At 45.6% G+C, this 117,575-nt stretch overlaps 1 protein-coding gene across 3 annotated transcripts; it reads right to left on the bottom strand.

The window, feature by feature from the left end:
- Nucleotides 1–20,293: 20,293 nt before the first annotated feature.
- Nucleotides 20,294–64,247, bottom strand: MELK (maternal embryonic leucine zipper kinase). Of its 3 annotated transcripts, none has more exons than XM_019490807.2 (18): nucleotides 64,118–64,247; nucleotides 63,616–63,712; nucleotides 63,237–63,322; nucleotides 62,730–62,846; nucleotides 61,509–61,652; nucleotides 60,235–60,303; nucleotides 59,002–59,094; nucleotides 56,280–56,378; nucleotides 44,318–44,386; nucleotides 43,599–43,697; nucleotides 41,986–42,072; nucleotides 39,704–39,835; nucleotides 32,333–32,473; nucleotides 30,725–30,950; nucleotides 26,614–26,707; nucleotides 25,969–26,137; nucleotides 22,640–22,743; nucleotides 20,294–20,750 (listed from the first exon to the last, which is right to left on the bottom strand). In XM_019490807.2, the coding sequence occupies exons 2-18, from the start codon at nucleotides 63,677–63,679 to the stop codon at nucleotides 20,573–20,575; spliced, it is 1,971 nt and encodes a 656-aa protein (XP_019346352.2). In that variant the 5' UTR covers nucleotides 63,680–63,712; nucleotides 64,118–64,247; the 3' UTR covers nucleotides 20,294–20,572. The 3 variants fall into 3 exon arrangements, with proteins under 3 accessions (XP_019346352.2, XP_006272910.2, XP_019346353.2); XM_006272848.4 differs by having other exon boundaries at nucleotides 64,123–64,228; XM_019490808.2 differs by lacking the exon at nucleotides 64,118–64,247 and adding an exon at nucleotides 63,919–64,105.
- Nucleotides 64,248–117,575: the final 53,328 nt, after the last annotated feature.

Here is a 117,575-nt window from a genome sequence, read left to right on the forward strand (position 1 = left end):
ACTGGTGAAACTGCAGCTGGAGTACTTCATCCAGGTCTGGGCACCACACTTCAACAAGGATGTGGAAAAGTTTGAGAGAGTCCAGAGAAGAGCCACCCATATGATCAGAGACTTGCAAGGTGAGCCATATGAGGAAAGGCTGACTTGGGTCTCCTCAGCCTAATAAAGAGAAGTCTGAGTGAGGACTTGGTAGCAGCTTACTGCTATATCAGGGGAATACATCAAGGGCTCAGGAAACAGTTGTTCACCAGGGCACCCTTGGGGAAAACCAGGAGTAATGGCCACAAACTCCTGGAAGATGATTTCAGGCTTAATGTTAGGAAAAACTTCTTCACAGTTAGGGTGTTCAGACTGTGGAATAAACTCCCTCCAGAGGTGGTGCAATCACCTACCTTGGAAATCTTCAAGAGGAGACTGGACAGTCACCTCGCTGGGGTCACCTGACCCTAGTTATCTTTCCTGCCTAGTGCAGGGGCCTGGACCCAATGATCTTGCGAGATCCCTTCCTGCCCCTTACAATCTATGAATCTATAAGAAGCCTTAGCAATGTTCTCAGAGAGAGGATACGACAGTCTATTAGATATCTGAAATGTTTACATACTAATGTGAGAAGTATGGGGAACAAACAAGAAGAATTGGAGGTCCTAATACAAGCACAGAATTATGATATAATTGGGATTATGGGGACATAGTGGTTCACATAACTGGAGTACTGCCAGGGATATGTATAGCTTGTTCAGGAAGGATAGGCAAGGGGGAAAAGGAGGAGGTGTTGCCCTACATATAAAGGTGATGCACATGTATTTAGAGATGCAGTGTGAAGTGGAAGGTAGATCTGTTGAAAGCCTCTGGGTAAAAGTCAGAAGGGAGAGCAGCAGGAGGGATGTCATGATGGGCATCTACTGCAGGCCACCAAATGAAGAAAAGGATGTGAACAGGCTTTGTAAATAGCAGAGGAAAGCAGTGGGTGTGACTTCAGCTAGACTTTTGACATTGTCTCTCACAACATTTTCTTTGACAAGCTAAGGAAATACAGGCTAGATGAAAGTACAGGACATAACTGGTTGAATCATCATGCTCAACAAATAATCAATGTTTCAATGTCTAGTTGGGAGGATGTATTGTGTGGTTCCCCAGGGGTCTATCCTGGGTCCACTATTATTTAATATCTTCCTTAATAATTTGGATAATGTGATAGAGTGTATACTTAGTATATTTGTGGATGACATCAAGTTGGGTTGAGTTGCATATATTTCAGAGTAGGGTTAGAATCCAGAATAACATAAATAGACCAGAGAAATGGTCTTCAATCAATGAGATGAAGTTCAACAAGTACAAAATCCTGCATGTGAGATGGAATAATTGCATGTATAAATACAGACTGGGGAATGACTGGCTAGGCTGTAGTACTGCAAAGAAGGACCTGGGGGTTACAGCGGACCATAAACTGAATACAAACTAAGCATGTTCTTTTGTTGCAAAAAGATCCCAGTGGCATACTAGGTTGTATTAACAGGAATGTCACTTGTACATCAAGGAAAGTGATTCTTTCATTCTATTGTGCACTGGTGGGGTCTCACCTGAAGTGTTGTGTCCAGTTTTGGACCCCACACTTCAAGAAAGATGTGTTTGGAAAGAGTCCAGCACAGTACATCACAAGGTATTAGGAATCTGGGAGGCAAGATTTATGAAAAAAGGCTGAAAGGTTATTTAGTCTGGAGCAAGGAAGACTGAGGGGGCATCTGATAATAGTTTTCAAATATCTTATAAGTTTTCAAGAGCAAGTTAGACAGACACTTGGCTAAGATGGTTTAGTCAGGGATGATTCTGCCTTAAGCAGGGGGCTGGACTAGATGACCTCAAGAAGTCCCTACCAACCCTCATTTCCCATGACCAGATATGCTCCTTCTAGTCATGGCTTCAACTGGGGGATCCTCATTCCTATACTTCAGGAGAAAACCCAATGCAGGTAGAGTTGGACCCTATACCAACTCACTTGGTTATACCTGTCTCACTAGTTTGCAACACAGGAAAAAGCTATGCAACTCAACATTCTTCCTGCACTATCTTGAAATTCCATTGGCACATAAACAGTCCATAATGGTGGCATGCCCCAGGAAAGATGATCATGAGCATGCTCCACCCACACCAAGAAATGCACCAGTGAGGCTACATCCGGTGTCCTTATATGGCCATTCTCAAGACCTCAGTCTCTGATGTGGTTGCAAGCTTCTGCTAGGGAAAACCCTACAGCAGCCTTGTCAGCTATTTTTGGGTTTGCATGTATGAGATTGGCCTGACTGGGACAGGCTATGCCTCAGTATAAACAGATTCTTAATCTCCAAGGGTGTCTATACATGTGCTCCTGGGGGAGGGGGGAGAAGAGTGTTTTAATTAGAGTGGCTTTTGGGAGCTGCTCTAATTAAAACACCTCAGCATCTCATATATTCGCATCCAGCACTTCAAAATGGTGCTTGGAGCAGTTTAACTAAAGCTTGTTTTAATCATAATGTGTTGTAGCACATGTATAGGCACCCCAAGGGACTTGTGAAGTTTGAATGATCACAAGCCAACTAAGCAAGAGATCCTGGTAACACCCCACCAGCTTTTCATTTAGCTGCAGATTCGTCTTTCATACATATAACTTCAGAAAGGATCAAATCCAAATCAAGCTGTAGCTATTAAGAGTGACTTTAGGAAACAACGTTTTTTTCCCCAAACATTTAGCTAAAGATGACAGCTCACTGTTCATATTACCATTAACATTTCTTACATTTCTTAACAGGGTCTCAATTTTTAATTTACCAACTGAGGTTATAACAATACTGTCAAGTAAATGGACAGATTTACTGACAGAAAATTACTTACAATACAGTCCAGTAAAAAAAAAAGTAGTGAAACTAGATGTGTCTACACATACACTTACTAGGGCCTAAGTTTACTCTGGTGTAAACTACTCTGGTGTAAGTGTTTTCAGGCAGGAGTCTACATGTGGGGGTTAGGGAGCAGATTTGCACCATTTCCTGCAGCCCTGCAATGGGCCCCTGCCACCACAGCAGGGAGATCCAGGCTTCGGCTACTGCTGCCAGCACCCAGCAGCCATCTTTAGAAGCCAGGCCCGCTCTCTGGACAGCCCCTTCCCTGGCCAGGAGAAGCGCACCAAGTGCATGACAGCTCTCTCCTTGCCCACTCTCCCTTCCTGTGCCATGGTTGCTCCAGGCCCCACCCCTGCAAGTGACAACCATTGCCCAATGCTCCTGTTGGCCCAGCAGGCCCCCCATGTATTCCAGCTACAGCCTTACCAAGGCCAAATACAGTAAGAGGTTGACATCCTGGGTCTTGCTCGAGATGCATCGGTAGATGCAAGCCAGAGTTTTGTTTGCTTTGCTAGGTGCGGTATTGCATTGGTGGCTCATGTTCATCTTGTGGTCAATCATGACCCCCAAGTCTCTTTTGGTAATAGTGCTAGCAAGTGTAGCATTGCCAAGCCTATAATTGTGATGCGGGTTTTTATTCCTGAGGTGGAGCACCTTGCATTTCTCCGTATTGAATGCCATTAGGTTTTCATCTACTCACCTTGCAAGCCTATTGAGGTTGGCCTAAATCACCAGCCTATTAAGCGTGGACACTCTTCCCCAAATTTTGGTGTCATCAACGAACTTAACCAGTCTGCTTTTGACGCTGGTGTCCAGATTGTTTATGAAGACTTATAAGAGGATAGGTCCAAGAACAGAGCCTTGGGGGATGCCACTTGTCACCGAGTGCCATATTGATTTGGTTCTGTCAACTACCGCTCTCTTGGTCCAACCTTGGAGCCAGTTCCCCAGCCATCGGACTGTGGAGTAGTCGAGGCTGCAGTTGCCCAATTTTTCCATGAGGACATCATGGGACACCAGGTCAAAGGCTTTTTAAAAATCCAAATACATGACAGCAACCTCTTCCCTTTTGTCCAGGTGATACATCACCTAGTCATAAAAGGAAATGAGATTGGTCAGGCAAGACCTACATGCAACAAACCCATGTTGGCTATCCCTCAGGATGTTGCCTTCTTTTAGCCTGTCAAGAATGGTTTATTTGATAATTTTTTCCAAAATCTTCCCAGGGATTGAGGTTAAACTGATTGACCTGTAGCTTCCCAGGTCTTTCCTCCCTTTTTTGAAGATGGGCACCACATTGGTCCTCTTCCAGTCTTCAGGTTCTTCAACCAAGCACCATGAGTTCTTAAATATCCTTGCCAGTGGCTGCATTATGATGTCTGCCAGTTCCTTTAGCACTCTTGGGTGCAGTCTATCCAGACCAGCTTATTTGTGAGCGTCTCAAGATGCTCCCTCACAAGATTCATGCCAATGGTGGGCATATATTCATCCTTACCCTGATCTTCCTGCATCATGTTAGGCAGGGTGGTCCCTTTGGGCTGGTGAAAAATCAATGCAAAGTAATCATTAAGCAGAGTGGCTTTTTCCTGGCTGTTGGTAGTCAGCTGCCCGAGCTGGTTTAGCAGCAGTCCAATGTTGCACTTGTTTTTTTTTACTCCCCACATATCTGAAGGAGGACTTTTTATTGTCCTTGATTCGTGTAGCCGGTTGAAGTTCAGTTGCAACCTTGGCTTTCATAGGTTGCTCCCTGCAGGTGCAGACAAGTGCAGAATACTCCTTCTTAGTGGTGTTTCCTGTCTTCCATCCTTTAGAAGCCTCTCTTTTTAGATGTAGGAGGTCCGTGAGTTCCCTGTTTAGCCAAGGGGGATGTTCAGCCCTTTTACCACTTTTCCTACACGTTGGGATGGACTCCCCTTGTGCTTTTAGGATCGCTTCCTTAAGGAGCAACCACTCATCGTGAACTCCCCTCCCTGTGAAATCATGGCCTCTCAGGGCCTCAAGAGCAAGCCTCCTGAGCTTATGAAAGTTGACTTCCCTAATGTTGAGGACTACTGCATTGCTGGCTGACTTGCCAGCTTAGCAATGAATAGTGAAAATGTTCAACTTGTGCTCTGAAGAACAAGTCTTTATTTTCCTCACTTCAAACAGACTCTCCCTTGTCCCTCCCTCCCCAACACACAGAGCACCCCTCCCCCCTCAACAAACTGAGCCCCTCCGCCATCCACCAACAATAAAAAACCCTCTTCCCTGTGCAAATTATGTACAAATGATTTTTGTGTTGTCCTGGGCTAGGGAGTCATGGGGTGAGGGCACCTAGGTGGCAGAGCCTGGGGGCAGGTGGCACTACACTTCTGACTCACCCTCACAGTGCCACAAGGTCACCAGTCTCCTCCCCAGTTCAGTTGGGGCCCCGGGTTGAGGACATGGGCATGGGCACAGACATGGACACAGGCCTGGGCGAGGAGGATGCCAGGCTGGGTCCTGCACCAGCTTTCTGGGCCCCCACGCAGCTGTCCTCATGTTGCAGGGCCTGGGCAGCTACCAGTAGTGCCCAGCACAGGGGCACAGCAAGGGACTGGCAGCCATGTGGCAGAGGCATGGTGGAGGGCAGGCTGCTGGCAGGCTCTGGCAGGTGGTGCTGGCCCTGCTGGCCACAAGCTGTCTTCAGTTGTCCCTGGGGGCTGACAGGCCTGGCCAGAGGCTGCAGCAGCCTGCAGCACCCTGCTGGCCTGGACAGCAATATGTTGGCAGCTGCGCGACAGTGCAGTGCCAGGCAACAGTGCTGGGGTGCTTGCAGTCAGGCATAGCTATTCTGTGGCCTGCCCAGTGGAACACAGGTGCCTGCAGTGCCCTCAGGCTACCTGTCTGTGTGCCCCAGGGCTCAAATTGTTGCCTTCTGTTAGCCTGTCAAGAATGATTTATTTGATAATTTTTCCAAAATCTTCCCAGGGATCAAAATGACTGAAGACTTTTATAACCTGCAGACAGGGGCTGCCATAGAGGCAGCTGACCCCAGGCCAGGATTTTACTTACTGTGCAGTAAACTATGCTAATATGCAGTAATATGTCTCATGTAGACGCACTCACTTACTACAAAATAATGGTTTCAAGTGAGTTCCAGGACTTAAAATTTACAACAGGCAATTTACCTTCCTATCATTGTATTTCTGCTAGCATATTCAGATTATTTCAGAAAAAGTTGACTGATTTTTAACATTCACTCTTCCAAATGAAACTCTTTATCTCAAAAGAATCACGTTATCAGTGCCTTTGCAAACGTCTGACTGCAATTGTGAGTTTTGATTACCTGAAAGTTTAAAATGAGGCAGCATTTTTTTCTCAAAAGTTAACTGCTTCCACACACCTTTCCTGCAATCTATTGTCAAGTCTGAAGTATAAGGTTATCTCAGATCACTGTGGAAATGGTGGTTTACAAGTTAAACAACAATTATATTTGCAGAACTTCTTGAGATGGAGGTTATCTTGGCCAAACTAATTCTGAAATCACATACACATTATAAAGAAAGTTTTATTTCTATGGTAACAATGTGATTTAAAAGCCTAACATAAATGGAGCCAGTGGTCTTACCTCCATGTAGCTGGTCACCTGGTTTAAGTGTTGCTTTTGTTTTGTTTGGGTTTTTTTGCAACTGTGATAGAAGTTGTATACGTAAAGAATATTCAAAAATGTGCATCAGTTTTATAAATATCATCTGTATCTGTGTGGTCCAGCTAGTGATTGTTTTCCTAGCTGAATCATTGAGCTAAAAAGCATTCCCTAAAGAAATGAATTTCAATAATGCAAATCTATTGTGTAGGAATAATATAGGTAACAAGCATCCACAGAAGGATGGAATCTGGATGGAAGAAAGGATATAAACTGGATGGACTAGATTCAAGAAGCCTGATAGACCAACAACTTGAGGACCGAAGACAGTCATTGTCCTGACCTGGGAAACAAAGGTATTACCTATTCAATCCAAAAGGCTGTATTGGACCATAACCTAGAGAAATAGTCTGGTATGAACTATGATTTGTACTTTATTCATATAATGGCCTTAGTGAAGACAATGGAGGAATGCCTGGTAAATTAGATATTCATAATAGCTGTTCTTTGCCTCACACTTGTTTATCGGTCATGGCCTTGTTCTGAATGAATAGTGTTTTGCTGTATGAGAGTGGCGGATAATGGGTTAACATCAGTATTGCTCTTGAAGAAGCAGGACTGCAGGTGCAAAAATCAAAGGTGGCACTCAGAGCCTGGAAGGTGGTCAGGTGTAGGGAGGTGGGTGGCTCAATGCAGGAGCACCCCCTACTGGCCTGCCACAGACCCTAGGGTGAAAAGAAATGAGCAAAAAATCCTCCCAGCGGTCAGTGATGAGAGCAGGCTTTTACACATATGTGATGCAGGAATGCCCCTGGCTTGAGCAGGGGGTTGGACTGGAAGACCACCGAGAAGTTCCTGTCCAGTGCTATTTTTCTATAATTGTATGATTTCAGGTTGAATCTGGATTCTGAGATGATCGTGCATCAGCAGACAGCTTCCCCTAACTACTTAGAAATAAGTAGATAGGTAATATAAGAAAATAATTAGGTACTGGGCATTTTAAAAAAAAAATCTCATGATTTTTCTGTCGTTTGTGATAGCAACACTGAGAAATGCTGCTACTCCTTGTTGAAGAGCAAATAATACTCCTGTGGTACATAACTGATGCTTTCTCTGGTTAGGATTGCTTCTCTTTCTTTTTTTATAGAATACAAATTCTTTAAATTAAACTCTTATTAAAATAAAAGCACACTTTATTTTCCAAACACTGAAAGAAGCTATTGTTTTTACCATTTATATTTAACATTAAAGTCTAATCGTGAAGTTGTTAACCATAGAACATTATTAAATAAGCAAGTATATAACATTTTTAAAAATTAGTAAGTATTTCAGAATGAGCACTTGGAAAGAAAATTTATGCATAGAAACAATGGAGAATTACAATTAAGAGCTCTAGGGAGCTCAGAATGATTTGTCCAGCTATTACATAGTCATTTCAATTTAAATTAAAATTGTAACTATTTTCTAGTCTACTAAAAATATGTGGTGTCACATTAAGAGTTTTAATGGAGCTTTCTCTAGGGAATGCCAAAAAGCAAGTCGGTAGCACATAAATAACTATATATCGGAGGCTGAATAAATTCTCTGCCAAAAAACTAATACAATGAAAACAAAAATGACAGTGGATTATTCTATATCCTCTAATGAAGCGCAGCCCTCACATTAAACCAAAGGAACAGTTCATGGGGTGTCTAATTCTACATCGCTTTGTCAGAGCTGACTGATAAAAAATAAATATGGCTGTCTGATTTTTTAACCTGATGAACTCCACTGTAAAATTGTGCTGCATATTTTGTTCTCAAAGTAAAATAATACTTTTTAATATTACAGAACCCCCACAAAACCCAGAATAAGTTGATCTGTTTTATCCAATATCCCTGATTTATGGAAAATTGGATTAGTCAAGGCTTTAACCACTGCAGAACATGCTTAGAGAAATAAACAGGATTTCTAGTGAGCCAATTTATTCAAATCTACTTAAACACGCAGATCTGACCAAACAAAATATATTAGCATACAATAGTGAAGCCAGCCTTGCCCTGCCTTGCCCTGGGATTAGATGGTCTCTAGGACTGAGAGTAAGTCGTGGACTTTAGAGCCAGCTGCTGTTGTCATGGAGGTCACAAGGATTTTTAAACAACACTAAGCCCAAACTGAGCTTCTCTTACTTACTGGAGCTAGGCCACTTGATTTTGTGCAAGCAAGACAGACAGATTTGACCTTGCATCAGATGGTTCTATCCAGCCCAGGAGGCAGCAATGAGAAGCCATTATAATCTGATGGCTCTTTGAGAGACTAGGCGAATAAAAGCTGGGAATTGCTGGCCATTTTCAAGAGGCATCCTCTTCAAGAAAGCCAGCACCACCACCGCAACTGATAGTGCTGGGCAGTTTCAGCAGAGGCCAGTACGTGAATGGGCCTGGAAGCTGCTTATTCACACTGCTGCTCCAAGGGATGGTCCCTCCACAAGAGTAGCACAGATTTGGGCTCCAGCACTACAGCTTTTCACAAGCATAACATGCACTAAAAATCCAGAGACTCCTCACAGGTTTGTGTTTGCCATACCGGGGGCCTTGCATTGAGACTGTATCCCACCAGTTAGTGTCTGTTGCGTATCTATATCTGTGCCCAATGCATCAAGGATGTAAGCCATTAGCAGATATTGGCTCTTCCAGTTTAGCTGACACACTTGCTTTTAGGACTGGAGGCCTCTGGTTTAGTTCTCAGTGGGTATGTCTACATGTGCACTTTAGTGTGCAGTAGCCTATTTCACTGTGCATTAAAGTGTCGTAAAAAACTGTGATTACGCTAATGCGCAGTAAAATAGGCTACTGCTCATTAAGTGTCACTTAAAAACCATGTTCATTTATTACTGAGCATTGAGGCAGCCTAATGCACATTTCCTTAGTACCTAACATTGGAGGTACTAAATTCAAATTGGAAAAAGTGCCTTAATGCACGTGTCAACGTGCTCACTGCCAACAAAAATGACAGTCATCATATTTATTCAGATTATGTTTTCTGTGGTGCTATTCTGGCAGCTTGTAGAGGCACTAACAGGTTACTTTTTATATGTTTTTGTGCATTGAACTATTATGCAATCATCCTTATATACACTAAGCAAACACAAATCACTACAAAATATTTTAAAAATAAAATTAAAATATGTTTTAATAGATGTTTGACTTCTAGCATATGATTTGTTGGGTTTGTTCTGGCTCCAAGATAGCAACCTTTCCCTCCATCCCAATGGAGTACTTCCAGGGAGAAAAGGGAGGGACATCTAGTGGTAAAGGTCAGGGGTTAGGAATGGGACTTCTGGCCCCAAGATGGTGACCAGGTGACAGAGCACATGCCAAGGGGTGGGGTTACCCTTGCAGCCCTGAACAGCTCACCAAAACTCATTAAGTGAAGTGGCCCTCCACCTGAAATAATTACCCACCCCTGAGCTAGACTGTTCTCAGTGGTGGCAGATGACAGAAAAAGGAACTATGGTCTCAAGCTGCAGCAAGGGAAGTTTAGGTTAAATATTAGGAAAAACTTGCTTACTGGGAGGGTAGTAAAGCACTGGAAAAGTTACCCAGAGAGGTTGTGGAATCTCCATCCTTGGAGGTTTTTAAGACCTGGCAAGACAAAGCCTTGACTGGAATGATCTAGGTGGGGATGGTGCTGCTTTGAGCAGGGGGTTGGACTAGATGACCTCCTGAGGTCTCTTTCAACCTTAATTTTCTATGATCCTATGATAGGCTCCAAAGAGATATGATCATCCAAAAGTATCAAGCATCCAATAACTTCCTTAGCATTATATTTTCAGATATAAGTGGTTAGAAAAAAAAATTAATGCAGTTCTTTGACTTTAAACTTCAGACTGCTAGAACATATATTAGCACCGTTTTGATTACAAGCTTGGATTTTCTTAAGTGATAGTGGGATTTGGTGTCCAACTAGAGGCAATTTAAAGAGCTCCCTCCCCAGCCCCACTCCTTAGTTTTTTTTTCAGAAAGTGCATAGCATCTGATCTTCTGTGGTAAGATGTACTAAATCCTGAGCTGCCCGAAGGGGTATATGAGCTAACTGAAGAAAAAAATGTGAAATATCAGAAAAGCTATCTGAAGGGCAGTAGGCACAATGACCCTTGACATGAAGGGCATTCCCCCTTATCTTCAAACATGCATGTAGTCCATGTTAAGGATGAAAAGGAATTCATATCAGTATCTGACATGAAAATTTTCCTACATACATTATAAAGAGTTACAGAGCTTAGTCGCACAGAAATGGTATAAAAACATCTATATTGCAAAAGAATTAGTTGAAGAACTGGTCAGAAAACAGGCATCACAGTCTTCCTTCCACATCTATGTAAACTTACATTTGCTTCTGCAGCCAAGCACCTGGGTGTCTATCACCAGAGGTTGATGTCTCAATGCAGGAATGACTGAGCAAAGTCCTTTTGGGCCATGCAGGAGAATAGACTACATAGATAATCAATGTGTCATGTTTGCTTTTTTGCCTTAAAATGTTATGAACTTAGTAAATTTAAACAAAACTAAAAAGGACAAACTATAGACTTAATACATCACTTTACAGTAAACAAATCCCAGGTGAGTTTCTACCATATCCCACATTTTCTCACATACAAAACATACCTTTCCCCCTGAAAAATTAGCCCCCTTAAATTTAGAAGCATGTATGTGAAGCAGGGAAGCATGCCTGCAGATACTGTGCCTGCCATGCAACTGCAAGGGTGGCTGCCGCTTATATGGCCAAGTAAGCTGAAGGGGCAGAGTCCTGTGTTAAACCTCTCACAAGACATAGTTATCAGCTAAGCACTATAGCTCATGCATGAAGTAGCACAGGGCCCAGGGTATAACTTTGTGTGACACAAGGTGTCCTGGGAACATGGAAGGTCTAGGAAGTGCGGCATTCTAGGAGACAGTCTTGGGGAGGCAGCAGGAACTTCCTTTGTCATCCTGTTGGTCAGCCATGACTTTGGAAAAGCCTCTCTCTACATTCTGCCTTCCAAAAAGAAGGCACATGTTTTATTTGAGGATGTGTTGTCTGAGAGAAAATCAGGGTGCATCCAGGGGGGTGCACTGGTGCACTTGCACCCCTCTTTGATTCCTGCTTCACCCAGAAGTTAAAACCAATCGCCTGGCAGTGGCAGCAGCATTTCTGGGCAGGCAGTGCTGGACAAGTCAGTTGACTTCACAGCTCATTATAATCTACCCAATCCCTTCCAAACTCTTCACCCAACAGGTGTAAATGACCCTCTTTTTAAAAACCAGTCTTATTGTTCCACCATTGAAGCTATCCTTTGTTCTGCAATTCTGCTGTCTGTTAGCTGCCCCTGGTATAAAGCTCCTATTTCATAAGCTGGCAGGTGGTTTTTAATTCATTCCAATGAAGTTATATTTGCTTCTGCTTCGATCTTAAACTGAATATAGCCATAAGCCCCTAGCGTATTAGGAAAGCTTCTAGTTTATATTTAATAAACTAGAGAAAAATATGTTGTTTTATATGTGGTGCTGCACCTCACTCTCTACCCCTTTTCAAAATTCTAGATCCAGCCACGGAGAAAATACAGTAAATCAGTCTTCAGAAAGCAGACCAGGTCTGAAACATGCCTGCTAAAATAGCCTCCCTGAAAGTGGATTCCCACTTTATTGTGTCTGAAAGTCCCGTATCAGTCTATGATCTGAATCAAGTAGTTCTCTCTGTTTCTTGTATCATTATCAATACTGAAAATCTTTCAGGCCAAGGGATTCCCTATACAAACATCATGCAGGCCCACAGCAGGACTGAACCTGGATGGAAATTAGCAATATGCAGCACCTAACAGATGGCGGAACAAAGCTGTGAGTGTACTTAAGTATTCTGAGGTGGCAAAATTCATATTCCAGGAGTTAAATAGGCTCTGATCACAAAACCTTATACTGTAAGCTTTTTGGTGAAGCTGACTTCAATGCTATTATATTTTTCAAGGACCAGAAGATTAAAGCTGTAGGCACTGGCAACAACTGCCAAAAATATTAAAAAGCAGCAAACTACAACCTTGTTATCTTTCTGTCCCAACAATAATGGTTTGTGGCTTTTAGACATTTGATGAGTGCTCCATATGGCATTCTCATGTTTGTTTTTTAAAATGCTACACTATTTTCATAAATTATAGATGTCAGCCCAATAATTCCCTTAGGTTAATATATTGACTTTAATTAAGTAAAACAATGGGTAGATAATTAGTCTAACAGCCTCATTCCCCGATTGATTCTGAAAAACAAATTTGTTATGTTTTTCTGAGAGTTGTGCTTTAAGTTATTGTCATGTTCCAAACTTTGTCATCATTAACCATTATTCAGTTTCATCAACTTAGATTATTAATGCCCATGTCCCCCTTTTCTCAAAATTCAGTTCCACGTCAGCATTGTTTCTACCTCTGAAAGTCAGCTGTAATTTCTGCTATGATTAGCATAGAGCAAATTTTGACACAATTTGTGGTTTATGGGTTCCCATCACATTATATCAGAGGTGGGCAATTATTTTGGTTGGAGGGCCACTTAAGGAGTTTTGGTGAGGCATTGAGGGCTGCAAGGGTATCCCTGCCCCATGGCAGGTGACCTGCCTCTCATCACCATCTTGTGATTGGAAGTCCCACCCCTAACCCCTGACCTTTGCCACCAGAAGTCTCTCCCCTTGCCTAGGAAGTACTCCTTGGGATTTTGGGAGCGTGGGGGGTTGCTTGTATATTGTGTATGGAGGGATAGGTGGAGTGTATGAGTGTGTGTGGGTATGGTGGGGTGGGGTGTGTGGGAGGGGTATGTGTGTATATGTGGGTATGGGACTGTTGGGTGTGTGCGAGTATGGTGGCGGGGTGTGGGTATATGTGTGGATATGGGATGTGTGGTTGTGGTGTGTATGTGTGGATGTGTGTGGAGGGTGTAAGTGGTGTATGGATATGGTAGGGTGTGTGGGACAGTGTTGGTGTGTGTGGGTATAGTGTGTGGGGGGGTGTAAGAGGGGTGTGGATGTATGTGTGGAGTGTGTGGGGGGTTTCCTCCCCCCACCCAGCTTCCCGTTAGCTGTTTGTGACATGGTTGAGCCCACCCCTCCACAGGCATGGGCAAGGAGAGGGGGTCGGGGATCAGTGCTGCCTGCCTGGCTCACAGCATTCAAAGAGTGGGAAAGCATCTGCCACCACTGGGCAGCAAGAGAAGCCCCTGGGGGAGGGGAGGACAGAGAACCAAGCCTGGCACTGCCAACTTTCTTGGTCTCTGTTTCACACCTACCCAGTGGGGCTGCTGCTGAGCCTGTGCTGGCTCCTGCTGCCGCTGCTTCCATCCCACATGCCTGCCTGGTGGGGCTGCACCAAGCCTATGCTGGCTCCTGCTGCTGCTCTCAAACCACCTGTCAGTCCTGTGCTTACCCGATGGGGCTTTGTGAGCAGACAAGCTCCTTTAGGCCCCCGTCACCTCCATCCACACGCTCCCCCACCAAGCCATGCACAAGCAGGAGCAAAGTGAGCTGCAGGCAGAGTCCGCCCCACTCTCTTCAATGCTGCAGCTCCCCCTCCCTGACTGCTGTCTGGAGCGCTGCAGCAGGGACAGAAGTTGTGGCTGGAGGCCAGGGGAGCCCAGCAGTTCCCTGGGCATCTGCAGCAGCCCTGCCTGCAAACTGGTCTTGGTGCCTTCTAGTGGGGGAGGCTGGGAATGCAGCACATGATGCCCCAGGTGGGAGTGGGCAGGACTTGGTCACACGCAGAGTGCAGCAGGGGCACTGACTGCCGGATATAATTCATTGGCGAGTGCCTGCCTACCGGACGGATCCAATCAGCCGGAGGGCCATATTTTGCCCACCTCTGCATTATATGATGCAGCAGCATCAATGGATCTCACCCATAGGTCAATTCAGTAGCCTGGCAAATAGCGTGGGACACCAGCTACATTCACGTGGTTATTCAATGTGCTTTAACTAAATAAGTATACAGTAAAAGATATAACAAAAAACCTGTGCCTAAGGGTACAGATACAAGATGTGAAATCTGTCAATGGAGAAGCCACTTCTGTAAAGTGTCCAATCTTCAAACAATTTTAGATTAAATGGAGGAAAAAAATAAAACAAGAAAAGAACACGCAGGTAAGATAAACTTTCTAGGTGAAAACTGTCATCCACATTTGGTCATTAGAGCAGGGGTCGGCAACATTTTTGGCTGGAGTGCCAAAATCACCCCAACCTCCATTCACACTTTGACTTGGCATGCCAGAGATTGGGGGGGGAGCCACAAGGCGTCCAGTCCTCATTGCTGCCAGTGTCTGCATGCATGCCTCTGGGTGGATGGTGGAGGATGGGCTGGGGTTGTGTTGTCCCAGCCCCTTCCCTGCCACGTGCTGCAAGCCACAGAGCCAGTGCCAGGGCTCCAGAGCCCAGTGCAGCTGTTTGCAGCCTCCTGGCTGCCACAGGCAGCCCAGGCTCTAGGCAGCTGTAGCAGGTGACTAGGAGGCTGCAAACAGCTGTACCAGGCTCTGAAACCCTGGCACCAGTTCCATGGCAGCTGTGCATGCTCCTCAGAGTGGATGGCAGGGGAGAAGCTAGGGCCGTGCTTCCCCCATCCTTTTCCCTCCATGTGCTATGAGCTGCACGTGCACCTGCTGCCGCAAGAGCTGGTGCCGGGGCTCCAGAGCCCAGCACAGCTGTTTGCAGCCTCCCAAAGCTAGCCCAGACTCTGGACAGCTGTAACAGGCAGCTGGAAGGTTGCAAACAGCTGTGCTGGGCTCCACAGCCCAAACATCCACTCCATGGCAGCAGTAGCAGCTGCACATGTGCCTCTGAGTGGACAATGGGGGAGGAGCCAGGGTTACACTGCCCCAGGCCCCTTCCTGACCATGTGCTCAGAAGTACGTGCACAGCTGCTGCAGCCATGAAACTGGTGCCAGGCTGCACAGCTCCATGCAGCTGTCTGCAGCCTCCTGGCTGCAGCCAACTCAAGCTCTGGGCAGCTGCTGGCAGAAGATGCCCAGAGCCTGGGTCAGCTGCAGCACGCCAAGGAAAATGGCCTTACATGCCATGCTGTGGCATGCATGTTGGTGGTTGCCAATCCTTACCGATGTCCAGAGTGAAAAGGGCCATACAGGCAACCCCTGCTTAGCGCTCTTAATTGGTTCCTGAAAAAAACGAATGTTAAGCGAAATGAGTGTTAAGCAAAACCGAAAGTATGTAATGACCCAAGATGGCGACTGCAATTGCTTTTAATGACCCAAGATGACGACTGTGAGCATTATAGTGAAACTCGCTGAGCACTAAGTGAAATCAGGTATCAATTTAAAATGAGCAGTACAGCGAAATAGCACTAAGCGAAACAGCATTAAGAGGGGGTTGCCTGTAATTACAAGAGCTGACATGCTTGTTCCACTTATCAGCAGGGATCCTGGTTTTCTCTCATAAAAAAAAAATAATCACAAATTATCTGATGAAAAATTGCAAATTTTCTGACAACCCCCCCAATCCATTATTAAAATTTAAAGCCCCCTGTAGCCCCCCCAACCCTGCTACTGCCCCTCACTGCCCCCACAGTCCCCCCCCAATACTGCTGGTGCCCCTCACTGCCCCAACAGCCCCCCCACCGACAGTCCCTGCCCCCCACCCTGCTGGAGGGGGCCCCCAGCTGCTAGGGCTATGGGGCCAGGGACCCAAGTCTGCAGCCCCCTTCCCTCAACAGCAGGGGCAGCTGCAGCAGAAGTAGCATGGAGCCGGCTCCCCCACTGCTCTGCCTGCTCGGGTGGGGGTGGGGCCAGCTCCTGGCTCCCTGCAGCCCTGCTGGTGCCCCCATCTATAACTTGCAATCCTCGAGCCCTGCCAGAGGGGCCCCCAGCCCCCTGCATACCACACTTACCTCAGGCTCCAGGAGAAGAGTGAAGCTGAGTGGAGCCGTGGCTGACAGTCTCAGGCACTGGCCTTTCCCTCCCGCTCCGGGCAGGGCTGGGGGTTTCCCGCCCTGTTTGCAAACAGCTTTTACAGGCTGGAGCTCAACCAGCCTTCAGAGCTGTTTGCAAAAGCAGGGAATCCGCAGGTTTCTCTGCTAAAAGAAATCCGTTTTCTCTGATAAGAAGGGGAAATCCATGGTTTTCTCTGTTTTTCCGTGGGAAATGGAAAACCTGGATTCTTGCTTATCAGTAAACCTGAGGTGACTCTAATGCAACAGTACAAGTTAGAGGATACTGTAAGTTGATACAAATCCCTGTACAGCACAGCAGAGAAAGATCTCAAACGCTATTAGTATTTAGCAAGTATGCAAATGACACTGTAAATTTAGAAAACAGGCTATGTTTAAGGCAGAGAGCTAAAAGTGGAGGTGTACAAGTCTTAGGATTTATAGACTGTAAGTCCGGAAGGGACCTTGGAAGATCATTGAGTCCAGACCCCTGCACCAAGCAGGAAAGGTAACTGGGGTCAGGTGACCCCAGCAAGGTGACTGTCTAGTCTCCTCTTCAAGATTTCCAGGGTAGATGATTGCACCACCTCTGGAGGAAGCTTATTCCAGTTTGGACACCCTGACTGTGAAGAAGTTTTTCCTACTGTTGAGCCTGAATTGATCTTCCAGGAGTTTGTGACCATTACTCCTAGTTTTCCCCTCGGGTGCCCTGGTGAACATTTGCTCACCGAGTCCTTGATGTACTTCCCTAGTGTAGCGGTAAACTGCTACCAGGTCCCCTCTCGGCCTTCTTTTCTTCAGGCTGAAGAGTCCCAGATCCCTTAGCCCTTCCTCATACAGCTTGCCATGTAAGACTCTGATCATATGGGTGCCTCTTCTTTGGCCTCTCAAGCTTATCCATGTCCTTGTTAAAGTGCGGTGCCCAGAACTGGACAGTAGGCCAGCTGCAGCCACACCAGCAGAAGAATCACCTCATTGGTTTTGCTGGAGATGCGTTGATTGATGCATACCAGAGTAGAGATGCTAAGGTAGTCACCACGCACTACTTAGCCATTCAAGAACCAGACCTTGCATCCCCAGATGTGCAAAGTTGCTACATTGCTCACTACCCAACATGCAAACTGGGTGAGATTGCACCAGTTACAGTAGAATGCGAGTTGAAGAACCTCATGGGGTGCAGCCACATGAGCAGCGATGTGTGGTATGCAGTGCCACAGACTCGCGTATAGCACCACACACAGGCATTCCCTGTGCTCCTAATTTAAGGAGTGGGTTTTGTTTTGTTTTTCAACATCAGAAGATCCTGGTGTCAAAAAAGCTTGTGCCTTAAAAAAAGGAGGGTGACACATGGGGGCAACCAAAGCCTGGCTGGCCAGAGCTACACTCCAGCTGCCTGCTAGGTTCCATGCTGCCAGATTGCTGCAGCTGCAGCCCCCGGTGGCCCTCAGGACCCCAGGTAAGGCTGCTGGGAGCAGCTCAGGTGCTGGCCCCAGTCTCCCCTACCCCACCTTGGGCAACACTCCATATGCCAGAGCACACACGCCCAGGCACTTCCTAGGGACAAGCACGTTCCTGCTCATGGCAACACGGCCACAGAGTTTAACAGGACTGCGCCTCTGCAGACAGCATTTGCCCCTCTGTCTAGTGAAGGTGTTAACCTCTAACCTAGTGTTTCTCAACCTGTGGTACACGAGACAGACAGGGGGTACATGGGTGCTATGTTTTGCCTACCCTCCCACACTGTGGGTTGGAGGAGTCTTCACCTGTTCACATAGGAAGGTCCAACTGCTGCCCCGCCCACTGTGTCCAGTGCACTGGGGCTTTCACTCCCTGGCATCAGTGTGCCAGGGGCCAGGGAAGGGGGGCCCCAGCACAGGCTGCTTTGCCCCAAGCTGTGGTCAGCAAGGGAGAAGTGGGACTTGGCTCACAGTGGCAAAATGGGAAGTCCCACTGTGGCACTTCCGGTTTTGCTTTTACTGCATCGGTCAGAAAGTGGTACTTAAGGTACCAAAGGTTGAAAAACACTGCACTCAGTCAACTTAAGGGCTTCAGTGGGAATTTACTTTGAAGTTTATCTGAGGATGCTTTTAATAGCCACAAACTATTTATTCTAAATCTATTCACATTATACCACTTAATAGCTTAAAGGATACAAGCTATGAAATCTCCCAGTGTTTGGATCATGACAGGCAAAGCCACTAGCTACTTTTGGTGGCAGTATGGTCTATATTAAGCGTAATGTTATATACAACTGACCATGCCTGGTGTAGCTGAGATGAGGTTGCTTATAGTTAAGTGACACTACTGTCAGGACTTTCCTAGGCTATGGGTGGCAGTATCAGGGCTGGCTAGGGCATGAGGGTGCTATAGAGTGGGGCTAGCTGGCAGGCATCCCCCACACTTTAACAGGCTGGCTGGGGCATGAGGGTGCTGGTCTACATGGGCATTTGATTACATACAATTACTCCATTGTAAGATAGTACTGTCCCTAACCACTAATGATCCAATTTTCTGTCCCAAGTATTTTTTTGTAGCATGTTCAATAAGATATTCCAGAAAAAGTTTTGGAAACCAAGGCAGCCTTGCCATCTCCCAGATTTTTGTCTTTGGATATCACTCACAGCAAGGGATATTAAGCAAAGGAATCAGTACTACAGCCTGTAAAGAAGAACCTTATTTCACACATCAGAGCATGCAAGACAACTTGAATCAATTATCTCCCAGTTGTTTTAGCTTAAAAAGAAGCTGGGGGGGGGGGGGGAAGAAGACATCTTAATTACTGTTTGGGCTTTCATAACATCACTCATCATTCTTAAGGGGATGAAGACATTTATGCAGAATGTGCTTCTAAATATGGCTATTACATTCATTAAAGAATACTTATGTAGCTTTATTTATGAAAGTAAAAGTGTATGTTAACTGTGAGCAGAAGGTTGCAATGATGAAGCCACTGCTGCTTCACTTACTTCCCTTCAGTTTATATGGATACCATTTCTTACTCCCCAGTAAAGTATTGATTGCATCACCTCCATTTACTTTAGGTGTTTGCCCAGTAATTTAATGCTGTTTAGAACAAGGGTTTATGTCCTTAGGGTTCACTGAAAGTCAGTTGCAACTCAAATGTTTGGCACAGTACTTCCAATGCAGAGTCTAGCAACTGGTATTTGTGCAGCACAAAGTGGTAAATGCATTTACCAGGCACAGCTGAACCACAGGATTCACTACCATTTTGCAAATGAGTGGTCTCATTTAACCATTAAACAATAGCACCTACACCAAACCAACCAACCCACCCAACACAGATTTACTTCCCTGTGTTGCACAAATTTGCAGTAATCAAGCCAGAATAATATTCATAGACCATTTTATAAAACCAAAAGACCTTAACAGTGACTTCAGTACCTCCATTTTAATTGCCTAGAGCTGCCACCTTTATGTGGTTTAGATTTTGGAATGCCTCTAAAATGGCTTAGAAGCTAGTGGAATCTCTAATAACTGATTTTCAAAATGCTATTGCAAGATCAAAAACACACAATTGTTAGCCATCATAGAGGCTTAGTAATAAATTACCATATTGTAATATTTATACGAGTTCATAGTTTAAATCCTAGCATTGTTGACTTAACATATTTATTGAAGTCAATCCTATTTTGTTCAACATATTGAGCATATAGTTTAACTCTGGTAACCACAGCTGTGACTTCGTTAACGATCGCAATAAATCCTACTTAAAGCAGAGACAGGAAAAGAATTATGCAAATGAATTCTTATCTGTTTTCTACCCAACATGTACTTGATAACTGAAGATCTACCAAAAATAATCTTTTGAATAAGAACTATTATGTCTTATTTGGACCTTATATTTTACATGGAAGTCAGAAGAGCAGCTTAGCATATCTGCAAAGTTTTATTTTAGAAACTACATTTACAGAATAGAGTATATAACCATATATGACAAAAGAAAAAATTAAAGCCAGAGCAAATATACAAAGCTACATGATTAAAAAGGGAAGGACAGATACAGATTGGTACGTCACTTTTATTCACAGAATAGCATCTATTTAAAAATAAAAACTTTGTTCTTTGAACCGTTTTTTCCAGAAGGTGTGTAATGATTAAAACCAGTTCACAGTGGCTTTGATCATTAGGATGTGAGCCATCCGCAAGTTACACCTTGCAGCTAGACAGGATGTCTTCCACTAATCTCTTGTAGACCCAAGCATCACCTTTAAGCCGTTGCCTCCTAATACCCACTGCTTCAGGTTTACTAAGCTGGCATACTTCCAGCTCAAACTGCATTGTCACTTTGCCAAAATCTGACTGTGTTTTGCACTTCAGGGTGTACCTGTACAAAACAAAAAGTAAAGAGAAATAGGAGTTAGAGTTGTCAAAGTTTTAGTCGTGCAAAACATCCAACAGGTTAAAAAAATTAGAGAGAGATGACATCCACCAAAAATTTAACGCTTTCTACATAAAGCTGCTATTCAACAGGGAGCAAAGAGGTCGACCTCTCAACCTGGCCTCAGTGAAATTAAAGCTATTTTTTCCTCTTGACACCTTATCCTGAACTACTAAATGGAGAGTGTAGGCCTTCCCAGCCACAACAGCTGCAGTCTGTCTTTTCTAACAATTAACATCAATGGTTAACGAGTGAAAGAGCATGGGGATGATTTAATATTTCTCCAAGGAGTATGGTCTACAGATAAGACAGCAACATTCCTCTACCAAGGGTACCCTTGAACTCCTGCATAAGGCTCATATTGCAGCATTTGTCCAGATGAAGAGGAATTGAGCCAAACTGCAGATGCAGCATTGCTAGGGGCCAACTGCAACTCATCCCTTGCCAATCTGAAGCAAAAGCCCAGGGTATGAACTTTGAATCATGTCATTGAAATTATAGATCCATTTCGGTGCAGTTAAGCGTATCTTTTTTGTATCAAAGTTTAACACCACAGGATTAAGATACTATAACTAAAGACTTTCATTTAAGAATTAAAAAAAGTCACTTTAAACAAGACTAGTAGTGACCCTATGAGGGGAGGGATACTCTATTTACCCGATAAGACAGCCCCCCCCCCCCCCCCCATAAATTAGCTTCTATACATGGAAAATAAGTGCATTGATATTTTCCATGCATAGACCCTAATTAGTGGAAGGTCATTTTTAATCCTGCTCTGACACCCCCCCCCCCCCCCCCCTACTGTGGCAGTGAAGAAAGCAGAAGATAGTGAGAGTCCTTGCTCCCTGCCCTTGTCCTCCAACCTCCCCCAACCCCTTTGCTCCCCTCTGCAGCCTGCTCCCCATTGCCTGTGCCTGCCCCTACACCCCCTCTTACCTTCTGGAGCAGCACTGCTCCTCTGGGATAAGCAGCAGCACAGCTTCAGTCCAGCCCCTGCCTCCCCTACCACAAACTTGTTCCCTCCACCCCCTGCCTGTTCCTACCTTCTTCCCCCATCATACCTTCTGCCAACTCCAGGGCACTCAACAGAAGCACAGCCCTGGCTTGGCCAGGGAGAAACAGCAGCAGCTCCTGGCACAGCAGGGTTAGGGCTGGAGGGACCAGAAGGTAAGGGGGAGGAAAAAGAGAAGGGGAGTAAAGGGGTGGAGGGTATGGAGCTGGGGTGTAGGCTGCAGCCCCCACCAAACAAGTTAATTACAGCCTGGGGCAGATGGCAGCTCAGCTCCAGCATTAGCCCAGAACCAAAGGGCCAAAGCTGGAACTGAGCAACCACTTGCCCCAAGCCAGTAATTGAATTTAAGACTAGCTCCTCTCCCCTACCCCATGCTGATGGGGGTGGGGGGGGTGGGGAGGGAAACTTGTCTCCTCTTGAATGTCTCCAATTTACAAGTAAATACAGTAATTCACAGTTCAAATGTTGGGAAACTAGAAGTGGAGACATCTTACATTTCTTAACCAGTACCATTTACCAGAAATGGGAACAAATCTTGGCATGATAGTCCATCACATTTATTCAAGTGTTTGAGTAACATACATATGTACTGGGGTTCACATTACTTCAACTAGGATAGTATGTGTGGCACAATAAAGAAATTTTGGAATATCTTATTTGAACCAGATGGGGAAATATTGTGGATTATGAGGCTGGATATGGGTCCTTTATGGAATAGAATATTTTAAGAAGGCAGTATGATAGAAATAAAAGGAGGATAGACTCTAGCACTAGCTGCTTATGCAAAAACCATAAGTCTTGTCTTATATATTTTTATACTTACCCCTTCTGCACATATTCAACCTGTTTCTTTGGAAGGATGGTAGTTATTTCATTCAGCAGCTGGTCTGGATTTAATAGTTTAGTAGTGGTCACGTTATAATGAGCCTAGAAACATATTATATGTCAGAAAAGTAAGAGTCCCTAATATTTATTTCCAACACCATGGATTCACAGGGCAAGTTGCTACAGTGGAACTTTTTCTATATCAAGTAGTAAAAAAACAAACAAACAAAAAAAAAAAACACACACAACAAAAAAACCCCACCAAAACAAAACAAAAAACACCAATGCAGATGTTTAGTTTCAATGACATCTCATTCTTGGAAGTTAGCAATGGGACAAGAACCTTAAGGTATGTCTTCATGGCATAATACACTGCTGTGCAGAGATATATCTTAAGTTTGTGTGAACATGCTAGCTCACGTACTAGAGTCTACATGGTAGACAATGTAGGGAGATACCTGAGCTAGTTTTGCACATGCTAGCTCTGGATCTAGATAAGCTGTGTTAGCAGTGCTGTACCAGAACTAATAAACCCAGCATATTACACAGCTAAACAAGTTATACTGTTTCAAATTCTGAAACATGGTGCAGCCTTGGGCCACAGACATAGTTTAAGTATGAAGAATGGACATTCTTGACAACGGGTGTGAAGCAAAGTTGGTGAGGTCTTAATTCTATTCTGTGCATTTTACACTGGGTAAAGAGGACCAGAGCACTAGAGGACCCTGTAACTAATCAGGGGAGGATTCCATTGTGTTAAGCTATAGTACTGACAAAATTGTCCTCCCAGGATCTTATTGTAAATTCCAGTGGTCATGCCAAGACTTGGCCATAGTATGCAGCAGTTCCAGCTTCTTGGGGAAATCCAATAGGCTACAATGCTTTAATACACAGGGCACATATTCAAGTCCTGGAGCAGACTAGGATTGGGAAGACAAAAGGTAACTATAACCCCTTCTCCTGGGCTACAAGTTGTGCAGTATGCCATGTGTGGGTGGGTGTCAGAATTCTACCTATCAAGTTTTAAAATGGTTAAGATTACATTTTTACTACTGTACATAAAAGGAAATTGTTTTAGAAGTCACATTTAAAATGGGATACCCAAAGCATCTTTCATTCAGGTTGTCACACATTAAACATGGAAACTTGTAGGCAAATACTGTGAACTAACTGCAAAGTGCTGCACAGGTGCTTTGCCTGGTTTTCAAAAGATCTATTTCTGGGATGTACAAATCAAAAGCCACTCTAAGGAAGAAAAAGACAAAAAAATACAACTAGATTTCCTCTGGATGCCTCAGTTCAAGCCAATATATGCACGTTTTTGTCAGAGCTTCACCAGGAACTTTAAAATCTCTTGCATTTGTTTCAAGGCATTTAGAAATGAAATAGCAATGTTGTAGATACTGTGGACCTTGGAAACAGATACAGAAGTCCAGAAGCCTTTCAGAGCACAGCAGATCTGGAACCTGCTTCCCTGCTATTTCCCAAGTTTCTCATTCCTAGCACAGCCTCAACTTGGATAGGTCCAGCCTGTAGCCCAATGTGTGCTGGATATGTAAGAGGGAGATTGGCAGTACTACAGATGTCATTTGGCAAAAAGGTTTTTTTGGACTACAAGATGGCAGAGCTGCGTGTATTATAGTCCTAATTGACATAACTGTTTTCTTACCAATAAGCAGCTTTTATAGTCAGCAGGTGTCCCAACAACAATAGCTCAAGGACCTAGACCATTGAAGATGTACATCTTGTAGAATTATTTTAGGCATTAAAAGCCATGTCTCTATCAGTCTTAACTGCTAGCTCCACAGACTATGCCTAGATGAAGACTGGTATAATATACTAAGTATTTTTTTATTTTTTTTTAGATTGCAAGAGAACACTTTGAAAGGTGTTCCATTTCATGGCAGTTGTGTACAAGTCATTAATTCAGTGCATTTAAAGCATCTTAATACTGCACACTGAGATGTATTAGCATTACAATTTTGTAGGCTATAGCCATATTCTTATAGGTAATCTAAAGGATTAAGAGGTGTCACAAAAACACTATATTAGTGCTTTAATATGCATTTCATTGCATGCCACAATATGCTAAAGGTCTTACTAAAGAAGTCAGAAAGAATTTTCTGTAAGTATTAATAGAAAATACCAAGTAATCACACCATATACATCTTGAAGGCTTGTGGCCAATCTCAGCAACATGTTAAGATTTATAATGTAAATGCTGTTCTGGTCTTCATCCTTTTACTGTTTTCTGCTTGGACACTCATGAGAGCCAAAACACAGGCTATCAATACCATTTTGGGCAGACAAATCAGATAGGCGATTCCTGCAGATGTGGGGTGGCAGGACTCAAAGGCTGCTTATTGGTGTGAATACACTACCCACAAACACCACAACCCAGTGCTTTACTGTCAGCTTTGTGCATCCCCACATGAAGTGCACTGCATGCCCAAAGGCATTGCTTCAGTTTGACCTGTATAGATTACATGCCTCAGTGGGGCTTGTATCCAATAGCCAATTGAATCAGCTATTAGCTAAAAGCACCAAAAAGCCCTGATGAAGCATGTAATCTATACAAATGTTGAGTAAGCTGGGTCAAACTGACAATGCCTCTTCAGGTAAGCCAATGGATTCTGTCCCCACCATATCTGTCAGCAGCCAAAAACACTACCTAATCCTAATACACTAGATACTTATGGTAAGACATTTGATAAGATCCTCAAGTACTAACCAACATTTGGCAGGATATAGACATCTCTCTCAAAAAAAAGAAAAAAGCCCAGATTTCTCTTGATTCCAAAGGCCTTGGTTATTGCCATTAAAGTTTAGCTTCCTGAAATATCATTCAAGGCTAACGTACCCCCTCAAAGTTTAAAGCAGCTTAGATGGAATTGGCATCTCTAATAAAGCAATTAATAATCAAAGACAAGTTGCATTTATACCACCTTGGAGTCACTGCTTTCTAGCTCTGCTAGCCCACTGTTAGCAAAAGGGTATTTTTGACCACAAGAACAAAATTCCATGCAGGTGCTTAACTGCTGCTTTATTCCCCTATTAAGTTACAGATCACCTGGGAGGGAAAAAAAAACAAAACACAAAACTGCAGCAATTGCCAGGCAGCCAACAGTTTCAGAAACAGTTGTCACAACTGGCACAGACTCTTGGCAATAAGTGGAGCATTTTCAGATTTGGAGCAATGCAGTAAGACACCTGCACTTTGTAGCAGAGTGAATGCTGTCCAAATCACTGAAGACTTTACTACTGTATTTCTGAAGTCACTGGATTTTTATTTAAATTTTTAAGTGGTAATTTCTTAACAAGTTTTACCTTCAGTTTCCTTGGCCCATCTCTTATGGATTGTTTCTTTTTGCTTGGTGTAAGCATTGTGATCATTTTATCCAGACCTCTTTCAAGGCTTCCAAACATTTTAGCTCGTTTTTTCTTTTGACTGCTGTCCACATGAGCTTGATTAAGATCCAGTTCTACTGAGCGACACCTGCCACAGTTACAGTTTAAATGATGAGTGCTTCCATCTTTTAAATGGGTGGAAGTTAGTCATTTAAAAAAAAAAAAAATTAACACTGCTAAAATGTGACAAGATCCTAGATGCATAAAAAAAAAACCTACACACAAGTGAAACATTGTAGCTAAACAGCATCTAAGACACTACATGAGAATTGTTGTTCTAGTCATTTGAGATTTAAACAGGAAATTGTGTATAGAAACAGCTACCCTCTGGGGAACTGGAGCAAGAGTGAATTTGTAATTAAGGAAAATAGGAATATATCCAAGACTATCGAGGTGTGTAATTTTAAACTTCCTTTTGCCTTTAATATTTTCTAGTGGCTGTGGAAAAAGGTTAAGGACGTTTTTACCAAGACAATGAAATTGTAGGTGCTATTATAACAAGCCTTCCTGGTCTGTACAGTCCTGTTTTAAGTCAGAAACGTGTATGAATAACTGGGCACTTACCGTCTCTCAGGGCTAATGACTGCTGCTGCCAATTCATCTGTATTTGCTGGGTTTGTCTGTTTCTTAATTGGGGTCTCTTTAGTGCACTGACTCTCTGGGGGATAAAAAGGCACCCAACCCAAATTAGGTAAGATTTTTGGAAGGGAGGATTTTCCTCAACAAGAAATTTTCATGATTAGTCATCTTGCATTTCCTACCAATTCCCCTTCTCCTCCCACCTCAGTAACCTTAATAAAACTAAAGTTGTTATTCTAAATTAACTGCAAAACACTAGTACTAAATGCTTGCAGGATTCAGACAGTGAAGGATTAGTCAGGGCATTAAGGCTGCTTGTAGACAGTGCTTTATTTTAAACTGTGTACTCCCATGCCGAGTCTAGAGCATGCCCAGAAGAGGTAGCACATTTGTTGCACCCAGCTTTCCCAAAGTCTCTGTAGAGACAGGGCACTTTAGTGGGGCTTTTTTGGCACTTTTATCCAATAGCTGACTGAATCAGCTTTAGCTAAAAGCACCAGAGCCCTGCTGAAGCACCCAATCTCTATAGATGCTGTGGAGCCAAGTTGAAGTATGTGCCACTGCTTCCAGCAGAGTGCATATCTTCCCCCCCACATCTGCCAGCACCCTAAATTCCTAAGGCTCATGGCAAGCAGTATATTTAGTGGTTAGAGCACAGAAGTCAGAAAAAGCTTTCAGTCCCAACTTAGTTATTGACTGGGTATACAGCCTTAGAGAAGTCATTTTGGCCAGTTTAACTACCTTCTTTTTTTTTTTCCTCTTTTTTTTCTTTTCTTTAAGTAAATAACATTTAGTGTATTAACATTACAGGGCTGTTGAGAATTACTCTTATCTTGTTTACAGGTATCAGTTTTTGGCTTGCCAGTTTGTACACCTTGCTCAGACTCCCTCACTTCTGCAACATGTCCTGCAGGTCTGGCAGTAGTCCAGGATTACTATCACTACCCTAAAACAATCTTTCAAGATCACCATTGGTGGTTTTAGGTTATAGTCTAATCAGTCACTTGGTCTAGTTAAGTGGCTGTTTAATCACTAGACAATTCAAGTATTTCAGTAAACTACTGTGCTTCAATTTGATTTAGCAATCCACGTTTTGAAGTAAAACTTCTGATTCTCAAGACCATTATGCTTAAACAGGCTAAGCCAAATATAAAAGTTCTAGGTTTACTAAAGCATAAGTAAAGCCCAAAACTATAAACTCAGCCTGACCTCCAAAAAGGGAAACCACTTGTTTTTTTATCAAACTTTCATGACAATGGTACGTTCTGCAGGACAGATCTAACTCAGCTGCATGCATAACCTTATAATGGCATTCAACTGCATAGGTGTCAGGGACTGGGATTCTGGTGAGAGTTCTGCTGATTAGGTAAAATGGATTAAAGACCACTCACACAGACCACCTGATCTAAAAGGAGCAAAAAGCTTCTTAAGAAAAACCCTCCCCTCAAGGTTTAAAGGTACAGGCACATGACCAAGTTACTGTGAAACAAAATAGGGCAACTTCCACAAATTAAAAGCAAGCACATGGAAAGTTACCATGGAGTAGCTTATGTAGGTGTAAGATGTCTACATGAACTAAACAGTACTGGGCAGAGAAGCAGATCCCAGGGCCGATCACAACATCGGCACGGCCAGCTGTTTAGAGCAGTCCATCTACCTGACTCGCCTACTACAGCTTTGTTGCAACTAAAAAAAAAAAGTTGTTTCTAGGCAGGAGGCTGCCCATTTTATGCCTTGAGCCTTGATCCCAAGGGTGCAATACATAGCTCTGACCTCCCCTTCACCATGTCCCATGACCTAGAGATGGCATCCAAAAAAGTCACTTTGACTGTCTGGACCCCATTGCTGGGCTGCACTCTGCCACTGGCCCAAACTTGGCCTCAGGTGTCCTTATGCATGCCTGGGCTACATGTCCCCTCTCTGGAGCCTCTATTCATACGCACTCTGGGCTCCTTGCTCCTCACTCTGCCCCCTCACTGGGGCTCCTGGGCCTCAGATGTCTGTCAACCTTCCTGTTCCTCCCTTGTATTCAGGCTTCCCACTAGGCCTCAGGCCCCCCGGCCTCTGTGTAGTTTCCCATAAGCCCTACTCTCTCAGGCTTTGGGCATCGGGTCCTCCTGGCCCCCATGGCATATTGCCTAATCTTGGTGCTTCTCTCTCAGGGTGTGTTCCTCTAGCCTTTCCTCTCCACAGGGTCACCCACAAGGCTTTCCAGTGCCCCATCCTCACCTTTCATTAGGGAGGCACAGGTATGGCATTTCCTGGAAACTGCCCCACTACAGGCAGCCTGACCACACCATCCAATCCCAGCAGGGTATAGAATTAGGGTCATTGCCCAGGACCCACTGCAGGCCCACCCACCCTGGTCTCTGCTCTGGGCTCCTGGGCACTCTGTCCCAGCCTCCACCTCATAACACAACCCTCAGTCATTGGCCCCATCTCTCAGGCCCCTTGCAGGATACCTCCCTCATCAGATGGAAGAGTTTCAGCCACTGTCACTCCAGACTGCTTGCTGACCAACCCCCTTGCTCTCCTGTCGGTGGCCTCTCCCTTGAGATCTTCACTCACTTGAGCCTGGCCTCACTCTCTGGCCAGTTGGAGTGTAAGTGCTCTCTGCCACCTTGGCCTGTGCCTCAAGAGCCCTCGGTCAATCTACAAACAGTCGACTCTTTCACTCAACAGGGGTCCCCTCTGGGCCCCTCCATAAATCATTTGTCTCACACCAGGCTTGCCTAGAGCCCCACAGATCTAGTACAAAGCAGCCCTTTACTGCACTGGGCTCATTTGCGCCCCTCCACAGACCTCCCCAGGGTCAGCTCAATTCCCTAGGTTCTCAGGCCTTTCCTCAGTCACCCATGCTTTCAACGGTTCTAATCAGGGGCTAACCTAGCCCTTCCATAGGCCCATAAACTCAAAGACCCTTTTGCTCAGGCTGGCCCACCTTCACTGCCCCCCAAGTCTAGCTAGCCTCTCTCAATAGGCCATCCTGGCCTCCTACTTGGGCCTGTCTACATAGCCCCTCATTCTAGGCTGGGCTTTCCTACAACCCCAAGGCTTCTGCCCCCTGCTAAGGGCTCTGAATCCCACCTGGGTCCCTAGGAACTTCCCCCTTCCCCAAAGGTCCTACCCTGACCTCCTGAAGTTCTGGGAGGAAACTCCTCTGGCTGGGAGATATTACTTCAGCAACATCCCTGGGGCAACTGCCTGCTCTGCTCTCAGGGCCTGATCTTATACCCAGGCTGCCCAGCCCTCCACCATTCCAGAGGCCTGACTGCCATGTGACCACCTGATTGGGTCTGCTCCCACCTGCAGGCTGGGCTGCAGCCTGCTCAAGCCCTTAAAGGTACACTGCCCGAGTCACAAAGCATATCAGTGCATATGCTAATTAGCCCAAACAAGAAGCTCAGCATATTAGTCCAGGTGGAACACTATGCTAATGCAGCTACACTGCTTAAAAAGTTTCATTTTGCTGCAGAACTGAGCCAGCCCTACCACTTGAGACTTCAATATAGCAATCATAAGAGAAGTGGAATCATCCTGTCCAAATCCATGTACTTGGAGAACATGGACAACATACATGCTTGCTTTTTTCCCCTCCATTCTCAGTTTGGGGCTAGCAGGGAAGAGCAAGTGGACTTCCTTCTTTTCTGATCTTGTCCACATTCCTAGGTTGCCCAAGGAAAAAAAAAAAAAAAAAAAAACACAACTTGACAGAGGAATAAGATTTCAGGGGTAGGGGACTACAAGAAAGTTTCCATAAAAAAACCCAAGTACATTGAAAGACATGCACATTTGTGTAAAAGGCACTAGAAGGAGGTGATTTCTGTGACTAACATTCATGCTAAAACATGGCCATTGCTTCTCAGCCTCTTGAAGGATTAGATCATGTGTATGATTTAACCTCCTATAGCAAGGACAAGGTAAACTGACATTAAGTGTACATTGTGAATAATACATATTTAGGATTAAAAGATAAAGCAAACCTCTTTAGGAACTTCTGCAGTTCTAAATGTTTAAAGAGTTTGCACATTTTGAAAGTAGCTTTCTTTGTGTAAATTATTCAATACTAGTTTTCCACTAGTGGCATAAGACAAACCTTTGAAGGGACGTGTCTGATTTGGTGGTGTTCGTATCCTTTTCTCATTCTGACTGCTACAAGCCGACATCTTCAGAACAGGAAACGTGAAGATGTTTTCATTCGTTAAAGCAGACTCTGCATCAAAATTCTCTTTGTTTTCACAGTTCTTTGATGCTATTCCTCTTGTTACTGGAGCTGGAGGCGTGAATACCCCATTGTCCAGTTTTATTTCATGCTTCAAATGCTACAAGAGATGCAACTGGAGTAAGGATGACCAATACTGTCATACTAACTACATACAAGAAAGATATTGATACTGAAACAGTGTATAATAAAGTCAAGCTAGAAGTGCTCTGAAAGTCAACTGTGTTTACATGTCAGATCAGTGTAGTTAAAAAAAAATTCACTGCTTCACACTTCACCCTCTTTACTCGTATAAGCCATTACCCAAATACCTTCCTAAACAAAAAGTAAATCCTTTAGCCCAAGGATATCAAACTCATGAACAGGCAGGGCCAACTTCTGCACACAGTGCCTCTTACTACCAGTTACCATCACTGCATTATTAGCAGCAGCCAAAAAGTTGATGCTTTGCCAGTCAATCCCATCACTATGGCTGCTGGAGCTTGCAGTGCCAGTGCAGCCAGCATGCAAAAGCTCCAGATTTTAGTTGTCATAAGCAACTGAAAACGCTCAGTTTGGCAGCCACATTTAAGCCCCATCACTATGGCTAGTGCCCAGGGAATAAATGGCAAAGCATTAACTCATTGGCTGCTGGCAGCCAGAGAAAGGCACTATGGGCTGGATGGCCCACCTCCATAGGCCAGATCCAATCTGCAGGCCATGTTTGACACCCTGCCAGTCTGATAGTCCAAGCCACTTCTTCACTATCTAAACACTGTAGGTAAGTGGTGCCCAACTTTTTTGCCTAGTGGACTGGATAGATACTGCCTAGTCGATTTGTGGGTCAGATCTGGCCCCCAGGGTGGGCACAGCAAGCACCACCCAGCCATGCAGAGAAATACAGGGGGCAGGCTGGCCCCATGTAGAAAAGGAGCTTGACCCAGGTCCATGGGGGGGGGATGAAAAGGGGCTATGGTCTGGCCCCAATCCAGAAGTGGGGAGGATGAAAAAAAGGGGCATGGACTAATTAGGTATAGGAAGAGGGTGCATGTGTGGCTTGGGAGAGCTGGCCATATCAAATAGCCACTGCTCCCCCTCCACCAAAAATTTCCTGATTTGTGGGCAGCCCTGCAGGCCAGATGAGGTGGCTCTGTGGCCAGAGGTTGAATACCCCTGTTGGAGATTATTATTATGCCTCCTACTCTATTCAGAATGTCTACCTCATTCCATTCTTCCAGATTCCTTCTTCTACTACCACCTCTCCAAACTTGAGTATTAAGTCCTCCATTTCTCATTGAAAAAACAAAAACAAAACAGAACTTGGTTTGGCCATTGGACCTTCAAAAAAAGACTATAGGTTCCTTTGACCAGGGACTGCATCTTCTGCAGCACCAATTACACTGATCTTTAATATAAATGTTGTATGCAATGAAAAGATACTTTGAGATAAGAGCTTCTAGGCTCAAGACATCTCACCTAACAAAACACTAATTCTTCAAATACCTGCTTTGCTTTTGGTGTATTGAGAGCAAAGTCTTCAGATGATGAGTCTTCAAAAAACAGATCTGAAAACTCTATGGATCCAAGTGCATAAGGTGCTTTGTTACAGTCTGGCCCATCTCTCCAAGTCAGGTTTTCTTTAGACTGTTTAAAAGAAAGACACAGCTAAGTTTCCAACTTGACACTGAAAAAGGGAAAAAGTTTTCATTAAAAGTAAACTTCATTATTTTAACAGTTCCAGCATCATTTTTCAAAGTTTTACTTATAGGCAATAGCTACTTGAAGTCCTCATACAGATCACATAATCCCTAACATTTTTTAGATTACAAATTGACAGTGGAACAAACGGAGATGATCACCAGACCCTCAGCAATAACATTTACCAAGTAATGGAGACAGGCAAAGTATCAGAGGACTGGAAGGTTGAGGACTGACTCCTTTAAAAAGGGACACAAAAAGGAAGACTAGACTCTGGACTAGTCACCTGAACTCAATACTCAAGCAGTTACTGGAACATATCATAAGAAAGTCCACTTGCAAGCATCTGAAGGAGGGAAGGCTCATGTTAAGCAGCCAAAATAGGTTTGCTAAGAACAAGTTGTGCCAAAATTGATTTCCTTTGTCAAAGTAATTACGTGGGTGGATGAAAGGAATGCAGTGGATATAGTACTTAGACTTCTGTAAGTCTTTCAAAAGTCCCACACAACCTTCTCAAACGAATTGGAGAAATGTTGCCTAGACAAAACTACTACAAAAGGTGGACAGATAATTGGCTCAATATCTGCAAGTAAAGAATAATTACAAATGGATCCATGTCAGAATGGCAGGCAGCTGAGTGGAGTCCCACAGGGGTTTGTTCAACTTGTTTATTAATGATTTGGAAGCTGGAATAGAGAGCTTCCTGAAGACATTTGCAGAAAGCATGAAACTGGGAAGAACTGCAAATATACTGGAGGACAGGAACATGATACAGAAGGATCTTGATTGATTGAAAAGCTGGGCTAGAACAAAAAGGATGAAGTTCAATGCAGACAAATGCAAAGTGATATACTTCAGGAAGAATCAATGCCTCCCCCTTCTCCCAACAACAAAATGGGTGACAACTGGCTGGATGACAGCACTACAGGGAAGGATCTCAGGGTCTTGGCAGATTGGATCAAACTCAGTGAGTCCACAGCATGACACTGCAGCCCAAAAACCACATTAGCTTGTTTGGCAGCTTCAACAGAAGCATGATACAGGAGGCAATAGTGCCCCTTCCCTTGGTGCTGGTAGAGCTCATTTAGAGCACTGTGGGCAGTTTTGGGCTCCACATTTGTGCTCCTGCTGGGTCTAAAATCCAGAGGTTACTGGTTAGAAAGTCTTGCCCCTACACTCACATTCAGACCGATCACAACATTTAGGACCAAAAAGGAAATTTTCCTTGACTAAGGGTTTTTGCCTTCCTCTAGCAGGGTGCATGGCCCTCTTCCTTCTCTCAAGTGTCCAGTGGCAGGACAGACAGTTGTATCCCTGTTTACATAGTTTTAGAAATAGTTAGACAAGCACTTGTATGAGATGTTTGGATAGGGATGATTCTGCCATGAGGTGATTGGATTAGAGGACTTCCTAAAGGTACCTTCCAGCCCTCCATGGATTACATGATTCCATGAAAATAAAAATGTTAAAGAAAGAACATACTGAAAGTTATGCCAAAAGCAACATTAACAAGCAGCTTTGTATATCAAGCAATAGCCAACACTAGCCACAAGCGTGAACATTTGTTTCTCTGGGGACAAGAAACAGCAGCTCCTGCTGCTTGTCTCTGGGGAATGCCTGTGCCATGCACCAGAGGGCACATGGCAAGTTACCCTGGGTGGGTTAGGGGAGAATGGCCCCGGCAGCCTTACCTGGGGTTTTGGGGGCCTCAGGGAGCTGCAGTCACAGCAATCCCACTGCTTGGAGCCTGGTGAGCAGCTGGAACAGGGCTGCTATCAACAAGGCTCCAGTTTTGGGTGGTGCATGCTGTCTCTGCTTTTGACCCTGGGGATCTCCCAGGGTCAAAAAACCTCCCTACCCTGCTGCCTTGAACATGGGGAACACCTGAATGTATGGTGTATGGCTCTGCATACAGGTCTGCTGTGCTCATATAGGACATGGCCAATAGTCTCAAATTCCAGCAAACTCACTAGGAGGGTGGTGAAGTACTGGAATGGGTTACCTAGAAAGGTGGGTGGAATCTCCATCCTTGAAGGTTTAAGGCCCAGCTCAACAAAGCCCTGGCTGGAATGATCCCGATTTGAGCAGGGGGTTGGACTAGATGACTTTATGAGGTCCCTTCCAACCCTATTTCTCTAGACTTCTATGAACAAGCAATAGCATCCATCTCCAATTTTTCACTGAAGCCATTGTTGGCACTGGAATTAATGACCCAGATACTTTGTTCTAGGAAGACCCAAACCCTCAGACCGACCACAACCTATCCATTTGATATTAAGTGATTTTTATTGATATAATCGTGATAGCAGATAAGAATAAATGCAAACAATTCCATATCTACCAGTCCCAGGGTTTACAGAGTTAAGGGACATCTGGCTAGTACACGAGCTTCACTCAGAGGTTCTCTTGAATGTCAGATATTAGCAACCTGGAGGTCAGAGGCCAAGGCCCACTGCTGTTCCCTCAGTGGGGTGAGCAAGACAGGCTGGTGGTATGCCCTCTGTTCATGGTGGCTTTGGGTTCCCCTCTCAGGGCTCCTTTGAGGCTCTATAATCCCTGTTTTTGCATCTTTTCCCCCCTTCTGATGACTTCATATCTAGGCATCATTGATTGGTCTTCTTGTGGTCACCATACTGTCCATGTTCTGTCCTGTCAGCACATTCTTTTGTTATACAAACCCATCACATGCACACATCCTAATTTGGGCTTTAGGGTTTCTCTTAATTTGGTCCATCTACCAAAACCAGAAATCTTAAGGACCCTGCAGTTGGGCACTGTAACCTAATGCTATCTTATCTCATGTTATAGAACAGTGTGGTACATGTTATCAATTTCCCAGAATGTGCATCTGCTTGCCTGTGTCAGACAGTGGGTCTTGAAGGAAACTCATGTCAAACAGGCTTTTAGAAATCAATTAACCTTTGCTGTTCCCCTGGACCATTTTTGTAATGCATCTCTGCTTTACCTCCAAGCCATTTCTCAAAATGAAACTTCTAAATATCATTTTCTAGCCACCAGCAGCTATGAGCTACTTAGTTGAAAAGGCAGCAGACCAGCAGCCCAAAACGAGTCCCATAAAGAAGACCTATGCAAAATATAAAGCAGGGTGACTAATTTATTAGTTTTCCATAACTTCTTATGAAGGCAATACAAGATATCATGACCTTACCTAGCTTTCTTCCATATTTCAAGATCTAACAGCTTCAATTAGCAGTTAACAAAAGCCTTCCCTTTGGCATGGATATATAGATTTTTTTTTTAAACTTTGTTAAAAAAATATGATTTTCTCCCAGTTACATATGCAGAATCCTTTCAACTACTAGAGGATTTTGGATGAATTTGCTTTCATGCCACAGCATGCAGAGATCTCTTACAGATTGTCTTTGGTATAGTTATGCTATGGCCCACAACTTACAAAAAGAAATTGGATGCGTTTTCTCCACTCTTCCAGCCATACTACCTCCAGCTTTGCTGTTTCAGTTGCATGAAATTCTCCTCAGTTTCCATACTGAAAGATTAGGAACTAGGGGTGCAGCAATAGAGAATTTTTGGGTCAATACTGATGAATGTTTTAACAAGCCATAATGGCCAGTACCAATCTGATTCTGATATGCAGCCAGGCAGTGTGAAGAGCAATGTCCTGTTGTTAAGTCTGGTGTGGGGGAAGGGGCAGATCGAGGTCCCAGTGGTGAGGGAGGGAGAGGTGCTGGGGCAGAGGCTGCACACCCGGGGCAGAGCACAGGACGGAGCCGTGATCGGCTTGTCCAGGGAGTGGCTCCCACCACTGTACACACCCTGGGAAGGCATGGGGTGCGTATGCATCTGGATCCATGCATTGGGCAAAGGCAGGCTGCTGCTGTGGGCTGGGCCAACACCAAACTCTTCCCAGCAGAGGGCTGGTCTGGGCTGTGCTCAGGGCAGGCAGTGGCACTGCTGGGAGAGGGACTACAAGAGGGAGCTGCAGGCACCCCAAAATTTGCCGCATCCCTTCCAACCCCCCTCTCCCAATGCTGCTGCCGCCCACCCTGAGCAAGTTACCAAGCCCCCATGCCAAGAAGAGCCCAGCACTGCCCTGTGCACAGCTTGGTGCCAATTTGATATGGGACTGATGCATCAGTGACCTCTATTAGGAACCCTTTCACAGGCAAAGTATAAAGCTATGGTAACACACTACAACTGGGCCATTGGTCTGAAGTCAGGAATTTTAAATCCATGATCAAATTTTCCTTTTCCATACATCATAGCCAGGGGTAAATCTGTGAGGAAACTGGTAGGGGGAAGTGCAGTCATACCCCACTTCAGCTGTGGAGCACATACATAGTGAGCTCTCTTGGTATGTGCCACACAACTGAATAGGGTATGGCTGTACCCCCTCACCTCCCTCCCTCCCCAAACAGCCTGAACCGAAGCAGCTACCTGCTCCACCTCCAGCCTACTTGAATCCAAGAAAAGGTTACCCCCCTGACCCCTGAACGTTGAATGGCAAAAAAAAAATCCTTATCTTGGATTCAAGAAAATACAGTAACTTGTTTAAAGTCAAAATATTTGGCATAATCAGTTCTACCTATCAATGCAGGATTGATTTTTAATTATAGTGTTCTGCCAAGTCTGATTTTGAACTATGCCAAAATAAGCCTTCATAACGTAGCAAATCATTCTACAAGCTGAAAACCCCATTTATTCTATCCATTTTGCTGCCAAATACTAAATTAAGCTTTTCCTCAAAATTTGTCATACAGACTACTTCTATAGTTGTTCTTATTTAGGGCAGCTGTAATTATCTATAAATTATACTCATTTGGTTTGCAATTCTTAATCTTCACTAATATTTGTAGCTCTTAATTCCTAGTTCATGGCTGAAAGCAATTTTAGTAAAAGGTGCCCAGAACTGAATTTGAGGTCAGCCCTCAAGCAGTATAGGATCAAGTTATATTTTATCAAGACACTGCAATATCTTTACATGTAGTCCAACAACCTAGAGATTAGACTTCACATTGTCACTGATGCAGGATACTAGATGAGATGGACTGACCTATGGTCTAACCCAGTAAGCAGCAATTCTTATGTAGGGTAAAACAGAGTGGATGCTGAAAGGGAGTGACCTGGTATGAGGAAGGTTTTTTCCCCCCCACTGTTCCTCTCACTTGAAGCACTCAGCATTTAAGGTCTATAGCCCTGAAGTTTATTGTTCAGCCATGAACACCATATTATCCTGAACTGGTAATATCCCTTTTACTTAGCAGTTTTTGGTTTAGAGTAGTTTTGGGGAAAGTGACCAACTTAATCACTGATGTATGTGAATTCATACCAATGAAGTAACCTAGTGGAAATTTGGCACCATAAAAACCATGTCCAGAGGTATCAGAAAAGAGCAAAAAGGCAAGGGTTCTCTTTTAGAGGGGAAGATCTATCCAGGAAGACCCCTTCCACAAGTATAAGCTGAACATCAAAAAAGCTAACAGCTTGGAGCCTGAAGTATTATTTCTAGTAGGAGTAACAGGTAAGTAATGCAAGTTAACAAGCCTTTATGGGGATAGAAAGAGAACTGACCATCTGAAAACAGCCTACCACCACTATTTATATAGGTCTTGAGATCAAATGCATCAGACTAAAAACCAGAGGGGCAAATAAAGCCAAAGTCTTAATTAAAATGTCTAGCCAGATATAGATGTTTAAATCCAGGGGGCATTTTGAAACAGTTGAAATAGGCTGCTCCAATAGTATATAGTAAAGATAGTATATACTCTCTCTCAGGAAATAGTATATACTTTCTCGGGACCCAAACATGCACATCATCCAGATTATGGTATTTGATCAAAAATACAGGCGCACCAGAGTTCAGTGCTTGGGTACTGGTGTAATACAGCTCTATGAGTAAGTGGACCATTGCATTCTATAGCTTTTGGAGCTTCTTAGTGTTTGTCAACAGAAAACTGAACACAAACTAGAGATCTGACATGGAGGTAAAGGTCAAACAACAAGAATTTCAAGTGTCAGGTTGAAGCAAGTATTTCTGGATCCCCCATTTTTGATGCACCCTAGCTACTAAATTAACCAACAGTAGTTTTCAAAGGAAACCCTAGGCAAGACTGACAAGATGCAGAAGCCTTTACACTGGGCCCTATCCCTGCTCTTTGCTATACCCTAGATCTCAGACAGGCAAGGTAAAGTCTGACAGTTGAATAGTCCAACACTGGCATTTGACAAGGAACAACTTGTCTTTTCAAGGCTCGCAGAGCTGCAAAACCTCAGATCAACATTATTCAAGGCTGCTTACAGAACAAGAGAAACCAGCACAGATAGCTCCCTTTTCTCCATTAGACAGTGGAGTCTTCAGGAAATATGTCAACATAAAACCTGAATGACATATCAAGAAATTAAGACTTTCAGAGGATAGCTGCATTATCATCTCATTAGGAAGTAGGCCAGGTTAGAGACAGTAAAACTTCAAAAATGGTTTCTTGTACCAAGATCTTGAGACAGAGAAGCTCACATTCTCCTTTGCCTCAGAAGACTGTTTAGCTAAGAATTAACTAACTGGAGGAGTTTTTGGTAAGAGGGTCATAAGCCCATATCATGTAGCAGAGTTCCAGGTATATCCATAGATTCTGGACAAGCCTGGACAATTTTTTTACCCACCAACTTACAAGCTACACCACAAGAGAAGTTTCAGAATACCAGATGACTAAAACATCTTCCCTCTGTTGCTGTGCATAAACATGCAGGGAGGCCCTTTGTGAAGAGGATGTTTAACACTTCAAGTACTTCTATCAAGTGTGATCTACTCACTGGGGCAACCAACCCTTTCCTTTGGAGAAACCAGATGAATCAGTCTGCTCCCCCAAGTAGAAGTAAAATAGCTCACCTGCATTGAGGAGAGGATTTTTTTTTCTTCTTCTTCTCTCTACCAGGCTTTAGCCATGAAAAAAGGAAAGCTTAGGCAATTAAATTGCTACTCTAAATTATGGTTTTAAGTTGTGGTTTTATTGATTGCCTTTGGTTGTTTCAGTCCTCTATCATTAAGAGATATTTTATTTATTTATTTTATACCCATGTATGCCATCTTAGGCCAAAACAGTTAGGTTTTACACATGTTCCATTTGCAAGGCACCTTAGCTGATAAGAGTGAAAACACCACACTCCATTAACACTGTACAGTAGAAGTCAAAAGCTTACCTTTAATTCACTGGATGGTGTGATACAAGTGCTTTCTACTGTTGGAAGCTGAAATCTTAGACGAACAGGCTTACCATGAGTTTTCTTAGAGTGAAGCAAAAGATAAGTTGCTGACATTTGATCGTATTTCCACTAAAAACCAAGAGAAATTTCAGAATACTATTTAAGAGTAATGTTAAAATACTTGGCTTAAATTTCATTTTTATTACCCACCATGTGAAAAAGGAAGTATTCTAGTGTGATCAGACACTAAGGAGTCTAGAGGAGCTACTGTAATCCATGCATTTCAATAAGCTTCAACTAAAGTTCCATAGACTTCAATTGGAGTTCCATTTTGAATAGGAAATATCAGTCTGCTTTTATTTTTTGCTGTTCTGCAACCCTTCCCCTCTGCCTCTCCACTCCCTCCTCATCATGGAAACAGGTATGGTGCTTGCAGCCTCACACAATGTGGGCTCACCACAATGCGGTGTTTAGCCTTCAATTAGTTTTATGAGATTTGAAATCCTCCAAGTACTGGGTAAGAACAGTATTTAGAATAACCTGGGTTAAATAAGCCATTAACTTTAGCTACAGTCAGATGTTAAAAACTGCCAACAAGAAAATTATCTATAGTCATTTCATAAGTAGCTATAAAGCAAAAAGTCGCAGCATTAGCCAGCAACTCTTGTTCCCCTGATATGTCATACTACAAATTCAGATGAGGCATGCTACACAGGCCAGTGGGCAGGACCTGGCGCAAGAGAGGAGAGCAGAGTGGCCAGACCTGTTGTTACTGCCAAGAACCCCATGCCAGCAGCACAAGGAGTAATAGACTGGGGGGAGGGGGTGGAAGGGGGCACACTGCTCTCACCTCCTTCCACCACCACCCACTCCTACACAGGGCTCTGGCACTAACCCACTGCCATGACTTGGTCAATGGTCCCATCAGACTGTGGTCTACCCCAAGGGGAGGTGGGGGAAGCACAGACCCCATGAAACCTGCTCACAGACCCCTGTTTGAGAACTGCTGTTCTAGCCACTCTAAGAATACTGTGACTTCTTTGATCTAAGATTTAAAGCCCAAACCATTAAGTTAGTGAAATTCATCTAGATCACTGGTGTTCAACCTTTTTGCATGGCGGGATGGATAGGCAGCGGTCTGTCCACAGGCTGGATCAGGCTGGTGTTCATGACCCAGCACCTAGGAATGCCCAGTGGGCACCATCTGGCTGTATAGAGGGGAACAGGGGGCAGGGCTGCAGGCCAGCCCCAATGCAACCCTGCAGGGAAAAGCGGTGTGGCCTGGTCCCATAGGGTGAGGGAAGGGGGCATGGCCTGGCTCAGCGTCAATGGATAGGGACCCAATTCGTACCAAGACAAAGCAATTTTTGCAGCCCACTTGCTGTGTACAGAGCCAATTTCACAAGTATTTTTTGAGGGGCCCCCACCTCAGTGCCAATTGGTAGAGGCCCCTAGGGAAGGCGAGAAGAGGGAGAGGCCACCATTTTGACTTTTGACTGCCCTTCATGCAGTTGTGCCCCATGGCACTGATTGGCAAAGGAATAAGGAGGCAGCCAATTGCAGAGATCACCATTTTTCATGGTTTCCACAAAAGTTGCAAAAAACTGATTTAAGCAGGTCCCTACCAATGGGCTTAAGGTTTGGGAATTTGGCAGGGGGAATATGGCCATATTAATGGCTACCACTCTCCCACTGCCAAATTTCCTGACCCAGTGTCTTGGTGGGCTGCATTTGCCTGCAAGCTGGAAGTTAAGCAACCCTGATCTAGATTGTTTTCTAAAAATATGTCAGTCATGAATATGATTCATTATATGCTACTTTTACTAATGAATGATAGAATAGAGTTCGTTTTTCCACTTATTTGGAAGCACCAGGAAGCTTCTTCTCCGCTGTCTATTCAACATTGCATTTGAGTTCTCCTGTTGAGAACTTATCAACTTCCCTACATTACTGGAGCGTAAGCATAGTATTATTACAACAGTTACAAATATGCAAGAGCCACTACACACCTAGAGCATCTTTTGACCTAAGAAACTTCAAGTATGACACTGGTATTGTGATTACTGATTTCACTGTTTAGAAGACTCAAGGAACACAACGCAAAAGGAAAAAAGTATCAAATTTGATTTCTAAGAATATAGCTAGTTTGCAATTTGTATTTAGATTCTAAAGGAACTGTTTATTCCTAGAGTGTTACGCTTCGTACACGGGAGCACTGGGATCAGCTAATGCCTATTTAACTTAAAAAAAAGCTCAAGCTGCAACTGCAAGTCACTTACCTCCGAAATCAACTCAGCCATACTTCGCCTGCTGCGTTTATAAAACACTGAAAGTTCTGTTATGCAGTCTTCATCAAGATGTCCAAGCTGTAAAGAAGTTTGAGATGTATAAAAAGTCTTTAAAAATTTCTAGATCAGTAATTGAGTGAGACAGCTTAACATTCACATACACAATCTAATGCAAGTTTGAACTGATGTCATGTACAGTAAAAGCAAAACAAAAGTCTTTATGTAGAGAAACAATGACACCCAATGGCCAAAGAGAGGCACTGGGAGTACATAACTAAATATTTTCCTAACACCTGTTCCCAATTTTTGCTGGATCTTCACTTTTGTTCAGGTCCATTTTTTTTCTAGTTTTGGTGAAGACAGGTTTTCTAGAACGCTCTTTAAATAAGAAGTCTTCAGTAAGGTTTTATCCTAAATAACAGTTTACAAGAAGTTGGGATTCTATTGTATCATTCTAAATCCTAATACAAGGCATGTCAGAAATGTTCTGAAGGGCACATGTCCCCAATTTTCAATAAAAGTAACACTGTAGCTGGTTGACAACATTGAATTTAACTGTCCATCTATGTGAAAAAAATCCAACTTTTGATATTTTGAAAATGAGACCATAGTTATTTTTCAAATTAATAAACATAGCATCAAATTTTGTAGCTATCATATTTGGATTTTTTTTTTTTTGAAAGATTTATTTGAAATTTCATTCAAACTTAAAGCTTTACACTGCCACAGGAAGTTACAAACCTCCCATGGCCTTTAGTCCAGTCCTCTGTGGTCACAGGTAACCATGTAATAAACATTTGTCCAAAAGGGTCAGCAAGATCATCCTTACTAAGCCCTCATACACAGCACAACAGTTCAGTAAGAAATTCACAATGCAATAGGAAGCGAGCAAAACACCAACAATGGCATAGCCACTACAACAGCAGGAAATGTAAAGTAAAATGCTGGTATGCTTACATGATGCTGAGAAGCAGACCATGGCCTGTGCTACAGAGGAAGGCTAAAACCCCTAATATTTTCTATCAATCTGACCTGGGGGAAAATTCCTTCCCGACATCAACTCCAGTAATTGCGTTAACTCTGAGCATGTCAGTAAAGCTCACCAGTCAGGCACCCAAGAAGTTTTTCAGTACCACTAGAAGTACCAGCATAGCCCAGCCAGTTTCCCCAACCCCTTGCTCTGGCCATTGTCCAAGACTTCAGAAGAATTAAAACATGAAGACCACACATTAAAAACAAGCCAAACAACACATTTAAGGGGAAAAATTTGATCCTGGCTCCTGCAGGGGTGCACAAGATGACATACCCCTTCTATACATGCAACTGATTCAATAAAGGCACACTTGCAGAAAATCTAGTCCAGTGGGGAGCAACATTTTTGGCAGGCATGCCACAAATTAGCCCCATGCTCTCCAAAGGGCACTCTAATCTTTCTTCTACCCAATTTCCTGCTCAGCTTTTTGCTCCCTGCCCTATCTGCCACTGTACTGACTGTGCCCTCCCAGATGTCCTCATGCTAGAGGCACATCTGTGCCATTAGTTGTGGCACCCATGCTGCAGGTTGGCCAACCCTGGTCTAGTCCTTTTCTAGGTAGTTTACTTACTGGGTATTTACTCTGCCATGGAATCGTATAGGAGTAACCCTGCATCAGCCAAGGGTGATTCAGTAGATGTTTAACTGTTATTCGCTTCTTTGGGTCCACCTAGTGGGCAATAAGAAATCAATCAATATTTTGCAAAGTGGTAACAGCAGTTACTGTTCAAAGATTCACAGAAGTTTAGGGCTGGAATGCTCTGGGCAGGAAAGACTGCAGGGGTCAAACAACCCTGCAAGGTAAAGGAGGATGGCAAAATTCATCCTTTGCCTAAAAATCTCACAGTTTGGCCATGAAGCTCAGTTAAGAAAGCCTCTATTTTGACAGTAGCTGAAAGTGTTTGGCATTTAGCACCTTGGTTAGATGTGGTCCAGCTAAATTATATTTGGTAAATGTAGTTTGATGTAACAATGGCTTGCCATTAACTTATATGGCAATGTTACCATCCCCTTAAAAAAAAAAAAAAAAAAAAAAAAAAAAAAAAAAAAAAAAAAAAAAAAAAAAAAAAAGCTTAATGGATCCTAGATGACAACCTTAATGTTACCAGGATTTTGACTATATTGTGCAATGTTATGTGAATACATCTTTTTTAGTGGGACAAGCTACTTTCGCTCGAAAGACTTTGAAGAACTAAAATGGTGCATTTATACATTTTGGGTCAATATCAATACTATAATACTATCCATTAGCTAAAGTAAAAACTTGTCTAACTAGAACCAATTATTTACCTGCAACATTTGGTTGAGAAGTAATGTACTACTAGGAGACAGCCACTTGGGAAGTTCATATTTTCCCCTCTGTAAAAAATAAAGTTGGTTTAGAGTTAGCAATCAGTTAGTGCAAGTAGTTTGTTAAAACTGCTTAGATCATTTAATGACACTTGTCTTTTAAAAAAAAAAAAAAAAAAAAACAAAAAAAAATCTCCCCCTCTGTTCTAAAATTCAAAATTAAAAAAGGTACCAGAGTTTTTAAGCAAGTTATTGCCTAAAAAATGCTAACACTACTGTAGTCTTTTTTTTTTTTTAAAGTCACTTTCACTAATGTGCAAGTACTACTTTCATAAAAACCAGGATGTCAGTTTACTTCCATGAAGAGACCTGAACAACATTTCCCAAGAGCCTTATTAAGTATGGCTGCACTGAGATTTTTTGGGCCAATACAGATAGCCAATTTAAGGAGGCATATCAGCCAATACCAATCGGATTTCTGATGTGCAGCCCAGCAGCTTGAAGAGCAGTGTCTTGCTGGTAAGTCTGTTGTGGGGGAAGGGAAGGGGTGTAGTGGGGTGAAGACTGAGGTCCCAGCAGCAGTGAGGCAGGGAGTGGGGCTGGGCAGGTGCTGCCCAGCCAGGACAGAGACATAGCATAGAACCACAGCTCATCCAGGGGCAAGTGGGGAGGCTCCCACTGTTGCCTGCACCCCAGGATCCCTAGCCCCAGCCTGCACCACACCGCCCAAATCCAGGGGCACATACCCTCCGCATACCATCCTGGGGTGCACAGTGGCACAAGCCACTGCTGTGCTCCCCCCCCCCCCGACAAGCTACAACTCCATCCCACACCCCAACCCAACTGGGTAGTGCCTGCCCCAGCCCCACTCCCTCCCTCACCGCAGGGGCCTTGATGCCCCTTCCCTTCCACAACAGGCTTACCAGCTGGACACAACTCTCCAAGCTGCCAGCCTGTGCTCCTCACCATCTATGTGCTGCATTGCAGCTGTGTACATGCAGCATTTATCAGCCACACCAGGCAAAAAAGTTGATTTCCAATACAGTCAATTGTTTTTATATTGGTGCACCTTTATTATTAAATGGTTCTGCAGACGCATTTGTTTATAAATCTAACTTGACTTCTGCAAATGCACTCCTCCCTATTCCTCATTCATTCCAATTTAGTTTCAAGCATACACAGGCTCTTCAGGATAGAAGTATGCATGTGCTACTTTGCATACTGAAGTCCCAATGCTTGAAGCTCTAGAGGAGTAATTCTCAGCCTTTGGAGACTTATGGCACACTTCTGTAAATTCTTCTGAATTTAGTGGTACACCTTTTCAAAAACTCCCCCCCCCCCCCCTCACTCCCACTACAGAGGGTAGCTCTATACATGCAGGGGTGTGTGCTTGTAGAGGCACAAATTTGTGCCGCTGCATGTGTACTTCGGGATACAGCAAGTTGTCCTAGGTAGGGGTAGGGGTAGCTAGGACCAGCACCTGCGCTGGCTCCAGAAGTATTACCTGGTTTACAGATCTAGCAGCACAGAGCCTGGATAGCAGCCAGAGCTTTGCTTGCACAGCCAGCTCTCCATTTGTTGCAGCACACAGTACTGACGTGTGCTCTGCCACCAATTTTTTCCCCTGGGAGGGGATTTCTTGTTTGTTTTGCTACTAGAATTTCCTAGTAGGTTTTCACATTTCCTGGGTGCAGTTTGTGGCACCAGCTGCATACCCCTGCACATGGGGACCCCACCCAGAAAAGCAGAGTAATTAGTTTGTTACAAAACCCTCAAAAGGCAACAGGTTGGAAGATTTGACACTATGGTTTCTTTTGAAAAATCTGGATTTACACCTTGTGAATCATGCTATTATTGCTCAGTACCCTCAAAAGGATCTCACAGAACCCTATTGATAAAGTCATTGTTCTAGATGTTTTACTATAAATTGTTCATTATTCTACTCTAATTTGTATTTACAATCAATTAGTATTTCTAGCAATGAGTTTAAAACTTCATAAACTATTGAATTGGTTCTGCAGTACTGTTGTAGTCTTGTACCAAGTTTGATTCCAATACGAACAGTTAAAGCAGCCATGGGTTTTTCACTAGTTTCCTCTTATTTATATGCCAAGGCTTATGTCCAGCACAAGTACACCAGCCTCTTCTTAAAAACTAGACCACAAAGAACGTAAATATTTCTATTAATCCAATGATTTTTGCTCCTGTAGAATGCCTGACAAGTAGATCAACATGAGTAATTGCTTTCAAATTTGGGGAAGGATAGTAGTGGCTATGAAAGTCTTGAACCAGAATTGCCACAAAGGAGGTCATTTACGCTAAAATGAAGGCAGCAAGAAAAAAAACGAAAAAAAAAAACAAATCAGTAGAGTCATTGAGGAATGTTATTTAACTGTCAAAGCTGAGGAAAAATGCAATTTGTATCATGAGTGTTTCATTTCTACGGACAACTGTTTCAATGAAAGATAATTCCGGGTAATATATAGGAACATAACTTTAAACCACAGTTTTGACATTAGGACAGATTAACCGGAATTTAAATTATGTTTTTACAGTCAGAACTAATGAGTTATTTAGAAATATTCCAATTGAATAGCTGTCATAAATCAGTTTAGCTTTTGAAGTAATCCAAGGTGAAGCCCACATGCAGCTTTTATAACCCAAGGAGAGCAAGAGCATATTTAAGTTTTCGTCTAAAACACATCCCTGGCATACAAGAAAGACTACGTGAAGAAAAAAAGTCAAAGTTGTTTGTTGATAGCAGTGCTTGAAGTGACAGTAAAGCATTTCTATAAAAATAAGAACCAGTTAAATGCAAGATGTGATCAGAGATATATTTATCCCTTAAAAGAGGAACCAAGTAAATTTTTATTTGACTTTTAAAAATCAACCTAGAAGGCATTTAGTTTAGCATTACTCCCAACTGAAGAAGTTTAGAACAAAAAGCTATTGCATGCAAGGGATATGACCCCAGTTAGAAGAATCAACCAGCAAACTGTACTACACTGACTCAGAACAATAGTTCTGAGCCAAGATGACAATAAATTTCAAGATCTGTGCGTGAAATTAAATTCCACAACAATGCATGTGTCCTAATTTGAATCAATTTTCAAACTTGCAAATAAGTAAAAAATTGAAACTGAATTTCAGACTGGGAGCAAAAAATCTAGGAAGTCAAAAGATGATCTTAAATTAGGAAAGTTATTTTTTTCCCCTTGCCTTCAGATAAAAGTTTTAAAAAAAACAAACCATGGTCATCTGAATGCATGTAGAGACGTTTTATTATCTAAATGTTCTGGAGCTAGCAGTTAGTGTAACTTTTAATTAAGTACTGACCAGAGATTACAAGTCCTATTCACAATTCACTTTCAAGACTCCTATGTTAAAGGTCTGTATTCCAGAACCATGTACTGGATTCACTCTTACACTATTTAAGGTATTCACAACTGGTTAACTTTATCAGAACAAATGCCTTCAACAAAGTTTGATAGCTGCTATTTGTTTTTGAATGAATTGGAAAAGTGCAGTCTCCAGAATTTCAGTTCAAAGCCATTCAACCCCATCACTCCACCCCCGCCCCCCACTTGTCCGCAGTCACCTCAGCCCATGATGAAGCAGCCCCAGGAGCAACCAACACTAGCTACCTGCACCAGGGCACGGTGCAGCCCAGCAGCAGAGGTGAGTGCGGACAAGCAGAGCCCAGACAGAGGTGGGGGAAGACACACAGGCAGAGCATGGTGCAGCCTAGCAGCTGCAGGCAGCTAGCACCGGCTGCTCCCGGGGCCACTGGGGCTGGGGTGAGTGGGGCCCACAGCCCTTTCCCCATCCCCCATAGACTTACCTGCTTGGGCACAGAGACATCTATGCTGATTGCATAAGAGTGAATTTACCTCACATAACAAATTATGGGTCTAAATATGCTCATCACATAAGAGCAAGCTTGCATATAGAGAACCTGAATAGAGGGAAGCCTGTACATCCATCAATACCCTACAAAGCCTAGTTGCAGAGTAGGATGATAGGCTTCCCCTGCCAGTTACAGGCCAGGAGACTTCCCTTAAATCCCTCTGCCAGACAACTCCTTAGTCACTTTGGGGCCATCCTCAACTTGAAAACTAAAAATGCCAGGATTCAAGGGTACCAATCCTTAACAGGGAAAAAAAAAGGAAGTTCCATTTCTCCTTCTTCTTTAGGAAACTCTGCTAAATAAACTGTCAGCTGCTTCAAGAACCCCTCCCTCTCCAAGCATCCAGACCCAGCACTGGATAGCAGGTTTGGCTGCAAGTTATAGTCCATCTCACATGCTTCCACTTAAACTAGGATCACTTTATGAATTCCCTTGTTTCATGTCATCAGGTAGACAGGCTAAGTGTACTTAGCCAGTGGTTTCCTACTAGTCCTTCTCCATTTGACCAAAAAAAAGTGCAATGAAAAGGCTTCAAACTATTTTCTAGAGCTCATAAATAATTTTGAATATTACATTTACTGAAGACTAGTCCCATGATGATTTCTGCAAGTACAGACTACTTGCATTTGGATTCCTTGTATACAAATGTCTACCAGGAGCAAGAAATCCAACCCATCTGTAAGAAATATTTTTCTCTGGACACAGCTAGCAGATACTATGAAAATCAGCAAGAGAGAATGGACAAATAGAGGGAAAAAAAAGTGGGAAAAGATGCAGCAAATAAGCCATATCACAATAAACTTAAGAATGATTAGTCTTAGACTACTCTCGATCCACTTACCTTTGATAAACCATCAGTATTGTGATCCTTCCATAAAGAAAAAAAAGTTAACCTAAGTATCAAGATGTCCATCAAACATCCATGGTAATTTTTTGGGGAAGCATTTTATTCCATATTTTCTTGTGTAGTATTCCTACAGTTTTCTTCCTTACAACAAATCACTTGAGCTTCTTCTTACAAGCTTCCCCTTTTTGCAGGTTGCCCCTAATGCAACTGTATTTCTTTAGTTTTATGTATCCTGCCTTCAAGGCCTATTCATTACTTTCATAGATTTAAATTTTATAATCATACCCCAAAATTGCTCCACAACCAAGTTGTTTTGTCCTGCAATTGCAAAACTAATACCAACATTATATCCTTTAAAAGTGTTCTCTTCAGTTCAAACCTTTAAAATATTTTACTTGCATGTGCTTCACAGCTAACAGCCCATATACTTGAATATTTATTCTATTAACCCTATATTGTCTTGTTTTCTTCTATAACATTTTTCCAATTTGTTGTGCCCAGAAGGTATCAACTGGATTTTGTTTTTTAGTCTTTCCTTCCACAAGTCAGAGAGTTCAGCATAAGAAGAACATAGTTGGGTCCTGGCTCCATGAGCCCAGGGACCCTCAGGAGAGACCCCAGGACCCCTGATGAGCCCTGGCCTGCCCACAGGTAAGCAGGGGCCCATGGTGGGAGGGACGTAGCCAGCTGGTAGAAGCCTGAGTGAAGCAGGGGAGGGTCAGGCCCCCCCCAGAGTCACATGACCAGGCTGCTGGCATGCAAGCCAGGTGGGGGGGGGTGGGGGGAAGAAGGGGGGCAAGGACCCCCACTTAGCCCACCAAGAGCAGCGCAGCACCAGCCAGCCCTTCTGCACATGCGCGTAGTTTAAAAAGGGCCCGGCAACAGCAGAAGCCGAATTCGGGTTGTGGCTCCAGAGCGAGACGCACAGGTGAAAGCCCGCTGCACCCCCGTAAGCCGAGGGACCCCCGGGACCCCTGACAAGCCACAGCCTGCCCGCAGGTAAGCAGAGGCCCGTGGTGGGAGGGAGATGCCAGCTGGGTGGCAGCTGAGTGGAGCCGAGGAGGGTCATGCCCCACCCCGGCTCCTACTTTGCCCAGCCCCTCAGGGAGCTGCACGACCAGAGCCTCGTGAATAGGTTGTGCAAACAGGCACGATTCTGGGCCCGGCGCACGAGTTAGCGCAGGAGGGTGAGCAGGAAGGCTCGAGGCCCTGCCTGCGAGCTCCTTAGGGTAGGCAGTCCCAGCCACAGCAAGCCTAGCTGTGGCATCATGCAGATGGGCATGTGCTGCAACCCAAGGGTCTCCTCAGGGTCTGCGACCTCCCTCTCTGGCACCTCAGAGGCCTCCACCCAGATGGAGCCCATGGTTCCAGGCTCCATGCAGACAGAGCTTCTGGCTCTTGGCTGTAGGGGCTGCCTGACATTTCAGGCTCTGGGAGCATGGCCACCTCCCCTTGTGAAGTCTGCTCCCTTTTGGGGTCTCTGGCATGCCAGCTGGAAGAGCTCCAGGCCACAATACAGAGATTGCGTGCCATCAGGGATGGTGAGTGGGAGATGGGCCTGCCAATAGGAGTCTCTCCCCCGGAGGTGGAGGGTAGACCAGTCACTTTCCAGGACAAGAGAGGACTTGGGACCTCCCATTCTGTCCAGCCCAGGGGTTGGACCAAGGTGGTCAAGGGCCCCAAGTCCTACCACACCAAGGTCCCTGCCCCACTGGAGCTTTGTGACAGGTATGAACCTCTTGCAGCCGCAGCAGAGCCTGCCAGCTCCTGCAGGCAACACAGGCTTAACTGCAGCTACCGCCTCTGCTCTCCCCTAGACAAAACGCAAGAAAAGTGGGAGACTCCATCCTGAGAAGGACGGAGGGGGCAATCTATCACCCTGACCCCTTAGCCCAGGAAGTCTGCTGCTTCCTGGGAGCCCAAATCTGAGACGTTGCGGAGAAGATCCCCGAGCTCCTCTGGCCCCCTGACCACTATCCTATGCTCCTTATCCACGTGGGCACAAATGACACTGCTCAGTGCAATCCCAGCCAGGTCATGAAGCGCTACAGGGATTTGGGCGCAGGTGGTGTTTTCCTTGATCCTCCCAGTTTCAGGCTGTGGGCTGAGGAGGGAGAGGAGGATCGAGGTAGCGAACCAAAGACTGCAACACTGGGTGTCATCAGGAAGGCTTTGGCTTCCACAACCACAGCCTGCTCTTTGGTGAGAGGGGCAGTGAGCTGCTGGGAAGGGACAGCGAGCTGCTGGGAAGGGACAGCCTCCACCTCTCTCCGTTGGGGAGGAGGCTCTTTTCAGCCAGACTGGCTGATCTGCTCCACCAGGCTTTAAACTAAGCCTGCCAGGGGATGAGGGGGCTACCGCCACTGCTGGCCCACTGAGCAACCCTTGCAAAGCCAGCAGGCCAAGGCACTTAAGGGAACCCACTCCTGCCCCAGCCCTGGAACAATCTGTAAGCAAGACAAGGGCCCCCTGAATGGACACTTGCGTGCTTGTACACAAGTGCCAGGAGCTTGGGGAATAAAACAGGAGGAGCTTGTCCTCTTGCTTAACACAAATAATTACCATGTCATAGGGATAATGGAGACCTGGTGGGACTCCACCCATGACTGGACCACAGGTATAAACGGCTCTACTCAGTACAGGAGAGATTGAATGGACAAAAAGGGGCGGAGGTGTAGCTCTGTCAAGGAAAGCTATGCGTCCCTGCAAGCCAACATTGGCACCCAGGGTGGACGACTGGAGACCCTGTGGGTTAAAATCCATGGGGATTTTAAAAAAAATCGGCATAGGGGACACAATGGCGGGAGTCTATTACAGACCTCCTACCCAGGATCAAGGAGCTTGACCAGAAGTTCACCAGGGAACTGGCTGAGGCCGCACGCTCCTGGTGCATGACTGTCATGGGAGACTTCAACTACCCTGACATTTCGTGGGAAAAGAACTCGGACAAATCCAAGGAGTCGCAAAGCTCTTTCATGCATGGATGAGCTCTGATGCAAGAAGTCTAAGAGGCAACGAGAGATAAAAGCAGTGCTTTGCCAGGTTCTGGTAATGGGGGATGACCTAAATCAGTGACCTAACGATCAAAGGGAAGATGGGTGACAGTGACTATAAGCTGATCACCTTCACCATCCTTCGTAAAGCTAGCAAGTCAATCAGCAATACAGAAGTCCTTGACTTCAGGAAAGCCGACTTTGACAAGCTCAGGAGGCTCGTCAGTGAGGCCCTAAAGGACCACAACCCAAAGGGGAGGGGAGTTCAGGACGAGTGGTTGCTCCTCAAGGAAACAATCCTGGATGCACAGCAAAGTATTCCATCTTGGAGGAAAGGCAGCAAAAGGGCACAGCAGCCCCCTTGTCTCTCCAGGGAACTAGCGGACCTCCTGTGTCTAAAAAGAAAGACTTACAAAAGGACTGGATCCACCTCCAAGGAAGAATACTCTGCACAGGTCCGGACCTGCAGGGAGCGAACCCAGAAAGCCTAGGCTGCGATGGAACTCCAACTAGCTACAAGTATCAAGGACAATAAAAAGTCCTTTTTTAGATGCGTGGGGAGCCAGAGGAAGAGCAAGGGCAACATTGGACCCCTGCTAAAATCAGACGGGACCACTGACAACCAATGCCCAGGAAAAAGCCAACTTGCTAAATGGGTACTTTGCGGCAGTTTTTCCCACCAGTCCCAAGGGACACCCCTGCCCATTACAGGATGGGAAGGCCTGGGTGAGGGAGATTCCTTATCCTCCATCAATGCTGACCTCATGAAGGAACACCCTGAGAGGCTGGCCACCAAGTCAGCCAGCCCTGACAGTTTACACCCTAGGGTACTCAAGGAGCTGGCTAGCATCATAGCTCAGCCCCTGGCACGGATCTTTGAGAACTGGTGCTCTGGTGAAGTGCCCGAAGACTGGAAGAAGGCCAATGTGGTGCCTATCTTCAAGAAGGGAGGGAAGTGGATCTGGCAAACTATAGGCCCATCAGCCTGACCTCTATCCTGGGGAAGGTCTTTGATTAATCTTTTCTAAGAGGCCATTCTTAACAGACTGGCTGATGGCAACATCCTGAGGGATAGCCAGCATGCGTTTGTTGTGGATAGGTCTTGCTTGACCAATCTTATTTCCTTTTATGACCAGGTGACTGATCACCTGGACAAGGGAAAAGAGATTGATGTCATATCTTGACTTTTAAAAAAGCCTTTGATGTGGTATCCCATGATCATCTCTTACCAAAACTGGTCAACTGCAGCCTCGGCCTCACCCTCACCGCAATCCACTGGCTGGGGAATTGGCTGTGTGGTTGGACCCAGAGGGTGGCAATTGATGGAAGTCAATCGTTGTGGTGTGCTGTGACTAGTGAGGTCCCTCAAGGCTCTGTCCTTGGGCCTATATTATTCAATCTTCATTAATGATGTGGACATTGGTGTCAGAAGCAGAGTGGCCAAGTTCACCAACTATACCAAAAACTCGGGGGTAAAAAAAACAAAAACAAAAACAAACAAACAAACAAACAAACAAACAAACAAACAAACAAACAAACAAACAAACAAACAAACAAACAAACAAACAAACAAACAAACAAACAAACAAACAAACAAACAAACAAACAAACAAACAAACAAACAAACAAACAAACAAACAAACAAACAAACAAACAAACAAACAAACAAACAAACAAACAAACAAACAAACAAACAAACAAACAAACAAACAAACAAACAAACAAACAAACAGTGTCCACACCCGAGGACAGGAGGGTGACCCAGACCGACTGTGACAGGCTCAGGAAGTGGGCAGACAAGAACCTGATAGTGTTTAACAGTGAAAAATGCAAGGTTCTCCACCTTGAGAAGAAAAACCTGCAGCATGCTTATAGGCTTAGCAGTGCTATGCTGGCTAGCACTACAGACAAAAGGGACTATATTGACCACAAGATGAACATGAGCCTTCAATGTGATGCTGTAGCTAGTAGAAGCAAGCAAAATGCTGGCCTGCATCCATAGATGCTTCTCAAGCAAGTCCCAGGAAGTCATCCTCCCACTGTACTCAGCCTTGGTGAGGCCACAGCTGGAGTACTACATCCAGTTTTGGGCTCCACAATTCAAAAAGGATGTGGAGAAGCTTGAGAGAGCGCAAAGGAGCCATGCCTATGATCAGGTCAGAGAAACAGACCTTACAATGAGAAGCTAAGAGCCACGCAACTCTTCAGCCTGGAAAAAGTGCAGGCTCAGGGGTGATCTGGTGGCCACTGTCCCAGGGACGTGAGAACGGGCAAGCGGGAAACCGTGCTTGCAGAGAAACCCAGGACGAGCAAAAAAACCCCAAAACAAACAAAACTAAACCAAAAGCTTACCTCTTACAGGACACTGGAGGAATGAGGTAGCATGCCAAAGAGATGCCTGTGTGGTTCATCAGCCGCACCCATCTACAGCTGGGGCCAGGTGATGTCAGGAGGAGACGCTGCCCAGCGAAGATGAAAGCCAGCTCCGAGAGTGCAGGAACAGGAACTCCAGGAGCACGAGAAGCTGTGGGGGATCATGGTGACGGAGGCATCCAGCACTGGCAAGGAGCTGAAAAGCCGGTGCGGAGGCAAGCAACTGCGGCAACGGGCTGCAGGAATTCCCCATGCTGGGTGCACCTAGCACGGGCAGGGATCGGAAGATCCAGTGGAGAGGTCAGTGGCAGCAGCAGCAGGAGCCGCTGGAGGAGCTTGGACCAGCAGCTGCCATTGCCAAGATGCTGAGCCAGAGGTGGCTCTGGGAGGAACTGAAGAAAACCCCGGCTGGGGTAAAAGCACAGGTCCCAGCCCAAAGGACGCACATGCCTAGGGCATTTGATGCGAAGGGAAAGGAGGGCTGACAGCTCTACCGTTTCCCCATCTCTTTTCTTTCTCTCCTCTTGACCCTTTTTCCTTCCTGGTTTTGGGTCATCCCTGGCATGTTTGTAGCATTCCGTTGGTGTAGTTTTTTTTTGTTTGTTTTCCTTTTCTTTTTCCTGTACTATTTCTTTCCCTGATGAGCACAGGCTTGCCCAACTCTCCCTTGCTGGGTTTTGGAAACCAGAGGCCCCAATAGGGGCATTACACGCAACGCAGAGATGTGGCAACGACTGGCGGCATACTTCTTCGAGCACCCGGGGAGTCAGATAAAACATCTCCAGAGGCAGAACGTTCCGAGACCCTCTGGGCCTAGCGTGGGTCCAAGACATCCATCCGCGAAGGAGGAAATGTAGGAACCAAGGAAGATATCATCTAATGGCCAGCCACAGAAGATCCCGAGGCTTGTCTTGAAGGTTGGCGCATGGCCAGAGTGTAGGTGAGGTTGGAGCCCCATGTACATCCCGCAAGAGACGTGACAATTCTGGAGGTATCCTCAACGGGAACCCCCTCCACTGAAGATCTATCTGAAGTTGTGGCAAGTGAGTTTGGGGGCTTCCCCAGAAGCGATCGGGGACCTCTCTGGGGTTCACACAAAGCTACTTGGTGCCCAAGACCAGGTGCCCAACACCAGGCGCCCACGCTAAGGCGGCGCGGGAGCAGATCATCGAACAGAGACGGGCACAGCCACCTATATGTTTATCAGGGGTGCTCACCAGGATCTGGGGGAACGTCTGTTTACCAGCATGCCCCAAGGGATGACAAGGTCAAACGGTCACAAACACCTCCATGACCGTTTCAGGCTGGACATAAGGAAGAACTTCTTTACTGTCCGAGCCCCCAAGGTTTGGAATAGACTGCTGCCAGAGGTGGTTCAAGCACCTACTTTGAACGCCTTCAAGAGACATTTGGATGTTTATCTTGCTGGGATCCTATGATCCCCGCTGACTTCTTGCCTTGGGGGCAGGGGGCTAGACTCAGTGATCTTGAGGTTCCTTCCAGGCCTAATGTCCATGAATGTATGTCTACAAATTTTACGTGCACTTAAGAGCTACTTTATTTGTAGTAATACTGATGCCCTCATCCCTGGGGACTTTCATAATAGGTATATGCAGATATTGGTAGTTTGACCAAGTTACCTGAAGTTTCATTTAACTCGTACTGAATGCATTTTCCACAAATAATTATTAAAAAAAACCAAACCAATACTACCTTAAGAGTACACGGTACTAGCAACACTGGCACAAGCCCTAGGTCAGGATGCATAGCACCTTTCCTCACTAGCTACGCAAGTGTTTGCTAGCTTGTTTCCTAAAATTCTCCAGTAATAACAATACATACCGTTATCTTTTTGTAGAGAGCCATGACATTGTCATCATCAAATGGGAGAAAACCACATAGCAGAGCATACAATAATACCCCCATGCTCCAAATATCTGCCTGAAAAACAATTAAATGACAAGTATGAGATATGGCATCTCTAATTACAAGCATGTACCAATTGCTTAGTGAGATAAAACATATTGTATCCAATCAAAAATGGAATCAACACAAGTAACTTTAGCTCCAATTTCACATGCAAGGGATAATGTTTGTTCCAGGGATGAGTAAGCTTACTGGTGAATTTTGTTAATTCTGCCAATACTCAATTTTAGGGTAATTTATCATTATTAAGGTACTGCTAAGAACTATAGCCTCCGCATAAGTTCTTTTGTTTCTACTTGATATAAAACTCTCTTTATCCAGCCAAGTCCTGGTACAAATAAGGGCAAATGCATTGGATTGTTTTACTTGAAAGTGTCAATTCTGATAATGAAAACACAGGTGGTGGGAGTGCTAGTCTCATTCACCATCACACCAGGCATTTCCAAGTGAATTGTACCGTCTTTGGGGATGGCAGTTCCTCAGTTCAAGGATACCACAGCTCGTTGATAACCCAAGGTGACTTAGGAGTCCAATCCTTGAGCCACAAATCTGTCCACAGAAGTTACTCTTCTACAGAGACTTGCAGGATGTAGGATTCCTCTCTATTTCTGCTTAGAGGACAAGATGCTTTACCTCAAAACAAGCTGCTGCTTGGTTGAGGTTTCAGTGCCAGTGGAGTCTGTTAGTAGCTAGTGCTGCCCAGATCTTGATGCTACCATGTTTTCTTGAGATATGCTTTCAGTGCGTCCTTGTAGCATTTCCCTCTGGCCACTACAAGATCTCAAGCCACAATTAAACTGGGACTAGAGAACTTGTTTTGGGAGTCCAACAAAAGTAGCTGTCCAAGAATCACAAACTTGTTGCTGGTAATGTTGGCTTCTGCAAGGATGCTGGCATTTGTGCTGTAATTTTCCTATTTGATGTTGAGGATTTTCTGGAGGCATTGTTGATGATGCCTCTCCAGACACTTGAAATGATGACAGCAGATGACCCATGTTTCACATCCATAGTCATCATCCCCACTCTCCTCTAAGTTGTAGACGTGAATCTTGGTGTCTTTCTGGAGGTCGTGATCAATAAAAGACATGCTGAAGCAATTTCCCAAAAGGAGGAAGTTGCACAACAGATCCTGTGCTGGATCTCCTCAATGTTCACTCTGAGAAAGGTGGATATGAGGTAAGGGAGGTGCTTGCCTACCTCCTGGATCCTTTCCTTTATGGTAGTGCTCATATATACACATTCAGGACGCAGAGCAGTCTGGTAGAACACTTTAGTCTTCTCAACCTTGAGAGAGGGGCCCAAAATTTCTGTAGGCTTCTGCAAAGATCAGCGTGGTCTAGAAGTTTTCCCTAGCATGAGCAAGGATGTCATCAGCGTATTGAACCTTAAGAAAAGTATATTAAAAAAAAAATACCTTTGTCTTTGATCAAAAACATTCCAGATTGAATACAAAACAGATGGAGGGCTCTTCAAAGTCAAATCTGGAAGGGAAGGTCCTGATGATGTTCCCGATAGGCAAAGATCATATTAGTTACCCCACAGAATGGTCTGAATCAATACTGAGATTCTCGCAGGTCTTCATCAGCAAGAATTAGAGGATTGTGCAGGAGGATGCTTGAGAAACAAAATCCTCTGCTGTTGATAAGACAGGAGTAACTTGATAGTTCCCACACAGACTTATCACCTCTCTTGAATATGGTTACAATGGTGGCATTGCTCAGGGATTTCTTTATTGTTCCAAATTTGAAGAACAATTTGTGGAGCTTGTTCTAGTTCCTCACTGCTAGCCAGAATTCTATTGCAGAACAGGGTATGGCAAACTACTTCCCTATGGAGGCATTAACCCCCTGCAGGAGCTGCTCTTCAGGCTGCCTACGGCCGTGTGCATATACATGCACATGGGGCTTCCTGCCTCACCACCCTCCTCCTGTTCCCTCCCAGCCCCTTGCAGGCTGGAATTGTGGCAGCCTGCAGAGGTCTTATTGCAAAATCTACAGGTTTCTATGGCAAAATGAGAAATCTGTGTTAGCCGCTGGCAAGAAGTAAAATCTGCAACTTTCTCGGTTTTTCCATGGGAAACCGACAACCCAGATCCCCGATTATTATAGTCACTAGAACCAGCATGAGCATGGCTGATATCAGGGGATGAAATTTTGTAGAGTTTAGTCACCAGTAGCAAGCAAGAAAACCTAATTCAGCAGTGATAGCTGTATTGTCTTATACCAGGGGTATCAACCAAGAGGCAGCAGAGGAAGTGGCAAAAGCAGCTTGAGAATGAGGAAGACTATTTACAGAGAAGTAATTCTCATGTGCCAAGTTCAAGCTGAAGGCAGGACTGACAAGAAATTCCAGGATATTGGAAGGGATTTCAGGATACTGCCTTGTTGCTCCACTCTAGCATCGGACACGTGGAGACACTTGAAAGAACATAGAACGCGATCAAGCCAAGAATAAGGAGCACACCAAGTACTGTGTGCTACTGTGGAATGAAAATGTGATTGCTTCTGCAGTTGTCACAGTAGAAGGTACATACCTAGCCTCAGGAGTTTAAGGAAGTCTGAGGCCAAGTTATACTAGACCTGCAATTCAGAGCATATCTAAAGTAAGCCGTCTGAAGAAAGTGACTTGTGCTACATACCTCTGAGCCAATATAAGCTTTGCCCTGGATTAACTCTGGCGCTGCATAAGCTGGGCTCCCACAACATGTATTCAGATGGTAATCCAAGCCACCCTAGAGCAAAACACAACTAGCCAGTCATATATAATAGTATTCATGTTTAAGACATTTAAAATGTCTAACTCAAACTGTACTATGGTATGAGAAAAAAGATAATTCTTTGAGATATTGCTAATATATAGGTTTGCAAGTGAAAGCAATCTGATCAAGACAACTAGTCTGGAAATGTAGCTTAAGATGCCAATTTAATTTCTGTATTAATTGAGGCATGCTGTATAAGGTACATCTACACTGGAAGGAGCATAGAGCTGTGTTACTGTGGCTGGAGAGCTTCTGATACTTTAGCTAGATGATTTATGGCAAGCCAGGTACCTTTAAACTGCACTAGTTTGTGCAGCAACAGGCATCTCCTGTTGTGAAGGGAAGTCCAGGTGTACTCAGGAGACTTCAATATTATAAATACTGTCAGTCATGAAGCACCACCTGTGTACCTACACTGACATTTAACCAAGTACCTCTTTGGATGTACTTTCCAAGGCCCAGGGCAATGAGATATCAAAGATGTTCTCACATTAAAGAGATTTTTATGTTACTTTGCAGGGACTTTGTTATCCATTGTGGGAACTGAAATTATATTCCAGAACCTGAACATTATCCGTCTTATTTTAATCCGTTCATTAAAGAGTTTGCTGTTTAGTTAATTTCTACCCACTAGATTGGTTCCAATTGGCATTGAACTCATTTTGGCCATCTCAAAAATTCAAATAGCTAAATAGTAAGAGTTTTTAAATATATGAATTTCTGAGGTATGATCCCACAGAAAACACAGGAATTGGTCCTCTAAATACCAGCTGTGCAGACTACACAATATCCAGTTACAGGACCATAGCTTTGGAGCAGCCAAAGCTAAAGCCAGTTCTGAGGCTTTAACAGATCCCAGCTTCTTTATTCTAGGTGCTGTACAGAAAGAAGTCTAAGCCTAAACTGGATGGCAAAGGACAGGAAGGGCAATGGAAGTTCGCTTTGGCCAATCAGTGTTTTAAAACAATAAGCTATTGCCCCACTCACCAGTATAAATTTGCCTGTCAATACTTTTCCTCATTAGAAAAAATGTTAAACTTTAACATCTTTACAGCATTTGAGAACGAGCTATATTTTGGTATACCAATGGCATAAATTTGTTTTCATACTGACCTTTGGCTTTGCACAGAGACCAAAGTCTATCAGCTTCAAATTATGCTCTGCATCAATAAGCAAGTTCTCCTGAAGGAAATAAGTGGAAGTAATCAGTACCTTTCATATAATTATCCATGTAAAGCATTTAATTTTTTCTTGCTTCTTCCAGCCAATTACAAGTATTGTCCCCCAACCAGTTCTCCCCATCATGCCTTTTGAGTTTAAGTCCATCTCCTTTAAAAGGCTACAACAATGCTTTTACTAGGCAAGATGGTCTCAAGATGACCACCAAACAACCACCACACCTACATAAGTTACCCGTGTAAGCTGCTCAGCACAGAGCTTATACAATGGCTATAATCCTTAAAACCAACCCCCCCCCCCCCCCCCCCCCAAAAAAGAAAACCCAACAAAAACAAACAAAACCAAAGTTCTAATTAGTGGGTTGGCCAATACATTGCAGGGCAAGCCCAGCAACATTTGCCCACCACTACTCTTGTCATCACCAATTAGGGAGTATGAAAGAGAAGACAGCTTTTGCACCGCTAGTCTTTTCAGTCCTGAGCAAGCACATATAGGGCACTTTTACACAGGCTCCAGAAGTATTGGGGGGCACTTTAAAGTGCTGTAGTATCACATGTATTAGCATCCCCACACTTCAAAATAGCAACAGGGGCATTTTGAAGTAAAGCTCATTAAACAAGCTTTAATTCAAGCCCCCCTCCCCACCCCCATCACCATTTTGAAGCATGGGGATGCCAGTACAAGACATGGAGGCTTCTGGAGCACAATAATTGGTACGCTTTAACAGACTCCATTAATTGAGTCTGCTCCAACACGCTGCAATTGTCTACAGGCACTCACAATATGCAGAAGCAGTAAAGACAGCCCTCTACTGAGGTAGAAGCTGGCTCAAAGGGAAGGATAGTGATTGACAAGAGCTTGGAAGTCTGAATATAGGACTCAATGCCCTTGTTAGTCACAAAACTTTCCCTGCTCCAGGTTAACCTCTACTATTCTTTGAGAGAACCACCATTTGCAGGCTCCACATGTAGCAGCATACAATTTCTTTGATAGAGACAAGTGTTGTGCTGGTAAGAATGCAACTTCAAATGAAGAGGAAGGAGAAAACCATGAAGCAGAACACATAAGAACAATACCACAAAAGAGTATACTTACTCTAAAAAGGGAGATTTAGCTGGGTTGGCAGTCTCCAATTGAAGGGACACTGGATAATAATGTACTTGTAATTAATTTATTAAAAAATTCTGACCAGAACAAGTCAAACTTACTGGTTTAAGATCCCTGTGGGCATACCCCTGACTGTGCACATAAGCAATTGCTGAAATAATCTGACGGAAAAATATACGTGCTTCCTCTTCGGAAAGGCGATCTTTGGATATTATGTAATCAAACAGCTCTCCTCCAGGACAATACTACAAGGTAAGAAACAATAGTAGTAGATAGTTTCTCTTGAATAAGTATCTTTACACTTCCAGAGCACTGTAAAATAAAAAAAGGTCCTGGACAGCCTAATATAGTACACTTTGCACCATTCCTTTTGTTCTTTTGCAGTGGTACCTGAACATTACAATAATGCCTCATTCCTGATTGGGTATATGAAGCTGTACAAGCAGCAAGACTTTATTCCTGCTTGAAAATACACTTGGGGAACGGGACAGACACCATTGAACTGTGATAAACACTAGGAAGGCAACTCCAACTTGGTACATTTGCACACATACACTTCTTCATACTATTGAAATATATTATAGGTGAAAGCAATAGGTAAAAAAAAAAAATCATCAGCTTGCACACTGAATTTCTGCTGCAGTAGTTACTTCTCAGGAGAAAGTCAGGTGAAGGATAAATGACTTAATGGACCACAGTACAGATGGATTTCTAAGAGAGATATAGAAATAGGCGGAAGGTCTTGCAAAAAAGCAGATGCTAGAGCAAGTTGCCATCTTATAGCAATGATAACTACAGTAAAAGTATTTCAGATATACATGAAGAGGTGGAGTTAATGAGGACCTTCAAAGTACTAACAGTTTCAGTTTGAGGCAATGAAAGACAAGACCCTGGACTAACTAAGAGGTCAGAGCAGATTTAAAAACAGACAAGGATAAAGCAACTGTGTTTCAAAGGAGCAAAAGGGAGGAACAGTAGTAATAGCTAGGTTGCAAGGGATGTCTCATCTGGTTTCCCTACTCGGTCAAGTGTTTCACTTTTCGCTTCCCTTGCGCTAAAAATGATACTGCAATGTGTGCAGCCAGAAGTTGCAAGTAAATGCGGCAGTCTTTCCAAGACATTTCATTTGAGAGAAAAAAATCTGAAACTGCCAGTATGAAATGGACGTCCCTCTAACCATGTTCACCTTATGAGAAAGGTAACATACTGAACTTAATTAAGGACTCTTAAGAAGTGAGCTTTTAACCACTCTATACGTCTTAAAGTTAAAAACAATAATGCTAACTATCCCAAGAGTAGCATTAATGTGCCTATTATCTAACCTCTAAAACCATAAATATCTTCTTGGGTGTTTCCATCACATGGTATAATCGGCAAATATGTTGGTGACTCAAGTTCTTCATTGCATCAATTTCTATTTTAATACGAGGCAGATCATCCTAAGAAGCAAAAACAAGTTACAAAGCTGCAGATAGTAGCTTTGAAGAGCATTTAAACTGTTAATATTAAAATGGTAGCAACCAAAACCAGTTTAATATACATCCTTAGATCAAACCAGTAATAAACTAGAATGACTCTGCAAAGATTTCAGAAACTTGACATAGTTTAAACAAAAGTTTAGCACAAATTCAAAGGCAGCTCGCATTTCTCTTGGAGAAACTTAAAATTAGTTTTATATTATGCTATTCCAATAAAGAGATTTTAAAACGTCAAAGTTTGGGGTTTTTTGGGAGGGAGATTATTAAAACACGTACATGACATGCACTTAAAAAGAGATATATACATCTTGTTGAGGATATTGAGCATCTGCTCTTATAAGTTTCTCTTACCCCCAAAGCGAGCTTGTCCATAATTTTTATTGCAACTTTTTCACCAGTGAGTAGATGGCGAGCAAGCTTAACTTTGGCAAAACCACCTAAATTCAGAAAACAGCATTTAGAATTTGAGATGGGCATGAACTCTTTTCCTCCATAATCCTTTTATAGTCACCGGAAAAATGAACCTTAAACAGTTTACAAAAACCCTACATTGCAGCAGAACAGACAAGAGAATGAAGTCTCAATTATAACTCTCAGGCTTTCGCTCCGCATAGCAAGTACTTAAAACCCTATCTGTACTGGACACAAGCAGCTGCTCTAGCAATCGGAAGCAGAAATTTTAAGTGTGAAAAAAGTAAACTGTTTACACTTCTTGAGGCGAGGAACATACCCGCTCCAATCGTTTCGTACAGTTCATAGTACTGCAGAAGTTCCTCATAGTCACCCACAGCCATATTTGACAGAGGCCCAGTAGTACTGCTGAACACCTGAAGGGAAATCATGCAGTGCCATAAGGCTTTTAACACATTTCTTCCACTCGAGCAACAAAAGTTAGGAAGTCCAGGCGAGCCCCAGCCTACCAACCAGACGCGCGCTACACCGCCCGCAAGCCAGCCCGAAGGCCGAGGCTCACTGCTTGCCAACCCCCCTGCCAGGTCCAGCTGCACCGTCCCCGCCCCGACCCTTGCCTCACCGACACGGGCCGCAGTAGATAACACGAAGGCGAGGGCCGCCACTTCAACCTCCGCCGTTACTTATCACAGCTACTTGCCGGCGAACAAAGCCGGCTTCACATTTCCCAGGCCACTCCCGACCCGCTCCCGCACTTCCCAGCGCCGGGCCACAGGTCCCGCCACCACCCCACAAATTCAGGCGCGAACGGCACCAAGCACCTCACCAGGCGCCGGCGGGGGAGCGCGGGCCGCGAGCGACACACAGGCTCGGAACCGCGGAGAGAAACCGACACAGCTGCGTCGACCGTTTAAATTTCCCACTCGGCCCACCCACTTCCGTCCCCGCGAGCAGCCGGCCAATCAAAATAGAGCTTCATTCCGGAAGGGGCGGGGCCCGGCCCGGAGCATCACGGGAAGGAGGTCAGAGAGGCCCCGGTTAGGCGCCATGTCAAGAGTGGTTGTTCTCGGGGCGGGGGCTCTAGCGTACGTCGCGACGCCACCTTTGTGCTAGGGTTGGCACCGGGGGCTGCTTCTGAAAATGAGTGACAGCTAGCGTACCCAATAGGAAGTGGTGGGGGGGCGGAGCGGGGGCTGAGGCGCACCAATCCGGGCGTGTTGCTTCGGGTGCTTTGTTGTGTGCCAAGCACGTGGGGGAGGGCCCCCCGGGGTTGGAGAGTTTCTCTCAGCTGCTGAGCAGCCCTAATCCACTAGAGCTTCTAGTAACAGCATTCACTTGAGGGTGTTGGGAGAGTGAAGAAACCAGCTGTACACCCCCCCGGTATTCACAATCTTAAAATCAAATGGAGAGAGGCAGAGACCATAAAGTAGTTTGCAAATGATCATTTTAAAGGCGGCGTAAGCGCTAATGAAGCCAAAAGATTCAGAGGCGCATGAAATTTTTAAGTGTGCAGCAAGCAGTAGGACTACATTCATTTGGGGGGAAAAGTGAATGCTGAAGAGAAGAAATAATAGAAATTAAGAGCTGGAATGGACCTTGACAGGTCATGGAGTCTAAACCCCCCTGCTCTGGGCAGGAATATTGCTGAGATCAAATGATCCCAGCCAGGTGTCTGTCCTGTCTCCTTGAAGACTTCCAAGGCTGGGGATGGGACTACCTCCTCAGCTAGTCTGTTTCAGGTTCTGGTCACCCTTACTATAAAGTTCTTCCTTACAGCCAGGTTTTGAGAAGACAGTCTTGCAAGCATATTAAGTTAGGACCATACTGGGAATTTCTAATGCCAAATAAAACAATGGGAGTGACAATCACTAGCAAATCTGATATCCGTTTGCAGTGTTGTTCTGAGTCCATAAGAAATTAGCTTTATTTTTTGGAAGAAAAATACTTTAAATGTATCTTCTCCCCCTGGAATTCCCAGCATATCCTGTTTTCTTTTTTGCATCTGTCTAGCAAGCCCGTGTAAACTTTCAGAGCTAGAGATTCAAACCAAGACTGAAATGATGTGTAGAAGGCTGTCTTGTATACAATCAGTACAATTTTATTGATTTTTTAATATAAGGTCTCTTTAAATTAATGTTTCACATGTAACAGCATGCAGCAGCTAAAACTGTCTGATGTTCATGTCCTTTCCTAGGCTCGAGTGAATCTCCAGGTAGATGTTAAGTACATTTGTCAAAATGGTGATAATGAAGTGATTTTATTTGCAAATATTCTTGTATTGGAATGAATACTTTTCAGTCAAGAAGAAATGTTTCAGTATGCACAGGGCAATTCCACCAGAGCTCACATATATAGGTCCCTGTCAGTCTCTTTTGGAAAATTCATTGCTTATGGCTACTTTTCTCTTCTTAGAATGAACCTTGGGAGATTTTTAATGGGAACACATAGGCTACTGGAAATAACAGTAGCAGTCTTTCAGGAAAGAATACTTATAGGTTAAAAGGAAACACAAATTATTGTGTTCCTGAAAACAGTAATACAGTGAATAAATTCCCTGTGGGCAGTGGCAGCTCGCCTCCCCCCCGCTGCTGCCATCTGTGAGCAGTCTGTGATCACCACTGGCCACCAACCACTGGTTGGCTCTCACTGCCCTCCCTCCCCTACTGCGGCTGCCTGCGGGAGCTCCACACTGGCAGCCACCATGCTCCCACCACTGACAGCGCTACCACCACCTGCAGGAACTCACCGTGCCCCTGTCCCCAGGCTCTGGGGGCACACGGTGTTCATGCCTGCAACCACCAGACCCTTGCTGCCACTGGACACTTTACCTCTGCTTTCAGACCCACTGTAATTACTGCTCACCCTGTGGATCTGCCCCAGCAAAAGCTCCAGACTTGGCTCTGGCCCCAACCCAGGCCCCCAGGCTGGAGTCACAGCCATGGCCTGCCTGCTGCTACTGCTAGTGCCTGGTTGGGTGAAGGCAAGAGCCACCATGTGCTCCATGTCCATGGTCAAGCCACTGTACAGGGTAAGTGGTGGCAGGGAAGGCAAGTGGCTATGGGAGTTGTGATTGCCAGGGTGAGGAGAGTAGTCACTGGAGGGGGCAAGTGGCAGGGGCAACAGGCAGTGTGGGAAAAGACATGGGGGGGCAAGCAGGGAGAAGTGGCTGGGGGCATGGGCAGAGGGGGAGAGGCGGGAGTCTGTTTTCCCCCCTGCAGCTATTGCGGGTAGGGGAGCACATTTAAGATGACCTTCCTGTAAATGCATTCTATTAATAGAAAATTACTGTATTTTCTCAAATCCTAGAGGAGGTTTTTTCCCCTCATCCAGTATGAGGAAAAACAAACAAACAAACCTCATCTTGGATTCAAGTACCAGTGCTCCATCTCCAGAGCCCAGGAAAGAACTGGAGCTGCTGCTGCCTGGAGCCAGCAGCCATGGAGTTAGCAATAATGTGGTGAGTGCAAATCAGGGACTAGTGGCTACAGTCCAAGCTCAGGAAGCAGCAGAAGTCAGGGATTGGGCAAGGGATGGGGCAGCAACACCTGTTGTGAAATGGGTAGGGGATGGGCAGCAGAGCAGGTTGGGGATTTGGCAGGGGATGGGGCAGCAGCATGCACTGACTGGGCAGGGGATCAGTTGGCAGTGCATTAGGGGATGGGGCAGCAGTGCATATTGCTGATTGGGTGGGGGATTGGGAAGCAGCATGCATTGGGGGATGGAGCAGCAGCATGTGAGGGGATGGGACAGCAGTGTGTTGGGGGTTGGGGCAGTAGCTTGCATGGGGGGGATTGGGAAGCAGTGCACATGAGTAGAGGGTTAATATATTCCCAGTTTCAAAAAAGAGGACATAGGGGAGGGAGAGGGGGGAGTATATGATTGTCGGGGGCAGTGATATGCCAGTACCTTGCCCCTACCCATGCCATTGCCCCTCACTCCCAGGCCACAGCCCCCCCCCAGCCCTGCTGCTGCCCCTCACTCCCAACCTGCAGGCTCCAGGCTCTGCTGGTGCCTCTCACTTCTGCACATTGTACCCTGCCCTCCTGGGCCTGTTGGTGCTCTCACTCCTAACCCACAGTTCCCCTGTCCCTGCTGCTGCCCCTGACCCACAGGCCCCTGCTGCTGCCCTGCCAGTGCCCCACACTCCTGACCCACGATCCCCTGCCCCTCATGGTGCCCCTCACTCCCAATCCATACCCCACCCCAATCTGCTGGTGCCCTTCACTCTCCACCCACAGCCCCCTGCTCTCCTGAGCCCCCAATCACCCCCCCCCCCCTTTCAAGCAAGCTGGGAAGTGCCAGGAAAAACTTTGATGCTAAGCAGACCAAAATCCTGGACATTTGTTCATATTTTTTTAAAAACACCTGGATGGAGATCAGAGGACCCAAAAAGAGGACATGTCTGGGAAAACCCAGACACATGGTAACCCTACACACGGGGGAATCCGAGGAGAATTAGCTAGCAGCACGCACTGGGATTGGAAGGCAGCATGGGTTGGAGATCAGGATGGTGGGGAAAGGAGGCTGGGGGAAGCAGGAGTGTAGGCACTGGGGGGTAAGTGATGGGATGCAAGGGGGACAGGCAGCAGGGACGCAAACAGGAGTGGTTGCAAGGCATGGGGTCAGGCTGCTTGCCACTCCCCCCACACACGCCTTGTGGTTAGGAACAAATTTAAGACAACCTTCCAATAATTTGATTCTATACATGGGAAATTATAACAAATTTGTCATTTTTCATTTATAGAATCTAATTATTGGAGGGGTCATCTTAAATTCAAAGTAATCTTATATTCAGGTAAATACAGTACGCTCTTCTTATCTCCCCTTTATACATTCTCAAGAATGAAGATATTTTGGGTTCTCCTACATTTTTGATGTAATATTCAATAAGGCAGTTTTCTACAATGCTCATGAACCACTATGGGCCTAGTTATTTCTCTTTAGCCACACTATTCAATCTTTTTTAAAATAGAGAAGTAGGAGTTAATAGCAGTTAAAGTCAAGGGAAGAGCAGTCAGATGCTATATAAGTTTCTTTCTACCAGGGCATTCAGCATGCAAAATTCCTTTCATAGTGCTTTTTTAGCAGGGACTACCAACAGTGATGAATGAAGTAACTATTTTCTCATGTAGACTTGTTTGACAAAGACAAACTCATTTTTTCTTTAAACCTAGCATACAGGTCATATTTAAATGGATGTCTCTAAAAGGTGAAAAGCTTGTGTACTTTGCTAGAAAAAAAAAGTACTGAATGTAATGCCTATAGTCAGCTCTTAATAACTTTATATTTAACCAGCTGCTACAACCTTCCCTTCCTGATGCACATATACCAATCATTTATTTCCATTTAACTTGCTTCCTGTTCACTTTTCTTCAAACATCACTTGCCCTTAGTTCTGTCTGGTTTTATTTTTTCTTTAAAAGGTACTCAGACCAAATATACAATACACATGGTCACAGTGGCCTTTCCATTTACACGAAGAATCATAGGCAATGCATAGGGGAGAGGCGGGGGAGGGGGGGGCACATGCTCCCCACCCCCCCGACAGGGCTGCTGCTGCCAGTGGTGCCTATGGGAGCTTGCCAGCTCCGCCCCCACTGCTGACACCGCCAATGGCACCTGCGGGAGCTTGCCAGCTCCACCAATGCAGCCAGCAGCAACTGCGGGAGCTCTCCAGCTCCACCCCCACCGCCAAGATCTGTGGGTTCCCCCCTAGACTCAGGAGGCACCAATCACCCATGCCAAGACTGGTGTAACCACATCATGTCATTAGGTTTATATAACTTCCAGCAATCAGGGTGATCTCTGTAAGAGTATCCATATTATGTGACTAATATTTTATGGAAGATAAAGTTATTCACAATTATCACAGAGCCATTTACAGTTCTGACATCTGTATGTAAGAAAGGACACTTTGACAACTCACTGGCCTTTGCATGTGCAGTTATACAAATATGCTTTACAATGAGGCAGCTGATTTGATAAATCAAGCCCCAATTGTCATGATTTTTCCAGAAGTCAACTCAAACTCTCAAAATCATAATTTTTCAAATTTATTGCCACCAGCCCTCTATTCACCTTTTAAAAAATCAAGTTTAAGGAGGAATACTGTCAATATAAAAATTTACTCCAATAACTAAAAATGTGGAGTGTAATGATTGAGGTCATTATCTATATAATGGTAGGGTCATGACTGAGGTTGCTATCTTAAAGAAGAACATGGCAAGCACTGTGAGGAAAAACATAAATAATAACATGCTGCAAGCAAGTCAGTAAGTTCCTTAATTACTATGAAGGGCAGTTATACATTTACCAAGGCAAGTCATACACCAATTCTGAACCTCAAGACCTGATTAGTAAAATCAGAATCCTGGAGGGATAATATTGGAAATGATACAAATGTGCTGCTGTTTCAAGCTGGTTGAAACAGGAGTGCTCAACCCCCAGCCCATGGGTCAGATCTTGCCCAAGGGTTCGAAAATTTGGCAGTGGGGGAATGGGGTAGCATTTATTGTCCCTCCCCTACTGCCAGGTTTCTGGACCTCTGGGGAGCCCACAGGATGCATAATGTGGCCCCGTGTGCCATATTATGCCAGTGTGCAGACAGATCCAGACACACAGGGTTTGTCCAGCACACAGCTGGACCCAGGTGCACAAAGTCAGGCCAGTACATGGCTGGATCCAGGTGTGCTTGAGCAGGTCAGCACATGGTTGGATCCCTGTATGTGGGGTCAAGCTGCTGTGCTGGATTGCACTGACAGGCCAATCCCAAGCACAAGCCCCATGTTGGTTCCAGCCCGCGCACTGATCCTGTGCCACTTGGATGGCCCAGAGGACCAGAAGCTGGGGTGCTACTAGTCTAAAATGTTGATCTGTGGGACAGTAACTATACCCATGGGCTGAAGTCTGCATGTTTCTTGGTGAAATCCCAACCCATGATTCTGAAATTCATTGTTTTAACATTGCACTGCCAAAGTGTTGGCATTATAAAACTATTTTTCTCTGTAGCCAACCAATGATGAAATTCTATTGGTGTAGAAGAGCAAGCTCAGGAATGTGTGCCTCTAAAATTACTATTTATAATCTCAGGATTTAAGTGGTGCACTGGTGTAGAATTTATATTGAAAGAATCTCTTTTTCACTGATCTTCAGAAAACACAGGCAAAAAGCCTTCTCTAGCTGAAAAGGTGACTGCTCACAGTCCATCCCATGGTTTTTCCCAGCAGAGTCCCCTGGCTGGCAGCCAAGTGGGTGACAATCACGCTGGCCCTCTGCACAGCAGTGAATGTAACCCCCAGTGAATACCTGTACTTATTTTCTTTAAATAGATATTTTGTTTAAATAGTGAGCAGTTACCAGTCTCTGTAAACCAATTAGATGTGCTGGGGGGGGGGGGGGAGTGCTTTAATTAAAGTGGCTCTTGGGAGTCACTCTAAAGTGCCCGCAACTTCTCTTGTATTCAGCGTCCCATGCTTCAAAATGGCTGCAGAGGCAGTTTAAAGCTCATTTGACAAGCTTTAGTTAAAGTGTCATTGCTGCCATTTTGAAGCATGGGGACACTGAATACATGAGACGCCAAGGCTGCTGGAGCATGCTAATTAGCATGCTCCAGCAGACACAATTAATTGAGCCCCCTCAACACTGTAATTACAGCGCATCAGAGCAGACATCCCTCACATGTACAGGCACCCTAAGGTGCCATCCTGCCCTGCCTTCATCCAGACTTGTTTGTCAACTGTGATCTGACAGTATACCATTCCTTGTGTTGAACTTTTCTTGTTGGCCAGATATATGTTGTACAGACTATTTGGAAAATATGTAACTGAACTAGATTTAAGAACAGACTTTATTTTTCAGAATCTAAAGTCTACCAGAGTAGCCTGATTTTAGTTCATGTTACAGAAACAAGCACCCCTCTCATCAGCCATTTTCCAAAGGGAAAGGTAGAAGTGCCATCCCAAAGGACATTACAAAGAACTGGGTTTAATTCAGGGATATGATGTCTTTGCCAAGGACAGTATTTGCCTTATTTTTTTTTTTTAAGCTGCATCAGCTGACTAGCTCATGGGCCAGATACTCAGCTAATGTTGTGTCAGATTTACATCAGCCAAGGATTTTCCCTGATGCATAATTTATTGTCCACTGTCTTTCCTAAATCTCTCTGGGTTACTGCTTTTTCAAGAATCTTCCTCTTGTTATGTAATATGCCTGTGTCTGGATTGTATTTCCAGCAATTGATTAGCTTGTATTTTTGCAGACTGAGTGTTTATTTGTTAATTCTTGCTCACTCTTCTTGTTTTTCTGATAAGTGTGAACATGCATGAATATCATGGTGGTACATATACTAACAGGAATTTCTGCCATTGAAAATATTACAGACTGAATGTTGCCATTTTGGCATTCTAAGAAGCAAACATGTATAGTATTAATGAAAATATTTAGCTTGTGCAATTCATAACAAATATTTTTCCTAAAAGTTTGTCATGGTTTCCAAATTATTATGAAGTATTATTTTCAGTAGTTTTGGCCATAGGAAAGAAATCAAAGTGTTAATTAGGAAGACAACAGTTATTGATGCAGTTTAGTTATGAGAAGAATGCAGTAAATCCATAATAGAACAAGGAGCAAAGGCAAATTTGATTGATTATTTTGTGGGGTGGAGAGGTAGGAATTTACAAAAAAAGTAGCCAAGAATTCAGTACACACCATGGGCTTTAATTTTAGTAAATCATTTGAAACCGTGTCTCAAAAAAATCTCACTTGAAAAACTAATTCAAATTAGCTTGGATAGAATAATATCATGTGAACTGAAAGCTGGCTAAAAGATTGGGGACACATCTATATGTGTAATTCGTTCAAAGCAATGAACTCCAGCACTTATTGCTCTGGAGTTTATTGCTCCTTGGCACGCTGTTCAGATGTGCACCCAGGACTGCAGCACGTTAAGGTGGGTCAGAGCAGCCCAGACTGGCAGCAGACCCTTGGGGTCAGCCTGCCAGCCCCAGGCTGCTCTGACCCAGCTCAACATGCTGTGGAGGGCCTGGCAGGGACATGAGGGTGCTCCAGTGTGGGGCTAGCCAGTAGGCAGCCCCGGCACTGAAGCACCCTTGTGCCCCAGCCAGCTGGGTTAGTATCTACATGTACACTGTTACAGACTTTCATAGTTGTTAGGGGCTGGAAGGGACCTTACAGATCATGGGGTGGCGGTGCTGGGAGTGGGAGCTATGGAGAATTGTGGGGTGGCTGCAGCCCTCAACCCCCCCCTCCCAGCACTGGCACCACCCGCCCTGAGCACAGCGCAGCCCACCCCCCACTGGGAAGAGGTCGGTGCAGCCCTGGCCCCAGCCCACAGCAGCAGCCCACCCTGCCCTGCGTGCAGATCCAGGGGCACATGCCCTTCTGGGATGCATGCAGCAGTGGGAGCCACCCCTCCCGCCCACGTCTCCCAGATAAGCTGTGACTCCGTCCTGTGCCCCACCCTACCCCACTCCTTCCCTCACTGCAGGGACCTCCATCTGCACCCCACCGTGCCCCTTCCTTCCCCTCTTGCTCCCTCCCTCACAACAGACTTACCAGTCAGACCCAGCTGCTCTCCACACTGCTGGACTGTGCTCCTGGCTGCCTGCATGCTGCTTGGGGCATTTATCAGCCACATCAGACAAAAAAAGCCAATTGCTGGCATTCTCAATTTTCCTCATATCACTGCACCTCTAGATTGATCTATTAACATTGCTTTGGTACCTGGGACCAAGGCCTTAAACTGGTGTTGGAAGCTGACAGGGGGCCAACAGGGTGACTTATTATAGTCCTTTGAATATAGGGCCATGCATAGATGAAATGACAGGTGTGTGTGCACAACACTTTAAAGTGGGCTAAATGGTTTTGCACCACTTTAATGGTGTCAGTGTTTGCACACCCTGGTGGTGTATTGTGCATTAATTCCAGCCCTATAGGAAATTTGGCAGAGTAATTTGCCCACTGGAGCCTGCCTGCTTGAGCTGCATGGGGCCTGGTGCTTCCCTCCACCCATGCCCATGCTGCAGTGCCCCCAGGACCGCCCAAGCCGGGTGCTGGCAGGTGGGTGCTGCCTGGGGGGTGCCGCCACTGCCACGGAGGGAAGCACTAGCACCCACTCCCTGCAGCCCAGGGACCGCTCTGCCCGCCGGCAGCTCGCCCTCCCCTCCCTGCCGCTGGAGAGGCAGGTAAGTGTGGGGTGCGTGCACAGCACGGGAATTAACTTTGCCCTAAATTGAAGTGGTGGGTTTAAAAACCCACCACTTCAATATAGAGTCCCCATTTCATCTACACATGCCCTAAGACATCCTGGAATTTTAGATGCACCCACATTTTTTGACATTCATCCTAGAAACAGATGTTGCATTTGTCCCTGGACAATTCATGCCTGTGTTTGTCCTAGAAGAAATTTCCTAGGTTTAGTGTGTATAAACACATCACCCTTTTAATCAGGGTTTAGTGAGCAGCACTGCTGTTTTCTGCCATTTATTCAATGATGCAATCCTGGGATAACTGTTCAGATGCACTTTGTGATGTTCCAGGATAAACAATTCATGCTTCTTGTTCTGTGAACCTTTTTAGTATTTATCCTTGGCAATGGACATGGACATGTGAACTGTAGCACTTTGTCCCAGGAAAAGTGGTTTATCCAAGGATAAATGTGATGTCTGTTTGTAGCCTTTATTTAATACAAAAATAAAACATCAATTGAAGATGCATTTAATGGAAGTGAACTCCATGGTGCCTAGACATTTTTTTAAATTTAAACTTGAGATGCAGGCCATTTTTAGATTAAATAATTCATTTTAAAAAGTGCATTGTATACTCAAAAGAATATATTAAGTAGGGGGCTCATGCTTTTGACAGCCTGAATAATGGAGTGCCTGTGCTAATTGACCTTATCACTGCTACGCTGTGCACAGGAGAGAGACGTGCACATGCTCACACACAACTCCTCCCTACCCCAAGCTGTTCCAAACAACTTACAGTTAAAGTAATGGTTAGCGATATAACGATCCTCATTTTCTTTTTGTTGTGGTGGCATGAAGCGTCTCCTTCCTCAAACCAAAGAGGCCTTTCCACTAATCTAGGCAGAAGAAGAAAAATATTTAGAAAGAGTGAAGTAACATTCCGTTGTTTTTCACCTCCGAACTGTCTTTGTACTTTAATTCTGTCACTAATAAATCCAGATATTTTCAGGACAAATATTCAAAAGGAAGTTTGCTGAGATATACTTCATGTTACTATCCTAGTAATTGTAATTTCCTTTTAATATATAAGCCATGATACTTCAGGAGTTAGTGATGGAATACTTTCTTTTGTACAGTTCAGAAGAGAAGATAAGGAGCTTGACAGTGAAAGGGATTGCTACCGAGCATTAGAATCATAGAAAATTAGGTTTGGAAGGGACGTCAGGAGATTGTCTGGTCTGACCCCCCTGCTCAAAGTAGGACCATCCCCAACTAGATCATTCCAGCCAAGGCTTTGTCTGCTTGGGTCTTAAAAACCTCCAAGGATAGAGATTCTACAACCTCTCTGGGTAACCTGTTCCAGTGCTTTACTATCCTCATAGTGAGAAAGTTTTTCCTAATATCTAACCCAAACCATTGCTCCTTACTTTTACTATGGGGTACTCTTTATTGCTGTCTCTATGGGCTAATATGTATGATGTATGTATGTATTTTTTTCTTCCTCTGTAGTTTTTATTTTTAAAATAATGTATATGGCCAGAAGATGGCAGTACTTCATTTGCTATTCAATTGTTACTTCAACAAGAGCTATATTATACATAAGTTCAGAAGAACAGAATACTGTATAGCATTCTCCCCAAGAGCAGGGAAAGGTAGAGAAGGAGAGGACAAATTTCTGTAAACAAAGCCAGGGTGCAAGATATATTTATAGATAATAAAACTGGAAAACCCAGTTTAGTTTGCCGACTTATTTATACCATAAGTACCCATGGGCATTTTTATACCTGCAAGCGTTGCAGCATCGGAGGCTTTGAAAAGCACCTTGTTCTGTGTCGCTTGCAGTTATATAAGTGGCGAAATGCATGTCAGCACACAGCAAGTGGCGGCAGTCCACTTTTGAACTAAAACACATAGAAGCTGTTTTAGTTCAGAAGTGCATTGCTGACACTTTCTCCATGCTAATGCACATTTTGCCACTTATACAACTGCAAGCACTCCGTGCGCCAGCTCGTATGTGCAGCAGAATCGATTGAGTCTGTTCCTATGCGCTGGATCTCCAGCGCGTCCAGCCATGAAAATGTATGTGTATAAATGCCCCTTGATTATTTTTCTAGCTTCTGACCCCACCTCAGATGTAGAAGCTGCTCACATCATTTACATGAGTGGCCCTCTGGACTTGAACTTTTGAGTAAGGTGAGCAGGATTTGACTCTGAGTCTATATTTTGAAAATTCTGTTTTGTTGCAGATGTTTATGCAAGATAATGCAGACACACCATTAGTCTCTAGGCTGTGACTAATGATTTCAGCATGTATTTAACTTCATTCACCACAAATAGTTCCACTGAATTCATTGAGGCTACTCTGGGTATGATGGGTTAATACAAATGTGTAAGCATCACGGGATGTGGTCCCCAGGGATGGCTGTGATACCCCTAGGGCTCTGTGACTGTGCTGATCTTGCCCAACAGGCACTCTTTTCCTCTCCTGCCTTGTCCTGCTGGTAATTATAATATAGGGAGGGTGCCCTTGAGTTTGTGTTTGGACATGGTCCTGATGGACCCCACTGAACCCTGTGAGTTCTTGGACTGCTTTTTGGGTCTTGCTCAAAATGGATGCCTTATGGAACACCTTCAGCCTTCTGGGCTAGATGCATGGCTCCAAAACCACCCCTTTACCATGCCCCAAGCCTCACAGCTGGTAATTAAGCGTTGCCTCACTGGGCCCTTGCTATAGCTCGGCCTCCTGTCATTTCTGGCCCTCTGCAGCCCAGTCTCTGCGCCCACACTGGCGCTGAGGTCCCCACTCTGTAGCGTGGCCCCAATGAGGCCTCCTCTTCCCCTAATAGCCTCAGCCCAGCCCACCAGTTTATAAACAGCAACCAAAAATATGAGCCCCTGGGCTATGACATAATACAAGCAGTTCAGGGTACGCTCTGTCCCTTTAAAAGAGTCAAACTTCCCCCCAGCACTAAGTACCTTCTGGCCAGGGTACCTGGTGAGCTCCTGGAGCCCCTTAATCCTACCAGAAGCAGAACAGGCTGTCAAGCCTCTCCAGTTAGCTTCTCTATGAGAGCTCTTTTCCCCTTGGCTGCTGACAGAGAACTAACTCCTGCTGGTCTCAGCACTGGGGTTTATATGTGCCCAGGGCCCTGCCTCTTCCAGTCAGCTGACTGGGTGCAAGTGCAGGCTAATTCCCTCCTTAGTCTGCTGCCACAGTAACCTGCACCTGTGGGGTTCCTGCCTGGCTCTTAGGGCCCTCTCCCTAGAAAGTTTCTGCCCTTAAAGGAGCAGGCTCTTTAGTGCCCTGTGATAGTGAGGCTTTACACGATGTGGACTATACTGGTGACCAAGTCTGTCTAGGCCTTTCCACACTGAGGTGAAGTTTATCAACAGTAAATAAATGGCTCTCTGTTTAACAAGCAGGCATTACCAAACAAACCCTTTATAACAGAATTAGTGCTATCCTGAAGGTGTAATACAGGGGTGGGCAAAATGCAGCCCACAGGCCAGATGTGGCCTGCTAGGCCATTGTATCTGGCCCGTGGGGCCCCTAAAAAATTTAGAAAACAAATAGTTATCTACCCCTGGCTGCCTGTCATGCGGCCCTCGATGGCTTGCCAAAACTCAGTAAGCGACCCTCCACCCAAAATAATTGCCCGTTGCTGGTGTAATATATCATTTTCTGACTAGTACCAGTTGTGTTATGAAGCTGAGCAGGCCCATATATATCTAATGTCCATTGAAATAAATGATTGTCTTTCAACATGACCCATGGTGGCAAGCCAAGCTACCAAGATAGTTGCCTGCCCAAGACAACAATCTGGATGAAAGGAAATAAATGTGTCTGTTGTCAGAGATACAGAAATATTTAAAGGCAGTGTTTAGGTGAAGTTTGTGCTATTAATAGTGTTACATTGCATTATGCTGTGTTGTGTTATCTATGATGTAAATTACATTCCTACTAAGATATTCTCAATGACTTCAAAAGGTTTGATTCAGGTCCTCAGAACTACACCCTTCACCTACTCTTCCACTACAGAAGTCCTATGGGCAGGCTTCTGGGGTATAGAAGGGAGAAGAGTTAGCTTGGATTCCAGGTTGTTTAATTTGGCTGTTTAGATAGCTAACCCTTTCCTGATGCAATAGATTTTATAGTTATAAAAGGTGATTGGAATGAACTATGTGTGTATGTTTATGGATGTAGCAAAATCCAAATAAAGGAGTTAAATAATATATATCAACTCCTGGTATCTTTTTATTTTCTATTTGTAATAATATGGCAGCACAGATAAGCTTGCTAGATGGGCTGTGCTTTTGTTCCAGTTTCCCTAGATTTTTTTCCCTTTCGTTTTGATTTTTGTTTCCTTCAAAATTATTTTTTTCCTTTTCTTCCTGTTACCTCACGTGACATCCTTCAGCAAAGTGCTGAGTGGATTTTCCAAGAAAGGGTGCTTGTTTAATAGGTGGTTGTTATAATGAGGGGGTTCTGTGAAGCAGGTTGAACTCATCTATTCCCACTGGCACGCAGCAATCTTGGTGGAAAAGGCATCAATTTTTTGTTCAGTTCACTATTATAGAATAATTTTGTGCCTACTACAGTTGTCATCTTGTGGTCTTTTCTGTGGACTTCTAATGCCCAAGTTTGCTCAAAAAATCTTTGGAGGTGTCATGGGGTTGGAAAAGCATTGGCAATGTGTGGGGGGTGCATGCAGGTGCATATGTACCCCCTCAGATTGGCCATGCACCCCCTGGAAATGCCAGCCGTGAAACCGGTACCGGCAGAAGTGCACTTCCAGTTTTGCCACTGGTGATTTCAGGCTCGGAGATTGATCGCAGGGAACCCCCCTCCTCCTCCCAGTCAGTGATCTGGTGCCCACCCCCCCCCCCCCCCCCGACTCAGGAGACACCAGTTGCCCATGGGAGCAAGGTAGAATTCCCACTACAAACAAAGGGCTGGGTAAGTGCCACAAAAGGTTCTGCCCTCCCTCCCCCCTCCCCAGGCCATCATGTCACCAGGAAGAAAGCCAATACCCCTTTTGTCCTGAGGCCACTCCAAAGGAGGGAGAAACCCAAGACTCCAATGGCTGTGACAGCCAGTGAAGCCAGCCAGTGGGAGCCCCCATTATGAGATACCAGCCAGAGCCAACATGCCCTCTCATCCCCTCTGAATGGCAGTCTTGACTAGGTTGCTCCTATGGCCATGCAAGCTAATTACTGGGGAATATTTATAAAATATTTTCTGCCTACTAATTTTTTTTCTAATACTTTTTAAGTGTATGTGGGCATGTCTGTATTTCTAGTAAGCATTACCTTCAATCTCCTTGTGTTCTCTCAGGAAATAGAAATATGTTTGCCTAAGGCTAACTTGCCAGGAGAGAAGGGATGCTTGTACCTATGACAAATATTGGCCTTTAAAGTGGCTTAATTGTCCTTTTGCACCGCTTTAATGGTGTCACTGTTTACACCTTTGGCAGTGTATTTCACGTTAATTTCATCCAGATGTACACATTTGGTGATGTATTTTTCTTTAAATGACCTTGTTTAGCAAGGTAAAACCCATCTGAAGTATTTTAGTTTGCTGCGTAACAAATTGCAATGGTGCACAGGGTGCTGGAAGCCCAGACATGCTCAGGGAAATGCGGGCTTGGTGGGCTTCCAGTGCCCTGTGCACCATCCCTATCACTTTCTCCCACCACCAACACACCCAAACACCCTCCTGCTGCCTTGCTGCACTGCTCCAGGGGCAAGCCAACCCATTCCTGGGTGGTCCCAGGTGGCAGAAAGGCAGTGAGGATGGTGCATGGGGCACTAGAGCCTACCTGCCTCTCCTATGGTCAGGGGGTGAGCTGCCAGTGGGCCAAGTGTCCCCTGCGCTGTGGGGGATCCCAGACCTTCCCTCCATGGTGGTGGCACCCCCAAAGCAGCACCTGCCTGCTAGCATCCCGCCCAGGTGGTCCCAGGGGGCACTGCCACCACGGAGGGAAGCACTGGACTCCACGCAGCCCAGGGGCTGTGTGACCCAGTGGCAGCTCATGCAGGCAGGCCCCACTGAGAGAAAGAAAAAAGTGGTGAGGAACCGATCTTTTTTTTTCTCTCTCTTGGAGCCTGCTTGCCTTTCCCACGGTGTGGGGATGAGCTACTGTAGTAAAAAGACGTTAGCCCCCATAATTTTGCAGTAATGCTTGAGCAACAACCATATGATAGAAGTGTCTTATGACCATCTTATGACCCTTTTGTGTAAAGATCAGGAGGTCTAACGTCCAAGCTGTGGTCTGTGGTTCTTACTGCTTGCCTTGCATTTTGAAATCATCTTTGTCTAGTGCCTCAAGGTTACGTTAAGATAGGAAGTTACTAAAGTTTAACTAACTTTGTTGAAATTGCTCTTTTCTTCTGAGCATGCTGCAATTCTACCTTTGAGTGTGCACGTACTAACCCTGATAAGTCACATTAACCAATAACTAGTTAAGTACAGCCTACAAGATAAGATGTCACAATTAGGAACTGGTACTGCAGCCAATAAACTTCTAATACGTCAAGACTCTGTTGAATGTAAGCTATAAAAATGTAATTCCAGGCCGGACTCATCGTCGGCCCTGATTTGAGCTCTCTTCTCCCCGGTCGAACTGTTTGCAAACAATAAATCTAAATGGACCCAGCCTGTATGTGTGACTCTCTCCTTGAGGGTAATTGAACAAGCCTCCAGGGGAACGAAACTAGCCGTTTTGGCAACAATTTGGCGAGCCAGCCAGAAGCCCTCTGGACTACTTCAGGGCACGACGAGATCGGCAAAGGGGAGTCGTGAAGTGGCCACCGGACTGATCTTGGAGTCTGTCATGACCCCCAGGTCCATGAGTCGGGCACCTGAAAGGTCAAAGGCACTCCTTTGAACGAGTCACCCAGGCTGAGTGGGTCCGAAGAGACGGCGCCAGGGGTCCAGCAGAGTGAGTATTCGCTTTCCTTGTGTCAATTGAATGGTCTCTAAGGGAATTTGGGGAGCCCTGAGGATTTAAGTGTTGGTTTTGGTATCCAGCATATTGGTCTGGATTTTGGATCCGAGGAATCCCTTTAGAAACATGAGCCGCTGACCAAGTCTGAGACTATAGCTGAGTCTAGCCACACCAATTCTGCCCAACAAGGTAGAGTCGAACGCAAGGGGGCTCAGCTGGAACCTCGTGACCCAGCGGACAGGGACCTGAGTGCATTTGTATATTGGTCGACACAATGGGTTCGGGTAGCTCCCGAGAAGAAGATTCTGCTTCCCTATTAGGATGCATGCTGAGGAATTTTGGTAAATTTAAGGGAGACTATGGGATAGAAATGACAAAGGATGACTTGATTATATTTTGTCAGAAGGAATGGCCCACTTTCGGGGTTGGATGGCCAGAAGTTGGTTCTTACAATGTAAAATTAGCTAATGCAGTTTCGAATGTGATAACCCGGGACGGCCACTGGGATCAGTGGCCGTATATAGATTGTTGGATAAGTGCTATAATGAATCCTGTTCCCCCATGGGTTCAGAAGTGTAAAAAGAAAATGTGTAAGATGTTATTGGCAAAAGACACTGGGAGAACAGCCCAAGTCCTTCCTGATTCTGGTAGTGAGGGAGATCTGATTCAGGGACCAGGACGTAGAGTTAGAACACAGTCACCTGTAAGCACCAGTTCCAGGAGTCAGGAGTCACCATCATCATCTCAGACGGACTCTAGCCCCAGCTCCAGGAGCCAGGAATCATCACCATCATCCTCATCATTCCGAGAGGATCCTGACTTGTTGGGCAGGGAGAGGTCAGAAAGTCCCTCTGTAGCACCCCTAGTTGGCCCCGGGGTTTCAGGAAAAAGAAGGGAAAAGACCCAGAGAATCTCCCACCAACAGCTCCCCCTTATGAGGAAATGGACAGCTTCCCAGAGGGGCTGGCTCAGCTCAAATCAGCGTTAAAGCTCGTGGAATCCTGGCATGATAAAGCCCCCCGGAGTACCCATAGCAAGAACCCCAATTACACCAATTACAATTGTCCCATGAGACAAGTAGTGACTCCAGGAGAAGGGGGGGGAACAACCTTTGTTTACGTACCCTTTCACACGTCAGATTTGTTTAATTGGAAGAATCAAAATCCTTCTTTTAGAGAAGACCCCGATAAGATGCAAAACCTGTTTCGGTCAGTAGGGCAAACCCACTGTCCTACCTGGGCTGATGTTCAAATGATGCTGCATACCCTCCTGACCTCTGAGGAAAGGCGGATGGTACAGGGAGTAGTGGATAAGATAGCTGAGGAGCAGGTAGTAGCCCCTGGAGGGGACCTGCGTGCTGTATGTCCTATTGAGAGTCCCAATTGGGATAACGACTCAGAGGAAGGGAGAGATCTGAATCATCAATATCTGGGGATTATAGTAGAAGCTCTGGGTAAGGCAGTACCATGGGTACCAAACCTCTCCAGGATATGCGAGGTCCGCCAAGGAAAGGATGAATCTCCCTCAGCCTTCCTCGAGCGGTTGTATGATGCCTTTAAGAAATTTAGTGAAATAAACCCTGAGGCTCCAGAAAATCACCGCATGGTGAATATGCTGTTTATTGGGCAGGCGGCCCCAGATATAAGGAAGAAGTTGCAAAAAGTTGAAGGAGGGCCAGGGAAACCCCTTTCAGAGCTAGTGGAAATTGCGTATAAAGTCTATGGGAACCGGGATCAAATAGCAGAAAAGAAGGAGGAGAAGCGTGGACAGAAGCAAATGGCCATGCTAGCAGCCGCCTTAAGCAAGAGTACTAATGGCAATGGAGGATGGAAAGGGCAACCAGAGGGGGGGCAGAAGAAAGGAAGAGGTCGGTCGCAGCTGGATGAATGTGCATATTGCCGGGAAAAAGGACATTGGAAAAAAGATTGTCCTAAGCTACGGGATAAAAAGAGGGAAACCCAACGAGGGGACCGCCAGATGCTAGCGGAATCCTCGGGAGAAGATTCTAGCTGAAGAGTCCAGGGATTCAAGGCCACCGCCCTACGGGCAAACGCCCGGAAGGATCCCATGGTACAGATTAGGGTAGATGGCAGAGATTATGAGGCCCTAGTGGATACTGGGGCCACCTTTTCAATGATTCCTGTGAAACCCCCTTTAGCTAAAGAAAGCGGAAAGCATGTAACGGTAGAAGGGATAGAGGGAAGACGGATCAGATTGCCTGTATATAAGCCCCTCCTCACGAAGATTGGGAATAATAAGCTGGAGCATGCATTTGTAGTATCACCTGCCTGCCCAGTAGCACTATTGGGACGGGATTTGCTAACAAAACTGCAAGCGGAAATCTTCTTCCATGAAGATCAAATCGTAGTGCAATTACCGGTAAAGCAAGGCTCAAACTACCAGATGGCTTTACGGACAGTTGAGACAAGATCAGAACCCAAAGGGATTGAGATTTTAGAAAATGTGGATCCCTGTGTATGGGCAGACGGAACTCCTGCCCGAGCAAAATATGTACACCCTGTAAAAATTCCCCTGAGGGAAGGAGAAGGTCCTGTGTGTGTCAAACAATATCCTCTGAAGAAAGCCACTCGAATAGGTTTGAAGCCACTAATTGAAAAATTTAAGAGGTATGGGTGGTTAATAGAGGGATCATCCCCCTTTAACACCCCAATCTTGGGTGTACCCAAAGCAGATGGAATCTCTTTTAGGCTGGTACAAGACTTAAGGGCCATAAACAAAAAGATTTTAGTGGACTACCATACAGTCCCAAATCCCCACACCATCTTAACCTAGGTTCCAGCGGATGCTGAGGTATTCTCTGTGCTAGATTTAAAAGATGCTTTCTTTTCTATTCCACTACATGAAGATAGTCAGAAATTGTTTGCCTTTGAATGGGAAGATCCAGATGCATACTATAAGACCCAATTGTTGTGGACGGTATTACCTCAGGGATTTGCCTCATCTCCTCATGTTTTTGGAACAGCTTTGCAAAAAGATTTGGAGCACTGGAAAGAGAGACACCACAAGGTGGCACTGTTGCAATATGTTGATGATTTATTAATAGCAAGTTCCGACTTACAGACGGGGAAAAAGGCGACAGAATCCTTACTGAATACCCTGGGACAGAGAGGGTATAAGGTGTCTCGAGAAAAAGCTCAAATTTGCCAACCAAAGGTTACCTTTTTGGGATATGAGATTAAGAAGGGGATTCGGGCTCTGAGCAAGGATCGAATTCAAGCAATTCAGGATATGCCTGCTCCCAGGAACCCTAAAGAGCTGCGAGCTTTTTTGGGTTTAACCGGGTTTTATAGACTGTGGATTCCTGATTATGGGGGAAAAGCCAAACCCCTATATGAGTCCCTCACGAAGGAGGGTCTCACAAATTGGAAATGGACTAAGGAAAAACAACATGCATTTGAATTACTGAAAGCTGCCCTCTTGCGACCCCCAGCATTAATGATCCCAAATGGGCATAAGCCCTATAGACTATATGTGCATGAAAACAAAGGGGTAGCTTCAGGAGTTTTAACTCAGCCAGTTGGTCCAACTTGGAAACCAGTGGGATACTACTCCAAGGTCTTAGACCCAGTGGCAAAAGGGTGGCCTGCATGTTTGAGGGCTGTCGCCGCCACTGCTACCCTCGTGGAAGAGGCCCAAAAGATTGTTATGGGAGCTGACATGGAGATACACACTCCACATGGGGTTCCCCAGATTCTTGGAGGAGAAGGAGGGAAATTTTTGAACCCCTCCAGACAATCAAGATATGAAATCTTTCTTTTATCTAATCCAGGTCTTACCTTCAAGCACACCACTGCCTTAAATCCAGCGACTCTACTGCCGGAGCCGGGGCCTCCGGGTCATGACTGTTTAGAAGTATTGACACAGACAGTACTAATTCGCCCTGATTTGAACGATGACCCAATTGAGAACCCGGAGGAGGACTTCTTTGTAGATGGTTCGAGCAGTGTGATACAGGGTGTGCGATATACCGGATGTGCTGTGGTGACATTGACAGAAACGGTATGGAAAGAAAAGCTCCCTGCGACATGGTCAGCACAGGCAGCGGAGCTCGTGGCCCTAACTCGTGCACTAGAATTGGGAAAAGATAAAAGGGTGAACATTTTTACAGACTCACGTTATGCCTTTGCCACTGTTCATGCCCATGGGTTGTTGTGGAAAGAGCGGGGATTCATCACGGCCTCTGGACAAAAGATTGCCAATGGCCCACAAATAATAATGTTATTGGAAGCCCTCCGGCTACCAAAGGAGGTGGCCATGGTACATGTAAGAACCCATGGCAAGGCTGCAGATGAACGCCAGAAAAGGGGAAATGCAAAGGCTGACATGGCAGCCAAAGAGGCAGCACAAACAGGAGGAGAGGCAGCGTTCCAGGGCACGGCCCATGAAGTGTCTTCCTATTTAGAAAATTGTGAAGTAAAATATGGTCCAGGGTCAGATAAGCTAGCCGCTGAACTCAAGGCTAGTAAAAATTCACAGGGATGGTGGATCGTACCAGGAGGGAAAGTGTTGATACCTCGAGCCCTGCTGGGAGAGATACTCCACCGATTGCATTCTTCCACTCACATGGGAAGCACAGCAATGGGAGATTTGTTGACTCGTCAAATGGTAGCCCCCAGACTTTATTTGGATGCCCAGAGAGTGGTCTCTCAGTGTCCGACTTGCCAGAAGGTGAATCCAAAATCTGCCAGACCACCAGCTCCCATGGGAGGAAGACCGTGGGCTCAATATCCTGGACAAGCTTGGCAGATTGATTTTGCTGAACTTCTTAGATCCGGCCGATACCATTACCTGTTGGTACTAGTTGACCAGTTAACTGGGTGGGTGGAAGCGTACCCCACGAGAACAGCTACCGCATCTACAGTAGCACGGGTGCTACTCCACGAGATAATACCCAGATTTCTGTTACCTGAGTCTATTGAGTCAGATCAAGGCAGTCATTTCGTGGGGAAAATAGTACAGGAAGTGTCCAAAGCTTTAGATATCACTTGGAAACTCCATGCTCCATGGAGACCCCAGAGTTCAGGCCAGGTGGAACTCATGAATAGGACACTGAAGGCTATGTTGACAAAAATTTGTATTGAGGCTCATTTGAAATGGCCACAGGCACTCCCACTGGCTTTAACTCGTATTCGTAGTACACCACGTGGGGGAATTAAATTATCACCTTTTGAATTGATGTTTGGTATGCCTCCCAGGGTCTTGCCAGCAGGATGGAGGGAACTAGTTACTGTAGAACTTGGTAAATCTGAAATTTGGAAACACGTTATTGCCTTGCAGTCTGTTTTGTCTTCTCTACACAGGTTTGCTGCATCCTTCCAGAGCCTTCCGCTTGATGCACCAGCCCACAACTTCAAACCGGGTGACCAGGTCCTGGTACAGAAGTGGAAAAAAGATCCTCTTGCGGAAAAGTGGGAAGGACCCTATCAGGTGTTGCTGACTACGCACACGGCTGTCCGCTTATCAAACAGCGACAAGTGGACCCACTATTCAAGAGTGAAGCCTTTTCATCCGGAGGACACCAACTCCCAGGGTGTGGTCACTCCGGAAGATGACAACACCTGGGAACAAGAAGCTGACAAGTGGACAAGTGAACCAGTAGGAGATCTGAAGTTACGTTTACACAAATGTGGACTCTAATCTATTTTTTTGGACTCATGTCCCTTTTAGGTATAGCAAACCCAAAAGGATATCACCCAGACTGTTGCAAATGTCTCTTTGACATAAAGCTTAAGCCCTTAAATAAGACTAGCTATGAGGCTTCAAAGTCTACTATAATCAATGCCTCTATGTATACCCTCTCCAAATGCTGCTTGAGTCGAGAAATTATAATAACGTATGCACTCCGTGCTGGTCCAACACCAGTATGTATAGAGCCAGAACCAGAACTCTGGTCGGCAATCCTCAGAGATTGGCCTTCAAATCCTCCCTTCGAGGTTGAGCCCCAGGGAATCCGCATAGGAGATTACCATTACGCCATGAATAAAACTGTAAGACCTAAAGGTCCACCTGCAAACCCATGGGTGGGAAATGCATGGGTGGCCCTTCTCAAGGAGTCAACCCGCGCTCTAACTAACCACAGTTGTCTTTTGTGTGCACTTACTCCTGTTTCTAGTGATGAGGGAGTCCCTTTCCTGCCTATTCTCCTCAATAGGACAGGCATAATCTCTGACTGGGGCTTTAATCGTGATTTTAATCTCTCCTCACGATTCAATGGTTCTGGGAGACTCCTGGTAGCGAAGATTAAAGGATCTATTTGTATTTCCCAACAGGGAGGGGGATTTAGGGTGGGACAGTCACGATGCCAAGAGACATGGATATCTAAGGAGTTTGCCCCTCGCCAAGGTGCTTGGACACATGCAAACGCCTCATATGATACGTTTGAAAGCCTCCCTTGTCTCCTGGGCGAGGAACAAATTTTAGTTTGGGGCCACAATTGCACTCATTATCGAACCGGTACGAAAAACTCTTTAAAAAGGGGTTCACTGACCTTGGCTTTAATGTTTTCCTGTTCTAGCATCATAAATGAAACCTGTGGGCTGTGGTGGATTTGCGGGTGATGGGCATATAGGCAGCTTCCCCCCAGTTGGGCTGGGACCTGTTATCCAGGGGCTTTGATTCCTGGCGTTTGGCTAGTGCAGCCAACACCTCATGATACTCAAACCATCAACCCTGGGCTTTATCGTACTAAGCGTGGTACTGATACCTCCCTCGAAAGGATAGCCGCAGGAGGGAGTCAACGGTGGGGCGATAATGAATGGCCAGCCAAAAGAATCATTCAATATTATGACCCGGCAACTTGGGAACCAGTTGTGGTTGGAAGGGAGCCCACCTATCTGACTAACCGCATTATCAGACTCCAGGCCGTAGTAGAGATAGTCACTAACAAGACTGCCGCAGCCCTCCGCCTAATTGGAAGTCAACTCACCCAGATACGCACCACGGTGCTGCAGAATCGTTTAGCTCTTGACTATTTACTTGCCAGCGAAGGAGGGGTGTGTAAAAAGTTAAACCTGTCCAATTGTTGTGTTGAAATTGATGATAATGGTGAATTGATAAAAGACCTAGCAAATGATATGGAGAAGGTAGCACATGTTCCAGTCCAGACATGGAATGGATGGAACCTTGACTGGTTCACATCCTGGCTTCCCCAGACTGGCTGGATAAAGGGAGTGTTGATGGCCTTATGCTTGTTAGTATCAACCCTTTGCTTGCTTCCCTGTATGCTACCATGCATCATGACCCTTCTGAGACGGACTGTTCGATCAGTTGTTAACCGTGAAATGTTTGTACACTATCAGAAATTGGCTATCGCAGACACTTATTAAAAATTTAGAGTAAGAAAGCATCTGAGGGGGGAGTTGTAGTAAAAAGACGTTAGCCCCCATAATTTTGCAGTAATGCTTGAGCAACAACCATATGATTGAAGTGTCTTATGACCATCTTATGACCCTTTTGTGTAAAGATCAGGAGGTCTAACGTCCAAGCTGTGGTCTGTGGTTCTTACTGCTTGCCTTGCATTTTGAAATCATCTCTGTCTAGTGCCTCAAGGTTACGTTAAGATAGGAAGTTACTAAAGTTTAACTAACTTTGTTGAAATTGCTCTTTTCTTCTGAGCATGCTGCAATTCTACCTTTGAGTGTGCACGTACTAACCCTGATAAGTCACATTAACCAATAACTAGTTAAGTACAGCCTACAAGATAAGATGTCACAATTAGGAACTGGTACTGCAGCCAATAAACTTCTAATACGTCAAGACTCTGTTGAATGTAAGCTATAAAAATGTAATTCCAGGCCGGACTCATCGTCGGCCCTGATTTGAGCTCTCTTCTCCCCGGTCGAACTGTTTGCAAACAATAAACCTAAATGGACCCAGCCTGTATGTGTGACTCTCTCCTTGAGGGTAATTGAACAAGCCTCCAGGGGAACGAAACTAGCCATTTTGGCAACACTACCAGCAGGCTGAGTGGTCCCTGAGCTGCAGGGGGACCCAGTCCTTCCCTCTGCAGCAGCCCCCAGGCAGCCCCCACCCGCTGGCAGCCCACCTGGGAGGTCCTGCAGAGGCACCGCAACCACAGAGGGAAGGACCAGAGCCCACTGCAGCTCAGGGATCTCTTGGCCTGCCAGCAGCTCCCCCACTCCCCCGCGTGGGAGAGGCAGGCAGGCTCTTGGAGAAAAAAAGAAAAGAAAAGATCAGGCTCCATGCCATTTTTTTCTTTTTTCTTTTCTAAGTGGAGCCTGCCAGCATGAGCTGCTGCACTTGAGCTGTGCAGGTCCCGGTGCTTCCCTCTGCGGTGGCAGTGCCTCCTGGGACCACCTGGGTGGGTTGCTAGCAGGCGCGTGCTGCCTGGGAAGCGCCTCCATGGTAGAGGGAAGGACTGGTGCCCCCTGCAGCTCAGGGACTGCTTAGCCTACTGGCAGCTTGCCCTCCCCTCCACCCCCTTCCCTCCCTTCCCCACCACGGGAGAAGCAGGTAGGTTCTGAGGGGGGGAAAGGATTGGGCCCTTCACCACTTCTGTTTTTTTCTTGTGGAGCCTGGCCATGGCAGCAGTGGGGAGGGAGGTGGGTGAACTGACAGGGGGTCGTGATGCACTGTGATGTGACGTGACGTGACGTGACAGAAGTCCCTAAATTGAAACAGTGGGTTTTTAAACAACACAATTAAAAACCCACCAATTAAAAACCCACTGTTTCAATTAAGGGAGAAGTAAACCCCTGTCACATGTACAAGCACCCTTGCAAGCCATTTTCTGTTAGAGAATTTAAACAGAATAAATGTTAATGGTATAATTTACTCCATAAATAGCTGCCTCGAAGGGCGTAGCTACTATCTTCCATGGCTGGGAAGCAGGCTACACTCCCTAATTTTTTTTTTTAATCTTCACTCATGTGGATCAGTGGGACTACTTAAAAGACTACTTACATGAGTAAAGGTTTCAAATACGGTTTCCAGGCTTTACAAGATGATCTGCAGATAATGCCAAAATATAATAGTAGAATATCTTCTTGATATAGCATAAAAATCTGATTTTGGAGGATTTTTTGGTCATAATTCCAAAAATGTAACTTACAAACACCTTATACTGTATGCTAATACTTTATGGCATGGTAACAATCAGACTACTCCATTTATTCCATGGAAATCTTATGCTTGCCTATTCCGGTTTATTTTCATGCCTGTGTTCTGGAAGCTATAATGTTTGTGCTTAGCTTCCTGCTCCTCTGCTGTTTGATCTTTTTGTTAGACAAGTGCTACCACCACATTCATTATTTTATTTCTAAATATTTGTCCTGGATAAAGGGTATCTTCTTTCAAGACACTGGATAGTTTGTGTATCATGACTTTTTTCCACTTTTTTTTGAATCAGTTATTTAAAAAAAACACACACACTATCCACTGTTTAAAGCAAATGCCCACTTACAAAATGAATAGCCAGTAATAAATCCAGCAAATAGTCTCCTGAGGCCATTTCTCATTCTTCAGAAAGATTACTATGGAAATATGTCTTTCCCTATCATTATATTCATTTGTATGTATTTATCCATACAGCATACATTGAGAAATGAATTTCTGAATTCCTTGCCATAGTCAGAAAATATTTATCTTCAATTTGCTCGCTTCTCATTTTGGCCCTAATTCAGGAACAGCATTTAAGGAGGTGCTACTACTATTGCATACATGACTTGCAATGAAGTAAACTCAGAGTGGATAGTATATGTGTGTGTAGTTAATTATGTCCTAAGTTAAGGCCTCTATTAATACTTCTAGGACAGTGACTCTCAACTGGAGTGCTATGGACCCCCCTCAGGGGTGCCATGGAGGCAGCCAGATAAAACTGCCCTGCATGCCCTCCTGCTGCATTAGGCCTCTGCTCAGCCTGCAGTAGACAGGAGCTAGCTCATGCTGTAGCCCTTCCTACTCTGGACCCTCCCACATTCCTACTTAGACAGAGGTGCATGGGTGGAACTGTCCCTTGCACTTCTGTTTGCAGAAGGGGTGTAGGGGGAGCTGTACTAAGGAGGGCTGCACAGCATGAAGCATACACATGTGCCACAGCCCTTCTCAAGCTGGTTGTGCAGAGGCACAGGACAGTTTTATCTGAAGACAGCATCACCTGGTTGAGAAGCACTGAGGTAATTTGATGCAGCACCAGCAGTGGTTCTCAACCAGGAATGCTGCTGTGTTCAAAAAAGTGGTAGAGGAGTACCCTGACTGAGAAGTCGAGATCCTCTGAGCTAGAAGTAGTAGCTTAATTCCAAAAGCTGGCTCAGTGATTTACATAAATGGAAAGATGGGGGCATATTCCAGAGAGTTCAGGAAAATTGATTCAGCTGTAATTTTTCTTCCTCCCCTCCCCCCGCATTTCTGCTCATCTTGCCTTATGTAGAATCTTATAATCATACAGATTAATGCCTTTCATCTCTGCTATACATATCACTGAAAATCCACTGAGGGAAAACAGTGTTAATTCATGCTACTGTATCTTTCACAAGTGCTCAACTCACTCAGTCATGAGATGCTGATGTGCATGGGTGAAAGGAAAGACATTAAAGGCCCAATTGAAGTTAATATGAGCTTTGCTGTTCACTGTAATAGGAGTAAGATTGGGCCTAAATCTGATTCAGATCTTGCCTGTCATACTGATCCCAATAAATCAAACAGGGTAGTTGCACTTCTATCTCCAGAGCTCCTGTTTGTTTAGAAGCATGAAGCTGTGTAATCTCCCTGCCCTATTCAGCATGAATGTAAGGCCACTAGATGAGCTTATGAGACAGTGCGTATGTTATTGCTGGCAGTATACCAAGTGATGTCTAGCTCTACATATTTTTTTTTATATAAGATCTAAATAGCACCCTCAGCAAGATTAGTTCAAGGGTAAAAAAGACATGTGACTGAAGCAAAACTTGGGTAGAGCTGCAGGGAACTGTTTGCTGGATTTATAACTGGTTATTCGTTTTGTAAGGGGATGTTTCTTCTCAACAGGTGCCATTTAATTTTGTTTTATTTGTCTGTCTGTTTCACAATTGGGTAAACTGTGAGGGAAGGTAAGTGAGCAGGGCCGTCTGTGTGTTTGATTTTGCTGAGTGTTTGCTTGATGGACTGTGTGTTTGGGCATGTGCTCTGAGCAGGTGAGTGATTGCTGGTTCTGGTTTGGCGCTGTGGAGACTGCAGCTTGCAGGTTCTTTCCAGCGACAGCCAGGTTGGGGAGTGCCTGCGATGTGAGTGGTGCTTTCTGGTGGTGTCCCTGAGGGAGCAGCAAGAGAGCTACAGGAGGAGGCAGAGCTGACCCAAGGAGGTTGTGGGGCCTGGGGCCTATAAGTGTGATGCAGGATCAGCCAATGCAGGACCCCAGCCCCACTCTGATCCCATGGGCCCTGGACCTGAAGAAGCTGCCGCCACCATCGGTGGCAACCGTATCGAGGTGGGTGAAGGAGTGGTAAATAGCGAGCAGCTGGATGCTGCTCCGCCCAGCTCTGTGCTGCCGCTGCTCCGCCCCACTCTGCGGGGCCCCCCAAGGCACGGGGCCCGGGGCGGTCACCCCAATTCTCCCACCCTAGGGATGGCCCTGGGAAGAGGTAGAAAGACTTTTAAGCATCCTCTGCCATGAGGACTTCATTGATTCAGTGCTGGAGGAGGCTTCTAGGACTGTAGAGGAAGGACCATGAGAGGCAGTGCTAGAGAAGGAAGAGGACATGGACTCCCAAGAAGGTGGAAACTTGTGACCTGTGGCAGCAAGAAGAAGTTGTCATCACAACCTCCAGGGGTTTGCCCGCAGAACAGATATGGAGCGCTACAACAGAGGAGGAGGAGCACATTCCATTGGTGGAAGAGGCCAGGCCAGGTATCCCCAAGATTGAGGGGATCAAGACCACTGCCACCAAGAGGAAGTGACAGGTGGTGATGGTTGGAGACTCCCTTCTGCGGGGTGGGGGCAGAGACATCTATCTGCCAGCCTGGCCTGTTGTCTTGGAAAGTCTGCTGCTTGCCTGGAGCCTATATCTAAGATGTCACAGAGGGATTACTGAGACTCATCTGGCCCTCTGATTACTATCCCATACTGCTTATCCATGTGGGCACCAGTGATTCTGCCAGGGGTGACACTGAGCAGATCAAAAGTGACTCAAGGGCTCTGGGTTCAAGGGTGAAGGGCATAGGGGCTCAGATGGTGTTCTCCTCAACTGTTCTAGTCAGAGGGAAGAGCCCAGGCAGGAGTGAACACATCCTGCAGATCAGTGCTTGGCTGCACAAAGGGTGTTGACCAAAGCCTTGAGGTAAATGGAGAAGTGTGTAACCTGGAGGAAGCCCAAGCAGGAGGGGACAACAGGGCAGGCCTTCTTATTCTTCCTAAGAAAGTAGGGTAATCAGCTAGTTGCCTCAGATGTTTGTACATGAACGTACCGAGCCTGGGAAACAAGCAGGAAAATTGGAAGTCCTTGAACAGTCAAGGAACTATGATGTGTTTGGAATAACAGAGACTTGTTGGGATAGCTTGCATGACTGGAGCACTATCATAGATTGGTATAAACTGTTTAGGAAGGACAGGCAGGGGAAAAGAGGAGGAGGAGTTGCGCTGTATATAGAAGAGCTGTATGAGTGCTCAAAGCTCCAATGTGAAACTGGAGATAAGCCAGTTGAAAGCCTCTGGGCTAGGGGGAGAGTAACAAGGGTGATGTTGTAGTGGGGGGCTGATATAGACCACCAGACCAGGAGGAAGTGATGGAGGAGGCTTTCTTCAAACAGCTAGCGGAAGTTTCCCAATTACAGGCCCTGGTTCTCATGGGGGACTTCAATCACCCTGACACCTGCTGGGAGGGCAATACAGCAGTGCATAGGCAATCCAGGAAGTTTTTGGAGAATGTTGAGGACAACTTCCTGGAGCAAGTGTTGGAGAGGCCAACTAGGGGCCATGCTCTTCTTCACCTGCCAACTAGGGGCCATGCTCTTCTTGATCTGCTCATAAACAGGAAAGAATTGATGGGGAATGTAGAAGTGGATGGCAACTTGGGCAGCAGCAACCATGAGATGTATGAGGAAACAAAGGAAGGAAAGCAGCAGAGTAAGGATCCTGGACTTCAGAAAAGCAGGCTTTGATTAATTCAGGGAACTGATGAGCAAGTTTACCTGGGAGGACAGTCTGAGGGAGAAAGGAATCCAGGAGAACTGGTTGTATTTTAAAGAAAACTTACTGAGGGTGTAGAAATGAATCCTCTTGATGTGCAAAAAGATTAGCAAGTATGGCAGAAGACTATTTTGGCTTAGCAGGGAGCTCTCCAGTGAGCTAAAACACAGAAAGGAAGCTTACAAGAAGTGGAAGCTTGGAAAAACATCTAAGGAGGAGTATAAGAGTGCTGCTGAGGTGTGCAGGGATGAAATCAGTAAGGCCAAAGTGCAATTGGAGTTGAAACATGACTTATGAGGAGAGGCTGAGAGAACTGGGCTTATTTAGTCTGGAGAAGAAAAGACTGAGGGGAGATTTAATAGCAGTGTTCAACTATGTGAAGGGTGGTTCCAAAGAGGATGAAGCTAGACTGTTCTCAATGTTGGGAGAAAACAGAACATGGAGCAATCATCTCAAGTTGCAGCAAGGGAAGTTTAGATTAGATATTAGGAAAACTTTCTCACTAGGAGGGTAATAAAACACTGGAACAGGTTACCCAGAGAGGTGGTGTAATCTCCATCCTTGGAGGATTTTAAGACCTGGCTAGCCAAAGCCTTGGATGGGATGATTGAGTTTGAGATGGTAGTGCTTTGAGCAGGGAGTTGTAATAGATGATCTCCTGAGGTCCCGTCCAACCCTAATTTTCTATGATTGTATTATTTTAACATCATTTGGAAATGTAAGCAGCAAAAAGGATGCAAGGGAAAAACATGTAGGTCAAAACGTAAAATACAAATGCAAGGAGAATGGGGACAAAACAGGATAAGCTTAAATGACCTGACTGGTATTACACAGATTTGATAGGACAACTCTTATGATGAGAACATCAACAGTCGGGGTTATACTCTGTTTTGGATAAACAGGGTTGTAAGAAAAGAGTCGTGGTACCACATTATGTATCAATCACACACACATGCATACGCACACACTCACACGCACACACATACGCACACACTTGTTTTCTGGTCTAGGAGGAGAAAGATTGCAGATCTGGAAGTACTTGGATGAGATAAAGGGGAGAAAGTACAGTGGTGATAGTATGTTGGGAGTTTGCTAAAGAGCACCCAGTCAGAAAGAAGAGGTGGATGGGGCATTCTACAAGGAGATGACATTATCAAAAATCATGAAATGGTACTGATGCGGGATTTTAACTCACCAGATATCTTCTGGAAGCATGTCAAACGAGTTCCTAATTTGTGTGGAGAAAGTGATTATGATATGATAGAATCCATGGTTCTGAAACAGCAAAAGCATGAGGTCAGCAGAACTAAGATACTATATTTCAAAATGGCAGATATCAAGCAATTCAAGGAGATAGGCAAAATGCCATGGAAAGTTGCCCAGAAGGGATGGCAATTTTTAAAGGAAGGATATTGGAAACTCAACAAGAAGCTATTCAGACAAAATGGAGGAAAAAGAAGAACGTCAAGAGACCTATGTGGCTGCACAAGGAGCTTCTCAGATGCCTCAAAATCAAAAGAAAAACATACAGGCAGTGGAAAGATGTGTAGGTCACCAAGGAAGCATTTCAAGAAATAGCAAAAAATTGCAAGGACAAAATCAGGGAAGCAAAGGTAAAAATTGAGCTATACCTGTGAGGGTACTTAATGACAATATAATGAGGTTTTATAAATATATTGGTTAGAAAAGAAAGACCAAAAAAGTTTTAGGTCCACTACCAAATAGGGTGAACTTTTAACAGAAGATGGAAAGAAAGCAGAGCTGCTCTTGTCTTGGTCTTCACCAAAAAAAATAATCTGCAACCATACAGTTGATAAGGATTTTATATAAAAAGGAAGGGGAAAGGCTAAGGATCAAACTAACAAAAGAGACTATCAAAGAACTTGATTCTTTCCCTTTGTTTGGCACTGGTGAGGCCACATCTGGAGTATTGTGTCCAGTTTTGGGATCCCCACTACAGAAAGGATGTGGACAAAGTGGAGAGAGCCCAGTGGAGGGCAACAAAAATGGTTAGGGGGCTGAGGAACATGTTTTATGAGGAGAGGCTGAGAGAAGCAGAGGTTCAAACTGACTAGCACTACGAATGAAAGGGACCTGGGGGTAATAATTGACTACTGTATGAATATGATCCGGCAGTGTGAGGCTGAAGCCAGCAGGGCAAATAATACTCTGGCATACATCAATTGATGCATCTCCAGCAAAACCAAGGAAGTAATTCTTCCGCTGTACTCAGCATCGGTGAGACTGCAGGTGGAGTACTGTGTCTAGTTCTGGGCACCACACTTTAACAAGAATGTGGTAAAGCTTGAGAGACTCCAGAGAAGGGCCACCTGTATGAACAGAGACTTGCACAGCAAGCCATACGAGAAAAGGCTGAGGGACCTGGGACTCTTCAACCTAAAACAGAGAAGGGTGAACGGGGACTTGGTAGCAGCTTACCGCTACATCAGGGGAGTACATCAAGGGCTCGGTGAACAACTATTCACCAGGGCACCCTTGGGGAAAACCAGGAGTAATGGCCACAAACTCCTGGAAGACCATTTCAAGCTCAACATTAGGAAAAATTTCTTTACAGTTAGGGTGTCTAGACTGTGAAATAAGCTTTCTCCAGAGGTGGTACAGTCACCTACCCTGGAAATCTTCAAGAGGAGCCTGGCCGGTCACCTCGCTGGGGTCACCTGATCCCAGTTGTTTTTCCTGCCTGGTGCAGGGGGGGGCTGGACCTGATGATCTTCCGAGGTCCCTTCCAGCCCCTTAAAATCTATGAATCTATGAACTTTTGATCGGTTTGAATTAATTTAAGTCAGCAGAGCCTGATGAACTTCATCCACGGCATAGGTAACACTGGTCCCCTGCTAAACCAAATGGGACAGTTGACAACTGACACCCAGAAAAAAATCAACCTGCTTAACGATTACTTTGCATCAGTTTTTCATCAGCCCAAAGGGACTGCTCTGCCTAATATGATGTGGGATGGCCAGGATGAGGGTGAATATACACCCATCATTGGTGCTGACCTAGTGAAAGAACACCTTGAGAGGCTGGACACCCACAAATCAGCTGGTCTGGACAGATTGCACCCAAGAGTATTTAAGGAACTGGTAGGCATCATAGCATGGCCAATGGGAACGATATTCAAGAATTCGTGGTGCTCGGGCAAAGTACCTGAAGATTGGAAGAGGGCCAACATGGTGCCTATCTTCAAGAAAGGGAGGAAGGAAGACCTGAAGCCAATCAGTTTGACTTCAATCCCTGGAAAGATCATGGAAAAAATTATCAAAGAAACCATTCTCAATAGGCTAGCTGAAGACAACATTCTAAGGAACAGCCAGCACAGGTTTGTTGCAGGTAGATCTTGCCTGACCAATCTCATTTCCTTCTATGACCAGGTGACATATCCCTTGGACAAAGGGGAAGAGGTTGGTATCATATATCTGGACTTTAAAAAAAGCCTTTGATCTGGTGTCCAATGATGTTCTCATGGAAAAATTGGCCAACTGCAGCCTTGGCTACACTACAGTCTGATGGCCGGGGAACTGGTTCTGAGATCAGACCCAGAAGGTGATAGTTGACGGAACTGAATCAATATGGCACTCAGTGGCCAGCAGTGTCCCCCCAAGGCTCCGTTCTCAGACCTGTACTCTTTAACATCTTTATAAATGATCTGGATTCTTGTGTCAGAAGTATACTGGCTAAGTTCGCTGATGACACCAAACTTTGGGGAACAGCGTCCACACTTGATAGGCTGGTTATCTAAGCCAACCTTGATAGACTTGCAAGGTGGGTGGATGAAAACCTGATGGCATTTGATATGGAGAAATACAAGGTGCTCCACCTTGGGGGTAAAAACCCTGCCTCGCACTTATAGGCTCGGCTGTGCTACACTCGCTAGCACCACAGCCAAAAGAGACTTGGGGCTCAATCATGACCACAAACTGAACAAGCCTGCAATGTGATACCACAGCTGGTAAAGCAAACAAAACTCTGGCTTGCATCCATCAATGCTTCTCAAGCAAGTCAGGATGTCATCCTTCCATTGTACTCGGCCCTGGTGAGACTGTAGCTGGAGTACTGCATCCAATTCTGGACTCCACAATTCAAAAAGAACATGGACAAGCTTGAGAGAGTCCAGAGGAGACTGTGGCAGAGCACAGGGTGTCTCTGCCACTTTAAGGGCCTGGAATTGGCAGCCTCCAGGTGCCTGATTAGGGTAGCCATTTTGAGGCTTAGGCTGCTTATATAAACAAGGCAGTTTGGCTGCAGGAGGTCAGGTAATAACATTGCTTGGCTGTAGGGTTGTTGTGAATGATCTGGAGGTAAGGGGGAGTTGCAAGGGGTTGGCAAGGAGGCTCCTGGTCCTGGTCCTGGTCCTGGTCCTGGTCCTGGTCCTGGTCCTGGTCCTGGTCCTGGTCCTGGTCATGACCTGAAACTGCACCCTGCTGGGAGTGGGTGGTCTGGTGGGGCTCTCAATGGTGCAGGAGCCCCCAGGAAGTACCAGGCCAGTTATCACCCTGGTGAAAGGTGGGTTGGGGTGCCTTAACCCCTAGATCCCACCACCACTGGGTGGGTTACCCATGTGTTTGTTGGAGGGCCTAGAGGGCCAGAGTTGTGAGGGGCCCAGAGAGGGCAGGCCCTGAGAGTGGGAGTGATGTGGGCATGGTGCTGCAGTTGCCTCCGGGAGGATGGGGAGTAGTGGCACGGTGAGGCCCGGAGACAGAGTGAGCGGCTAGAGAGACCCAGCCCAAAGGGGAGAGTACCCTTGACTGGCCCAAGCTGGGGCCAGGACTATGGTAATCAAAAGGGCTGGGGGCCCACCGCGAAGGACTCCCAAGAGCCAGGGGCCTGGGGTCCTGACTGGCCTTGAGGTGGGCCAGGGCCAGGTAGCCGAAGGTTCTGGGGGAACCACGCCCGAGAGGGGAACATAGCTTCGGGGGGGCTAGGTAGCCTGGATGAAGGCGGAGTGGCCGCCTGATAGCAAGGATCAGAGAGGGGTCTTGTTAGAACGATTATGGGGCTGGTGATAGTGTTAACACCATGATGCCATCTGCGAGGCTTGGGCTGCGGTATTAGGGGAGGTTGGAGCCGCAGAGCGCCCCCTGCCATCAAGGCACTACAATGGGCAGCCTCCCGCTTAATTGACATCGATATATGAATCAATTATCATCAAAGGCGTGGTGGGTGAGATAAGTGGGCGGTTGCCCAGAGACAGGTGAGTGGGCCAGGAAGAGCTCGGCCCTGAGTAGGCCCCCTGTCATGGTGACAGGCGGGTGGGCCACAGAGCTCGGCCCCAGGAGGTCCCCTGGCACAGAGACCCATGCACATGATCGGAGGGGAAGAGAACAGGCCCTGTGAAGAGATGCCAAGAGCCATGGGACACTTCTGCCTGTAGAAGTGAAGGCTCAGGGGTGACTTCGTGGCTGCCTATAAATACATCAGGGGTGTGCATCAGGATCTGGGGCAGGGGCGGGCAATTATTTTGGGCGGAGGGCCACTTACCCAGTTTTGGCAGGCTGTCGAGGGCCACATGGGTAGCCCCACTCCTTGACAGGTGCCCTGCCCCCTGGTCACCATCTTGGGACCAATGTCCCAATGTCTTGGGACCAATGTTCCAGGGCCAGCACCAGTGGGGCCCAAAGTGGGGCACAGGCTGGCAGGCGTCTGTGGAGCTGGGCTGGGCTGCACCAGCAGGGAGTGGGGAGCTGGCCCAGCTCCATAGAGCCCCTGTCGGCGGGGACCCCATGCTCCTGCCACCCTGCTATGGGCCCTGCCAGCGCTGTCCCTGGGACACTGGTGTGAGCCCTGTGCTCCTGCTGGCTCCCTGTTCGCTCTCACCCAATGCCCCACAGCCCTGCGGTACAGGCAGGGGGCAGCACTCAGCCCCGACCCCCTGCTTGTCAGCAGGGAAGAAGCTGGTGCTGAGCGTGGGGAAAAGTGGCCCCTCGCCTACCCCATGGCTGGCGCTCCCTGCTGCAGGTGCTCACAGCCTGTGTGGGGCTGTCCAGAGCAGGCACAGGCAGCCCTGGGCAGGCTGTGAGCAGCTGCAGTGTGGCCATGGGGCACGTGAGGGACCACTCTTTCCTCCGCTCAGCAGGAGCTTGTAGCCTGCCCCACTGCCAGGCTGGCAGTGGGGCCAGGTTACAAGGTGGTGCTGAGCACAGGGGGCCGAGAAAGCAGCCCTGCCCCATGGCCAGCGCCCCACAATGCAGCTGCTCGCAGCCTGCCTAGGGCTGCCTGTGGCTGTTCCAGACAGCCCCACACAGGCTGTGAGTGCCTGCAGCGTAGGGCGCCAGCCATGGGGTGGGCGAGGGGCTGCTTTCCTCCACGCAGGGAAGGAGCCCAGGGAAAAGCTGAGCGCGGGGGGGGGGGGGGGAGTGTGCCCGTCCCCCGCCCCATGGCCCATGCCCCACGCTGCAGGCACTTGCAGCCTGCATGGGGCTGTCCGGAGAAGGCACAAGCAGCTCCATGCGGGCTGTGAGCAGCTGCAGCATGGGGCACCAGGCATGGGGTGGGGAGGGACCACTCCTCCCCACCGCTCCTTCCCTGCCCGGGGTACCCCTCCCCATACCTGAGCTTCCCATGGTGGGGCTCCCATGTGCTCCCAGCTCAGAAACTGCACCTGGGGCTTCCAGCTGAGGGGTGGGGCCAGGTGGGCCCCACTGTTGTGGGAGCCAGCCAGGCTTCCCCTGGGTCCTACTGCCCTTGGTTCCTGTCAAAAATGACAGGAAATATTAATTTTCTACTTTTTTTTTTTTTTTTAAGGGGCCCCGCAGGCAAGATAGAATGGCCTCACAGGCCGGATCTGGCCCAAAGGCCATATTTTGCCAACCCCTGATCTGGGGGAACACCTGTTCTCACCAGAGCACCCCAAGGGATAACAAGGTCCAACACTCACAAACTCATCCAAGACTGTTTTAGGCTGGACATAAGGAAAAACTTCTTTACTGTCCGAACCCTCAAGGCCTGGAATAGACTCCCCCCAGAGTTGGTGCAAGCACCTACTCTGCACTCTTTTAAGAAACGTTTGGATGCTCATCTTGCTGGGATCCTTTGACTGTAGCTGACTTCCTGCCTGTTGGGCAGGGGGCTGGACCCAATGATCTTGCTAGGTCCTTTTCAGCCCTAATGTCTATGAAATCCCAGGGTACTAAAGGAAATAGAAGAGATGTCAGAGCAATAATATTTACTAAGTTGTGGAAGACAGACAAAGTACCAGAGGACTGGAAAAGAGCCAATGTATTGCCACACTTTATAAAAGGCAGCAAGTAGAAACCAGGGAATTATAGACCAGTTAGCCTAAATTAAATGCCCAGGAAGCTACTGGAGCTGCATTTTGGGGAAGACTAATCAAAAGCACAAACACAAAATGGGTAATAACTGGATAGGTGGCAGCACAGTGGAGAAAGATCTTGGGGTCTTGGTGCATCACAGACTCAAATGGGCACATCCCCACATACAGGGGCATGCAGTTGTCACAGCAAAAATAGCAGCACAAATTTCTGGGAGCCTCCCAAGGCCACAGCAATGGCGATCCAGCTTCTTGGAGCCCAGCCAGCAGCCAGAGCATGGCTGTGGCTGACCAGGCTCCCTTTCTGGCGGCGCACGGTACTGCTGCATTGGCCACACCGCTTTTTCAGCGGGCTGGTTATTTGATACCAGGATCTCCCAGTCATTTAAAAAAATGCACTGTGCTGCTAATTAGCATCACAGTGGATGGGGGCACATGCATCCACATGTGCACACTCATGGGGAGGCTACCAATGACTCCGCAGTGTGATGCAGCTGCAAAAAAAGTAAATACGGTTACCTGCTGCATCAGCAGGAGTACTAGTTTTAAGACATGGGAGATGACAGTCCCACTCAATGCAATAGTGTTTAGGCCTTATTTAGAGTATTCTGTGCAGTTCTAGGCTCTACATTTTAAAAAGGACATGGACAAGTTAGAGAGGTTCCAAAAGCAAGCAATAGGAATGATTAAGGGCTTTGAAGGCAAACCCTATGAGGAATGGTTGAGAGAAGTAAGCATGTAGGAAAAAGTGATTAAGAGGAGGAGACATGATACTTGAAAACTGCTATTTGAAGGCCTGCCATAAAGAAGAGGCAGAACATCTTTTATCCCTCAGTGCAGAGAGTAGGATGCATAGCAATAGTTTGAAATTGCAGGAAAGTAAGTTTAGATTGGATATCAAGGGAAAACATTCTCACAGTTAGTCTATTCCATTGCTTCATTGTTCTGCCTAAGGAAGTTGTGGAATCTCTTTTACTGATGGTTTTCAAGAAGAGTTTGCATAAACTGTAGTTGGGGAAGATTTAGGAGTAGCAATGTCTGGAGTGTGCTGTGAAGAGCAACAGTTGGAAGCCCAGGGCACCCTTCCCCCCCCCCACACACACACCAGAAATTGGAGAAAACCATGTTCTGTAGCAGGAAGCAGATCTTCACAACTGGCTTGGTTATGAGATAAGATTAGAGCTGGCATACACTTATGGAATGACAAAAATGGGGAGTTCTAGCTCTCTATTCAGAGTGTGAGTTGTGTTTTCAGTTTGCAGGTTCCAGTGTTTTTTTTCATGCTTCTGAGCTTTGCTGGTTGCCCCCTGGGGATGTAAAGAGATTTTTCCCCTTCTGTTGTTACAGGTGTCAAGGAGGTTTGGTTTTTTTTTTTTTGTTTGTTTGTTTTTGTTTTTTTTTCCCACTTTTCTCCATAGCACTGGGCTTTTGCTTTACTCAAAGCTGGCAATTTTGACTGGGGTGTGCCAATGCTCCTCATGGAACTTAAAAATCACAGAGTGTCCTGGCTAGATGGTCTTGCTCCTTTTCTCAAGGAGATGTAACGAGCTGTTTTAGTCTGAAATCAAGTAAAAGCAAGGTAGATTTGTACCTTATAGACTAACCAAAATAAATATATATCTATATCTAGAGAGAGAGAGGAGAAAGATACTTTGATATAGATATATCTATTGTTTGTTTGTTTGTTTGTTTGTTTGTTTGTTTGTTTGTTTAACAAACTATTTCCTTTCTTTGCAGTGGCAGGGCATTTAGGAGTTCTGTCATTCCTCTGTTTAACTGTGGCAAGTTAGTGTTCTTAGTATTTTCAGGCCCTGTGCCTGGTAACTGTGGATGAGAATAGGTTTTTTTTTTTTTTTAAGAATAGGTTAGACCAGGGGTACTCAACTTCTGTCCTGCTGGCCAAATGTGGCCCGTGGAGCCATCACATCTGGCTTGCATCTTCCCTCGGGTCCAGAAATTTGGCAGTGGGGGAGCAGTGGCTATTAATATGGCCACCCTCCCCCAGCCAAATCCCTAATCCCCATTCCCTGCATGACTAGTAAGATCCATGAGGCCAGGCCACACTCCCCTTTCTGGATTTGGGCTAGGCTGGGGCCTGGCCATGCCAACTTCCCCTGCAGGGCTGGGCCCCCTTCTCAACCTGTGGGGCTGGGTCAGGGCCTGGCCACAACCCCATTTCAGGGCCAGGCCAGGCCATACCCTCTTCCCTCCCATTGTGGCTCAGCCATGCCCCCTTCCCCTCAAAGCCATTACCCTGTATGTGTGCAGACCAACTGCCCAGCTGCATATACCTAGCTCGGGGTCAAGGAGCTCAGGCACACAGCAACACCTTGGTTCTCGCTGTGCCTGCACGTGCATTGCAGCCATGGCTCCTTGCTCAGGTGCACAGCAGCCAGCCCCTAGGATCCTCCACCTCCCTAGCTGGCTCAGAACCCTGTTCCTCCTGGCACAGCTAACAGAATCATGAGAGCAAATGATTGACATGTATTTCTACCAAGGAACTGAAAAACACAACTTTTAACAGTCCATTCCTTATTCAGAAATGGACTGGGGACAAAGGGTTTAAAAGCAGGATAGTCCAGTGTAAAACAGGACCAATGGCCACCCTAGCCTGGCTATTTCACTGCCTGTCCCCCAGGACTGAGCCACAGTCCTGCCCTGTCCATGGGGCCAGGGTAAGTTCCTTTCCCTTTCAGGGCTGTGTTGGGGCCAGCCTGCTCCCTGCCGCTGCCTCTACCTGACCAGATGGAGCCCACTGTGCCAGCACCGGATCTGGCCCTCGGATGAACTAAACACTGCCAATTCAGCCTGCCAGGCAAAGGGGTTGGGAAGCACTGTGTTAGACAAATATTTCTATAGGATGGCTTAGATAGAGATGATCCTGCCTTGAGCAGGGGGATGGACTAGATGACCTCCCAAGGTCCTTTCCAGTTCTACTTTTCTATGATTTCAAGCCAGGCCTACCACTGCTATTTGATACAGAAGCTCCCAGCTTTTTGCCACTATATCTTTTTAACGTAAAAAGGGAATTTCATTCTTATTCTAGCTTGTTTCTGTGTACTTACTTACAGTTTAAAGTGTTCTGCTCTTGCGATGTGTTCAGTCTATTGATAGGAGCACATGCTCTGCAGCACTGTGATCTTGGCATCAAGTTTTTTGTTCCAGTACTGTGGCCTGGATTTTCCCCAATATATTACATTTTCAAAAGGAAGTTCCTGCAGAATGCCTTTGTAGGAGGTGTGATCCAAGTTGCCTGGAAGTTAAAAGAAAAGCGTGTGCCTGATATTGTTTTTGTCATCAACGTGAAAAAGAAGGCTTTTTGGCAAAATGTTAGCCTCCTGCTGGGATCTGAAATGTGTCTAAAGGGTGTGCTTAGGGACATCTGCAATATGAAATAAGGAATTGACTTTCATCTTTATTGCTGTTGAAACAAAAGAAATGGAAAATGACTTAACAAGGGAGTGCTAGGAATGTGTGTAAATAATGGCATTCCCACTGCTCAACTAAACACATTCCCAAGTGACAATGGCATGTCTCTCAAATTCCTATAGCCACACACCTTGAGCACTGCCTATGTGCACATCCCCTTTTTCTCTGTGCATTAGGAGCAAAATTCACAGCCTCTGTTGGCCTTTCCTGAAAGGAGTGCAGTTAAGAACCTTAAAATATTGGTAGGGATGAGTAGCTGCTGCACTTTCTAGAATCATAGAAAAGCAGGGCTTGAAGGGACCTCAGGAGGCCAACCCCCTGCTCAAGTCAGGATCATCCCTATCTAACCCATCCAAGTAAGTGTCTGTCTAATGCAGTGGCTTTCAACCTTTATAAAGTCAGGGAAAACCTCCACAATGTGTTTGTTGTTTTGTTTTGTGTTTTTTAAATGAGGCGGTACCTGGTTGAGAATCACTGTTGCACTGCCTCTGCTTACCTCAGTGGTTCTCTGCCAAGGTGCTGCCTTCTGCTCCCACCTGTATTAGGGTGTTCTAACAAACCTAAAGGGGGCAGGAGCAAAGGTGCAATTAATGAGTTTTGTGCCCTCAGAAAAAACTCCCCTGTGGCAATGGGGGAGGCAAGGGAGATGAGTTATCTGCCCTGAGTGTCCCTGAACACAGTTCTTCCAGCTAAGCAATGTAAAGGCCTGCTGAAACCCAGTCTTACCCTTCTAAATGGACAGTACAGAAGGCCGTAGTTGGAGTGCACACACTTGCCACAGCCTTTCCTGGTCTAACCCCACATGCTTCTCCTGGGAACAGAGGTGTGGGACAGTCCCACCTGCCTGGCGTGCCTTTGTTTCCAAGAGGAGCATGCATGGTTGGATCAGGACTGTGGCAGGAATGTGTACTTGAGCCACAGGGGTTTTCTGATCTGCTTCCACAAGAGGTACTTTAGCCTGGCCAGGGCAGCACCCACATTGTGGCACCCCTGAAAAGGGCTCACAGCACCCTGCACCCAGGTTGAGAACCACTGGTCTAATCTGTTCTTAGAATTCATGTCACATACTTACAAGAAAGAGGTAAGCACCTTATGTAACCAGAGAGCTGAAATAGCAGTGACCTCCACCCCTAATCCAGGTACGTATTGCCACTCAGAATAAGGAAACATGATAGGTAAGAGGGGTTTCATCAGTTATTGTTTGTACAGCTGAAAGAGGATGAAAGGCCAGAGAAACCAAAAGAGAAAGCAGCACAGATGCATCAGATACAGCCTGAGCAAGCACTGTTAGTGAAGTCCTCAGAAAAAAAGGAGAGGGTTCTGGGTTAAGTGTTAAGTGTTAAGAGGTTTAAAATTGGGAGCAGACACAGGTTCTCATTGTTTTGATTTCTCCTGTGTTCAGGAAAGCAGAACCTTATACATTCTTTGATGCAGTCCTGTTTATTTGCAAAGAAACACCTGACTCCATCATCACTTTCCCTTCCCAAAGGAAAGCACCTGCAGCATCCCAGATCTGGCTCATCACTCTGTTCGAAAAGGGATAACGGTATGTAAATAACAGAACTGAATAATTTTAGTTTTAAAATGTACTAAACATGTCTGTTTTATCACTTAAGCTTGTTCAGAGACCACACTGTCTCCACAGCAACTAAGAAAGAAAAAAGCATCTGGAATAATTACAGGCTTTTGTATAAATCAAGCCTGGGAGGCTTGGCCCTGCTCTTGAACTGAGTCCCCAAATGAATGCTGCCGTGAAGATATGGGGAATCTGCCAAGCATCTATTGTCAAGTGCTGTGCTTGTTTTCTAAATAGTCATGTGCCTAGCAAAGGCTCCATGTAGCTGACTGCTTTCATGTTAACTCATTAATTTCATGTTATCCTGCTGTGTGAGTGTTAGCTGCATATGGAGCTTGATCCTGCACCCTGGCTCCACCTGTAAGGAGTGACCTAGAAACCACTAGGTGGAGACCAAGCAAAAGGGAATGTTATGTGACGAATGTCCATCTGCAATGATAAGGAGGAGACAGTCTTAGATAAAGGAGGCTTGAAAACAAAAGCAGAATCAGAGTACTGGGTCAAAGAGCTCATTAAAATACTAAAAATCATGCCCCCAGGTAGGGAAAAAATATGCTAATGAAACATACATGTATGTAAATGAGATACATAGCTAAAACACAGGTATAGAGACATGCTCAGTAAAGAACTTCTTGCGTCACTCCTTACAACCAATCAGCAAACAAATACACTGGTGAGAACTTAAACTCCTGTATAAAAGATGCTTAGTGGTAGTGATCTGGTGTGCTTGTTACGTGAAATTATTCCGCTCACACCTTTTATTGCTAGCAATAAACCTTCTTTATACTTTCACCCCTGGTATCTTTATTGGCCTTTGCATACCGGGCAAGATCCCAGACTTGAGCTGGGGCTCAACACACCCACGTACTTGATATTCACAGGGAAGTGTGTGCTGTGATGGGAAATGAGTACAAGCCTCTACAGTTTTTGACTCTGAAGTGAAAGTGGTAACATTACTGGAATGTAGCTGGCATAGGTTTCCATTCCAAGGGCAGAGGAAATTGGGAAGAAAGGCTGCAGTATGCAGTGGGGAATTGCGACTTGGAGCTTTTCTACGTGGGAAAACTAATTGCTGGATTAACAAACGGAACTGGATGGTGACTAGAGATTCACTGTGTTCCCTTCCTCAGTTGCTCCCAGTCCTGCTTGGGTTGCATCTAAGGATTTTCACTGATACATTAAAAAAATTACCTCTTCTCTTACTAAATCAGCTTTGCTTGTAAGTCATGGTCAGGCCCTCCTTTGGGTACTGTAAATTGATATCAATCTGATTACTTTAACAGAGAGATACTGACTTAGGCCAACTGAGGGTGTGACACTTAGGCTCCCATTGTCTTCCAACTTTACAAAACGATGTTATAATCATAGTATCTATCATTTTCACAATAAACTATTAAAACAATCAGAGTTGCAGGAGACTTATTATTGGGCATGTCTACATGTTTATTAATGTGCAGCGGTTACTGTGCATTAAATTTAGTACTTGTGTAATCAGGTACTAAATTAATGCTCAGCAACCGGAGTTACTGAGCAGTAGTGTCAGCACACACCTTTTTAGTGATGCTACTGTGCAGTAGCTTAATACTGTGTAGTAGTGTATTAGTACTGTTTATGCCGTGATGTGCTACCGCACAGTATTATTAGGCTACTGTGCAGTTAGCATCTTGTGTAGATGCATCCACTGAGTTCCAATGAGGTGTCAGTGGAGAGTATCACAGCAGTAAGCTTTGTCAGCTCTGAAGCAGATCAGAAAAATCATTTTCTGGCTGTAACTAAAGATGGTACACTTGCTGGCTACTTCTGTAATATGGCTTTCACACTCTTGAAGTCCTCCCAAGGTTCTGCTTCCATTCCAAGGTAGATGCATGGTGGGGAACAGAGATAAAGCACTGCTTGACATGAGTAAAGGTGGTAGTATATGGGCTAGTATGTTTTATGAATGGTGAAATTCATATAACTTCAGAAGAAATAGTTGTTTGCAATTAGTTCCTTCTTAAGGAACATCTTCATTAGGATGGTATTGCTTGACCATTTTAGCCAACCCGAATAGCAGACCTCTGTTCCCAACCATCTACCTGGGGAGGAGGAACCAGCAGCACACCTACAGGCTGGGGAACTCCCTTATCATCAGTACAGAGGCAGAAAAGGATCTTGGAGTCATTATTGATGCCAAAATGAACAGGGGCCAACAGTGTGGGGATGCAGTCAGGAAGGACAAGTGTACCTTGTCATGCATCCACAGATGCATCTCAAGCAGGTCCAAGAAAGTGATCCTCCCCCTCTACACGGCACTGGTCAGGCCACAGTTGGAGTACTGCGTCCAGTTCTGGGTGCCGCACTTCAGGAGGGATGTGGACAACATGGAGAGGGTCCAGAGGAGGGTCACTCACATGATCAGGGGTCAGCAGGGCAGGCCCTGCGAGGAGAGGCTAAAGGGATCTGAACCTGTTCAGCCTCCACAAGAGAAGGCTGAGGGGGGGGAATCTAGTGGCCATTTACAAACTAGTCAGAGGGGACCAGCAGGCATTGGGGGAGTCCCTGTTCCCCCGAGCACTACCAGGAGAGACTAGAAATAATGGCCACAAGCTGGCAGAGGGTAGATTCAGACTAGACATCAGGAGGCGCTACTTCACTGTCAGGGTGGCTAGGATCTGGAACCAACTTCCAAGAGAAGTGGTGCTGACTCCTACCCTGGGGGTCTTTAAGAGGAGGCTAGATGAACACCTTGCTAGGGTCGTTTGACCCCAGTACTCTTTCCTGCCATGGCAGGGGGTCAGACTCGATGATCTGCTCAGGTCCCTTCAGACCCTACCAACTATGAAACTACCATGACCATTTGTGATTAAATTGATCCCCTTTACGATGCTACAGTTTTCTTCTTTCAGATGAGGGGGTGTAGGAGAGGGATTGAGAGAGACCCTCCACACAGGCACTGATGAGCTTGTCATTCCAGGAAGAAGACAATGGAGCACCTTATTACCACCCAGAGTCCTGAGGTGAGATACACAAACTTCTTCAGAAATCATACAGCCTTGCTCTGATGTTGAAAGGCAGCCACTTTCTGTCCATAACTTACTTGGCCAGGTGGCAAAGTGGTGAAGCAGGCTCTCTCTTCCAGCAAGCAGAACAGTGTTTCCTTTAGGGCTTCTTTCTGCTGTAGTATTCAGCTCTTGGCATCCCACATTTGACATACACAGGAAGGTCACTTCCCCCCAAAAGATGATAGCCAGATAGAATGTGCAGACTGTCAGGAGCGTCAGGGATTGGGAGCCAACTAAAGACCCTACCTTCTGTAGTTCACCCGTGAAAACTCAGGGAGAATCCTACTGCAGTCCAAATTAACAGCTGCCCTCTCCAGAATCACTTGGAGGTAAACAGTGGGTAAGAGTCCCCATCTGAGAATCTTGGGCAGGTGAATTTACTATCTCAGGAGCCAGTAAGGCTCTGCTGGTTCCACTCAGCTGTCCTTGGAAGCCACTAGGAAATTGTGGCCAACAGGCATGTTAAGATATCTGCTTACCCACCCTTCCAGCTGTAGAATGGTGCAACAGCAGCCCTGTTTATATGGGCAGCCCTAGATTCAAAATGGCTGCCCTCATCAGGCCCCTGGCAGCTGCCAGCTCCAGGCCCTTAAAGTGGCAGGCACCAACAGTGCCTTGCCACAAGGTACAACATTCTTAAAGTGGCTATAATGTGTGTTTTATAGAGTTTGTGGCAGGCCCCCACTTGGCTTACCTCTGCACCACAGCCCAGGTGGTTGGACCATGACTGGCATAGCTGCTGCTCCATGGCTGGAGAAGCTGGGCCCCCGATTGGAGCATGGCACAGTGGCCATGCAAACAAAGGCAGCCTGGAGACCAGGAATGTGGTGGGACACATCCAGCACCAAAACTGGAACCAGACGTGCTCCCCACTGCCGGGAACTCCTTGCCACTGCTGGCCCACCTGAGCCTAAAGGCGGCTGAACCACAGGGCCACCAAGGCTCAGCTCTGAAGACTGAAGACTGCTCAGAGAAAGCTGAGCTCAGCTCTGGTGGCCTGTCTGGGGCCTGACCCGGACCAGGTGACCCACATTGGAGCACCAGAGCCCATTGGTCTGCACTTGAGTATGCCAGCATCACCAGTCAGACAAGGAGGGGAGAGGGCAGACCAGTGGGCCCGGAGGGCACCTAACAAGACAGAACCTTAGAGGGATAGCCTGCAATGCCCTAGCCTCCTGGCAGCCTGATCACATGCCCAAACTGGGCTGTTGGGGGGCATCCACCTTGTCCGGCCATGTCGGCTCATCAGGGGCCATGCGGAACCACCAGAATCCCTGGCCACAGGGCAGTAGGGAAAAGTTCCAGGGAGAAAAGGGCCAAATAGAGAAAGGGGAATAAGGGGTCGAGGAAGCAGACCCGTAAGCCCCAGTGCATCGAGTTACATTGTTTTCTTTTTGTGTTAGCATTTTTCCTCCAAATGCAACAAGGTCATGGCTAGCAACTATGGCACTGCAGTGTCATCCCAGCTGTGCATCAAACTACCTGTTATGACATCAAGGCTTGGTCTGTAATCTACAAGAACACCTGAGTGAAAAAGGGTGGGAAGTATGGGAGGAGCAGCCCCACAGAAGATGAACCAAGGGGGTGTTCCCAGAATTGGTAAGGACCACTGAGCAACATCACAGAGGTACAGATAACACCCAAAGTCATGGCGGGTGACTAGGCTTCAGGGAGGTCCATCCCCCAGGTGGCAAGGTAAGGGCCTGCCACAACTAATTGAAAAATAAGAGTTGGAAGGGACCTTAAAAGTCCAACATCCTTCTCAGTGTAAGATCATCCCTATCTGCACTATCCTGGACAAGTGTTTGTCTAACCTATTCCTAAAAGCATCAGGAACAACCCTCATGTGCAAATACCAGAAATGAATACCCAAAACATCAAAAGCACTGTTTAACTCCCCACAAGTAAAGCAGAGGAATGAAGGCACTGTTCATTAGAGCTGTGCAAAATGGCTATGTCTTGTTTTGATTTTGGATTCAGCCATTTCGGAGGACAGTGATTCGTTTCGGTGTTTCAGATCACTGCTCCATTTCAATTCATCTGAATCTGTTGCAAAGTTTTGATGCTGTTTTGGAGATTCGGATTGGGTGGGAAAAGGCAGGCACAGCTGGGCGGCTGCAGGTTCTCCCACGGCTCCTCCAGCTGTGCCTGCCTCTCCTCAGGCAGGGGCTGCTGCAGTAGAAGCCCCCATGGCTTCCCTGCCCGGCACCATCCCCCGCCTGGCCAGCTCCAGCCTAGTCCCAGCACTTAAAAAAAAAAAAAAAGCCCCGCACTCACTGGCTGCAGGAGCAGCAATTGGGGCCTCTGGGCGCTCATGGCAGAGCCCCCCATGCAGCATGGGACAGTCAATCACCACTCCTGCATCCAGTGAGTACCAGGCTTTTTTTTTTTTTTAAGTGCCAAGAGGCTGGGTGTGAGGGGGCATTGGGGAGGGGGGTGATTGGGAAGCAGGGGCTGCACAGGGTGGGGGGCTCTGCCAGGAGGCCCCAGAGCCCCAGGTCCCCTGCTACAACTGGTGAGTGTGGGGCTTTTATTTATTTATTTTTTAAGTACTGGGAGTCTGGGTTGGGCAAAGGATGGGGCTGGGCAGGACAGCCATGGGGGCTTTTCCCATGGCTCCCCGGCTGTACTTGGTGTGGGATGCACCAAGAAGCCTTGAGTGCTGGTGCTGGTCCCAGCCAGCAGTGGCAGCCTGCTGTGATCCCACATGCAGATCCGGAGGGTCTGTGCCCCCTGGGAGGGCTGCAGGACTGTGCCAGACTCCTTCCGGGGGGCGCAGGCCCCTGGATCTGCACACAGGATGACAGCAGGCTGTTGTCCCTCCCCCAGAGCACTGGGATTGGAAGGGACCTCAGGGACAGCTCGAAGACACTGGCCAGCTACGGATGCAAATATCAGAGCAGTCCTTCTGCCCCTCTTCTCCTTCCCTCTTCTTAGTTTCTGTTTCCCTGGAAGCCTGGCTCTTAAACATCCAAAACATTTCCGAAATGTTTCAGATAATTTCGTTTCATTTCAGAGATGTTTCAGAGCCTTCCATTTAGTTTCGGATTTGGTGTTTTGGGCACCAAAACAGGTCAAAACACCTTTAAAATGAAATGGCTGCTGAAATTTTGCACAGCCCTACTGTCCATGTACTTGCCCCTGCAAGGACAGGAAGTAGCTTGTCCATACCTTTTGAAAATCTCCACATAAATGTTGCTCTCTCTGGATCACTGCTGTGCACCTAATATCAATATTCTACAGATGTTCAGCTTAACTAATGTTTTTTCTCCACGTAATGTTCTTTCTGCCACATTCTCCAAATGGGCTCCTTGTTTTGATACCTGTATGTATACTTAAATAGTCTTTTGTTCTGCAGCAGGCAGCATTACTAATTGTTGCATGAATGTGTATGATGAGTTACAAAATTATATTCAACCCAATTAAACCTGTATTTCACCAGCAATTGTATATTTTTTGTTTATTTTCTTATAGTGGAGTGATGGCTTCTTTTTGGAGATAGATCCACATGTGTAATCTATTGATTTATGCATTTAGCCTCCCAGCATATTTTTAGCTGAACATGCAGTACAATGAAATATTTGTCTTGCTGCAAGCACAGATCATGGATTTAATACTTTTGTGGGCAGACTTTGTAATGGACCTTCCCAGGGCCTTGCAGGTTTTTTTTCTGATGGTAGGGAAACCTTTCTTGTATAGGAACAGTGGATATTATATAGTATTGCTTTGCTACTGGGTGAGATATGATATATTTCATGTAAACTGGATATTTTTCGCATCTCTGCACTTTGTATTTAGTGACTATTTCTAGATGATTAGCTCAATATATTTTATGAGTGCCTTGGCAATGTCCTGCTGCTATTCAAAAGCTATTACTAAAAAGAACATTCCAAAGATAAAGCCTTGAGAAGCTCAGAGAGTGACTTGAAAGTAATAGGTGGCCTTTCCCCAATAGAGAGGAGCAAAATCTAGTAATCAGGGGTGGTAGAATTTCCTTGTGGCTGGTTATAGGAAGAGGTGAAAGCAGAATTATTTACACTTCCAGCATATAAAGTATGGGGCTAGATCTGACTCTTGGTTACACCTGTATAGCTCTGCTGAAATCAGTGGGTTGCGTTAGCATAAATGAGAACAGAATACCTTGATTCATGTACTTGAAATGCAACAATAGAAGGTTGATGGTTGTGAGATTAAAGCCATAATTTTGTATTTAAGATCCATAGAAATTCCCTAGAAACTGGAACTGTGGGACTTATCTTGGAGAGAGAATTCTGGTAATTTTTCAGGGCTTGCTTTACATAGTACAACCTTGTACAGTGGAAGTCCACATGCTTTCTTTGAAGAACCCACTCCTAAAATAAATCCTAGCTGTCATGATACAGCCACCCCAGGGATGGCCGTGGTGTCCCTAGGGCATTGTGACCGTGCCGGCTCCGTCACATGGGCGCCTACTAATCTAACCTGCCACGTCTTGCTGTTATAAATGATGGATCAGGAGGCTGCCCTTGTGTTGCTCAGTCACAGTCCTGACAGTCTCTTCTAAACCCTGTGGGTTGCTAGACCCCTTTATTGGTTCCCACACTCAGGTGGTGCCTTATGATACCCCCAAGCCTTATGGGCTAGATCTGTGGCTCCAAAACCGTCCCTTTACCACACCCCAAGCCTCACAGATGTTATATAGATGTTGTCTTCTTGTATTGAGGCCTCAGCTTAGTCCGCCTTAGTAACTGTACCCTCTCTGGTGCTGGGGCCCACTCACCCACTTTATCGTTGCACCCCCTGGCACTGGGGTCCCCATACTGTAGTGAGCCCCCAATGAGGTCTCCTCCCCCCCCCCAAATAGTCTTAGCTCGGTCCACCAGTTTAAATAACAACAGAAAGTACAAGCCCCTGGGTACCACACAACCATAACACACTCTAGCCCCTTTTAGAAGACAAACTTCTCTTTCAATTTACTGGGCCTCCCCCCCCCACCAGTACCTATGAGCTCCTATAGCCCCTTCCTACCAGAAGCAGAACAGGCAGTCACACATCTCCAGCTACCTTCTTCTATGAGAGCTCCTTTCCTTTTGGCTGCTGACAGAGAACTAACTCTCTAGTCCCAGCCCTGGGGTTTATATGTGCCCAGGGCCCTGCCTCTTCCGGTCAGCTGACTGGGTGCAGGTGCAGGCTAATTCCCTCATTAGCCTACTGCCACAGTAACCTGCACCTGTGGGGATCCTGCCTGACTGCTAGGGCTCTTTCTCTAGGCAGTTTCTGCCCTTAAAGGAACAGGTACCTTAGTGCCCTGTGACACTAGTCAACAGAAGACTTCAACGTGTATGTCTTTAAGTATGAGAATTGTTCCAGAGAAATTAAGAAAACTTCTCAGGTACCTAAAGATTTACATAGGCTTAATGCTTTTCTGGATTGCAGCCTTCATTATTCTTAATACATAAGAATTTATCTCATTTTAAGAAATGTCACACTGAGAAAGTGGAATATGTCCTAACAGTTTTGAAAAGAAGGGATATATTTCCTGATGCAAAGATCTGGAAAGTCAAATTCTGGTCAGAATTACACTTGTACAACCCTGCTGAAGCTAGAGGGGTTGCTGAAATAAAACTGAGAGCAGAATTTGGCATAGCATGTTGGAACAGTATGAAATGGATACACCACAGCATTAAACATACTACAATCCATGTAAAATCAATCTTGTAATTTGTGAGTATAATGTAACGTGAATTACTCAAGTTACCAATCAATAGTATCAGACTAACTGCTGTAGCAGCACTGATGTGGAGACAGTGATGAGACAAAGCTATACTGGAAGCGAATAATAGATTGTCACTTGCTCAGACTGTAACTTTTAGGAAAGGGATCTATTTTTAATAAACCCATGTGCAGTGCCTAACACAGTGAGGTCCTGATCCTTGGCTGGACCCAGAGGTACCACAACACTAACCAGTAAAGCTATTATGGCATTGCTAGAAGAGGACATAGGTGTGTTCAATGGGGAAGTCTGCTGTGATGAAGAAAGTAGACTGTAAAGAGGAGTGGAAAACTGAGGAGCTGGAGGGCCACAGAGTATGAGGAGAAGAAACAGCAAGATGGAGATGTGGGTTTTCTAGAGCATGAACCTGGGATTCTGAGCCATGCTGCATACAAACAGAACCAGGATAATATGACTTATGGGGCTTTAATTCCATTTTAGGGTTCTGATGACTACAGAAGCTACTTACCTTGTTTTCAGGGTATACATCATCATCAGAATCAATCCCCTGTAGCTTCATTAGCTTCAGTAAAGCTGCATTGACTTTAGCCAGTGGAGGGATCTGGTCCCATATTCAGGAGCAATATGGTTTGAGACATGATCACCTCCCCATCAGGATTCCTCAGGTCTTTTCCCATTTGGGTTTGATGGTGAGACATAACTGAATGTGCAATGTGCTCTATACAAGAGTGCTTGGTTTTATACCCTTTTCATTCTCTAGCCTTCTCAACAGTCAGTGATTTTGTAGGCAAGTAGAACAGCCGTTAGGCACTCACCCATAGTCCATGCACAGCTGTACCTGTTTTACTGATCTGGGAGATCAGATAAAAAAGACTGGCATTTTCCAATATGCATCCAAAGTAGTTCTACAGGTTCATCACCTTCCCTCTGAAGAACCACTAAATATGGGCTGGGTAGAATTCTCAAGCATGCTGCATCAGCTGTGTGACCATCTGAAAACTCATCATCATTTTCCTGGCAGCAGTATGTTGAAGCCCTAACATGTGGGAGGTCCTATACAAGCATGCAACAAGAGACCAGCTTGCTCTAAAGAGCTTATATTTAAAACAGATGAAACAGACAAAATGTCCATTAAGGCACAAAGAAAGGAGGCATCCATGAAATCACAGAGCAAATCAGTGTTAGAATCATAAATAGAACCCAACAGCCTTTGTATATGCAACAAGATTGGCCTTTAAAAAGGCTTAATTGCCCTTTTCCACTGCTTTAATGGCATTGCTATTTACATGCTCAGCAGCATATTCTGCTTTAAATGCCTTTGTAACGTAGCAAGATAAAACCCTTCCAAGGTTGGGGAAGCTCATAGATTCATAGATGTAGGGTTGGAAGGACCCTTGTAGATCTTCTAGTCCGACCCCCTGCCCTGGGCAGGAAAGAAAACTGGGCTCAAATGACCCCAGCTAGGTAAACGACAAGTCTCCACTTAAAGACCCCCAAGGTAGGAGCCAGCACCACTTCCCTTGGAAGTTGGTTCTAGATCCTAGCCGCCCTGACTGTGAAGTAGTGCCTTCTAATGTCTAGTCTAAACCTACTCTCTAACAATTTATAGCCATTAATCCTTGTTACTCCGGGAGGCGCTCGAGGGAACAAGTTCTCTCTCAATCCCTGCTGGTCCCCCCAGTAAGTTTATAGATGGCCACCAGGTCCCCCCTCAGCCTTCTCTTGTAAAGGCTGAACAGGATAAGGTCCCCTAGCCTCTCCTCGTAGGGTCTGCCCTCCTGTCCCCGGATCATGTGAGTGGTCCTCCTATGGACCCTCGCAAAGCTGTCCACATCCCTCCTGAAGTGCAGCATGCAGAACTGGATGCAGTACTCCAGCTGCAGCCTGAACAGACATAGACGGGGAGGATCACCTCCTTGGCCCTGCTTGTGATGCATCTGTGGATGCACGACAAGGTATGGCTAAACCTACTGGCCATGTCCTCGCATTGTCAGCTCATGTTCATCTTGGAGTCGGTAATGACTCCAAGATCTCTTTCTGCCACTGTGCTTTTGAGAAGGGAGTTCCCCAGTCTATAAGTGTGCTGCTGGTTCCTACTGCCTAAGTGCAGCACCCTGAACTTAGGCAGTATTGAATCCCATCCTATTTTCATTTGTCCACCCCTGTAACCTGTCCAGGTCCCGCTGTAATCTGTCCTTCCCTTCTAGCATGCCCACCTCACCCCAAATGTTGGTGTCATCTGCAAATTTAAACACGGTGCTTTTCACCCCGTCATCCAACTTGCTAATAAAGAATTTGAACAGTGCGGGCCCAAGGACTGAGCCCTAGGGGACTCCACTGCCCACTTCCTTCCAGGACAAATATGACCTGTCCACCACCACTCTCTGACTACGACCCCTCAGCCAATTTGCAATCCATCTGACTGTGTAGACATCAATGCCACAGTCGCCTAGCTTTTTAATGGGGGGGGGGGGGGGGGGCAGAGATGGTGTCAAAGGCCTTCCTGAAGTCCAGAAAAACTACATCCACTGTGACACCTGAATCCAATGATTTTGTGACCTGATCGTAGAAAGCAATCGGGTTGGTCTGACAGGACCTGCCCCTAATGAAACCATGCTGGTTGCCCCTGAGCATCATCCCCCCTGCTGGTCCTTCACAGATGTGCTCCTTGATAATCTTCTCAAAGAGCTTCCCCAGGATTGAAGTAAGACTAACAGGCGTATAGTTGCCCAAGTCCTCCCTCTTCCCTTTTTTAAAGATGGGGACTACATTGGCCTTCTTCCAGTCGTCCAGCACCTGGCCAGAGTACCATGAGCGCTCATAAAGCCGTGCCAGGGGCCCCACGATAACCCCTGCCAATTCCCTCAACACCCTGGGGTGGAGAGCATCTGGACCTGCTGATTTGAACATGTCCAGCCCCTCCAGAAGTTCCCTAACTCGGT

Source organism: Alligator mississippiensis, chromosome 3 (genome assembly GCF_030867095.1).
Source record: "Alligator mississippiensis isolate rAllMis1 chromosome 3, rAllMis1, whole genome shotgun sequence".
Lineage (NCBI taxonomy): Eukaryota > Metazoa > Chordata > Crocodylia > Alligatoridae > Alligator > Alligator mississippiensis.

Bases quoted from the DNA above. Each gene is read 5' to 3' on its own strand.
- MELK (XM_019490807.2), bottom strand. From the start codon at position 63,679: ATGGCTGTGGGTGACTATGAGGAACTTCTGCAGTACTATGAACTGTAC. The intron at 59,095-60,234 runs GTCAGTATGAAA...GTTTTGCTCTAG, and splicing joins GTCTCTGTGCAAAGCCAAAG to GGTGGCTTGGATTACCATCT. The intron at 56,379-59,001 runs GTATGTAGCACA...ATTGTTTTTCAG, and splicing joins AAGCTTATATTGGCTCAGAG to GCAGATATTTGGAGCATGGG.